The 109,038-nt window shown below is 46.8% G+C and overlaps 1 protein-coding gene across 3 annotated transcripts; it reads right to left on the reverse strand.

Moving 5' to 3' along the window:
* Positions 1 to 19,890: 19,890 nt before the first annotated feature.
* On the reverse strand, positions 19,891 to 100,979 carry ADCK1 (aarF domain containing kinase 1). 3 transcript variants are annotated; one of them, XM_086461959.1, is made up of 11 exons: positions 100,953 to 100,979; positions 97,807 to 97,947; positions 92,204 to 92,287; positions 68,569 to 68,772; positions 44,648 to 44,806; positions 40,697 to 40,855; positions 37,350 to 37,466; positions 25,980 to 26,129; positions 25,548 to 25,745; positions 21,655 to 21,848; positions 19,891 to 20,204 (listed from the first exon to the last, which is right to left on the reverse strand). In XM_086461959.1, exons 2-11 carry the CDS (start codon positions 97,930 to 97,932, stop codon positions 20,033 to 20,035), a joined length of 1,563 nt encoding a protein of 520 aa, XP_086318085.1. In that variant the 5' UTR covers positions 97,933 to 97,947; positions 100,953 to 100,979; the 3' UTR covers positions 19,891 to 20,032. The 3 variants fall into 3 exon arrangements, with proteins under 3 accessions (XP_086318085.1, XP_086318086.1, XP_086318087.1); XM_086461960.1 differs by having other exon boundaries at positions 97,807 to 97,944; positions 100,953 to 100,966; XM_086461961.1 differs by lacking the exon at positions 44,648 to 44,806.
* Between the last annotated feature and the right edge of the window lie 8,059 nt (positions 100,980 to 109,038).

A 109,038-nucleotide genomic window follows, 5' to 3' on the forward strand; every position in this document is an offset into this window, starting at 1 on the left:
ACTCTAGACCCAGGCAGGCAGGTCAATTCCGGGTTACTTGCCCCCACCACAGGACTTACATCTGAAGCAAAGGCTGGCCATGTGGCTCAGCTGATGGGTGAGGACATTGAGACGAGCAGCCACTCACAGATTCTTAAGTGGACATGCATTACTCACAGTCATTGACTTATGCTGGAAAAGGTTACTATAACACTTCAGGAAACAGAGGATCTTAATGCAGAATCCAAGCCAGGCTATCTCACCAGCTTACTCCATTTTTTCTCCTCCTTTTTTCCAGCTGATACAGAAGCAAAAGGAAACACTGAGTATATTGGTTGGAGAATGGTTATAGTCCAAAGTGAAGCCCTAGACTGTTTTGGGGACCATGCTAGAGCATACTGAAAAAAAAAAAAAAAAAAAAAAAAAGTCTGCAGTACTAGCTGTTCTGGAGTTGAAAGCCTGAAGATCTCCATGCATTTGAAGCATCTCTATAGCCTGATTTAGGCCATTTGCTTCAAGATAAGTCTCATCTTTCCTAAAGCCCAGTGCATTAATGAAACTGAGCCAATGTGCCTTTTCTATGGCTTTCTCTTGCTCTATCTACTGCTACAAAAACTGTGCGTGCCAAGCCATGCACTTGTCTCCTAGTGCCCCAATGCCAACACTCTGAGTAGCAGGCAAGGGGCTGTGATAGATGGATTGAGAGCAGGCATGGGACAGTTTTGGAAAGGAAGGATAGAGATGACAGTGAACGTAGAAGATTGCAACACTAGCAGCAAGATTAGCTCAAAGCTTAAGTCTCTGCTATAAATGCTGTAGTATGTGTGTGGGGGAAGGGAGCGTGAATGCCAAGAGAGGTTCCTGGCTCCTGTTAACACAGCAGCAATCAGGCAATAGCTGGAAAGAGCCATTTAAACCTCCCTGTGTAGCTGTGTTGTAACACAGCACATAATTACTCACGCTCCTTTCCACAGCCTGCACAGGCTGCCTGCCGGAAGAGCTGCGCTGCACAGCCATCTCAGCACGCCTTGGCCACATGACTCCTTGGGTACCCCCCAGATCAGGCAGAGGGGAATTCGTACGAGTACCGGAGACCTTCCTGGCTAAATCCCGTAACACGAACAAGGCTTCCATTGCTGCCACACCAAGCTCTCTACCTCCTCGCTCTTGGGTGGAGAAATGGCACCGTACACAGGGAAATGCAGCCTGAGAATATGGGCAAGCAGCAGGAGTGCTACCAGAAGGTCTGGTTTGGTTCCTAGTATTCAGGCCCTTCACCAGACTCAGACTGGACACCAGCCCCGTTTGTGCCTCTGCTCTGCATTTGCTCCAACACATGCACCCAGTATTGCAAACAAGGATGTCCAAAGCGGGCATGCACAGCCAGGGACTCTGAAGGGGCTCAGATGGAAGCACAAAGGCACAGCCACGTTGGTGAAGGGTACAAACTCACTATTATTAGCACTAGAAAGAGAGCCTCAGGTTTCCCACCAGCATTTTAATAGAAGTGTTTCTGCTTCAAAACCACCTTGACTGGATGTCAAGGACACATTATAGAGGCAGGTCAATCCAGGTGTGAAGCAATGTAGCACAGAGATAGCAGTTGGAAGACTGCCAGAAGCAAAAAAATAAGAACACACCCAAGAACCTTAAACCCAGCAAGCTCACTGTGGAATTACTACATGAATTGCTTCCTGCAACCTCAGATGCTAATTACTTGTGTGTTTTAATTTTTGTACTTAACATTCTTCTGTCCAAATTAAAGTAAATCTATTTAATGCCCCGACACAAACAGACTCCAAGTGTCTTTTTCCTTGAAAGCTTCTCCTCTGTGGCGGTGTGACTCCATCTGAGACATCCTACTAGCCGGTACCTAGACACCGTATCAGAATAGTGCTATTTTAACTCCTAAGTGGCTTTTGTCTTCAGTGTTGTGAACTGGGAAGACAAACAGAAAAACAGCACAAGAGACGGATCATGTGCCTTCAGTCCTGTCTGTCTACAGCTATAGCTATGCAGCTTTCAACAAAGGCTACTGGGAGGGTTATACAGCCCAGAGAGACGCACCACTACACAACAGCATCCAGCAGATGCTTCTTGGGTTCATTTCCTGACTCTGCAGGAAGGGAGAGCTAGCCATCGAGCCTGAAGCTGCTTTTCTAGCTTATCTTCAACAATTCCTTTCTATCTACAAACTCTTCTTGGATAGCAGCCTCCTAGCCTTGTGCATACTCCTTCCATCTTGGATATTGCCCCTCTGACACGGTTTGTTCCTCAAGGTCCTTGCAGCTAAGAGAAACCCCTGGCCCATTTGTTGCAGTATCTCCAGCCCCACTAGCTGCACAGCATCAGGCACAAGGAGCCCAGAGAAGGAAGGAAGGAAGGACACAGCATGGGTTTTCTACAGAACCTGAAAAAGTCAACACTGCTTTGAAGGGTCTGTACAAGCAAAAGCTGTTATTTAGCTTCTTGACAGCAAAGCAGGTAGTGAATTTACAGGACTACATCGCCCTCCCAAAACAGTTTTGCCACAATTTCTGTCATTTCACAAAAACTCTTTGCTTCCGCCTTGATGATGACCTTTGCCACTGATGGGAGACAAGGAGGATGTTTGTCTCAGCAGATAGATGGCTTTGCAGATCCAGAGGAATCTGGGAAGTTATTGAGTCACTGACACAGCAGGGGGATTAACAAGAGCACGGGTTATCTTCGTAATAAATACAGCCTGCCACAGATCCACATATCGGGCTGGTAGCTGTGGTCAGTCAGTAAGACCTAGTATTACCCTCAGCAAAAGTGTCAATTCCTGCTTAATAAAACATGGTTTATGTTTTGAGTCTCCCAGAGACTTTTCTACTGCAATCTTCTCCTCACATGGCCAAATCCCTTCAAAGTCCAGGGAGCAAAATAGAGGTGCTGGTGAGCCAACAGGCAGTGGTGTTTCGAGCCTGCGTGAGCAATGCATTGGTGCACAAATGAGGGTGAGGAGGAAAACAGACAGGTAGAAACCTCCACAGAACACAGCACCCTCCAAAAGCCTCAGCACTGCTTTGCTTTTCTCACCTCTTCTCCCACCTGTCCTCAGCTGCCATCACACACATGCCATCCCAGGCCCACAACCTACACACAAGACAAGATGAAGGTCCCCTCACGTACTCGTTTTCAGGCTTGCAAAGAAGTCCAAGGAGAGACACACTATCAAGCATTCAAAAGCCACCACATCTCCAGGATCAGGACTTCCCCTAACCACCCTTCCCTCAGCTTTTCCCCAGGCAGATAAGCAGCGAAATACTTGCCTTTCTCCAGGTCACCAGGTAAAACACGCCCCCTCCTTGGGGCAACATCACTGCTCCTGACTCTGCCCCCTGCCCTTTTCTCCCCTTCCTTCTCCACATCACCCATGTGCCCACCAAACGAGCTACCAAAGCCTTCAGCAGATGCACTCGTTACCTCCAGCAAGAGAAAAAGCAGCCACAACCCAGAGCTGCAATCTCATTACAGTTTGTAATGAGCTGATAGGAAAATATTTCTGCCTGATTAGAATCCTTAATGAGCTCCTGATTATTATGAGTGGAAGGTGGCTGGCCTCCCATTTTGTCCCATCTGTAATGGCAGGACAGCTTCTAGCATCCCCCATGTATTTCTTCCCCTCAGCCCAACAGGAAGAGGTATAGTCACTCTTCACCAACCTATACTGCACCCTGGGAACAGCAAAAGAGAAATACTGCTGGTATTAATATATCAGCCCCTGCTGCAAATCAAGAGTTAAGCTTTCTGCTGCTTGGGAAAAACCTTTAGTCACCAGCAATGTCACCAAAGATGACAGCCAAAGACAGTGAGTCATGTTTTGCCCCAGAGACTGCTGTGGTTGGGGGTTTTAAGACTCTTTAACAAGTGCTTGGAATCAGGATGATCTTTTTCCATTGTATTTTACCTATTAAAAAGTTGTTGCACTCAAGCAATAGGTACTGTCTGGTGATCTCACCAGCAGAGGGATACTGCAAAACATGAGTTTTGAGCATGCAATCAATACTGCACAGTAAGCACAGGGCTGGGGTCTCCCAAGGCAGAAATGCAGCTCAGGTGCTGCCACACTTTCCCCAGATGTCCTCCTTGATGGCAGCCTCAGGAGGGCAGAGAGGCTGGCATAGGGAATGTCCTATCATCCCAAGGCAGATCCCTGCAGGGAGGGCTTGTGATGTATCTGCAAGGCTGTTCTCTGAATCATATCGAGAGTTTTCTCGTCTTCTTTCAGCTCAGGACCACAGAGGTCCCCATGAGACCCTGCCCTTCCACAGCCTCCATGTTCCCCCAGCACTGCAGGCCCACCAGGCAGTGGTGATCAATAGGAGGATCCAGCCTCTCTCCACCCCACACATAAGGTTTGAGACTTTATACCATGGAGGAGTCCTCGACCTTCATCTCCTGTTCATTTGTCTCCACCTCAAGGCCCTTCACTCTGCCTCCTCCAAATTCTTCAGCCAAAACCCTTGCAGCCCTCATTCTTGACTCTTTCTCCAAAAGCCATGACAGCCAGCAGTTCCTCTCATCAAGCTATTTCTTCTTCCATAGTGACCAGCAATGTCTTTTCTCTGGCTTCCCAGCAGTCCTTTCTACAAGCTCAAAAACGAGGCCAACATGTGGGAGGGGACAGGAGAGGTCCAGCTTACCTTATAACACAACTGATGCAACAGTCACAGGCAGCATCAGTTTGAGCGGAAGAAAACAAACCCAAACAACAATTGCTCTGCTTAAATATTAAAGATGGAGCATACCTCACCGCATTTTTAAAGGCCATCTTTGGAGTTTACCTGCAGTTTACTGGAGCAACTGAACTATCTTGGGATCTGAGATGCCTCATATAGTCTTGGTGATTCAACTCCAGCCCACACAACTTAAGTTCCCAAGATGATCTGGTGATGTGACGGAGCCAGGTGACTCATATGACCAGGAGGGCTTGGACAGGACACACTAGTGACCACTGTGACTCAGTCTTTGCCATTGTTGTATCACAAGGAATGGCTGGGCCCAGACAGACATAGCCAATTGGTTAGTCACTGTGCCCTGCACTGGTCATCAAGGTAAAGGTTTCAAGGTACTCAGTAATTATTGAAAACAGGCACAGTTGCATTAAATGTAAATACATACATATATCTATTTATATATGTTAACAGAAGAGACAGAAACTTTCTTGTTGACAGTTTAAATCTGCTCAAAATGCAAGTATGGAGTAGGAAGAAACTTCTCCAAGTCTTAAGTATTGTCCATTTCTGTGGCTTTTCTACCTCTCTGTGGGCTAGCCATGATAAACTACTTTTGGAGGCTCCACAGACTGGACTAGATGAAGCATTGGTCTTATCTGGCCATTAAGATTCCAGTTTAATGTTAGAAATTGTGGCTTTTAATTATGACTAGTGTTAATGTTTTAATGACCTTTTTCCATTCAGACATCACCATTGCCCTTAAGTCTGTGTAATGCCAAATGTTTAGGGCATGTGGTTTGTCCTTCCAGCAAAGGAGAACTAGGAGATTTGTGCCTGGGAATATTTTCTCCGTATGTGCAGCCCTGGAGCAGAGGTGGTGAAGAGCCTGCAAGGGCTCTGTTGGGGCCCTCAGCCCAGGACCATTGTGGATTTCCCCTTGAACCGACATTAACAAAAGACCAAAGCAGAGCAGCAGCGCTTACAAGGCTCTCTCTCTCTTTAGGGCTCTTGGCTCTGCCCCAAAACTTGCAAAACTCCCATGCCACGTCACATCCTTCCACGGCCAAACGTGAAAAAAATAACTTGAAAGACTCTGTGTAGTGGGATCGTCCATTGGCACATGCCTTAGCAATATAAACATATGCTGTCTCTTGACACTAGTTATACATTTTTTGACTGAGGCATTAATACTCAGCACTTTTAATCCATATATATCAAAGCACTTCTGTGGAAAGAGAGATACTGTGCAGGCTGGTAGGTGCCTAAAGATAACCCGTTAAGGTTTGGTAACAGTGGCTAATTTACTTATTGACCCAGTTGAAGATGTACAGAAAAGTGGCAAAACCCTTTGCCCAACATGCAGTTGGTTTGGTGTGAAGCCCAGAATGGCTTCCCTGGAGTAATGTAGTGCAGAGTTCAAAAATATCTTTTGTGAATATGTAGTAACACAGAGCTGCCTTTGTAAGTTAAATTCTCCTGCTTCTAAGTATAGACTCCAGCAGAATCTGTTGTTTGAATCTGTAAGGCATAAAATACCTGCCTGAGCACTTCTCATTGCCATCCCAATAGAGGCAATGGGGACAGAGATTAAACAGCACATTCTGCTCTCAGCTTCTCCCATTTGTAACCATGCAGCACGTATTTCTGGGCAGAGGCTGCACTGTCCCACTGTAGAGAGATCCTGGGCAGCTGTTTTCCATCAAACACCATCAATGACAAAATGAGGGTGCTGGTGGAGGCTGAGTCCCATCCTGCTGTAAAACACCTAGTCCTCTTCTGTCTCTCCTAGCCAAGCAAGAGTCCTTGAGATTTTGCTCTATACTTTTATCTTCCCTTTTGCTGCCTCTTCACCTCCGAACCACACTGCTCTCTCTTAGAGCTGGCCACCATCTCCCTCTCCGACCACCATCCATGCTCAAAGCAATTAACTCTGACCCTTTCTCTGGGTCTGTTTCTCTGAAGATTACTGTCTCATGTTTGGAGTGGGTAATCAATCAACCAAATGGCCAGCTGCCACCCAGGGGTCTGATGCAGTCTTTGGCACCTGTGCTGGAAGGTCTCTCTGGCTGCATGGCCAGTGGAGTGTGGAGCATGCAGTGCACTGGGAGCAAAACTAGCACAGGCTGAATTTTAGCATTCCAGCCAGCACAGGCACACATCAACATGAGCACACACATGTTCATACGAGCAGCTCCACAGCCTCAAATCTCAGGAGATGGCCAGAAGAAGAGCCCAGGAATGAATTAGTCATCAGGAGACATCTTGCCTGCTCTCACACTGCAGACCTACCTTTAAATCAGAAGGGGGAACTCTCCTTACCAAAAGCTGGGTAGGGTTTCAAATGACTTACGGACCCTGCATAGTGCTGTTATCTGAAGCAAATGAGAAAGTGAACTGGAACTGAACATTGTGCCCATGCTGAGCCCACACGCCGTGAGCGCACAGGGTGCTTTGAGCCCTGTTCTTGCAGTGCTGCTGGACCAGAGCTGGTGCTCCTGCAGACTGGCGGACAGGCTTCAGCCTGCCGAGGTTAGCATAGCATCTCTTTTCCCCTGCTAACAGCTCTTCACAACACAGGGCCCAGGCCATCCATCCTCTCATGAAGTGTGGGATGGCACCTCCCAGCCCAGTGCTGCCACTGCAGACCTGGCTCTCCACACAGCCCTGCCAAAATGCCTCCAGCCCAACTACTGTGTCTGTCCCAGCCGCCTGCCCAGACTGTGCTGAGGTCTGGGTTACACCACTATTTAAGACCAAACTATTGATCTTTGAAGTGATCTAAAACGCACTCGACATCCCTTTGCAATAAGGACCATCAATAAGTGACATCAGTATCTTTACAATATGGTCCAAGCCACAGCCAGGCCTCCTTCAGCCCACCAAGATGTCTTGGAGAGGCAAACCAAGAGTGACAGAAACACCACTGCACAGTGGGTTTTGAAGGCAGGGTCCAGCAAGAAAAGCAAGAGGGAAATGACTCAGCACATGGACGTACCACACAGTTTGCTCTGGGCTGCTGGGCACGGCCAGGACAGCTTCATGCAGCTGAGATGGGGCAACATTTGCCTTATGGCTAAAGCACAGACCAAAGGGAAGCCGCGTGCCCCGTGCCAATTGTGATTCCTCCCTGCGCCCTGTTTGCCACGTCCCTAGCACCAGCCAGCTGTGCCGCGAGATGATAGCACATGGGCTGTCAGTGCAGCAGAAAGTGGGGGAAAATCAGGCTGAGAAACTGCTTCCAAGTGGGACAAATACGCAAGAAGAGAGGCCAAACAGTGAGATGCAGGCTCCTTGCTGGGAGTAGGGCTAAGCTGGCCAGGCTGCTGGCAGAGGGAATAGAGACCTGGCTGATATAATAAGCCATTTAAGAAGTTGACTTTCCTCTGCTTTTCACTATCTTTTTTTCCATTTCTTTCTTTTATGTTTCTCTTGTTAGTCAGTTTTTTAAGGGGAGACAGCTTATCCCACCAAGCTCCCTGAGAGGAGGGACTGGGCTGTCTGACCCTCTACCAGTTTCCTACTGACAGGCATTTATTCAAATCCTTCTCCAGTTCAACCAAGAGAGAGGAATAGAGATCCCAAAGATAATGAAAGTCCTTTAGATTTAATGAAAATAGGTAGGCGGATAGAGGAGAGAAGACTCTCTGAGTGTCCCCACTGCAGGAGAGATTGCAGTGTGAGCTAAAATACCAAGCACCAGAAAACCTTCATGGGAGAAACCATGCAAATACCCCAGGCCACAGGAAACACATTTAATCCTCCTCTGTGCTCAGAAGGGCACTTGCATCTGGACATGGAGCAGGGAGTCAGCAGGCGACGGAAGCAGGCACAGCCCGTCACGGCTGGATCAGTGGCAGGTCTCTGTTCCTGTGGCCTCTCCGCAGATGGAGGGCACAGCTGCCTGGGAGCAGATGCATCCATTGCACCCAGTCTGCTATCATGTGGATTCCCTTCCTGGCATCATTGGCCAGCGCTGAACAGTGCATTAATGTCCAGGAGTGCTCAAAGTGTTTAAAAGGCCTCTCCATTTCTCACAAAGGAAAGATCATCCTCATCCCTCTTTACATCTGTCCCAAGGAGACTGCATCCTCTATGTTAACGATGCTGGGCCAGCTCCGTAATGAAGCCACACTGTGCCACTAATGCTCCTGTATCCTCTAGGCAGAGCGAGGCCAATGAGCCTGCTCTCTGCAAGTCTTCCCACACCCTCTCTGCAAATAAGCTCATGCCAGGTCACAGCCTGACTCCACCGCTGACTTTGCTGGCACGTGAGTGCCCACCACTTCCTTCAGAAGCCGCTGAACAATACGCACCAGGCTTAATGATGGATGTGACTCTTGCCTGCTCCCTGCAGATTTTCTGTATTCTGCTTGGGAGATTCCATTTCCCCCTCTAAAGGAAGAAGGCAGCAAATGGAAGGGCATTATCCCTCCTGTCTGCACTGAAACATTGGCAGTGCCAGCACATGAAAAATGGAAGAAGCCACATACCTTCCCCTTCTAAAAACAGAAGGGCTAGGATGCTTTCCAAGCCTAGAAACGAACTTAAGGCCAAGGCTGACATTTCAGGGATCGTTGCCAATTAATTTAATGAATAAAATCCTTCTCTTCAGCCATGCTCTGTGCATGCAGGAGAGGAGCCGGATTGTTTTCCTGCCCCAGTTCTGGATAATAATTTTTGCTGCATTCACTCAGAGACATCTGTCTGTTTTCATGCCTGCAGTGCAAGCTGGTGTTGGAGTTGCATCTGCTAAGGAGCCTCTCTGCTCCCTATCCTGGGGGCTATTTCAGGGCAAAAATATCCATTAACTGCTTACACTGAAGCACACACTTAACAAAAGCATGAGCAAAGAACATAATGATGCATCAAGCTCTGCATATAACTCGTACCCGGAGAGACAGAGGGAGCGGTGGTCTGGAGGAGGGTGGATCCTTGTGCCATGGTGCGCCGTCTCCCTCACACCACGCCTGCGCCGTGGCCTGGGCGGCACAGCTCGCTGCCAAGGCATCGCAATGCAACCGAAATCTCCAGCGTGTGCAGTGCCCCCGTGCAGCCCCCGTTCCCTGGGGTGGCTGGGCTTTCAGCGCGGCTCTCCCCACCTGCCACCTGGTCCTGGGGGACACACACTGCCACGAACCCCCGCAGTCCTGCTCCTTCCCTGCCGACCCAAGTCTACATCATGTCCACCCTCCTCTCGCCGCTGCCGAGGCCTGAGCAGCGCTTCCCAGCCTCGTAAGCAGCTGTTTCACCAACCACAACTTAGAGGTGCTGAATAAAATAGCAGTGAGTCCCCACACCTATTATAAAAGAGAAAGGGAGCAAGAAAGGGCTGGGTGCAGCGTGTGTTTCAGGGTGTATGAATGACTGGCAACAACCCCCAAATCTCTGAAAACTCAGAGAAAACAGGAACAAAAGGTGGGAGAAAACCACACAAGCAAGAGGGAGGCAGCGAGGAGAGGGGCTCTGAGTATTGATGTTTGAAAACGGGCTCTTTAAAATGGAAGATAATGACACTGAAAATTATTCTGAGCTTTTCAAAGGCATAAATGACCAAACTGCCTCCTGACTCCTGAATTACATTATCCAGAAAGAACTTAATAGCATGTTATTATCGTTTCTCCTCGCTGACAGGATTTCGGCACTGAAAAGACAAACAAGAAGTGCATTCATAATCGCAACCACGTTCACCTCTGCGAGGCGCTGGCCGCAGCTAATTTCAGGTAAGTGTCTCAGCGGCCGGCCGGGGGAGCCTGGCGGGGCTCGCTTGGCGGCGAGGTAATTGCCTTTGTCACTGACTGAGGGGGACTGGCTGGGCGTCCCCGGGGGGGGCGACCAGTGCTGAAAACCTGCTATACGGGGGGAGAAAGGCACAGCCTAAGCTGGCCAGTGGCAGCTGATGGGGACCTACCCTGCCTGGGGCCAGCTCCGTCAGGTGACGGTGCTCCCTGCCCCAGCAGGTACCCGTGAGGGGGCCAGGGCTGCGCAGACAGCAGCAGAGTCCCCATGGCTGCTGCAGCCATGACTCCGCTGGCCTGCCGGGAGCTTATAAGAATGGGAGCAAGACAAGAAAGGGAGACATAGGGATGTGCGAGGGCTGGGGAATATGAACAACCAACCTGGCCTGAGCTGTCCAGGGGTAGCCCCAACCTCTGGCATTTGTCATGTAGTCACTTTTCATGACCGGCAACCCTGAAGATAGCGGTGCCGCTGATTTCCAGAGCTGGGCAGCCTGGCAAGCCCCTCTCCACCCGCCCCTGCCACCACGTCCCCGTGCCCTGGTTTAGAGGTCACGTTGTGGTCCTGACCAACCCTCGTGCCCTGGCCACGCCCTGGGACAGGTTCTGGTGTAAGCCGGGGATGACCCTGGTGCCACGCAGAGCCATTGTGCCACCGTCTGAGGGACACTGCAAGACAGCAGCTTGCCTTGGGCCATTCCTGAGACCTTTCCTGCGTGTGCCTTGCTTTCAGTGCGTCACTGCAGTCCAAAACACCTCTGTCCCAGGAGGTGCCCCATCTCCTCCTGAAACTTCCCCCAACAGCCAGAGACAGGGCCAGCTGCAGCTATGGCAGGGTAGCACAGGACCCCGGCCTGGAAGGAAAAAGACGGGGAAGGGAAAGAGGCAGAGAGCCATTTCGTGGCTGCTGCAGGGTGTGTTTGCACAGGGCTGCCCAGGACGCAGAGCGTGACCCAGCCCAGCGGGGTCCCCGGGCAGAAGACCATCCCTGCTACAGTGCCAGCGCGTCAAGGCCGAGCTAAACCCCAGGGGCAGCCTTTGCGCAGCACTCTGTCGCCTGCCTGTGATTTATGTCCCAGATTTAACAATATTTCGTTTCAGCAGCCATGCTCCGCTGTCCATAGGCCCCTAAGCAAGTGAAGGGGGTAACCGCCAATAATAACAGCCAGCGCTGCGCTCTGCTGCCTGCTTGCTACACGTGTAGTTGTGATTTTTTTCCCCCCAGGAGCACAATACGGCAAATAAATCACCCTTACCTGCGCCCAGCAGAAGACAGGCTGTGGAGAGAGCTTATGTAGCACACCCAGGGCCACCCACGTCATCGGGATGGGACGCCCCAGCCCATCCTCAGGAGGACGCTCCAGGAGAGGGACCATCGGAGGACCCACTCCCATAGCAAAATTCAAGTGCTGCCAGCGATAGGGCACACGGCACAGGAGCACCCGAGCAGCTTTGCAGCCTCATACCGTCCCATGGAGGCTCCTCCAGGGCCCATCTCTTGTCCAGCCACTGCTTGGCAGGGAGTGCAAACACAGTAACTAAAAGAAACCATGGGGAGAAGACCTGGGACGGAGCTCCCGAGAGTAAGACCATGGAGCAGTCTCCAACACAAAGGAGTTGCACAAATGGTTTAACCTGGGCAGGATGAGGACTGAAGAGCAAACTGCAGGGAACAGCCCTTGGCCAGCGCGGGCTGTGAGGGTGACCTTGCACAGCCTGTGCAGCTCTCAGTCCTGTTCCCTGGCTTCAGTAACTCTCATTCTCTGGGCACACAATTGAACAGTCAAGTATAATTTCTCCAGGGTGACACTCTTCTACCATAAAACCGAGTGTTCAGCCTGCCGTGCAAAGTTAGCAGCAGCACCACACTTTCAGCTGACTTCCCACACCACATCAATCTGCTTTCCTCCCTGTGTCTTCCTCCAGGGCTCGCTCTGGCTCACACCAATGCATTTTAGGTGTGTTGATACCCCAAAGTAAATCCCCAGCCCACATCATCTCCTTGCCAGCTGCTGCGGAACCGCTATTTCCATGCTGACCACCTGCTCCCAGTGGCTACGCCAATGGGCTCGCCCTGCTCCGATCTATCTGATGGTCCCGTGATGCAGAGGAGCAACTGCAGTCCCAGCACAGACTGGGTGCAGCACAGGCAGCCACGGGACTGGCTGCTCTGTGGTACATACATCTTATATTGCCGAGTTTTCCTTTCAGCTTTATCGGCATGATGGATAGTTTAGCCATGCTGAAATACAAGATAGTAATAACAACGGCCATGATTACTATTTTTCATATTTTCTTTAAGAGCAATATGATATTACCGGACTTCATGCATGTTGCTTTGTTTATTAGCTACCATTTAGTAATCTCTTCCATCTCTGCTTTATTAAAGTTGGAGGCACTGTTAGGCTGCGGGCTGAGAGGAAAGCAGGGGCTCACGGGGCAGTCACAATGGGGAGACGCTTGCTCACTTACATCCATGCTGAGCCTGGAGCTGCAGGCCTGCAAACCACCAGCAATCGTGCACTCTAGACGCAGACGCGTCCTGCTAGGTCAGATCTAAGTCTTCTTCCTTTCTTTGCAGTGCTCCAGAAGAGGCCTTATGAGTGTTATTTATGCTCGTATGTATCAGAGTAGGGAAAAGTAGCCTCAGCAAAAAAGTATCTGAATCGAATGAGAATAAAAAAGAAGGTAAAATAAAATAAAATAAAACAAAATAGTAAAATACCAAAGCTCCTCCCTACTCCACACCACTTATGCAGTCTGGGTGAACAGTTTTTACCAGACCACCAGAAACTGAAGTACCTGGGTTACAGCAAGCAGCTCAGCAGGGAAGCTGTGCAAAGGGCAGCCAGTGACCTGACACTGTGGCTGATGTGGAGCGCCACGGAGGACGGCAAGCAGAGCGGTGCTCTCTCGGTCACACAAGCCAGCCTGGAAAGGCCGTTACCCCTTCAGGAGGTCACCTTGAACTGCACAGGGTGGGGGCAGGCGCAGGGGTGAGCGCTCAGTCACAGCCTGCCCAAGGCTCCTCAGGCACAGCTGCGGGCGAACGCGCAGCGAGGATCCCTGCAGGGGACTGAGACGCGGATCACTACCCTGCGGAAAAGCGGCCACAGCTTTCCGAGCTGGCAGGGGGAGGATCTCTCGGCCGCGTGTAGCTCCCACTACCCTGTGTGCTGAATGCCCTCAGCCAGGGAAATGCTCGGTACTGTCTCTGTGGGGCCTGATTACCATCACACAGAGGTCACGTAGCATCTCTCCAGCCTGCTCAGCTGGATGCAAGTAGAATTTACTCCTGGTTTAAAGCCTGAGGCAGCCACAGCAGGACCCCAGGAAGGCTCACACTGTCTCTTCTCAAGAAGGCACCTTGCTGTGCGGGTTTTGCCCAAGAAGGACCTGAGAGGCAGCTGGCTGATTAAAACTGCAAGGCAAGCTCCCCAGGCTGGCATTTGCCGAGACAGGCAGGCTCACGGCCGAACCAAACGAAAAGAGCCAGTGAGCTCCAGCCTAGGCTTCAGAGCAAAGACGAGCCCTGAGCAGGGATGTTACCTCATGTCAGCACCGACACTGACACAGAGGGAGAGCCAGGAAGGGTGAAACCCAGCTCCAACCTCATCCCACAGCACGGACTCGATGGCAATGTAAGCCAGCCCCTGCCTGCTCTGTGCGTGGCTTCACGAGCAGGCTGGCTGGAGGGGGCCACGGGGCGCCTGTCTCTGCCCTCCTGCTCCGAGGAAGACTCTCACCAACAGGCGACCAGCTGAGCCACGCTTTGGCTGGCCAGGTCCTTGAAGCCTCCCAGGATGGACACCCTCTCCGGGTGACATGTCCTAGGTCTGCACCACCCGCCTGGTGAACTTCATCCGTGTGCCCAATCTAACTAGCCAAGCTGTAACTTGTGGCCGTTGGCCCTTGCTAAGCCATCTGGCACTGCCAGGAGTCTGGCTCTATGGCCTCTCTAATTCCCTTTCAAAGAGTCACCAGCTATTATCAGCTCATCCCTTTGCTTCTTCCTTGCCAGACTAAACAAGCCCATCTCCGTTGCAGGCTACAAGCATTAGGTACTGGCCATGTCGCGTGCCCTCCACCAGACCAAATCCAGTTTTCCAACATCCCTCTTCATCTAAGAGAGCCGAAAGAGGACACTGTGTCAGGCTTGTGCTCAGCAGCATCAAGCAGAGGAGAACAAGTAGCCTTGCTAGCCACACTCTTCCTGATGTAGCCCAGGACATGGTTCCTACTGCAAGCCCATGTTTACCTGGGTCCCTCATAACCCCTTCCTGCTCCTTTTCAGCAGGGCTGCTACTCCATTAGTAGGTTTTCTTTTCAGCTGAAAGGCCCTAGTGACACCTCATGGAGTAAGATGTTAGGGGACGTCACTATCACCTGTATGATGCTTGGAAAGAATTTTTCTCAGAAGGGTAACTAATTAATTACAAATGTCACTCTCTCACTGTCCAGCTCTTTTATAGTCCTGGGCAGCACTTGAGCAACTGCTGGAGGAAGGAGGATGACACCACCCTGCAGGAACCTCGGCGGGGCTGACAGAGGGCAGCCCCACGCCAGCAGGACCCTGGTGGCCCCGGTGCCCTGGTGGAGTGGGGACCCAGGCTGCCTCCTGACCGCGGGCTTTGTACCCACCAGCCCATCATCCCTGGCAGCGTGAGAGCTGCTGGCTGACCGGCTGGAACAACTGAGAAAAGCCCACGAGTCCTGCCTGGGGGAGGGAGGGAAACAGCCACAGGAGAGCTCCACGGAGACAGAGCCAAAAAAAGGCTCTGAATCGCCTCACAGAGCCCGCTGTGTCTCGGCGAGTATCATGCCACGCTGCAGTGGTGCGTGGGGCAGCGGGTGGGGGAACCCTTCGTTGTGCCAGACAGCAACTCGCCTGCCACAGCGTCTGGGTGAAGCTGCAGAGGCCTGTGGCCCGGGAGCCCGAAGCGGGGGCAGCAGGGGAACAGCAGGATCCCCTGGGGGCTGCTGCGCTCCTACAGCAATGGAGACCTCCAGCCAAGCCTGCAGGCAAGAGACGGCTCTTTGGTGCGGAGCAGAGAGCACTTTGCTGGGGACATTGAGGGAGGTGATGAGCAAATGCCCAGGCTCCAGTTGCTCCTTCCCTACACCCCCTGCTCCACCTTACGGCACCTCTATTCAGTTGTCAGAGGATCAGCAGCCCCAAGCAGACCTCGATTTACCCTGAGGGCTGGGAGCCTCCAAAGAATCCCTCCCACCTCCCAGCTCAGCAGTGCCAGCAAATTCCCACTCCCGGTACAGAGCACGGCCCAAGCCTGCAACCCCCTTGTCCCAGTGCTGTTTGTTTGCTCCGTGCCATTTGAAAGACACAATACAGACTTCCCACCATCACCTGGATAAGCACCTCCCCTGAGTGAGATGGGGATGGCCAGAGCTTGGGCTGCAGGGGCAGGAGCCAGCTACAGTCTCTTGCTTCTAGGGAGGAGCCAAGGAAGAAGAAATGTCTGTGTCCCCCTTTCTAGCCATCCAGTTGTCAGAGGATGAAGGGGGAAGGCACTGGCTGCCCTGAGGGCTGTGCCCCTCCAGATATCCCTCTCTCTGCTCCCACCTGAATGCCAGCTGTCCTGGCACAGCCCGCTGTGTGCGATGGCTCCTTGCATGCTCCAGGATCCAGCAGCCTGCCCGCACATTTTTGAACCCAGGGTAAGGGGTGGGGAGAATGGTGCTGGGGGGTCATGGGGATACGCGGGGCGGGGGGGAAGAGCCCTGCCAAGCGATGCATTGGAAGGGAGCCCCAGTGACCTGGGGGAGTCATTTGTGAGGGGAATGACTTTGGCACTGGCCAGGCTGCGCGCTGGTCACGGTTCATTTGCTATGGGAAGCAGGGAGTGATTCATTTGGAAAGCTTCTACGCTGCGACTGCACGAGGTTCACACACCCCTGCGAGATGGCAGAGGGCACCGTGCAGTCTCGACCTGCAAATCTATATGCCACCCACTTGTCATCATTAAAGTTCACTGAATGCGCTAGGTAAAGGCTATGGTGCTTAGCCTGGGCTACTGCTCTCTCTGGCTTTTTCTTCAGCTGGGTATAAAAAAGCATGTTCACTTCATACCCTAAATTCTTGCAGTTTTGCACAGCAACATCATGTACCCTGACTGCCTCAATTTCCACCTCCACCCAACCTAATGATGGCACATTCAAATGCTAGATGAAATGACTGCTGGCTCTCCAGCGCTTCCAAGCGCACTGGGAGCCTTTGGGATGGGAGATGCTCAAGGCTACAATGTAGTATTTCATATAGTAGGAGCTGAAAGTTGCCCATCAGTTTTGCACCTCTGGCCCCAGCTCTTACCCTGCACTTGTCAGTCCTGAGAGAGTTGGTGGGCTCAGGAGTCTGCTGCAAGGCCAACGCTTAGTGCCTGCACCAAACCAGTTCGCTCGCAGCTGAAGCCAGGCAGACAGCAGCCGGTGTGCCGCCTGCAAGCAGAGCAGCAGAGGCTGTGGCTGCTGGTGGCGAAAACACCAATAAATGCAGGTTAGAAGGAGAGGCCAAGTGCACAGAGCTGATTCAGGTTACCCATGTTTGACAACCACAAATTGGGATGAGAAAGTGTCTTCTCAAAACACTTTTAACACATTCACCTTTGAGAGCTTTCAGCAAAAAGGCAAGGCAGGAATGTTAAAGGGTCAGACTCCGGGTGTTTGCTTGTTCTTTCCTCAGGCAAACCCTCACTGATTGACTGTGGGAAGGGTGAGGGCTGAGCACAACTGACAGAGGGGTCCCACTGCTAACACGGAAGCATGCAGCCTCCTGGCAGAGACAAATGACAATAGACAAAGCTCTTCCAAGTACACCCCGCTCTCTGCCTGCTGCACGCAGCCAAAAACAACAGTCTGGAGGGCTGCTGGTTCCCTACCGCTTTTAGAGCCATCACCTTCCTCAGGCAGAGGGACTAGCAGTCATGTAGTCAGATTTTGGAGGGGTGAAAGAACAGGCGTGGCTGAGAGTGGGCTGGGGGCTTGGCAGTCAACGCAAATGCCTGCTGTGGGGAGCCTCTCTACAACACGAGATCCTCTGGAAATGGGGGATACGGCCAGGGCCTCACCACTGGATGACCTTTCATGCACAGATGTTAGCGAGGCCCAGGCAGTGCTCTGGTTGGTATATCCAGACACGGACAGGCAAAGGCATTTGCAGGGGCAGCTACAAGATGAGGCCGTACAGTTGGTGGCCATTGCTAAAAGGGTCTCCTGGACCTTACTGGATGCACCAGGCCAATTTTCTGAGCAGAGCTCTACTTGTGAGAAGAACAAGACAGACCCACCCACACTGGCCAGCCTACAAGCTGTAAGTGCCTACACAAGGCACTGATTCAGCCAGACTGCTCACACGAGCAAGATTACTCATGTACAGGCTGCAGGACCAATACTCCAGGGCCACTATGACTCCTTGTCGACTCAGGAGTCTCGTCACTGCAATTACACTGCATTCCCTGACGCCATCACACAACCCAGAAGTCAGGGGAGTCTATGACCTGTCATTGGACAGGTTGGGGACAAGCTTTGCGAGGACATTCAGTCTTACTGGGGCTTCTTTTCTTGCTCTTAGCAAAGATGGGAGAGCACATTACTCTTGCTGCTGCCCCCATAGTAGGAAGGGCTCAGAGAGCTAACACCAGGGTCAGGTGATTGACTGCAGCAAAAACCCACATTCAGCAATCCCCTATCCACAAATCTGCTAATCACACCCCACTTCTTGACAGCCCTGAGCCAGCCAGCTGTGCCTACACTCTTGTGCAAGCACACAGGTGCTGTCATAAGCCACACGTCTGCAGTCACTAACTCACTGCGCCCAAGCACACCTGCAGTCCGGTACCTTTTCTGGATTACATCCCTTCCCTCTCCCACACAGCCAGCAAGAGAATCGGTTCCTCAGGGACTGACACGCGCACTCACCCACACTCTGCCCCCTGCTTCCCTTTCCATGCAAATGGACTCACTGCAAGTTGGGGCCTCACACCCATGCAGGCTGGGAGACTGCGTGGAAACTGGGAGAGTGCATGGTCTTCTTGTGGCTTGCTCTCAGGCACAGCTAGGTGACTGAGTAACGCCCCTCAGCTTAGCAAGCTTGCTGGCAGTAGAGGAACATTCCCATCCTGTCTTTCGTGTCCCCTTTCACCAAGGCAGTTTATGAGAAAGCTGAAATGATCTGAGCAGTCACCTCTATCCACCCTTCCTGGCTACAGGAATCCCCACAAGCAGCAGGGACATATCCCAGGATCCCAGCTACGTCTCACATAAAGGCGGCCTCTGGGTGAGACTTCCTGGTAGCTGTCCCACAGCTGTGGAGTCAGAGCCATCAGACCTGTCACTTGCACCACTGAGCAAGTGGCAGGTTTTCATCTGAGGCAGGAGCAGTGAAATGTCACAGGCAGCAACAAGGTGAAATGCTCAGTGCGTGGCACAGGGATGGAGACGTGTCACAGATGTGCTGCTGTGCACTCCCACAGGCAGAGAGGAGGCACGCTCCGCGTGGATCTGGGCGGCAAGGAGCGGTGTGTCCTCCCAGCAGAATGACGCCCACTCCTCCATCCCAACACACATCTGACGCAGACCAGAGGACCCAGATGTGGACCAAATCTCTTGGGAAGAGGAAAGACCATGAGGCCATTTCATTTGGCTTGCAAGGAGTTAATCGCGCTGCCTGGCATCACTCACTCAGTGGAGAAATGGAACAGAACTGAGGTCAGAGGCCCAAACGTCACCCTGAGTGCACAGCCAGGCATCCCTCCCCCAAAGGTCTTTGATACAACGCATTTATTTTGCTGTGTGGCAGTACTGTATAGTGCACATACATTACCAGCAGTTTCAGAGCCCTGAGTCATCATTCCTCCTGCCTTCCTTGAATTTCAGAAAAGAGGCAGGACCACTGTCCCCTTCCCCCATTTCACCTGCAAGGAAACAGGCCAGGAAAAGTCCAAAAACACAGAGGCACTTGCTGACACAACTTGAGACGAACCTCAGAAAGCCGGACTCCCAGTCCACCACTGTCACCATTAGGGTCCCCTTTCCCTGGTGCTGAGAGAGGAAGCCCTAGCGCCAGCTCTCCACAAGGTCACACTCCTCTGAGAAACTCTCTGCACACCTGAACAGAAATCAGACTAAGAGACTGCAAAAACTAACATAAACTCTATTGGATTTTAAAGGGACATACCACCTCTGTCTGAGGGTCTGAGAAATGTTTTGGGGCATTCTAGGCAGGGTTGGGATTCTCTTAAATTCTGTAAGACTGTTTAAGAAAGAACCAAGGAGAGGCTTTTGCTTCCAGTGCAGTCCCACTGGAATCTGAGTGGAATTTCTCCTGCTCAGATGGCGAAAGAAAGTACCCTGCCCTTCCTGACACACGGTATCCCGCACCTCCTTTTCCTAAACCATGAAACAGCAGAACTCCGGTATGACTCCACCTCTCAGTGCCACAGAGAAAGCTAATGCTGTAATAGGCAAGGACAGTGTGGCGTGTAATGTGGAACAAGACCCAAAAATAGCCCACAGAATAGACAGAAACAGTCAGAAAGGCAAATGTGCCATGGAGAGCAGAAGGGAGGGAGGGAGCACCCAGGCTTCTCCCACCAGTTCATGTCAGTATGTGGAATGATGCATCCGGCTCAGGAGAGCAATGACCCAGTTCCCCAGCTGGGACCCCTTCAGCCACAGGAAAAGTTCATACAAGTTGATCTGCCACAGGCTCAGGGCTTCTGTAAGTGAGATCTGGGCCCTCCTGTAAAGCGAGTGACTGTTGCTCCTCTGGTACCTAGAATGAGAGAAACAGCTGCATTAGATCCAGCAGGATGCAGCCCAGTGAGAAGGAGGCCTGTCCTACATCTTCAGTGCAACTGACCCTCCCCAAGGGAAGGGAACATCCCACATCTGGAGAACCACCAGCAGTGAGGACACCTAGGAGCAGAGATTTTCTCCAAGTAACGTTCCTGAGGAGCCGGGGACTGCCTTCCTAGCACGAATCCGGCAGAAGAGACAGTTTGCTCCCTTGTGAGCCTGGTTCTCTCCCCACCGTGCATAGTGACCCCAGGCCATGGCATCCTCTGCTTCTATGCCCAGCTTACCTTCAGCTAACAGGAACAGATGCACACTCCTATTGCCTTTCCTGGTAGCACTCATAACAGTCCAGTAATCCTGACACACTGATTCCAGGAAAATAATTCTCTACCTTTCTTTGGAAGCAGAGGTTAACTGGGCTTCGTAGGTCCCTCATCAGCCAGAGAAATAACTGTTATTTCTTCTGCAAGGAGGAGGAATCTGAGGCAGAAGTGCATTGACTCATAGGACTCACAGACGGAAATCACTCGCCCAAGTCCTGTTCCTGGCTTTTAAACATCAGCCTGATCTTCACAGTCAGCCCTAGCCCCTCAATCAGTCTGCGGAAACTGGCAGCACTGAACTTGTAGCTCTTTCCTACCCACAAACACTTTCCAGTGGTGATGTCTGTAATGTGCAGTGAGCCCCTCTCCCTCCTCTGGAGGAGGCAAACCCTAAATCCTTTCCCTAAGGCCTCCATGACTGTTCCCAGCCCCAGGGTGACAGACTTGTCCTCTGGAGAGGCTGACAGGTGCGAGATCAGCACAAACAGAGGCTGAGACGTGTAGCTGAGCAGGGGTAGGATGACGGCAGATGTGCTAATGAGGGGGACAGGTCCACAGCTAAGAGTAAGAGGTCAAGAGGTCAAGTTAGGCTTTCTCAGGGCCCTGAGCGAGGGTCTCTAACAAGACTTAATGGCCTTGACTAGCCTGGGACCTCCTCCAACCCTCTGCTCATAGGCCCAGGAGCTCCAGTTAATCTCAGGCCTGCACCTCCAGTTCCTGCCTGAGCTACACTAGAGGAGTAATGGTCCCCAGCTCATGCCCTGTTGTGAAGCCCCTTGATCTGGACCTCAACTCACATATTGACCTCTTGGCTTGACCTCAGTCCTGTCTTGTCACCATGGACCTCCCTGACAACCATTGGACCTGATCTACAGATTGAGTTCCTGGTTTGACCTTGTACCTGCCATCACCATGATGTTGCATTACGAGATGGACTTTTGATTGGACCTGACCACCACCTCAGAGACTGTCCTGCTCACCTTCCTCAGCTACCGCAGGACCGGGCACTGGCTGGCCTGCTGGCCCTGGGCTCCCCCCCAGCTCCTGGCCCTGAGGGACAGCCAGCCCCTGCTGCTCCATGCCTGGCCTGGAGAAGAGACTCACGTGGAAACAGCTCTGATGCAGCAGCGAGACATGTTGAGGAAAGAGCTGGCACTGGCCCGTGTGTGCAGAGCTGACTCAATCCCTCTCAACAAGTCATTGGTCTTCAGCAGCAGCAGCATCTGGCGGGGGACGTTGTTGAGGAGCTGGGTGATCTGGGGTAGGTAAGCAGCAGCGTTGGACCGTATCTCCACATCCTGCGGCCAACCAGGTCATGTTAGGGAGAAAGGAGAGAGAAGCTGAGCGTGCACAGGAAACCCATGTCCACATGCAGCTGAGATTTGGCAGGAGGACACAGTGTATTTCCAGACCATGACTCTACGCCAGAAGCTAAAGAGTTCTTTGTCCTGCTTTCCTGCAGACATCTGGCTGTCCCAAGCACTCACAGCACAAGCACAGATCACTCTTGCCATATCCCACCTGCACCTCAGTGAGATGAAGCCCTGTCCCCTCACTGGCAGGATTAATAGCCTCTCAGGAGAACAGGGCACTCGCTGCTATCTCAGTTCTTGGCCCCAGGCAGCCTGCAGCAACCATGTCTCATTACTGCCCTTGCAGCCTTCTGACTGAGTCTCACCACACCAGCCCCAAAGCTGGCAGAGCTGCAGGTAGCACAGGACTGCTCAGGAAGGTGGAGGCATGCTGCAAGGACAACCAGGCTGCTCCTTGTCTTGCTGTCTCATCCAACTGATGGCTTTATGCTATACTGAGGAAGCTGTTTCCAAGGCCCAGTTTAGTCCTCTGTCCTTAACTCAGTAGAGGTGAGAAAGCATTATGCAGTTAAGTGTCATGCTAACCAAAAGATCAAAAACTGTCATCTGTCAGATTAAGGGTCTGTCTAGACTCATATCTTATCTGGCAGCAGCGAGTAGCAGACACTTAAGGAAAGAGTGTAAGATCAAGGCAGACATAGGGTGATCCTTCATGTTCCTTGGTTCCCCAGCTTCCCACAAACACACTGCCCACGGTAAGATCCCAGTGATATATGATGGGCTACAGCCCGAGCCACTTAAGATGGGCCCCCCTCCAAACATGAGCCACAACAGCATGCAAGACAGCCAGGCCCCACTCTTCTGCTTCTTTTTAGATCCGAGGGTTCCCCTACCATCCCAGTAAACATAGCACAGTGTGGTGTGGAGCTGATCATACATGCATACCATGTCCCTACCTCTTCCTATAGAGGCCATGACATGAATCAGCAAATCCAAATAGAAGTCTCTGGAACATACGAAATCTCCAGAATCCAGCATGACACATGCAGAGGGCAGTAAATGACTGCTTACAGGAGGGAGGCTCCTTTGTGAGAAAGGACAGCTCTAAAACCTTCTCTCCTCTGGCACAAGGGCCGGCCAGCCTGTATTTCACAATATGGGATCTCTTCAGACTTGTTATAAAGGAGCAGACCTGCACAAATTGAGTGTGCAGGTGGTGATGGTCAGAGATGTATACAGCTCACACACCACCACGGCTGCTTTACTGCTGACAAATAAATCTTAGTGTTCTGCCTCCATCACTGACCAAATACACAAAGATTCAGCAAGAAGATGCCTAGCTCTCCTAAATGTTAAATGTTTTGTTCCATTATTTGTTGGCAGAAAATTCCTCCCTAATTATCTCTTAGCCCTCATCCTATCCAGCATCACTGTGGAGCCTACTTTATTTTTCACACATAGGTTTTCTTTGCTATTTCTTTTCTTTTTATTTTTAGCTCTAACTGCTTGTCCACATCACAAAACAACCACATGATCTGTCATCAGAACTGTCATTTTCTGTCAAGGGCGAAGCCCGTGTGCAGAGGAAGAAATGAGCTATGTCACAGGACCTGAGAAAAGCCCCTTGGCTGCAGTTGCTGAGGCTGCTGCAGGATGCAGCAAAACACAATCATAAAATTAGATGAGACGAGGCTAGCAGCCACCCTGAGCAGTCAGCTGCCTGGCCTTGGCTTAAGGCAGGAACAACTACACCTATGGCAATCCTCACACATTTTCCTAGCCTGCTCCTAAAACTCTCCCATGCTGTGACTCAAAGCCTCCCCAGACCATCTGCACCAGTGTTTCACTGGCCTTGCTGTTAGATCTGGCTTTTCTCATGTTTAGCCCCAATCTCCTTAGCTGAACTCATTACTTCTTGTCCTGTTTGCAGCAGTCTTTAACAGATTTGAAAATCACTACTACAACTCTTCTCGACCTGCACTTTTGTAGACTTTTTCTGCCCTAACTTGCTCAGACTTACCTCATGGGTTGCATCTGCTCAACTGCTAGTCCTTGTAGCTTCCTACAGGACTTGCCCAGTTTCATCAAACCTTTCTTGAGATGCTGTGCCCTGGACTAGACACAGCACTACAGACAAGATTTTGTTTCAGGAGGTTCCTTCCTTGTTTCACAGGCTACTCTCATGTCGATACACCGTCAAGCACACTCTCTGGAGCTCTGTGCTGATGGTACCTGCCTACACAGTGCTTAGCTCTTGCTGCTGACACAATCTTTCAGATTCACCTCTAAACTAAGGGCAAGCAGCAGCTCATTTCCTAATGCCACAGCAAATCTGCTCATCTCCCCATTATCTGCTGCAGGATTATCCAGTTTCAGCATTAGTTGTGTCATGTAGGCAAAGACAACAGAGCTGGCTCCATACACACAATGCAACTCAATGACAAAGTTCATTAGCCCACACAAAGCACCATGCGGCTGCAGTTATACCTCTGGCATAACCTTCAAAAGCCAGTTTAGGATAAACACTGCTTATTAGCTCAGATTCAACACTGGCCTTGTAGTATTGGAGCCAGCTCTGTGTCGATTCGCTTTGGTGCTTCTGAATTTTTTTCTGGAGCTAACAGCTCCAGAACTCACCAAATCAAGCACAGATCTGCTAGACAGTCACTATATTATTTCTGATATGAAGAAAATTAACTCAGGTAGGAAGCAATCAAATTACCGGGCAGGGGGTCCATTACCCAAGGTATCTGACCTACTCATTGCTATGGATAATGGTAAGCCAATGCAGCAAATTCTGCCACATCCATCAAAATGAAACGCCAATCCAAAGGAATTTCCAGAAAAGAATTTCACAGAACAATATTATAATGCAACTTAAATGAATTTCATCCTCTCTACTACAAATGTGCACAGACAAAAACAAACTATAGGATACAATATACTTGTGCCTACAGACACTAGTCCATTGGCTGAAATCACATCACTATATGTTCATCTCCAAAACCAGCACAGTTGGCAGGGGCTGCTACTATTCTTAAGGCGGTGTGTGCATGTCAGGAGCGTGGGGAGGCGTGAGAAGCATCCCAGCATGTGTGGATAGGAAAGAGTGGAGAATGTAAGTGGCAATTTCCTAGATTTGTAATGATTGAGTTGACAGAATCTGCAGTTAAGCAACCTTGACTCCAAGTTAATAGGGTTTCTGATTGGGTGGTAATTTCCAAGGGTTTTTAGGAGTTTGTATCAGTGCTGATAGTCATTTACATGAATAGTGATAATGCATTATCCTTCTCATGTCTTCTCACTAAGCCTTTATGTCTCCTCTACCTTAACCTATCCTCCTTGATGGTTGCCTGCACAGATGCATTCAACACATTTTTATGAAAAAGCTGATCTACAAATGTTTCCCCTGCCAGAACTGGTAAACGCTTAGCCACTAAAACATTATACAAAATTTAAGCAGCCCATGACAAGTGAAACCAGGAAATTAAGTTCAGCCACTATAAAACACATTGCAGAAGGAGTCCTGGCTTTTCCTAGCTCAGCTATCAATGCAGAATTTACTACAGAGTGCCAGGGGTTGCCCAGCATCACCGCGACACCAGTGGTGCAAGTGGTTACAACAAAGAACGGTACCCAAGGAGAAGGAAGGGCACACGATAGGGGAGGGCACACAGGACCTACCTCGCTGGCTGAGACTGGTGACCGGTCAATGCCCCTGTTGACAGACTCCCAGGACCTGGCAGTCAGCATGCAGGCAAAGAGAGGGTACAAATCCCCCGCCCCGAGCCGCCGGCTGTACTTCTGCACTCTCTTCATATCGGCCTTGATGAGGGCCTGCCAAAGGCGGCAGTAGTCCATGCGGAATGAGTCACTCAGCACCTGGGAGGGAGACACAGTCCCCAGAACTCCACTGAGGACAGGGAACTGGAAGGGAAAGCCTTGTGCCCCATCCCCCATTTCAGAGCCAGGAAATATCCTTGGTGGGTTACAGCAGTAATAGGAAAAATGTATTCATATGGGCTTAGAGGGGCAAGGCTGCAGCTGGGTGTGCTCTTTCAGCGTGATGCCCACAGGCAGCCTCACAGGGCCTTGGAAGCTCCCATAGCTACGTACCTGGTAGAGCCCATGGTCCAGGAGGATAATGTGGGCCTTGCCAGAAGCTGGGCATTTCTTCACTAGCACATTGCCTGGGTGAGGGTCACAGTGCACAAAGCCATTCACAAAGATCATTTCACTGTAGACCTTGCCCAGGTTGCGAGAGATCTGTGAGGAGACAGGAGATGGTTACAGCCTGCCACCCACAGCAGGGTGCCTGCCAGGGAGCAGAGGCAGCCCCCGCATGCCAACATTGCAGGGAGCAAGGGTCTGGTACGTGCCAATGTCCCCATGCAGAGCTCTTGCAGCTCCTCACACTGACAAATGCACAGGGTGGCTGCTGGCACCCACGATGGGGTGACCCAGGGCATTCAGGGAAGGATCCATGCAGGGGGCACCATGAAGGTGTTTGTGGGGTCAGGGGTTATTTAAGGGCACTTGCCTGGCATAAGAAAAAGAAAATACCCATGGGCAGGAATGGCGTTTCTGGTAATGAGGAGGAAAGTGAGACAGCAGATAGGGGCAGACAGGCATTCACAGGAAAGGCATGGAAAGAGCTGCTGGGGTGGGTGAGAGACCATTTGGAGAAAGACTCAGGTGTTTCCATCCATGGATGGCAGCAGGACCCAGTGGAGAAGGAGTGGGAGGAGACTCAGCCTGTCCATCTGCTTACAAGAACGAACACGTGTTCCCTCCCCGCTTCCTCCATTACACTGTCCTCCCCTTTCCCCCTTCCTTCCCTCAAACCCATGCTAATCTGATCTGCGATGCCTGTGAACATGAAGCAGCAGAGAAAGGCTGTTTAAATCACCCTGTCACTGCTGTGTCCCTCCATGCCGCTGCTCCTTATCACCAAGAGATGTTATTAAAGTTAAAAACCTCCTAGGATCAAGCAAACATCCCCAGGGCCTGGGATCAATCCCTCGCCATGCAATAACACAGCAGCCCTACCCGGGCATCCCACCGCCAGCCCTCCCTGCCATCAAAGCATGGCATGGTGCTCCACAGCGGAGTGCTGAACAAGCAATTAAAAAACAATCACTATAAATGATTCCAGGCATATCCCCAGACACACAGTGTAAGCAGCAAACGGGCAGCTGTCCCCGTAAGCAGAGGTGTTAGAAGAGCTAACGGGAATACTAACAAACAACAGCTCATCCTGCAGAAAACCAGACAGCCAGGGAAGGGCTTGCTTTACCCCCTCTGAAATGCAGCCACCTCTGAGAAAAGCGTTTGTTATGAATAGTGCCCAAGTAACTACAAATGAGGAGACGGTGCAAGAACCCTTCCTGCAGCACACCACAGGGACAGCTGTAGGACCAGGTGGGACAACCCCCCACCCCTCAAGTGGGACCTGGAGCCACTGCTGAATCATGGAGAATGCTGCCCCCAAGCCGAACAACCCACGCAGGCTGCATAGCACAGCCCTGGAGTCTCCTATAGTGCAGCTCCCCTAATGCCACACAGGTGTTAATCTAAGTACTGACTGAGGGGAATGATGTTTCCCTTCTGAATCACCACCAGAGATCACTGGAACAATGAGGTGACCCTTATAGGTCTCCCAGATCAACAAGCTCTAAAACTGGATAGGACCAAAGTACCAGGTGCTGTGATCTCCTAGAAGAGCTGAGTAGCACTTGCTGACAGTTCAAGGACATGCCAGATAGTCTGTTTTAAGCCAGTCACTCATTCACACAGTCTCCCAGGGACCTGCATATCAGGAAAAACGGACTTGGACATCATAACTGGTCATAGCATCAACACAACACCACACACTGAGTGAACCGCATTTTGCCCTCTCCGCCTCAGCTGTTTGCCCTCCAGGGACCTGGAAGAACACAGAATTGTCGAAGATGAGGACTTGGGGACAATCACAGAATCACGATCTGGGGCTCAATGTGATGCCTCATACCCATTAAATACAAATCCAGACAAGTGCTGGCAGTTTTGCAGACCCATTGGTTGGCCATGGCTAAAGCCTGGAAAGCTATTATTTTGAGGCACTAGAAAATGGGCTGCTTCAAAGAGAGCAGATTCTCCTTCTGTGCTGTGGCAATGCCAGAGGTTGGGAAAGTCAAGCAGTGGAACGTGTCACCCAGAGTGGTTGTGCAATCTCCATCCTTGGAGGTTTTAAAGTTCTGACTGGATAACACGCTGAGTAAGCTGGTCTGACCTCATAGCTGACCCTACTTTAGCAGCAGCTTTGATAGGAGACCTCCAAAGGTCCCTTCCAATCTCAATTATCCTAGGATCCTACAAAAGCACCTCTCACCAAGTTGTCCACACCATCCTCATAACAGCATCTTATGGTATGGCTGTAAGCTCTAGGTGGAGGCAAGGTGTCCCCTCCTGAGTCACTGTCAGCAAACAGGTTGCTAAACAGATCTATGGTCATAGCCTTTTCCAGCCTGTGATGCAACACAAAAGAAGCTCAGGATTTATCTTCCCATCTTACCATGAAAACAGAGGGGTCACAGCCCTCCCTGTTCAGACCCACAGGCTGTGTCATGGGTACAAGACAATCTTCACTGCAAAATCCCCATCTTCTCTCCCTTCCCTGCTGTACACATATTTACCTCTTCCCTAGCATGCAGCCTTGAGTATCTGTAGTAGTTAATTCATTGAAACTAGACTTTATATAAGGCTTCTTTAAGAAAGAGGAATGTATTCTGTATAATTGAGTTAGCATACAGAAGATGTTACAAGAATTTATGGTAGAAGCCTATAGTTTTTACTTCTGGAAAAAAATTACACAGTGTGAGAGATGGAGCTGTGCTGCACACTAAAGTATTTTAATGTATTTTTGTCTGTTGACATACCTCCAAAATAGGATAAAAATTAAATTAAGATTGAAAGCACTAATACTGTCGAATTCTAAAGAAAAAAGGAAGGATATTTTCTAGTGCTTACAGTGTAATATGTGAATAGTGACCTATCATTACAGTTCAGACAAAAAGAGTTCATGTTTCTAGAGAAAAAGTTTAGGAAAAAAACATGAAGCCTTCATATACATTAATTCTCCAGTACTGTGCCCCATCACTACGGGTGTTTATTGCACCCTTATTGAGAAGGCCACTGGATAAATAACATATAGAATTCACTTTGGAAGAACGCAGTTAGGTGAAATGAGAAAACAAACATGTGAAAACCTTTACTCAGGAGAAGTGAGGAATTCAGCATGCATTTAAGCTGTGTAAGACCGCAGGGTGAAGGTGCACTGCAAATCAGACAGAAGGTTGCAGTGATTTCCGGAAGCAAAGACCAAAGTAAACACTCTGGCATTTTGTTATGACATGGAGAGGTCATCACTCCTTTCCCTGTTTATCATCCAACATAACGAGATCCTTATCATTACCAGGGTCCCCAGCATTGTTTTGCTGCACATTGTAAAAGAATAATAATCACCCTTGGAATCCTGTATTCACTTCCAGACACCTCATTAACAGAGAGATACAGACTGCACGGAGTGAGTTTAGAGAAAGCAAATAAATGAGCATGATTCAGGAGGAATTTACCTGGGAAAAAGATTAAAAAAGCTGAAGACTCCAAAGTTGGCTAAGGAATGGCAGAGGGGCAATCTACCGATGTTAGAAGGTTTGAACAGCAAGAGAGAAGCAGCACTTGTAGCACCGGATGTGCTTCAAGAAATACAACTAGGTAGAAGGGGCTGTAATCAAGGATGGCATCATTTAGGCATAACACATAAGAAAAAAAAACAAACCTGCTAGTCAGCAAGCAGAGCTGAGCTTGATATGTCAGGATGACACTGGTTCTGGCCAGAGGCATGTCCTTGCCTATTGCCAGGTGTGTTATTGCCTAAAAGAAGTTCAATTTGTCTGTCTGTGCTGCAGCAGAACATGATGACTACAATCACCAAGTGAGCCTGTGGCCTCACCAGTCAATGCAAATAGCAACCTGCCATTGTCACGTTATGTGACATGACCATGACACTGTGTCAGGCGACCCACACATTTTCAGCCCAATGTTTTCATTTTCAAAAAACTGTAGCTGAGGAATAAGCAGATTGCAGACAACAAAATGGAAAGTCAGCAGCCTGGACAAAAACAACGGAGTGACAGATACATGTATAGCAGCCAGACTTGGAGTAACTCTTCACCAAACTAAGCATGTGAAGTTCATTTTATGTACTCAATATGTCAAGGATGCTATATGTCACAAACTACCCTAGGTGAGCTACCAGCCAATATAGAAGAAAACAAGAATGCAGTGCAGACATTAAGGATTGTTATTGTACAGTATCACATAAACTATAAACTGATCAAGTTCACTGCAAGTAAGACAGAAAGCATGACTTTGGAGGCTGTTCCAAAAATTCACTCTTCAGACAGTCAGAACCTTTCCCCTAAAGCCCAGCCTAACTTTAATGATGTCCAGTTTAAATCATTTCCTTAGCTAACATAAGCCTAGATTTTAACATGTTCCTTCCCTCTCCAGTATTTACTGCTCCAATGTGTTCACCAGTAAGATAACTATCAGCATAAATACAGCATAAATGCTGCCCCATTTCTACAGGATGCTCCTTTATCTGATGTGTCCTAGGAGTCAACCTGCCTTTTACACAGTTGCACTGCACTGGAAACACACATTTACCCTGTGATTGACTAATATCCCAAAGTTAATTCTAGTATGTCACTTCCCTCTGATAAACTCCCAGCATATTTAAGAAACTCTTCTTACTAGTTTTTAAGTGCACGGCTTTTCACTTGGTATTGCTCATTTTTATCCCTTTCTATCACTTCAGTCCTCAAGGCCACCAACTGCTATTGCTACTCTGGTCCTCCTCTACAATGACAGAACCTCCCAACTCAGTGTCATCAACAACCTCCTTCACACGGTTCTGTTTGGGTTGACGTCATCATTGAATTTATTAAATAAGATCAGTTTGAAGAGCAAAACTCACAACACTCCACTATGGTAATTTCTCTCCACCACTGCCTCTATCAGTTTCTTACCTACTTTGCCACTTCCCTACTAATCCCCACCTTTTCTAGTTAACCAACTCATATCCAGTGTACCAAGTATTTTACCAAGTACACCTACTGCATTTCTGTCATCTAATTCAAAGGATCCCAAGCTGTAGCAAAGGGAGCAGCAGTGATATATTTCTTCTTGTATACGTACACAGCTGCAACTGTTGCTGCCACCAGTTTTGAAAGCCTAGACAACCTGTTACCCTCGCATGATCCTCTAGGAGCTACTTTTGGTGAACCCATATTATTATATTCTGTTGCATACAGCCCCATAGCAGCAAACTCCTGGGCACACAGCAGTCCCTGTACGCAACTCTCCTCTTAACAAATCAGCACACCCAGCTGACAGAGAAACTTGTCAATAACGAAACACTGGAAAGTGCATCACAAATTAGTATCTTTACACACACCAATATGCAATAGTTCACAAGAAACCTCTCAGAAAGGAAAGAATGCATGCAAATTTGAGCCTACGAATACTCCTACAGCAAAAAGATGGCACATATATCATGTTCGCGGGTAGCTGCAATGTAACAAACCAGCCTGGGTTATCCAGAGAAAATCACTGGTACTTTCGTGGCCTTGTGATCAAGCTAGAGTGGTCCTGGCTCCACGCCTCCAACTGACATGAAGAAGAAAGGCAATGAAAAAAATCTCGTGACATGGTCCTGTAGAACTGATCTCACCACCTGCCCCTGATAAGTCCCAGATGACACTGCCTGATAGGGCATCATCCCTTCCTGTTCTACCTCCATCTGTGACTGTCTCTTTAGATTAGGAGCAGATACTAGTCTCAGGCCTTAATTTGGCTGTAATATTTGCCAATTATTTTAAGAGATGGCGACACTAACTTCTATTGATCTCATTAAAAGTAAAGGTCGTTGTGCAGCTCATTTCTCAGGGCTCAATATTACCTCCCCAGGCCAAAATAATAGCATTGATTTTGGAACCTTAATCGAAGGTTAATTGGATTGAAGAGTGTATTGGGTTTTTGCTTTCTTTCGTTGTTGTTATTACAGCCGTCATCTAAGGGTTTGCTTAATCCTGCTAGGGCAATCCTGCCCAATTAAACTGGTGTCAAATTAGCAAAGGGTGAGGATGGAGAATAGCCACAGTTTGGAGTCTGCTTGGTGTCTCTGCTCTGAAATGGATCTTGTCCATAGCAGATTAGGATGGTCACAGACAAGACATCCAATTTCACAGTCTGCCCTCAGTGATCCAGTTGTGAGGATCAAAACACAGTGCTCTGTAATGCAGTACTATCGCTATGCACTGATCTAGCATCACAGCAAGGTGATGTCTGGACACACATGATGTCATTAAGATACAGGAACAGTTTTTAGGACTGCTGGAGCATACTCCTAGCATGTCTCATACTCTCTGTTGGGGACCGAGGAAATTATTTTCCTGCTCAGTGCCCCGTCTTCCTCAGCATTTAAATGGGGAGAAATATTCTGACTCATCCATCCAGGGAACTGAGGGACTAACTTGATAAGCTTCTACAGATTCTCAAAAGGACATAGGTAGAGAAGACCAGTCGTTGTTTATTTAATTGTTTCTTGTATCTGTGTCAGACCCAAAAAGGCCATGGGGATCATCTTCCCTTGGCTTTAAACGTAGTCGCGTTTCCTTGGATTTAATGTAAAGCGTCTCGCTGAGACTTAAGCAATTGATTGACACTGATGCTTGAGACTGACTTTCAGTATGAAATGGGTTCATGTGTAATTTAACTCTTTTACCTGGTGTCTTTGCACAGTTCAGAAGCTGAAAGTGCTGGAGGTCACTACCCTTGCTTACCAATGCCTCGTGAATTTTCATTAAGCTTACAAGAGGAAACGCAGGAGAATCTGCAAGGAAACCTCTCCCCAGACTAAATCAGCAGGTGCAAAGAGCAAGAATAGACATTTTCCCCAGAAATGGTGTTCTTCTCCATGTTCCATTTCATCTGACACTTGAGGGTTATAAGCACAAATACTTGAGACATGAGAGGTTTCCACACTTGCACTGACAAAGGGAACCCACCCTGGGAAATCCCACTTAAATTTTAGCAGCTACAAGGCAGCAGCTCCTGACTCTCGTCAGAAGGGTAAATCCCACACTGAAAGCATATTTCAAGTTGCAAAGCTGTCAACCATGAGAAGGTAGCCGGGCTTTTTATCGAGCTAAGAGACACCATTCCAGGGCAGAACCCATTTAGTAACAGAAGGAAGCAAAAAGCCACAGTAGGATGGGGTGACAGATGGCAATAATTACGCACAATAGCTCATCTTAAGTACCTTAGCTGTTTGCTTTCACTTCTCAGCTGGACAAAACACTTCCCTGACTTCTGAATCATCCACGGCTCATGACCAGGCTCTTAGCAAGCTGAAGTACGTGCATCGTTTCCTGTCCCTCAGGACTCAAGTCCAAGCCAGGGCGATCATGGGGGACTCTCCACTTGCCCACCTTAGCTGGCTGGTCAGTTGGAGGCAATACAGCACACACCACAAGTGCATCTGTAAGCTCTACAGCTCCCCCAGCCTGCTGATCCAGCAGCCTCTGCGGAGACAGGCAGAGCATCCACAAGGAGGGGCAGGGAGGACCCATGCAGCAGATCAGAGATAATGTTAAGATTTGTATACAGACCAGGTCTGTCTAAATGAATCAGGTAAAATCAGAATGGGTGCAAAAGGAGCATTTGTGGCATTTGGGATCTTCTTTAAAAGTCCACACTCTAAGCAGCCTTGCTAACCTTACTTCCCTCCTGCATACAGTATGCTGCAAACATCTTGAGAGTCCCTCAGTCTATTTTTCCTCCCTTCTCCGCTCTACCCATAACTTCCAAATGTATCTTCCCAGCTGTGACGGTAAATGCTCTTGTGTCTTGAAACAGGAACCCTTCTTAACCCTGCCATGGCCTGGTCTTCCCTCAAAATTCATGCCAGCTCATTTCTTGATAACTTGCCTCTCCTGGCTTCCCTCCCACTGTCAATATCCTAGCTGCATACTCATCCTCAGCTACACTTGCACATGAATAAGTAACTGTTCCACAGGCAGATATTTCAGTGTTTGCACTTGTCTTTAGAAATCAAAGCCTTCTCTGATTAAATGCCATTACAATCCAGCACTTGGAAGGATCCAGAGAGATTAATGTGCTTTTGGGCAGCTTTAATGATAATCCTGCTACAGACGGTATTAAGTAAATGTCAGTAACCTGGTTTGAAGGGAGCTTTCACCTCAGGGATCCTTTCCATTTAGAGGAGAGAGGCTCAGCTTGCTTTTCAAGGCTGCATTGTCACACAAGAGAAATCCTGCTTAGTGAAGACTCCTCTTCCTCCGCCCAGTAAAACAAAATGGAGTAAGCTGATAGAGGGGTTGATAGATAAATAGATGGAGGTGATTTATAGGAAGCTAATGCATCTCTTGAAAGCCAGAACTGCTGTATATTGTAAGCCATGTCATAGTTTTGAAACCGGGGTTGCCACCCTCTCCTCATGCTCCTTTCAGCGTCTGCTGCCTTTTGCTCACTTCACCATCATGCCACACAGGTTTTTACCCAGGGCATCAACAGCAGCAGCCCCCATCTGCTGCACCTTGCCAGAGAAGAAGTCTGGGGTGTGCACTGCTCCTACCTCATCTTACTGTGTCCATAACAACAGACTTCGTTCTCCATCACATGATTCTGGCAGGCTTGGTATTCCCTCCTTTCTACTGTTGCTTTACTGGCAATCAGTAAAAGTTATTCATTAATTTCAGAGAGCTGGGAGAGAAGGAAGAAAGAAGAGCTCAGCGCAGGCACTGAGTTTGCAGAAACTCAGTCCTACCACTGAGCTGAGTAGCATCCTATACCTGACAGATTGCCAGAAACCTCTGAGGCTTATACTTTGCAGCAGAAGTCTGTTGACAACTTTTTTTAAATTACATCTTAGCCATCGTTTAGAGACCAGCTCAGCATCAGCAAAGTATGTGGTTTCATTGCTGCATGGAACCCATTGTGCCCAGCCGTCACAAAATGACCTTCCCAAAGGCACAGATGAACAAAAAAATTACACGAATTTTCACCCTAAATCTCTCCTATCACAAGCAAAAGCCTCTGCAAGTCAGGAAAACTGAAATTAGCTGCTTCTCTACTCTATTTTGGATCATATTGGCAGCAAAACATCCCACTGAAAGGCTGAAGTCATTGGATTTTCCACCCTGACTGGCTGGAGAAAGCAATGGAAGATTGCAAAGAATGTTTTTCCCTGGGCTTCTCCAGACAACTTTCCTATCTCCAGCAGTTTGAGAAAATTCAAAGAAGCAACAAAAGTCCACGGGATCTACACTATGCTAGCTACCTCAATCTCAGAATGGATCTGCCATCCAAGAACTGTGAAGAAGCCCAGCTCAAAATCTGAATGTACATATTGCTCAAGAGTCCTCCTGCTAATGCACCAAACCAAGCCTTTCTGACTGACTGTTTCAAGACTTGAGGAATATTCACTGTTGTATCTGAGCACTATGGGCTAGATTTGATCTCAGCCTTTATAGCAGAAGAAAAGGATAGGATAAACTCACTCAAAGAAACAACTCTCTTGTTTTTGACCAGTTGACTTGTCCAGGTGAATGGAGCTGACTGTGTTCTGCCATGGACAAGGCTTTTAATCTCTCTTGACCGCAAAGTCCATGAGCTACTCAGGAGTCACACTATGGTGCTCTTTGGAGACCAGATGCATCCTTGTTAAATAGAAAGAAAAATCATCAGCACAAAATAGACACAGAGAAGGAATTATGTCTACCTCTGATCAGTTGATAATGACCTCCGTGATCCTCTGATGAGAGGGAGGAGGAAAACCAGTGACACAAATGCTCCAAATTCTTCCTGATGGAGACATGAAAGGAGAGAGACTGCACTATCTACGGGTGAGGTTGTGTTCATTTAAGAAGACTCTTGAATGAAAATGGACCAGACATCTTGCAGGGAAGACAGCATCGTTCACTATTACCCATTGACCTTGGCTTGTTCATCACAATTATAATGAAAAGACAGTCTCAAAATCTACTTCAATCTTAGACCTTCTTTTCCCGTATTTCAGTGGAGAAACACACGAAAAGATGCCTGCCTTTCTGTCTGCAGAGGTGACCGGAAAATATCCCATTGACTGCGGAGTGCAAAAGCAGAGAAAGAGGCGAAGAGAAACAGGCAGGTTACTCAGTCCACCTGTAATTTGGCTGAGCTCTTTAGGCAGTGAAAGAGTGGCATGCTGCTTTAGGGAGGCAGCTGAGAAGACACACCTAACAGTCTCTCCTTGGGGGGCACACCAAACTCACATTTCCCCTCCCTGAGAGGTCTTTGGCACATCTCTTAACTGATGCCACATGAACTTTGCCATGGATAGGAAAGGGAGTAAAGAGGCGGAAGAGCAGAAAGAGAGGAAGCGCTCAGATTTCAGAGGTAAGTGGATGGACAGTTAAGTACAATTGATTTTATGCCGTAGCTCTCTGATAGCCAGTCAACCAAGTGCAGCTTTGAGGCTCATCAATAGGGCACAAGGGAAAAGGCAAGCAGCAGTGCCTCAATCAGCACCGACTGGAAGGGGTGGCTTCACACACTGTCCAATGTCTGAAAACCCTTTGCCCCGGCATCTTCTCAGCCCTTCTGGGAAGTAACACCTTCTTCTCCTCAAGAATCCCTCAGCCACAGACAATCCAAAGTGCTCTCCCAACTTCATGCCACACATACAAACTACTTCACCTGTTGGGAAATGTAGCCTCTCTGTAGGGATGAAATCTGGCAGCTGTTTAATGAAGGACTGCAAAACTACACAGTAACGTAGGAACAGGAAGCAAAGAAGAAAACTGTTGCATCCAGAAGAAAAGGGGAGATTTTGAAAAGCAGAAGAAAACAACCCATGTCAGAATATTACACAAAGAACCATGGCTGAGGCTCCAGCACTCTAATAACTGTAATCATATAAGACCTACGATGTATCTCTCCTGCACAAGGTGATAGCTGTTGAGCTATAAAAGCTACACACCATGCATTTGTCCAGAAGAAAGTTAATGCTGAAGAAAGAGAGGGAAAGGAGACAGACAAAAAGAATCAGAAGCTGAAGTTGTTCCTTTAGGACAACAGGAAGTGCCGTCTTGGAACAAAACATAGGTGTACGTAATATAAGAGCATGCTCATGTTTCACTGTCTTCTCTCCTTGAAAACCCCTCTAGCTGTGCAGCCTACAGGACAGTGTTCCCCAAAAGAGGTTATATACTTTTCCAGAAGCACAAGAATTGAGATCTCTCAGATTGATTGCTCTGTTCACATCTCCCTTTTCTGCCCCCTCCTGTCCTGTCAGCCTCCGTTTTGCATCAGCGTCAGCTGATGTCAACATCGGTTTTGTGTTGCCCACCACGCCCAATTCAGAGATGGCTGAGAAACTACCTCGTTGACATCGATGCCATTCCTCTCCATGTAGGCTCTGTCGTTCACCTGTCCCCCTTCCATAAACTCCATGAGAAGGACACGTCTTGTTGAGAGCTCCCAGTAGATCCTGGGGACCTGAAACAGGAACAGATGGGTTAGGTCAAACAACAAGCTGGGAAAGCAAGGAGAAGATATCGCACACAACCCAGAAAAGGAGTGAAAACTGAAGGGCTGAAGTGAGGACTTCTTTTTTGTCCTGAGCACAAGGGAGGTAAATCCATCTACTGGCCTCTTCTCCAGGACAGCAGCAATGTGTGCAAGGACAACTACCAATTCAAGAGCAGCAGGATCTGTCCTTATGCAACATTTCTGGCCACACTACAAGATTTTGACCACCTCCTGCTCCCACTGACGTCTGAGAGCTTTCTTATCTGCTTTGCAGCTCCTCTAGCTGGGCTGTTTAACTAGTACCTATTGCAACTTCCTGAATCATCCACTCAGCTCCTTTAGACAGGAACTGCATTTCGCTTGCTACACACAGGGCCCACTTATGCAGCTCTAAAAACGATAAGCTGTCGTCATAAATTGTATCTCTGCAGTGCCCCTTGGAACACAAACGTCTTTGATCTGACAAACCCTGCATACTTAGGCCATCTGCAACTGAACTGGGAGAAAAATCAAGTGTCACAAATAAGGGGCTTGTCACAGAAACCCTGGGAGACCCTTAACTATCTTATTGCCAACGTGACACAGTAACAAGTGTAAAATGTCAAACCACTTTTCATTCAATCTGCAGTAAATCAAGCTGAGTGAGGTACCAGTAAGAAGCCCAGGTCACCCAGGGAGGCAGTGACGCAGGCATCGCGCAGGCTGGCTCCCCCCTTTCCAGCCTCTCTCCAGACAAATTCTTTCCACGCTGAAGTCCCTACTGTCAAGAGTCCTTTTGCTGGAGTTCCCTTTGGATATTCCTCATGTCGTTGTGCTGACCAATCTCCCAAGCTGCCCCAATGTGCCTTTGCACACGGGTGAAGCCACAGAGGTACATTTTACCAAAGATATAAGGGAGCTCCACCCGCTCCCATTACCATGCCCTGATACAGAGACACACATTTTGGATCCTGTAAAGAGAGAGCCAGCTGTGCAGCCCCCATTTCCTCACACGCCTGACTCAGGACTCAGCTGTGGACTCAGAACTTGCAGACTGCAAGTGTCCAGCACCTTAGGGAGGAGGCAAGAGGTGCTGTCCCTCTAGTGTGGTCAAAAGCAGGGGAACCAGACAGGCCACTGTAGTTCATCGCAACTCCTGAACAAGCAGCACTTGTTTTATACACTGCTTGTAACCCCTGACAGTGTCTCAGTCCCTCACAAACTTTCGCTGACGTTACTGTTCCTGTCCTGGAGACCATTTTCCCAATGTCACCCACTTCTACCTTATCACGTGTGCACCACCGTAGATCAAAGACTCCTTTGCTGAGCAATTCCAATGTCCCTTAGTACCACCATTCCACACTCCTGGCATACTTCGCTTGTTAACTTTGCATAGATTTTGATGCCAGAGATCCATTATGGGCAAGGGGGCTTCAGTTACTTGCAGCCTTCCCAGCTTATCTGGAGGTCCATTCTTTGCAGTTAGACTGGTGAGAAAGCAAACCAAATCCAAAACTAACAGTTCCTCAGCTCACTGATCCCTGCTGCCCTAGATCATTTCAGATGACACCCATTCTTGTCTCAAGACTTACAGGGGAAAGTCAGTTTGGTTTGTAAAGCAGTATCCATGCTCTCGGAGATGCCTCTCTCACTCATGCCGAATTCTTCAGTGATTTTTTTTTAATTACTCACAGATGTTTGGCTGTAATGCTAGTGCATGGAAACAATTTATCTCTGGCTTTAAAAGCTCAAACAGGTTCACAGCACAAAATCTACTTCTCAGCTTTCCAGCGTGTTTAGGAAAATTAATGATACAGGAGCCCAATTCTTCTGTTGCCTTTGGGTGATGAACACGTCTCTGAATTGGCAGGTCAGACAGGAGGATCTATTATTTAGCCATCTCAAGCCATTTGTTATTGTTACACATATTGATATCATGATAGCTCCTTAACCCAGCAAGGAGGTGATTGGCCGTCTCCATGGGGATTTACTTCACAGTATCCTAGTTACAGCTGCAACAGATAACAGCTCTCCAAGGTGCATCACTTCTGATAAGCGCCCACTCAGCAAAATCATTGGCCTTTGGCCTTCTGTAGCCCTGGTGGCTTTTAGCTATCTTTGACTATGCGAAGGCCACTGCTGTCACTGGGCTCCAAAAGACCTGTCCCAAACCTGGAGTCAGGTGACAAGGAATTACAGACTTTGCATGGAGGAAGCAAGGGAAAAATGGATGCATCAGTCTGTAAAGTCCAACAAAAACTCACCTCATTTCAGACATCCGTCATTTCCATCTTGGGACTTACGCATAAACAGGAGGTGAAAACCTCATTTTGATGCGTGTATGCAGGAGGGTCCAAAGGAGGGTGCATTTTTTTGCTGCCTTTGTGTATGGGCAAATGCAGTTACGCCAACAACTGTGCCCACAACACTACGGGTGCTTGACCATACTCGTGTATTTCCAGAATGCACACAGTGGAGGCTTGTGCCTCATGTACATCAGTGAAAGATTTGTACACATGTGAGTTTGAGGATGTGAGCTGTGTACATGTCTGGTTGTGTCTGAGACATCTGTCAGCGACCTTAGTCAGTGTGTAGCAGGGGAGGTGGGGTAAGAGTGTCAGTGGAGAAGGGCACAATACAGGTGCAGTTGAGCTTGTATATGAAGGTAACATGAATGCATTAGCCATGGATGTGTCTGAAGGACGTATGCTCAATTCCAGAATACAAACGTGCTTTTTTACAGGAGGGAGGATTCATGTGAACATGCTTCCTCCTGAGATACACAGTGTCCCCAATACTACTTGACATCATCAGCTTCAGTTTAGCTTTTCTGGTTTATGTCCATTTCTTGCCCTCAGTTGAGATAAAGCCCAGGAAAAGGTACCATCAGATGGCTCAGCAAAGAATGGCAAATTCACATGTCTCTGGACAAGTTCAGAAACAGTGTTTGGGAAAATGAGTAGCAGGCTCCAGAGACTGCTGGCCCCAAGCCATCACTCCTCATCCAATATACGGTGCCTACAGTAGGAAACAGACAAGGAGGAAGCATGTCTCAGAGCATGGTTCATATCAGCAGAGCAGTCTAGGATGAACAACACAGAGGGACTGAACCCCATTCTCCCTCTGTATGGTTCCTCCAGGTGGTGAATGAGGTGCACAAGATACATAAAGTGAGACTATTAATGCACAAACATGGACGGAAATATGTGTCCCCTCACCTTCAGGAAGTCAAAGTTCTTGAGCATATGAGCAACCTTCTCAGCATTTCTGCCTTCATTGAGGAAATCCAGCTCCAAGGGCAGATTCTTCTTAGCTTCTTCCACCAGCCACATGAACTCAAAATCTGGAAAGATCTGCTTCACAACCAAGAGGAGAACCTGAGAACAAGGAAACAGACAATCAGCTCCACCCTGGCTCCAAAGCCACATAGCTACACCCAGTGCTGTCTTGCTAGGATCATTCCACATAACTTACAGACAAAAAAAAACCAACCTGCAACCCAATTTCCTGTAGGGTTCCTGCAGTATCATAACACAACACATGGTGTCATGCCTTTGTCATGCAACACAAATTTTGGCTTGCCCTTCCACACAGGCACATCTAGGAGTTAAATCATGGCACAGACACCAAAGGGCGCCCAGCTGCCTGCTGCCTAGAAGTAAGAGAACAAAGCCCTGGAGACGAGACCACATGCACAGATCCCACCAAGGGCATGGCCCAGAAGCAACTCTCTTATGAGTCCTATAATTCTACAAGTCACTGTTTGGCTTCATTCAAACCGCCCTCAGATAATGCAGAAGAGGAAGATCTAAAGTAAGACTTGTCACCTCTATGTTACTTCTTCCACTGCTGAGCAAAAGTTTTGCTCGCACAGAAAATCCACTGGGCAGTTCAGAGAAGACAGTGGAGTCTGGATACAGGTAACAGGCTACAGATCTTCCAAGGACACTTCTGGTAGGGGTCAGAGGGCAAGTTGCTCCTCAGTGTCAGTCACAACCATCCTCAGCAATGCTGAGGTGATGTTTTCTAAGTATCATATATCCACCACTTAGCATTCTCCTCTTCTTAAAGGGAGTAGGTATTCAGCTGCACAGGGCCTTGAAAAGCCCAGCTGAAAAGTTCCTGGAAATGTTTCCTTAAAGCAACATTTAAGGGGTGAGTGATGGGCAGTCCTTCCTGAAGAAAATCAAGATTATGTGATTAGATGGCATAAGCAAAGCTGCACAGCAGCCAAGCACGCTTTCTGTTCAAATGAAGAGCCAGTTTCTCAACCAGTGTCACAAATCTACACTAGCTGACAACTTGGATGGCATCTTAAGGAAAATAATTTGTTTGGCTTTTTTGAACTACTTGAGTCATAAAACAAGAATAAAACATAAAAATGCAATCCACTTTGCTGTCTTTATCTTACCTGTTCTGTACATCCATCTGAAAATGAAATCAGACTTACTGTGTGCTCCTGGACAGTTTCCCTTTCTAGATCTCCACCACTGAGGTGGGAATTCCTGCATGCAGGAGGAACATTTAAAGCACACACAGAAAGCTGCTATCATTGAAATGTATGACAAAAAAAAAATTATGAGCCATCACTGCTCCTGTTCAGCTGTGTGAAAACGTTTGTTCTCCACCCCTGTCTCTACTTCTCTTATCTATACTCAAGTTCCAAACTCAATGTTCCTTTAAAAATGTAATCACCAGGTTCCAGACACTATTGAATGATTTTTCTACTATTATATCTAGAGGCATAAATCCTTTCAAATTTATGTCAGCCAAATGAAATGTAACCAGCGATCTTCATGTACATAAACTTTATAGGGGCTGCAAGATTATTTCATTGGTACCTGATGTGAGAAAATTCATGCATTGTTTTTTGCTTTCTTTAAGTGCTCTTTTGAATCCATTTGCCAACTTGACCATCAGCAGGGACATACTTAACAAGTGTCTGGCCTGTCCCTTTTCTGACATCAGTTTAACATATTGTCTTGAAATAAGTATTGATATAAGAAGACCAGTGAGCTATCTCTCTCTGGATTTATCAGATGCTATACTGATTTTTAAAGAGTCAGCACTGATGCTATGAAAACTCAATTGAATTTAGGAATTTTCCATCTAGCTTTTCCCATTCAGATTCTTTCCTATCAGTCTCTAAATAAGATCACCTCCATCAATATTTAAATCAACTTCCCACCTAGCTGCAATGTCTGTCTAATTCTTAAAGGACCAGAACCTCAGTGCACATAACCCAGCTTTCAGTGCAGCCTACACAAAAACAGTCCCACACAAGGATATGACGATGCATGTAGGCCAACACTCCACAAGAGACCCTTTAAAAACAAGACTGCATGTGTCATGTTGTGAGCTACTTTCCCATAGCTGTGCGTACACAACAAATCTCAAGGACGACAAACTAGACTGTCTGTAGAGGAAGGACAACACTAAATGGCCAAAAGGAAATACACTGTTTTAGTTTCAAGTTCCTCAGGAGGATTAGTCTAAAACCAGAAAAGATAGGAATCATTCTAAAATTATTTGTTTAAATGTCTCTTACCAGTATAACTAGCAGTCACAGCAACATAGTGTGAGGGTTGGGTTTTTTTCTATGACACCCACTGTTAAGAGGGCAAACGTCCCAAGGTGGATCTAGGTCTTGGCTCATTCATAAACAATCCTCTTATTGCCCTGGTCTCACAGTCTTTCATTACCTGCGCATTCTTCTTCCTTGACTGCTTAGTTTCTGCCATCCTGTCCTGGGCATGAGTGAAAGATGCCATAAGTCCCCTGAGAACTGCTCTGCACGTGATGACTCACAAAAGCAAACTCATCGGGCAGACCACTGCAGTCAGTCCTGGAGAGGACCTGAATCAAATCCAAATCTACAGCTGGACCCAAAGCCAGTTCAAACAGTTCTCTGTTCTCAAAGCAGCACTGAAACAGACATCTCTCATCTTACTGGGATATCTTTATTGAACCCAAAAATTTCTTTCACTAGAAGTTCAAAATAAATATTCAGCTGTAAACTGATGTGCTCCAGCTGGAAACAGCTGTGCTTCTTTGCAGACTAGCCAGGATTGCTCACAGCAGAGTGTTTTAGCTGCCTAAAGAAGCTTTAGTTATGTGCTCCTCTGAGAGGGTGCTGGCAGGATCTTTGATTCCTGATCTCCTGTGACGGAGAACTGTGTGTCATTTGCATCAGCAGTACCCTCTAAACACTTACCAGACCCCCTCAGCTCAATCTTCCCCTCTTTAGTCCCTCAGACATACGTGTCTGCCAATGGATGTGCACACTATTGTACTATACATACAGACATATGCTTATTGGAAGAGCTAAAAGCTTTAGTGTTACCATTTACAGACCTAATCCTTCCCCTCTCCTCCACCTCAGCCCCATCTCCATTTCCTGTTTCCTACCATACCGCTGACAGCTTTGACTATTGCAACACAGTGCAGTGCCGCAGCTTTTCTCCAGTTCCCCTCCTTCAACGGGCTAGACTTAGTCTGGGAGAAGCTACAGCATTGTACTGGGAACATCAGCAGTACCCACCATTCAGGAGAGGAATGGGAGACAGGCATTGAAACTGTTTTCCTAGATGAATCCTTCATTTGTGTGTCTGCCCCTGTTAGGTGACCCTCTCCATACACCACTGTTTTTGTTTCCAGCATGAATCAGCTCAGCATTAAGGAGCTGATCAAGAAACAAAACTGAATGACAGCAACCTCATCTATGGTTGAATCCACACTGGAATTTAACTGAAAAAAACATGCTAATCATGGAAAATTATTTTTCCTTGGCTACACAGCCCTGACTTCAAGGGGAACTGAGACCAGTTTAATCAAGCAGTTAATGGGCACACAGGCTGAAGACAGACTTCAGGACTCACTCTGATTCTCAGATCTCATATGGACTTACTCTGATGTCATTCGTATTTACCTGTCTTCTCCTTCTGCCCTCCTTCATGCTTACCCTCTTGTTCAGTCTCTCTGTCCACACAATCGCCCACACTGCAATCCTCACCAACTTTCCTTTCTTCCCATAAAACAGCATTTATCTCTGTGGAGGTTTCAAAGCTACAAGATGGTGGTGTTGTACCTGTTTACACTATGGGTGGATGTGGCCCCCACATGTTTCAACGGCAATTGCTCTGTAAGTCAAAGTCAACAGGCAGTTTTACCTCCATGAGCAAAATATCCTTGGAGCTCTGAGCTTGGACCTTTGGGTGCTGGATTTTCACTGCCACCGTTCTCCCATCCTGCAGCACTGCCTTGTGCACCTGGGCTAGTGATGCTGCTCCCAAGGGAGTATCCTCAAAACTCACGAAGAGCTCTTTTATCTGCCAGGAGAAGAGAAAGAGGTATCAGCTTGGGGTCCCAGAGACTATCCTAAGGAAAGCCCTACCCACAGGCCAGAGACAGCATGTGCCAAAGCTGGGCAGCTCATCAGCCCTTTCATCCCTCTTCTGTCCCCTGCCTGAGCCTTATCACTGCTTGACCTCCCAGTGAAACCTGCCAAGCATGGAAGAGCCCTGGAGATGATACTCTGCTTACAGAAACCTGTGGTGGAGCCCCAGCAGCACATTTCGTCTAGGACATGGAGTGGCCAGGCAGCATGTGAGGGACCTCTCCAGGCTGTCCTGAAAATGGGTTGGAGCGATATATGGTCAGCATCCTTGGTTGTTACTAGGTGCAGAAGCCAACAGCTGTCCCTTTGCATGTATTTCTTTTGCAGATATTTAATACCACCCACCACCATGCCCTGACAGTGCGCGTCCCCGTGCATTACAGCAGCGTCAGCTAGCTTACTTGGTGAAACCCAGCATGTGACTGGGAGCAGTAGTAAGGCCTGGATTCAGGGCAGAGGGACAAAAATTGCAGTTTGTAGCTCTGATGACTTGGCCTGAAAACATGTTTATGTGATGGACCTTCTCACCCCTCCAATACAAGTAAACAGTGCTTTCAGCTCAGAAAAGGCGCCAGGTGGGGACAGCACAGCACTTTGTGGGCAGGAGAGGAAATTATTAGCAACTCTGGCTGTGAAACTCAGGCCTACGCTATAACGAAAGCTGCAGATGAAGGAAAAGATTTACCAGGGGAATGTCGACGAAGTAAAAACCTGAACAGACATGGGTGAAGCAATGGGATACAGGCAAAAGCCCATCTCCCTGCATAATACAGCACCCTGCTAGAGATCCTCTGTGCAGCACTGAGCAGCTTGGGCCCTGGAAGCACGATTACCATGGTAGTGTGATATCAGTCTGGCTGACTAGCCAGGCCACTCCACACAGTTAATTAGCTCAGAGGGAATGCCAACATGGTTATGTGGCTTCAGGCACAGAGCTAGCTCATGTAAGGGTTTCTGTCCTGCTCTGTAGAGCAAGGTGCAGATAAGCTCTGAGGTATCCAGAAGTCAACAAAGAGAACCTGCCCCATCCTTCCCGCAGGCTGGACTGATCTCAGGTGATCAGCCAAGAAGCCTCTAATTTATGCAGTAACAAAAAAGAAAGAATGTCAGTGCATTTTTATAACCTGCTTTTTAAAAGGTAATTAAAGATGGGAGCCGCAGCGAGCTAGTAATTAAATATGAATAAAGACCTTCTAAGCAAAGTCTTCATGCAAAGCGTTAAACGAGTGTTCTTTTTGCTGACAAGGAAGAAAAACACTATACAAGGAGCAGCCTGTTCCCTCCTGCAGCTGCCAGGGAATGAGCCCCCTCCCACACCATCCTACCCCTTCTCTCCCAGGCCCTTCCACGGAAAACTATTGCTAGCAACAAACTGGAACATTTGCAGCAATTAGATTCCAACAGAGACTCAGCTGCCTCCAATAATTCACTTGGAAGGTGCATTTATTTATTTATTTTATTCCCTTTGGTCCTGGCGACAAAATCAATTAAGTAAAACAACTGCATTTAAAAACAACTAGTTATGTGGTTTTTAATTACAGCAGGTCCATAATTCAAACCTATTGACATTCGTGTCTCAAGAGAAAAAAGGTTTTTCTCTCTCCACTACACCACCTCCCTGCCTTTTCTCTCTCTTCTGGATTTTGAGGTTCTCGTTTCAGATTAGTATAAAGAAGCACCTACAGGATGACAGATGGCTCAGGGTACATGTGTTCAAGACACAGGGACTTTTACTTCTATGTGAAGTTTGTCTATCAGCTGAAGAGAGGACTTGAAGATTTAAGGTGGCCAGGAGCACGTTGAGCTACAAGATCCTGTAAAGAAGGAAAAAATGCGAACAGAGAACTTGCCACATGAGGTCAAACTGGGGCTTTCTTCAACTCTCTCACTGCCCTACATCCTCACAGTAAAGGGACGTGCCCTTTACAAAGCAACACCCAACATTACTAGTCTAACTGTCACAAGGGTGGTAACATTCTCCAAAGCTTAAAGCACAGAACTGGGAGTTCACTGGCCTGAATCCAGTAAGGTACATTTATAGTAAGACCACAAATAAATTGGATAAAATTCCACCTGCTCTGGATTTCAAAAGCTTTTCATTGCTTACATGGTCAATCCAACCATTTTCACCAGTACTGAGTGCATGCAGGGAAAAAAAAAAAAAGCAGCACACATCCCCTCTGGCAGCAATAATATATACAACATATTTGTGTGGCTAAGTTTTCTAAGGAAACGTCATTTGAAGAAAGCTGTCTCTAGGAGTTCTTTTGGGCAGAAGGATTTCATTTAAAAACTCGTTATTTAGGATACGAAAGACAGGGTAGCAGTCACGTCCGTTAGGGCCAGCCCAGTGGCCCTGCTGCAATTCAAGGGGGAATTTGTGCACATCCACAGGCTGCAGGCGAGGGCAGCAAGGCAAGGGACTGCAACAGGGCCAGAGAATTGATGGCTCCTCCAGGAGCAGAAGGGTAGAGCATGCACATGGGGGAGGGAACAGATCACAGCCAGGCCATTACATGAGCAGGTGTGAGGCTGAGATAAAGTAGCAGCACAATTATGGCTGGGCTCCAGGACCCCTCACTTAGCAAATCACCCTCATTCATTATGAAATTGTCCTTTCACAGCTCGCCGGAGGCAGCTTGTGCTTCTGATGCAGGCTGTGTGTCCCAGACAGGCAAAAGCGAGCAAGAGTCTGTATGACATGGAAGCAGAGAAGAGGTGAGCCAGGCTCCCACACTGCCTGCCAGAGAGGGGGTCCTTCCCAAGGGAAGGCAGCTGCACCCATTTCATGCAGGCACAGAGTTCTTGGAGCAGGCTGCAGGCTCTTACTGCTCACAAGCACCCAGCTAATAAGCACCCTTATCAAAAACTGTAACCATCATTTCCAGAATGAATAATTAGCAAGCAAAGGTCTGGGACAGTCTCAGAGCCACCTGACACGGTACTTAAGGAACTCTCAAGCTTCTTTCAGGCCACAGCTGGTCTCAAAGGGCCTTATCAAACTGGCTGTTACCATCTGTAATCCTGCCAGGAAATAAAACAAGCATAGTTTCCAGATAGGTTTAATAAAGGTTTAAAAGTGAGAAAACAAACTTTAGGGCTGCTCTTTCAAAGGAGCAGGACAGCCAGCTGCAGGTTTACAGCTATATAGGTGAGCAGTGTCATTGCATGCAGTGGTTTCCCTCCCTAGACTTCTGCACTGCCAGCTCCCCATCAGGCATGTGCTCAACCAGCAAATGAATGTGTCACTGTACTTCACTAGCTGGAAACACAGCCCTGACTGTTTAATTCTAAAGAATGAAGCTCGTTAAATTTTAAATATGCAAAAATCTTTTCATGATTGTTGGTATTAGTATTCACACCCCAGGGAGCTCTTACAGGATCTATCTACTTAGACACTTATTAGTATGTATTTGTGCTGAGGTTGCACCTAGAGACCATCATTAAACCCAGAGTGCCATTGTACAGGCTGCACAGCCACCGCGGGCCAGGCACAAACTCACTTTCCAGGAGTCCCCAGTCGTCACCTACAGGCCTCCCCACACACTGAGGTGCCTTCCCAAAGCACACACTGCTCTGCCCGGCATCTACAGCACACACCAGCTGTTGCCGCAATGCTGAGTATCAGAATGCCTCTGTATTTTTTGTGAATCCTGTCCCTAAACACTTAGAAGTTTCTGAAAGTCAATTGGATTTAAGCTCCCAAATCCTGAGTCCTTTCTGAAAGCATTACCTTACATGACCTGCCCAGCATGTTCTGAGAAGTCTTTTGACAGCTGGGATTTAACCCAGATTTCCAAGTTCCAGCCTGACGTCTTAATCTCCAAACCATAAACGTTAAATGTTCATGTCTTGCTAGCTAATTTCTTTTGAAAGGTACTGCCTCTTAATCCCAGCTATTTTATATCCATGTGCTCCAGCAAATGATCAAGTATTACTACCTGGTTTCAACCTGCCCACTCCAGAGAAAGCTATGTTCCCTTCCCTCTCCAGAAAGAATGCTAACAAGGTACCCTGGAGCAGAAGCCCAACACATGGAGTCCCTTCCTGGCCCAGCACTATGTAATATCATCCTGAGCGGTATGTGGTGGCTCTGCTCTGCCATAGTGACCACAGCAGATGAACGGTGGCCATGTGTCAGCAGTCTGTTCGGGACAAATTTACAGTGCAGTGGGATGCAGGATCACCAACAGAAGGTGTCTCAACAGCCCAGCCCTGCTTAGCTGGCAGGCTGAATCCCTTCCAGCATTGTGCTCCAGACCCCCATATGTGCTGCAGCCAGAATGAGGCCACTATGGGATCTAAGTAAGAACACTTTGCATTACAAATCCTATCCAGGAGGTTTCCAGCAGAGTCCAGGACAGTTTTGAAAATTCTGCTTTTCCACAACCACTTACAAAGAACCATTCCTCAACTCTGCCAGAGCTGAACCAGTCCAGTATAGGTGGTGTCAGAGAGTGAGACTTTCCAATGCCTAGCATTTCCCAGGGGAAGAGTGTCCTTCACCAAAACATTTCAAAACTGCCTTCAAATATTTCCCAGGACTTCAAAGGACCCTTCAGCCTGGAAAGAGAGACAACAGGGACAGAATGTCACAGAGCTCTATAAAATACTTCTGTCACGGAGAAGAGGATTGGGAATGCTTGTTCACTCCATAAAAGAACTTGGGAGCAGCAAATTGTTGATTAGCACAGAAGATTACCAGATGGCAGGATTAAAACAAGCAAAAAGAAGGATTTTTTCCCCACACCAAGTAAGCTGTGGAACCCATTGCCACAGGATGTTATGAAAACCAGGTGGGTAGATAAGTCAATGAAGAAAATCCATCACAATTTATTATACACCAAGACACAATCTCTGGCCCAGAAAATCTCTAACCTTCAGGTTACTGAAATCGGAAAGGTCATACCAGGTAAAGCTTAACTGTATGCCTGCCATGCTTTTATAGCCTTTGTCTCTTAGCCAACACTGGCTACAGTTGGAGGCAGAGTGGTGGGCTTCAGCTTTTCATCTGATCTGTACAGTCATCCTTATGTTCTTCAGAAGCTCCTCCCACAAGCCTGACCAGTCTCGATGACAGCAGGATGGATAATAGAAGAATTGTTTCACCGGATGCTAGCCTGGGACTCAGTTGCTCTTTGACAGCCTAGAAAGCTAGTGACAGACCCTGTAAGTTTCTGAGACTGCAAAGGGTATGGGGGAACCACAGCTGGAAGTAGCCCAGTCTCCAGGGTAAACCCTGAGCTCTGGTAACAGTGCATCTTCATGAAATGTCTGTCATGTAACTTTCAGACAATAAAGTTGCTTTTGTTACCAAAAGTATGGTAAATATGCCAGAGCTGAGTGTAAATATGTCCGTGTCAGGGGCAGAGTCTGGCACAGCTGGGGAATATGCAGCAGGAGCTGAGACCATCTCAGAAAAGGCCATCTCCAGACACTTCACTGTGCTCCACAGCTTCACCAACCACAGCCGCTCAAAATAATTCACAAAAAGGGCCCCAACAGGGATGACGCTATTCTCTTATCAACAAAAAGCAATGCAAACTGAAACATTCGAAGCCTCAAACACAACTTCACCACAGATCTCCTCTTCTGATCACAGCACTGTAATTGCTCCTGAGTCTTGCATTTTGTATTTGGAGATAGCAATCTATGAGATGTCCTGCTATTTCAGAAGGGCCTGACTAGGCAACACAGGATTAACTTCAACTTCTTACCTCCAGGATACTCATCACAGGCCATGATACTACAGAGCTCCATTAACAATGGCATTGTGTGGTGATGGCCAGGAGCAGCTCACAGTCTCCTAGCAATTCGATGCCACGCAGCAGCACAGGAAGATGCACATGAGGAAGCTGGTATAAATCCATTCAAGACAAAGGGAATCATACAGTTGTGAGACAGGTCCATGGCAGGAGCTGACGGCAAGAAAGTAATTATGGTAGATAAATTTTGCACATCTTGTGCTGTGATTCTCCAATGGAATTCCCTTGAAGAGGTGACTCAGACCATCTGTTTTTTCCATTCGTCATAGACACAGCACTGAACAGTCCCCTCTTAATCATGGCTCCATGGATAGCAATTTGCTAAGATGACTCAGTCTGCAGGAGCTTTCTGAGATCATGCTGTCTGCAGCCTTCCGGATCAGACAGTGTGGGGCGCTGTGATAATGGGATTCATGGGCTTGCTGGAAAACAGACCAACACAATATCACTCTGGGAAGAGAGCAGTTTTCCCAGGGAAGTTTTGGGGGCTGCAACTGCCTAGTACAATGTCCCCTCTATTCCATGTGGCAGAATGGCTGAAGAGTTACTCAGTTCTATGTCTGATACAGCATTTCTAAGACTTGTGGCTCCCAAAACTTTTGGAATTCACTTTATTGACACTAGACCCTACTGCTCTCAAAAGTCTGAAGGCCTTTCCTGGACTAGGTTTAAGGGATGTGAACCTCATCTTAGGCCAGTCATCTTTTAAGAACACACATGTAACTGTCCATGGCACCAAGGACTCACTAATCCCTGCAAGTCTGCAAGACCAAAGTTCTAGGCACGAGAAAATGTTACCTTGAAGTCAGAGCAATCTACTTCCCAGACAGCAAATGAGGTTTTTTTCCATTGTCCCAGTCTTTCTATCCCCTCTACAAAAACAAAATGTCACAGTGTTGCTCTGAGAATTATTAAGACAGCAAAAACTGAAAGATTAGATTTATCACAGCAGACAGTGGATTATGAAGAATAATTCATCAAACGTCAGAAAAAACAGCCCACAATTTATAGGTGGCTTTGTTGAGTCAGTGAAATCTGATTGGACTTCTCCCCACCTAATGAATGCTAAGCCTAATTGATGGTTCCTAAATGCATCTGTCAAGAACATATATTTATTGACTCAATATTTTTAATAATATTGTAGATACATACAGAATAATTGTTTTCTTCTGAATGGATTCCCTGGTGTTTATATTACATATACACATAAATTTGCATGTATATAGAAGTATACACTGCCATCAGACAAATACAGGTAAAAGCTATGTGTGTATCCTGATGCACTGAAACAATTACGTATGTCTTATCACACAAAATCCCTGCATCTTTCAGTGCACAGGATGGCAGAGCAATGTGGTCCATTTCTAGGGGAGATGTGCATTAAGGTGCCTCCCTAGAATCTGGAAGAGCTGAGCTCCAACACTGTCTCTCCCTAACATCCCATGTGATGCTGGGCCATATCATGTCACAGAGATCATGCATGGATGAGGAGAATTAACGCTGTCCAGTCAGCTATAAATCTGCCCTTATCTAATTTCTCAGGTCCAAATTTGTAACTATATCTTTTTAAAAACCTATCTGTATAATACATATACAGCAGTTATTACACACACAGCCACAGACATGCAACTTCATCTGCCAATGGTATACATTTGCTCCTGGCATGCCAATCACTGCTAACTTGGTTAATCACTGCTAACGTTTAGCCACAACAGCTGAAAACCAGGGCTGTCCATCAACCATCAGCCTTTCCTCTAGGAAAGGGCTGTGAGCCAGCTGAAGTATGAAGTTCATCTTTCCTGTTATTTCTACCTGGGACCACTTTGGTATTCTGCAGCCCACTACCAGCTATACCACTGAGAATCTTCTTTGGGATCCTACCAACAGCATTTCCCAGTCACAATGACATGAATGTTGCAGAAACTGAACTCTGCTAAAGGAACAGTCCTTGATCGCATGATCCAGAAACCAAAGTTGGCTCACTTATTCACTGCCTGATACCAAGGATCCTGGCTATTCCTTGTTCTGCTCACGTACCATCCTCTTTCTGTAGTCTCTTCTGGCTAGAAAAGCAGTGGGAAAGCCTACATGAAGCCAGCCTTGCATTCATCTCATCCATCCACTGAGCTGTACAGTAACAGTATCAGTCTACTTGCTATAGTACATTTAATTGTTACAGAGCCATACTTTGAGGAAAAGCGCCTTTTATTCCATCCCTGGTGACTCCTGTTTAATAGTCTGTGCTCAGACACACACATGGTAGCTTCATTTATTTTCCTGACTAGAGTCAGATCCTTAACACAAGGCAAAACTGTCTGAGAATATCACTCATCCTCGATCGAAACCAATCTCAGTGGTGACAGCTACAAGAGGCAGTAGCAGCAAGGAGCAGTCAGAGCTGATGTATGTCTCCTGAGACCCCACCTGTGAGCTGGACCTCATCTCCCAATTCTCTGAAAGATGAGCCACTTACCCACAAACAAACAATATTCAGTCTAATAAAAGCAAAGATTGTCATGGCCGGACTGGAACATAACTGGCCCAGGAACATCCTCCTGACTGGCGCAAGGAGGTAAATGTTTTTCATCAATTAAGCTATTGGGTGTCCTACTACCTTCCAGAGACATAGGAAGACTAGCTCAGCACCCTGAGAGTCAATGCTTTCAACAGTTAGAGTTCTACAGGTTTTCCACTAGCATCACCACAGCCTCTTCCATGCTTAGCTTCATTCAGCTGTTCTTTGTGCAGGTGCTGGTTTCACAAAGCACTCTGAAAGTAGAGCAACTGCACATTAGACTTCTGACATAAGGCAGGTATCAGGCTGGACAGTAGGAAAACAGAGTCCAGACATTATCTGCAGGGCCAGCACAACATCTTCAGTAGCACAAGCACATACAGCAAATCAGAGAGAGGAAAGCTGGGATGTCTCAGAACAAGTCCCAAACCCATCCATGAGCGTGAACATTATTCCTGGTCCAAGTACCCCATTTCAGACAATGTAGATCTTTTTCCCCCATGCCTGTAATCACATGCTCAGAAATAAATTCCAAAAAAGCACACTCTTTCCAAAATGTCCATTACCAAAGGAAAGGTTTTGCTGCTGGAAGCTGCATCATAATGTCAAGCCACAAGTCCAGTTCACTGCCCTATAGAGAAGCTGCAAGCTGGAAGAACGCTGCACCACTGAAATCAAGAACATCCTCAGGAGCCCCCGGAGGGATAACAAAGTACCAGTCCCTCTAACCCTGATGTGGCCATTGGGAAAATCTTCATTTCCTGTTTCCGATGCAGCTAATCAGCACAATGCTCTGGCTTGTTCAACATCCCACTTCTTTCCACCTCAGAATTAACATCTTGTGCAGCTAGTCACCCTCCTGCTATCCTAAACCACTTCCACAACCCAGTCGGTCTGTGACTGGCCTCCAACAGCACCATTTCCTGATCCAGAGCCTCAAGCCAGAGTCTAACAGTAACTATTCTTATGTGGTGAGAGAAGGTGGAAAACAATAATCTCCCAAAGTGCACACTAAACAGTATCACTGTGCACTCTGTTTTGCATGATATAATCATCTTATGGTCACAGAATCATAGAATCATTAAGGTTGGGCAAAGAAGCTGGTGAAGGGTCTGGAGAACAAGTCTTAATGAGGAGAGGCTGAGGGAACTGGGGCTGTTTAGCCTGGAGAAGAGGAGGCTGACGGGAGACCTTATCGCTCTCTACATCTACCTGAATGAACGAAGGTTGTAGTGAGGTGGGTATCAGTCTCTTCTCTCAAGTAACTAGCGATAGGACAAGAGGAAATGACCTCAAGTGGCATCAGGAGAGGTTTAGATCAGTATTAGGAAAACTTTCTTTACTGAAAGAGTGGTCAAGCATTGGAACAGGCTGCCCAGGGATATGGTGGAGTTACCATCCCTGGAGGTAGTCTGCAAAATGCAGAGAGCAAAGCAGAGTAAAGCTGAGGTGGGTGTATATACATATATATTCCTGTTCACTTCCTTCCGTCCCATTGTGCCGAAAAAGAAAGTAGTGACTTGTGAGCTACTTATTCCTTCCAATAGCACAGGCTATGGGTCAGATGCTCCAACCTGCCCCATGTTGCCCACCCTCCCCTTGCACATACAAATGCTTCCCTTTATCTTAATTTGCTCTTTCATTTTGGGCTGTCACTGACTTGAACAATGTTCATTAAATCCACTCTTTTCTCTGTGTCTTTTTGGAGAAATATTACTTCACCTGCATCTCTCCTGTCTGTGAGGATGGAGCCACACTTGTCAATCATCCGGACAGATTGGAATCACAGTCCTTCAAGAGCACACTTCTCCACTCCCAGCCATTTTTTGTGTTTTAATTGAAAGCACTCTCTCTTTCTTTCTCTTTCTCCCCCTGCTAAAAAAGGAGGCTCTCACTTGTTATACCAGTATGCAGTGAGAGCAGAGCAGAAGACAACTCTCTGCTGCCAGTAAACTTCCTTTTTCATTCCATCTGCCCAAAGGGACTCTTATTCCATGGTTCAGGAGGAGCAACAGTGGCACCTTTCTATTGAGATCTTTGAGGCTTACTGTGTTCTCTGCAGCGATTCAGCTCCCAAGCAATAGAGCTGAAAGTGCTAACATAGCAGGAACATCCCTGTAGTTCCTAAGGAAGGAACCAGTTTCCTCAACCTTCTGCTCTTCTAATGACTCTGTAAGCAGAGTCTGAGCAGCTTCCTTATCGCTTTCCCAGCTTTCTAGAGATGTTCCACAAAGCTCTGCTCACAGCCCTTACCCCCACCACTGCATCTGGATAATAGCTCACATAAAATTCCCACCTCCTTTCTGGTGACTCGTAGTTCTCCCTCTGTAGGAAGATCAGCCTGCTTCTAGCCAAACTACAATTTCAGCTTGTCTCTTAGACATCTTCTTTCAGGCAGTCATCTCTCTGTTCACATTCAATAAAGCTAAAGCACAGATCCTAATCTTCTCACTCAAACCATCCCTCCTGTCTCCTTTCTCATCACAACAGACAATGTCACCAACCTTCTGCCAAGTATGCCCGCAGCCTTGGCCTTGGCATCAACACTGACCTCCCTCCAGATCTCATTTCCAGGCCAGGTCTGAATCTAGTACTAAACCATACAAGTACTAATGCTCACAAGCGACAGGTAACAACAATCCAACTGTTCTCCCCCTGTCCCCCTGCAAAGTTCCCATTTCTCTTGAGCCAGACATATAGCAAGACACATAAGGGTCCCCAACATACCCAGAACCCCTTGATCAAATTCCCACAGACATATTCCCAAATGACATATCACCCCTAAAGATGCCAGCAGCCTGCTGCAAAGACAGCACATTTGGAAAGAATCATCAAATCACAGTACAGCCCAGGTTGGAAGGGACCTCAAAAGATGATCTGGTCCAACGCTTCATGGGAAAGGGAGCCTAGATGAGATTATCACATCTTGAAAACCTCCAGTGATTGGGAATCTACTACATCCCTGGGGAGGTTGTTGTTGTGACTGATAGTTCTCAATGCAAAAAATTTCTTTCTTCTATCAAGATGAAACGTCTCCCAACATGCCACAGAGACAGGGACAGTTGGCACATTAAGCAAGAAGGTAAGATTTAAGAAAGCACCCAGAAGCAAACGAGTTTCCAAGACCATTTTGACTCCAGGCATAAACACATCCCTGCCATGCACTGGCTGAAACCTGAGTAGGAAAGGGTCAATGGACCCACAACAAACAGGCTCACATTAGTCACAGCCAGGCAGGGGAAGGCTTTGCCGAGGACTGCAGAGATGCCCCAAGGGCCCTGTCAGCAGTAAGCCTACACAAGAGCAGCAATCCTGTGAGAAATAACCAGCTGCCAGAGCCTGAGGATATATAGGGACCTTCGGGAACACACATCACCTGTGCCTCATCTGAAATGCCTCTGATTCAGCTTTGAAAGCCTGCAGGCTTTGAGAAGTGAATGAGAGAAGGGGGTGGAGGGAGAAATGTCTATGGGCAAGTTTATGTGACTATACAGAGTGGTGAGGGGAAGTCTGGGAGTATATGCTTGGAAGCAGTGGGCTACAAGTATCCTGATCGTCAGGCAAAGCTGTGCTAGGGCTTGCGCAGAGAGTTAAGGAGGAGGCATGGGGTAGTGCATTTGTGTGTGCATCTTGCGTGGGGAACAGGAGGCAAAACCCTCCATCCACAGAGAGGCAAGTGAAGAATAGGGTCAGGACGGGGCGGGGGGGGTGTGCGCGCATGGGCAGAGGCAGGGTGTGCAGGGGGAGTGGAGCGCTGTGTTGCAGGGTACATGTATGTGAGGGTACATGTGCGTGAGTATCTGCTACACTGACAGAGCCTTCTACTCCAGCTTCTAAAATGGGGAGAGAGAGAGGCATACTCCCATGAGTACTATGCAGAATGCTTTTATGTGTCTCCTCAGAAAGGTATGAGGGAAAAGTGTTTCTAGGCCCGGGACAAGGAGCAGGAATGACAGAATCAGCATTGCACAATCCAGCTGCCTGTCACCAGGGTGGACAGAGGCACAATACAATGAAAATAAGCAGAGGTCAAAGCCCAGTCCCAGCCAGATATTGCCCAGCCACATCCCTTCCTCAGGCTTCAGTCATAATTACATCAATGCAAGTGTGATAAGTTTTATTGAAGTACGGCATTGCCCCAGAGTAATAGGACAAGGAAGTAGGAGTGAGGATCTGAGGTGGATGTGGAAGTACATGTAGCCTGGTAGGTATGGGCAGCTCTGCCTGAATTGAATTTTTATCAAGAAAAGGGATATAATGAGGTCACTACATTAGAAGAAACATGATAAAAAGGTAATAAAGCCCTGCTGAAGATGTAAAGCTCATAAGTTACTGGTGCCAACTGTGCCTTGATGGGATACTGAAACACCAGCACACCTGGCAAGCCAGTCAATGCAAGACATACAGCTGTACAGCAGTCCATACCACAGAGAACAAGGTGCAGGGACTAAAGTGAAGTCAGGGCAGAATAACTTATGAAGAGGTCTGGATGGGCCCCTGGAGTTCGTATCCTTTGCAGCCTACCCAGAAAAAATGTACAGAGATCCAGAAATATCATTCGAGAGAGACAACTGCACAGTAAATTAAATCCACAACCAACTCTGCCAACAGCACCATGCTGGGGAAGGGGTTCTGTGCATTCCCTAATGACCAGTCATACAAACCCTGGAACCCAGAGCCCTCTGCACTGAAAGTCCTACGCTAAACCAGCCACAACATTTCCTGGCTTCTTTCTAGTCAATTTCTCCTCTGAATATCAACCTCTCCTTTCTCATCCTGCCCATATTTCCCCTACTTTTCAGGTCTCTGCTCTGATACATCTGCTCCTTCCACAGTTTATTTATTATCTGTCTCTTCCTCCTCTTCCTCCCATGTTTCTTCCCTTGCCCCCAGATCTTCTTGTTGGGCTGCCAGGTCCTGGTTCACTGGTGTAACTCTGCTGATTTACTCTCCCTAAAGCAGTGTCTGCTCTCATGTAAATCACCCTCCAAACCCAGCCTGTGAAATGGGCTTGTTCACTAAACTCTATGAATAGGAAAGTAGGCACAGCTGGCCTATTCATAATCAACATAAAAAATAGATTAGCACTTTACAGATTAAACATTATCGTTTCAACAGTTAACATAAATCAACTACACTTACAGGCCTAGCATTGCTGCTGCCACTGCAGGGTGATAAGCATTGCCAAGGGAAGGGCTGCCAGTCTAGGGTGCAGTGAGAAACAGCTTGTTTGTCCTCCACCTTGAACATAAGTTCTCCTTTGGCATCCCCAGGGTGTACTGCTAGAGGTTGGTACAAGGAGAAAAGGGGGCTAAGGAAACAAAGATAGGGGGTTAATTTTTATTAATTCACATGCATTTCTGAGCAATCCAGCAACCCACTATTCTACAGCCAGAATCCCTAGGGCTGATGCAGCTCAAAACCAGATGGAGCAACAGAGTCAGCCTCTGGAATAGGAACAGGACAGGGAGCCTCTAAACGCTGACAGGTATCTAGCTCTGTTTCCTATGGCTCAAAATCATTGGGCTCCTGTGGATGAGGTAAAACAGTTTGGTAGATTCTATCTAATGTAAGCAGGGGCGTGAATCTCAAAAAACACCTCATCATAACCTGGAGTGCCACCTCGCCAAAGAAGGGCCAAAAGCCGAGATCCATTCCAGACATGCTCCATGGAGAGCAAAGCCAGAAGAGAGTAGCCCAGAGCCTGCTACTGGTCAGGCTGCACCTCCTCCTTCATTGGCTACAGGACATTAAGTCACTGGAGATGCTCAACCCAACACACTGTCATCAGTGTGCTATGGCTGTGTAGTCAGTGGAGAGATGAGGCCCACAGAACCAGCACAGTCCATAGCCCTCCCTTCCTCCCTGCTCACACACCGAGAACCACCCAGTGTCTCAAATGTTTAGCTTGGAGCAGCCAACGTGCAACTCCTGAGCTCATCCTGATGATTGCAGGGGATTGGCAAAGGCCTTTGACAGGATATCCCATTAAGAGCCAGCCTCACAGCTCTTTCAAACAAAAAGAAAAAAAAAAATAAAGAAAAAGGTTAGGTTACGGGCCAAAGGACAAAAGACAGCCTGGGACAGGAGGTGTGGACTTACACTTCTTGGCATCCAGGGCAAAGACACCAGCGGTTGACAAAGGACAAGGCAGCAAAAGTTACATGAAGAGATTTCTTTAGTATAATCCCTCTTAACAAGCCCTGGTGATTTTAATTGCTCTAGCCTCCTTCTAGGCTTTCTTGATAAATGGGAATAACAGTTAATAGACCTGAACCAATCAGTTACATCCAACAAGGTGTTTGGCAAAATTAGCTTTGTTCTCCACTCACAACTGATACCACCTCGGTTTCATTCATTATCTGAAATGAGCCAACTAATGTATATTTTCTACTGATCATTTGAAATTTGGAAGGGTTGGTGCTGAACAGCCTCTTCCAAGAACTTGCCAGTTTGAGATGGAGTGGTTACGTGAGCTTTGTAAGGCAGAAACTCATGGGTTTGCTTCAGCTGAGCTCTCCTGGCACAAGCAATAGGTCATGTGAGTTTATTGCTTCAGTTGTCACAGCTTTAGAGGTTTGGCTCTGAACCATGCGTCCTGTAAAACCAAAGCACTGCAAAGCTCACAGAAAATAAGTGCAAAATGTGCTTAATGTTCACAAACATAACTTGATTTCCAAAGAGAACACGAGAAAACTTCCTCTCTCTCAGGCTGGCCTGCCTGCTAAGGACTGACACACTTCGCTCACTGACAGTAGAAAGACCTTTGAGACCCCTGAGACACCGATTTTTGCTTTAAACACAAAAGCATGTGGGGTGTGAGGCTTCCCATGAGGAGCATGCCCAATGTTCTCACTCATAGAAGCTTTTTCACCGGGAGGAAAACCTGCAGGCAGGGTTGAAGTGCTTTCCATAGCTCAGCATCCTTCCATGGAATCAGGAGCTGTCTCTCAGACAGATCCCAGGTATGCCATAAAACAGAGTTTATTAAATCACTGTACATCTTAAAAATTATAAAAATGCTATCTGTCTACGCTGTGTGTTAGGAAAATGCAGATATGTCAAGGTCAGACCCTGTAACTCCTTATTTCATCTTACATCATTTGTTTCATCTGCAAATAACCTATTGCCAGAAGTCGCCAGACTCACTGCATCATGTCTCCACGTTCCCGACGGGTCAAGAGCCAAGTAACTGGGCAGATGTAAAACTCTGAAAGAAAACAGGAGATGCTAACCAGGCAGAATCAAGTAGGATGTTAAAAGATGAGTGGGCAGGCAAATGACAGGATTCTCAGCTCCCTCAAAGAAAAACCAGGCACACTAAACCCAGCCCATGTCTAGATCAGAGCATCAAGTAAGAATATTTCTGAATATATCAGCAGCAGGCTTTGAATCAGAAGTCAGTCCCTCCACATGGCAGCCCGTGTTTCTGCCCCTGCCCAGATCCTGCTGTGTCATAGACGCATAGAGAATGCTGAGCAAATGAGACACATACCATGTTTGAGAAAAGAAAGCCTTCATATGCAAGAAGGCCACATAAGGACTATCAATCCCAGTTACAGATAGTGATTTCCAGTGATTGACTGGAACTGGAAGGGTTAGCTGAGAGGTAGTTTCTGCCAATGGCCAGAGCACTGCTGTGCAGCACATCCACCGCCTCCGCAGGACATGGACACTGAACACAGCCCAACACAGCTATGGTGTGCATTGCCAACCAAGATTTATTTGCATCAGAGCAACACTTTGGGGGTCATCAAAACTCTGAGAAAACCATACTGAAGAGAGCTTACCATCTGCACACAAGACACTGTGAGCCAACAAATTCCATGCAGGTATGTCATACACTAACCCCTAGGCACCTAAAGAACTGTAAATTAAAGCAAAAAATGTCACTAAGCATGCAGATCAGAACCACTCCTTACCAAGCCATTCCCCATTGCATTTTCTGATCTCAAATCTTTCACTTCCTTGCAGAAGGCCCTCCAAAACAATCCTTCAGAAAATCCACTGTCCAACCTCCTGTATCATAAATCTTACTAACTTGAAGGAGATTATCCTCTAATCTATACACAAAACCTTCCCTCTCTTAGGCAATGGGGCTTAGAGCACCCAGGAAGAGGCTGCCATGAGCAGGACCCAGACAGATCCTCTTCCAGAAGCTGTGAGTGGAGAGAAAACCCACGGAAGGAGGGAGTACCCTGTCCCAAATCTCCCCTAGCAATAAGGACACCAGGTTGCCCTTCGTAGGGCACTAAGGGTCAGCAATACTGGAGCTTGCAAATGGAGTAAGCAGGGACGCAAGGAACAAAGCAAGGTGCACCACCTGAGCCACACAAAGCTCCCGCTTTGCTTTGCCCATCTGCCCTGGGCAGTGGAGCAGCAGTGCCGGGCAGCTACTGCCTGCACGAGGGCTCGGTGTAGAAGCAGCCATACTGAGATCTGCCAGTGACTGGGGCCTCTTACCAGAGTCAGGGCAGGGACAGCACAGCGGAGGCTGCAGCAGCAGCCACTCCTGCCTTTCAGTTGAGTAATGTGGGCCCATTTGTTCTGGGTGACATTAATGCTATTCGCCATCCATCTCAGACTCTTTAAATTACCTTTTTATGACCAAAATCCTTTTCATAATTGATAAAAATCTCTTTTTTATATCCCGAGTTATTGAAAAAAATGTGAAGTTTTTTTATTCCTCATTACAGTTTTAATACAAACGTGGTTTTTATTGACGGCTGCTTGGAAGCCCTGACAGGCCTGCCGAGAGAGGCTCAGAGGGGTGTGAGAAGGGCCAAAGCCTCCCATCCCACTTCCCAGCCCCTCACACTGTCAGAGTAATGGCCACCACAGCCCAGCCTCCACTCTGGTGGGTAATGGAGGGTGGGTAACATCATGCAGGAAGAGGAGATTTCCTGTGATGGACATAACACCCATAGCAGGAGGAAGAGGCTCTTGCTGACCTAAATCTTGTTTCCCTGTGTCTGTTAGTGATGTACGTGAGGGCCAACTTCACAGAGCACCCCAGTACAGCATTGGTGGAACGGGGTACTTAAGCACAGAACCAGGGTCACAAGCTATGGGAAACCTAGGTGTTCAGCAGAGCCATTCAGCATCAGTCCCACAGCCCCTGGCAACCATGAGAGCAACCATGCACTGACTGTGCCACACATCAGTGCTTTTGGGCAGAACACTCAACCACAAGGCTGTGCAACACCGGAGGAAGCAGGTACATGCCCTGGTGTCCTGGATGGGTTAGACAACACTGACAGCCTGGGAAGAGGCTTTCTGGGGCCATAACAGGATCTGCAGCATCATGAACATCTGAAGACCTTGCAATCTAGCAGGGTAAATGAATCTTCTCTTGGGTAACATATGGAGCAAGCTACAAAAAGTGGCTCATATTCCCTTGGGAACAACTTGGATGCTGTAGGACACGCAGCGTAATACCCAACAGCCTATTGAAGGTCTAGCTACTCTCCCACAGGGCTGAGCACTGCTTCAGCAGTTCTGCAAATCAGAAGTAAGCATATGTCTCGCCAGAGCTTAAAATGCTAATCAACAGCTCCAGAAGGAAGGGAATCCGTTCATCCTTCTCCCTGTCACTGGCACAGCAAAGGCTGCCATGCTGTACCAAGAACGTGTACAGAAATAGGAGTTAAAAGAGGAGTCTCTTCTATTCCCTCCGTCTTTTCTCATACTCCAACAGTTTGAGGGCAGGGAAGTCTCTTGCTGTGGGGATTAGCACCTTGCTGCAGTCTCATTCTAAATCTTTCCCATGGCATGTTGGCATAGGCATGTGATTTTTGTCCCTCCCCATCAAACGGCCACATGGCATTGCTGCACATCGTTGCAGTGACCATGCTCCGAGGTGCATACGGGTACTGTTCAACAGGTGGTGAATAATGCTCATGTACCCAACCTAGAAAACACTCTGGGAACCCTGGAAGGAATTTAAAGTAGGGGGAAAAAGGGCGGTATCCTTCTTAGCCACAGTTTTGCTGCAGTGACAATGACTTCTCAGATGAGAAGTACCTGTTTTCTTATTGCACAGCACTGGTGCCATGCCAGGTACAATGGTAGGAATCCAAGGAGAGAAAAGCCCTTCAACCTAAGGCTAGGTCCTCCAAACGTCACTGTGAAAACGCTGCTTCACAAACCACAGCACAGGAGGTTCTCTTCCACATGTGCTTTGCTTACAAATCACAGTCAAACCATTGACATATCCTGCCCTGCTCAACGAGCAAGCTCCATTACTGTATGGCTGCAGGAGGCTTCTTGCAAATGGCAAAATAATCCTTGAAAAACAGGTAAAAGCCACAATTAACTGTGGATGAAAAGGATGGTCTCCTTGGAGGTGCTGGCTAATCAAGCAATTAGAAACTACTTCCCATTACCTGCACTCCCACAAAGCAGAGCTAGACTGACATCCTTCCAAATGACTGCCTTTCCATCTATTTAAGCCCTTTATATGTTTCGGCTTCAGCAGAGACGAAGCCTTGACCTCTGGGTGCTCCCCAGCCCTTTCTCTCAGCTTTGAACGAAGCAAGCACTGGAACCAACATGTTCAATCACTGATGTGTTCTCCCCATGGAGCCTGTTTTGCCTCTCAGCCTTCCTGGAGCGCAGCAAACTCACCATGTATGTATGTAGATGTGGATACCTGGGGTTAGGATTTCTTGAGATCCCTCACTTTGTAGCATATCTCTGTGACAGCTTCAACAACTGCTAGCAAGAGGCCAGAGATGCGAGGATAAGTCAAGGGGCAAGGAGGAAGGAGAGACCCTCACTCCCATGGCAGGCAAGGCCAGCCCTGTACCCTACACCAGCCCCTCACCCCCTGGGCAAAGGTGAAGCCTGTACACAGAGCACTTGGGCAGCTGCATTGCACAGGCGCCCCACCAGCATGGGAAAGACCCTACCTGGGACCACATTGGCCTCATGAGGATGCTAACTTTATCTTGCCCTAACCCCAACCACGCAATCCCAGACCAGACACAGGAGCAGGGACCAGAGAACCAACCTGACGGGAACCTGCCAGAAAGCATCATAGGTGGAGGAACTGGGATATTTCTGAAAGGATAGTGGTGTCTGCCACCAAGAAAAATTACCACCAACATGAGCTAAAGCCTGGGTAGGGTACAGAGCACACAAACACACTGAGAGGGAGAATAAGGAGTCTTGGGGAAAAGGTCAGAAAGTTGATTACAAAATGCCGATGTGCGAGGATGGGCTGGAAGCTGATGAGCAATGGCGTCTGGAAAGTGACATCTTGCTGTACACACTGTACTATAGTGGCGCTGAGTGGGCAGTGCTGTGCTGCGGCCTACTGGGATGCGTAATATGACTGCAAACTAGGAGGTATTTTAGGACTAGAAAGAGGTAAAAGGGTGTGTTGGCATAGACAGGAGCACACATTGAAGCAAGGAGTTGTCACAGTATCTAAACTCGTTATCGCACAGCAGCAGAGAAGCGAGACCCACAGAGCCAAGTTAGGGACTGCACTGGACAGTACTGGAGCAAGACAACAGAAAGTCACCAAAGATATTTGGAAGAGCAGGGTTGTAAAAGCTGCCAAGTCATTCTGCAGCCACTCAATCCTACGAGGAGGGATGCTCTGGAATGGCCTAGATCAGAGCAGACAGAAGCAGATGTACTTTTGCAAGGGGAGAGTTTCACAATAGTCCCATCAGTCTTAGCAACGAGTGATTAGCTCCTCTGAACACACTGTCCATGGAAATCCCATACAGAAAGACCTACAGGAAGCTTTTCCAACAGACACCGAAGGGCTGTCAGGTGGAACTGGCTTGGCCAAACTCAGAGGTGCCCTAGGTTCTGCATCTCTGCTCTGGGACCAAACTGGCATCACCTCCCCAGCATCCCAGTATCCTACAGCCACAAGCCAGTCCCTTCCAACAGACCTGTCAGAGGGAGGAAATGCCCCTAATCCCAGTGCTGGCAAAACATTTCTTCCAGCATTTCTAGTTTCTAAGCACAGCAATTTTACGCTTTTAAGGTGCAGCCACTCTGAAAGATTTGTCTTCCAGAGCCCCTCATCAGTCTTTCTCCCTAAATGTCTGGTGTCCACATTTCACCAGAAGTTGCCTGGCTCTGCTCTGCATGCACTTTGTTGAGTTAGAGAGCTTAGCTGAACCAGTTATCCTTCCCTGTGTCATTAATAGCTCTGCAGAGAAAATTACAATTGTGAACATATTCATTTTGCTTTCATTTTCCACGCTTGACACCCTTTCACTTTCAGAACCTTGTTCAAGCAAGGAAGATGAACACAGAGGTAGGAGAGACTCTTTCAATCATAGCTCATCACCCATTCTTATGCACATAGCTTTTCCCAACTGCTCCAAGGAATACACACAGAACAAACCCAACCTGCGGTATCTCCGCTGTCTTCCCAAAAGACTCTTACTCTATGATCTTGCTGGTGATCGTTTCCAAGAGCCACTGTAAAGATTTCTTTGTGCAGCCTCTCGCGCTGCTACTACTCATGCTGCCCTGAAAATCCCATGGCTCACCTCAACCTCTTGCTTACAACATGCAACAGAATGATCGCCCCCCACCATCACTTAGCTAAACCACCACGGCTGAGATTAGAAAGATAACAGCTTCTCAATACTGATTATTTTTATCCCAATGATCCCTGATTGGCACACAGATTCCCCGTAGACTTAAAACAGGGTTTGACAGGGCAACCCACTAGTCAGCATATATGATGCTTTTCCTTCTGTGTCAGATCAGCACACATGCCATTTGCCTTTAAATCAGCCCATTAGCTCATGCAGCAGAGATACATGCTGCAGCTCCCAGTCTCCAGCCACGATGCTGGCCTAGAACGGAAGATCCTCCATTAGCAGAGTTTCACGCAAGTCTGCGTGGTGACAACAGAGCCGTGTTGAACTGCTTTAAACCTTCCTCACTAGCCCTCTGTCTTTGCTCAAAGATCAGTCCCATTGGCATGGTCTCCATTTAAGCCAGTTTTCCCATAAAACCACTCCATTTGTCAAACACCCAAGCCTCTGATAAGACTCTCAGGAGTAGGTCACATCAGAAGACAGACTATTTCTAATCAACTGAAGATACAATGCTTCTATACACAAAATTGGCTTTTTTTGATCTTCATGCCCTTTTGCAAGCTCTTGCCTAATTTGTCAGCTTGTCACATTCCTCCCTAGGTATCTCTGTGTTTCCAGTTGCTGTTTTTCCCATTTGTTCTGCAGTGATCCAAACTGTATGTAATTACTTCTTGCCTACACTTGAGATTCATCTCAGAAGCCTGCTCTTGCGCCTGACAGGGGAAACTGGAAGTCTTACCACTGAATTTGAGAACAGCAGGGTTAGGTCTAGGCACCCTAGGAAAGCTCCCTCACTGTCATCTTCTATTTGAATTCATCTGCAAGTTCCCAGGTGTGATGCTGGCCCCAAGGGGGAAGGTTTCAGGATCCCTCTTTGCACTCTCCTCTACCCTGACACTCCACCTTTCCCTTCTACCATCTATATTTCGGCTAGGTACATCGCATTTAAAATGCACTGAGAATGTAGCTACACTGGAATTAAATTTGTTCCTGAAGTAACACTATTAAATCCCCGAGGCTCCAGCAGAGACAACTTGGGTGCATTAGGTTCCCCAATTCCTTTTTGTTTTTAAATACCTTGATTTGGTACCTTGTAACTAATGGACATGGGCATTTACCTCAGCTTTTAATACTGTCTAGTTTCACCAGCTTCTTTATTTTTATACATGCCATTCTCTTAATTTCTCTCTTTTACCAGTGCTCTCTTCCTCTCATTAGCATTTCCTCTCTATCCCTTTCTTCCCATTTCTACTTTTTTTTTCTCCCTCTGTCTCTTTAAAATTAAATATTGCCCAGCACTGCCCATGTGGGTGAGGTGAATGCTAAGAGGGAAGGCTGCTGTGGTGACTGGATTCGAGCTGCCTCGCTGGGAATCAATGAGGCATGGAGGGTTTGTCTAGCTCCCAAAAAGCTGAAAGAAACCAGAGCATATCAGAGGCAGCTGAACACTCACTTGAGAGAAAAGGGCCCAGCCCACCTCCAAGCACCTGCCTCAGCCTCTGAGAGATGCCACACAAACTGAGCCAGAGGTGGCTGCTGTGGTAATTTAGTGGGGGCTAACCGTGGGGTAGCTTTCTGTGGCTCCTGCAGAGAGGAGATTGCCAGATGGAGGCCCATGGAGCAGCAGGGGGTCTGCAGGGAGCAGCCAGCCTGCCCTGTTCTATCTATCCACTGAGCTATGAAACACAGCTGGTACCAGCCACGCTACAAGGATGTAGTGCTGAGAAAAGGAGCATCTTGCACACCAGGGACTGACATTAACCCTGCCATTAAACTGTAGGGAAATATTAATTGTCATTCCTGACTAGACAATATCTAGACCCTTAAACCACACATAGGCTGACCCACCCCATCCAAATCTGTCCATAATATAAACACTAGGGGCAAATACTTCACTTACCCCCTCATGTTCCCCCCATACCTCCTTACCACACAGCCAGAGAGCCCAGAACAACCCAAAACACCCCCACAAATCTCTTCATATGAGCAACAACAGATGTTTCCCTTCTTCAATCTCCTGTTTCTTCCCCTCACACGCGCCTTCTCTACCGTTGCCTTTGCATACTGTTGCCTCCTGCCTCCCTCTTACCATGTCAGTTGTGATCCTTGAAATGCCCCTCCTCAACCTGGGCTGGAGTGTGAGGGGACCTCTTCTTGTAAGGGGGAAGACACAAAGTAGCAGAAGACCCTCTCTAAATACTGTGGTTACTTCCCTTATATCTAATGAACACAGGCACCTACCTCTGATCTCAGTGCTGTGGCCTGCTGTGTGTTAGTGGTGACACAGACTCTTGGGCTGCTGCGTTACCTGACTGTAAGCACCAAAAGTGATTTATGCTATTATTTTCTTTGGGGGTTAATTAGGGGCTCGAGAAAGTAAAGTGCTGTCAGTGCTAGCTAGAATTGGTCTAGTGCAGCCAGGTGGGAGCAGTTGTCCTTCACTGAGCTCTGCTAATACACCTTTGTCCTGAACATCAATACCTCCGGCTCCCACCCCTCAAGTGTGGCACAAAGCCCTCCAAGCTGACCTCCAGCAACCCTGTTAGTCTTGGCATAACCTCTGCGGTATGCTGCTCTGCTGAGTCCTGCCATTTCCACCTGGCAGCTTTCACACCCTTAATCCTCTGTTATCTTCTCCTTTCCTAAGCTTATCAATAATGCCCACCAATGGACAGGGAAAATTCACATGGCATACTCTCAGGGACAAACAGGAGATATCTCCTCTCGGTATCTCTTGCAACTGAGAACCAGCAGGGACCTCCTTACTCCTGTTTTCCTTCCTCTAGATGCCATGGGCTTGCTGAGGCCTGAGAAGCCAACAGGCTATGCCTGCCCCTACCTCTTTGCCCAGATCCTCACGGATAACTTGCTCAATCTCCTGCCTGGTGCTCTGTGGAGCCTGGCTGTGCAGCACCTTGAGGGTGCGGGTGTACTCCTCAGGCAGCAGGTAGTCAAGCGCTCCCAGGTGCTGTCCCACCTTGATGAAGGTGCCTCGGTTGGCGCAGCACAGCTCCCGGAGGCGCTCAGCAGAGCGCAGGTGTACCTGCGGAGAGACCAGAACATCAGCCAAGTCCTTTTGCTATCTGCTACATGCACACACCCACATACACACCTTTTTTTTTGTCCAGTATTTAAAAAGACCAGGGATTTCCTTTCTTGATTTTAGGCATCATCATCTAATGTGTCAGCTAAGTATTAGGACTATAGCTTGATTTAGAGGGGCTGAACCAAACCAGAACAAGATGCTCCAGAGTATAAGGAGCATTGATACTTGTTTGCACAGGCATGACGATCAGTGACAATACATTAGTTTTTGGCTCTGTCCAGGGCTACATCTTTGCAGAGAGTAAGGTGTCTAGCCATGGGGCAGTATTGGTTTGTCACTGTGATCGACCACTATGATGCACAGTTTGGGAACCCCTTTTCAACAGACAAAAGTCAGGACCACAACCATGTCTGTTAGACTCTTAGTGTGAGTGCAATGAATTAAAGTGAGAAGAAAACCACATATACCATCCCAGAAACTTTCAGGAACTTGGAAGAAGAATCTGTTAAAAATCAAAACTACAGATGTCTATTTGGCAGAGGAGGACAGTATGAGGGCATTCCTTCATCCTCCTCAGCTCACTCTGACACACCACAAGGGGAAATAACATCCCTCCAGTCCATCCAGGTCTGCTTACATTGCCAATGAAGTCTGCATTAACAGTGGTTTTAGAAAATAAGAATTAGAAGACTTGCCAGCTTTGCTCACATTGGCCAAAATGCAGCCACCAAAATACAAAACCCCTCACCAACCACTTGCCTGGTCTGGATTTCAGCTCCTGAAGTTTATCTTGCCTTTTAACAACAGACCAGCCACCACATCCTTCAGTGACAATGATTTATTCTGCCTTTATTACTCTCACTAGAAAAGCCTCCTGCCAAGGACACAGCTATACTCAATATTCTTTAATAAACTTCAGATAAGTTTACCCTGATACATTAAAAATTTAAGCAAATCAATTACAAAAAATAACTCCACGCCCATCTTCTGTTAATGCCTGACACCTATCTGGGTGGAGGCTCCTAATTCCTCCGGCTTCTGTGTTAGAAGTCATTGAAGTCAAATCCTGTGTCTGCAGACTGCATCTGCCCAAGATCCCGTGGTGAGGGACTCCACCAAAAGCCTCAAAGTACGTGGCAGAAAGGAACACCACCACAAACATGTATGAATGCCACACTCACCCACCCACCCCATTTAGTGGAGATCTTTGCCCTCCGTGCAAGGCAGTGCCATGTCACATGATGGAACAGGGTGAGTGTCTCACATTTGGGAACGTGTCAGGGGACAAACTGGGTGCTGAGCTGCAAGTGCAGGAAACACAAGCCTAGGGGAGTGTGAGGAGAAAGCCTAATGTGCAAGTCTCACACTCAGCCTGTGAGTCTTGACAGCTTGATGCACACACACACACGCTTCCCTAGGTCAGTGCGCACGGGCAAGCCTAACTCACCCACAAACGAGCTTCCCCCTGCACGCTGCGTGCTCAAAAGCACTCGCAAATACATAGGCTACGGCATGGCTCAGGGCAGAGCAGCAGCAACCTGAGGATGTAGCACAGTGCTGGGAGTGAGGCCAGGCAGCCAGCTCTGGGTAGAGGTGCTGGCTCCAAAGCACCTTACCTGCTCCCACACGGATCGCCAAGGGAGATGGAAAAAACAGGATGGAAAACACATAGCTGAAAATGCAACTGGTTGTAGAGACACTTGGATGCAGGGTGTGTCTTCATCTCAGTCACTGCTGAGGAGGCGGCAGAAATAGCCTCTCTCCTCTAGCACAAGGAGAAAGGAAATTTGGGCCCTCTCAAACTTATCCACCCTGTAGAGAACCCAGTTGGCTTCATGGACACAGCAGTCCTGGCCAAGAGAGACAAGAGCATCCTTACAGAGGGCTCCAGGAACAAAACAGAACAAAACCCCCATGGACAGCATCTTCCATTATGCTCTCACAAGCGGCTTGGATAAAGCTAAGAGACAGCTGCACTGGCTGGCTGGCTGGACCAGGGAATGCCAGCTCCTGCCCCTGCTAGAGAAACAGAAGACTAGGCAACATGTCTCAGAAGAAGGAAATCTATCTGTAGCCCTACATTTCATGGAACTCCAGTCTGCATTACAGGCAGAAGTACAGTGAGAATGAAGCAGGACTGTGAATGCAGCTTCCAAGGCCTCTTTTCTTATCAACCAGGTCAGCATTTTTAGCAGAAAAATGTTCACAATGCTATCTATTAATTGCTTGGATCTCCACAAGCTAGGTCACAGTCCAGATGCAGCATTTGTTTCTCTGATAGATGACCTTCTCCTATTCATAGGCAAAGTAACAGCACCACATTCCTACTACTGTGTCCGATACTGTTGACCCATGATTCTGTCCTACCTCAAAAAAACTGCAGGGTAAATGGAAACCCTTAGAATGACTCAGACCTTTTCTCTGAGAAATCTCACAAGATACCGTTCTTTGTTGCACAAGCAACATCTTGAAGACTCTTCTTATCAGGGAAAAGAGCTGGGAACAACAACTAGTTAGACACAGACCCGCTTGTATGCATCATGCCTAGGAGCACACTGCAGAGAAAGGAAGCATTTCATGTATCAAGGATTACCCAGAATAAGCCTCCCTTGGGAAGCACTTGAGATTACAAATGCTGTCCAAGTGTGTATATAGTTATTTCCTCAGTCCACATGGGCATCTCTTTCTGTCTCAAACCCCTTCCCCAGATTTCAGCAGGACAAATTCTCCATTGGCCCACAGCATGGCTATCAGACTCATGTGGTTTACGTAAACCCTGGGCAGACTGGGATTAACACTGATGATTAAAATTGCTCCATATGGGCCATAGTGAAAGTATCAAGTCAGGTATGGAGAGGAGGCACCTCTGGGATGAAGAACATACTCAGCAAGCAGAGATGCAAAGGCACATTTTTTAATTTACCCTTGATGTACAAGCAGATCTGGCCTCTGAAGTCATTTTGATGCTTCTGAAGGAGCCTTTACTCACAGAGACCTTGGCAAAGTAATGCTCTTCAGAGCATCAGACATGCAGGTGCCACAAATCAGCAGATGATAATCTGGTCTTAAAAATAAAGGAAATAATTTAGAAGAAAATAAATACCAAAGTTAAAATATAACGGTGAAAACTTGAGTATCTGGTATCTGGAGACAGACCAGGTGACAAAAAGCCTCAGAAAGGCCACTAAAGACAGTAAGGTAAGTGGTGGAAGCCATTCCTCATACGAAAAATCCTTCAGAAAAGTCATTCCAACCCTGAAGGGCATACTCATAGCTGGCAAAACGTGAAATGAGGATTAGGAATGCAGAGAGAAAATTTGAAATGCAATTAGTCAAAGACATAAACAAGTCACCAGAAATTCCTGGTGATGAGTGCTGCCTCCAGTAACACTGCGAACACAGGCATCTCACAAAGGACATTAGGTTAGATTTCGCCCAGAGGACAGGGCTAGAAGGGCTGCTCCTCCTCTCACCTCCACACCGGAGAGCACTCTTGCATAGGTGAGCAGGAACAGCTCCACGCCACGTGGTGCCTGCTGGCATCCCACCTACTCCAAACTCGAGCAAGGGAAAGGAGGTGCCTTCTCCTGCTGCAGGCAATTCCCTGCGTGGAGCAGCACGCTGAGAAGAAACCTGCCCATCACTGCTTACAATGGAGATACACTCTCCAAGACAGTATGAGAAAGATGTCTCCAGAAAATACCTTGAAAACTTCAATCATATAAAAATTAAAGATTAATTCAAAAAGTAGCTGAGATGCTAATAATCATAATAAAAAGGGGATCGCATATAAAAGCTGTTAGCTTCCAGAAGACTGAAGGGGAACAAATGTTGCCCTGTTTTTAAGAAAAATCCAGAGTAATCTGGAAAATTATAGTCCTGCAAGCTTTTATTCTGTATCAACTAAATTAGTTGAGTCAATAATTATAGAGAGTATTAAAAATCATCTAGCTAAATGTGATATGACTGAAAAAAGCCAACAGGGATTTTGAGAGGAAAAAAAAAAAAATCATTCTTCACCAGTTCACTAAAATACTCTGAGCATGTTAATGCAACGGTCAATAGAAGAGAAAAGGGAGAGATTTATTGGGACTTTCAAGAGGCTTTCAATAAATTCCCTGAGAAAGAGTGAAAAGAAAACTGAGTAATTATTGGACAAGATGCAAGAATATCACTTGCTCATTTAGTCCATTCCCAGTTTAGAATTCCCTCTCTGCAACACCAAACCCAGTACTACAAACAGCAGCAGTGGGGGACTCTCTAGTTAGGACAAGGCTGCAACATTTAGTGATGTTTTTACCACAGCTTCATTTTAACCTGCTCTGAGCTCTTTTAGATGAGGTGATACTGCAGAAGCCCTGTCTATGTTAGCACCTGCAATGTTGTTACTTCCAGTGAGGCTGAACTAGCACTGGAAACAGTGAGAAATGTGATGAAAAGGGAGACAGGTCCAGGTAGCGCCCACGAGGCAGAAGGGGCTCTCTACTATAAATGGGTTGACCTGCATCACTGTCAAAAACAAACAGCAGTTTGTCCTCTTACACCAATTCTTACATCAAGGTTTAATTTCCTTGCTAGTGATCTGGCAAAGGAGAGAATGGTGCAGCGACAAACATTCCATGAGATGCCACAGAAACTATTCACCACTATGGAAAAATAAGCCCTGCCAAGTCCCTACACCAAAGACAGGTGAACAATCAATAGACTGGCCGATCACCCTCAGCATAGATGGCTGCAAGGTTACACATATTGGAAGGTGCAATTTATCTTGCCCGCACACACTGATGGGCTCTAAATTAACTGTAGCCACCCAACACTTGCATCACATTGCTGGGGACAGCTCAGTGAAGGCACCTGCTCAACGCACAGTGCGGGTCAGGAAAACCCAAATAAGCTGTTTGATGGTGTTAAGAAAGGAAAAGAGAAAAACTTCTAAAACATCAAAATGCCATTGTATAAATTGAAAGCACAACCTCACCTTGGATTCTGGGTATCACATCACAAAAAGAGGTACAGAAGAAAAAGAAGAGGACAGAGAAGGACAGGGAAAAAATTATCATGGACTTGAAGAGAGTTACAAAAAAAGAGATCTGAAATGTTAGGAGACTGTTTAGATTAGAGAGAAGAGTTATATGAAATAAGAAAATCTCCCATTCCTATTTCCAGTTGTCACAAAACAGCAAATAATAGGGCATTCCACAAAGCCATAACCTTTTAAAAGGTTTTTTTACATCCCATTTTGCACAGTTCAGTATTAACCAGTGGCACTCACTGTCAGAGGACAGAGAAGCCAAGAGCTTAATGGAATTCAGAAAGGCTTTAGACATTTATGATAAAGCAACCATACCTGATTTTATATGGAGCTTTTCATCTCTAAAAGTGCTTTTACAAAACTCAGGATCGCTATCCCCCATTTTACAGACTCATAAGAACATTATATGTAATAAAATGTCTAAAGAGCTTTAAACACTCTTGCTCAAGGCATCAAGACAAAAATTACCCTATTGATTGTCCACAGTGAGAGACAGAATGCAAACAGGGTGCACTGATGCTCCCAGCATTATTAAAACCTTTAAAGAATCTATTTGGTGTATCCAGCTCCCACATTCTGCTTAAATCAGTCACCCCTTCTGCTGGGGTTCAACCTGCTTCCAAGGATCTTCTGTATTTACTAAATTACCTGCCATTGAAAGGACCTGGGACATTGGTGACGGACTCTTGCTTTCTTCCCATGGCACAGTAGAACTGCTGCTTATGGTCTTTCACATTAAGCCCTCAGGATGCTGGAAAGTATCTTGAGGCACACAGCGTGTGGGAGCATCCCAGGCACACATGCTGTCAGCCCTCCTGGACAAGACAGCTCTTCCAGGAATACCCGCAGTAGCAGGAGACTGGACAGGAAGAGCCAGGCTGTCCCTTGGCTACACACAGAAGGAAGAGAGGATGTCATCACACCTCTGTAGTGGGTATCCCCAAAACACGCTAAGTCAGGGAGGGAGAAGACACATGTCAGAGAAGATAGGAAAGGAATGTGGCCACAGTACTTTTCTCTTCCACCCCTGAGAGTGACAGGGCCACATGCACATGACTTAAAACTACAGAACAACTTTAGCTGACCCAGGACAGCACAAACAGAGAGGAATGAAAAGATGTCCACCTCACAGAACCACAGAATCACAGAACGTTAGGGGTTGGAAGGGACCTCAAAAGATCATCTAGTCCGACCCACCTGCCTGAGCAGGGCCCTCTAGAGTAGATCACACAGGAACGCATCCAGGCGGGTTTTGAATGTCTCCAGAGAAGGAGACTCTACAACCTCTCTGGGCAGCCTGTTCCAGTGCTCTGTAACCCCCACAGTGAAAAAGTTTTTCGTTATGTTACTGTGGAACCTCCTGTGCTCCAGCTTGCACCCACTGCCCCTTGTCCTGTCATTGGCCATCACCGAGAAGAGCCCGGCTCCATCCTCCTGACACTCGCCCTTTACATATTTATAAACATTGATGAGGTCCCCCCTCAGTCTCCTCTTCTCCAAGCTAAAGAGACCCAGCTCCCTCAGCCTTTCATCCTAAGGGAGATGTTCCACCCCCTTAATCAGCTTTGTGGCACCTCAATTTAACACGGTGAGAGACTGAAATCAAGTGCCATGCCAAAAGATTTGTGAAAATGTTTAGCGGGGGTACAACTACTGGTGAAGTGAATAGGGGACTCGGGTGCTTTAAAAACAGCAATAGAAAATCTAGAACCCATTGCAATGACAGTGTAGTTGTGTCTAAGGGGCTGTTATCTCCTCTTTCAACAAATCTCAATAAGCACACAGTTAATATAAACTACTATAGCCTTCACTAACACTGTCAGCTTGGTACTTAAACTGACCAACAGCAGGGATGCAGCAGGGAGACACACAGCTCTAAATGGAATTGTTACTGCCTCCTTTTTCTGCTAATTTGCCTGCCCACCTTTTACAAAAGTTCGTTCCTAGGCACACCAGATATTTCCCATTCAAATGCTTCCTTATACCAATACTGACTGGTAATACTGCTGATCACAAACAGGTCCACATCTTCAGAACTGGAATAACTCCTGATGCAATCTACCCTACTATCTAATAATTCATTATCTGTGTAGGTTATGTGTAGCATTCTTCAAGATTTACCTATGGGTCTCTGCCTGCCTATATGAGAGTACAGCATTCCATATGTTCCCACTCAGGCTGGTACTTTGCTACCTCTTCAGACTTACACTTTTTAGTTAGTTCCCCTTGATGCAAACTCTGGTTAAAAAGGCATCCCCTTCATTCTCAGTTTTGACTTCCAAAGCTCAAAATAGTCCCAGCAGAGATCAAGATCCTTCAGAAATTCTGGCACAACAGTTGGTTGCCCGTGAGACAGCCAGGAAGTGAGAAAGAGAGCTTTATAGCTTGCAAAGGATAAAAGACAGAGAAGATCCCCTAGACTAAAGCAATAATTTCTTAGTTTCTCAGTTTCACAAACACAGGAACAAGTCACACCACTAGCAGGATAGCCAGTGAACTTGGTACAAATGGAAGGATATACACAGAAAGCATGCAACAGACAGCTGAAATCTGGTGTTGGTGCTGGGACCTTGTATCACCAGTGATAAAGGCAGCTGAAATTAAAGCAAACACGTTTCATGATTTGTGCAAAACTCCCCTGGAGATCACAAGGGACTTTTCCAAACCGAGGCCAGTCCATTTCACACTGAACAGACATGCAGGCTCCTGCCGTCTGAGCCATCAGGACTCTGAATTTCCACACACAAGCACACACAGACATTGACCTCCCACCTATGCTACACATACTCCCACATTCTTCCTGCTAATACCCTGATTCACAACATGGTTCCTAAAAATCTGTACAGGTGACTAAGGGGTGGCATAGCAACAAACTGCTAGTCTGATATGCCGCTTAGTTCAGGAAATATTTACACTAGGCTGAGGTCCATCTCTTCAGCCAGTCACTTCCCAAGCTGCTCTGGAGAGGAGGAAGCAGCGTTGTTTGACTGCAGCACAGAGCACCAGCAGTCACCTTGCTGAACCCTGCCCTTGCTGGCTGGTGCATGCACAACCAGCACAGATCTCCTGCTCGTGTTCCATCTTCGTTTTGCTCCAAGCTCGGTCATTTGTGCTCTGATTATCTCTCATTACTGACGACCTTGCTGTAATGAGTTTTAATCTGCCTTGTATTAATTAGAAACATTTTCATTAGCCAGCTCAATTTTAGGTAAATAGCTAATAGAAGCAACTGAGCTGCAATTAGTTATCTGTGGGGCAGTTCAGGAGAAAAATCAGAAAGGAGCAGCTGTTTCCCCTCTAGACACCTCTGTGATATAATGCACTATTCTGTCTAAGTCTCCTGAGCAGGGAGAACAAGGAGCAGAGGGAAGGAATGGTCAGAGACGAGGGGAAAATAACACACTAACATAACTGGGAGGTAGCACTTCTATGGCTATGGCATTACCTGTTCATTCTCTCCCACTAACAGTTCCAGATCAAACCACTGAAACAGGAATCTGAGAGTCAAGCTGAGTCCTTTACACCCACAGACATCACCTTCAGTGAAGAGTGTTCTGCTCTTGAAGTTGTTTTACCCTGTGACCATACAACAGGTCCTTCACAAGGGCTCTCTTTTGGAGCACATACACTTACACAAATGGTACTTACACAGGAGGATAAGATCAGATCAGTTTTGCATGAGACGGAAGGACCAGACCTATGTATATGCAGATGTGTAATACCTGCAAAGTCAGCAGTTCCCCAAAAGTGCCCTCAGTGCCTTGTTGTCGTCCTGATAGGGTTGGTATACAAAGAGATCTGTCCTGTGCTTCGTAGCAGAGCACCCGTGGAGGATAGGAAGCAATTCAACAGCGTAGCTGCAAAAGGCAGAGAGACATCTACAGAAGTCACGGCGAAATTAGGCATGTGTCTCAATCCATTGATCACAGCGCCTGCAGCTCCTGTTACAGAGCCAGGTGAAATGATAATAAATTTGACACAGCATCTCTCAAAATCTTGCTAACAAAATTAATTCAGCTCATGTGGAATGGCAGTGAAAACAAGCTAAGGGCTGTAAAGACACCATCTTATATGGCCTTGTGTTTAGCTGTAGTGGGGGGCTCCCAGCGATCAGTCCTATTAAGCCTTGTTTTATTTGCAATTTTCAGCTGCTATAAGGAACAAGATCAACCAAGATGTGTGTCACACTCAGGAGTGTTTCCTAAAACAGGAGCTGCTGACACACCCTACAGAAACTGTAGACTATTGACTGAACAGCAAGAGATGATGCTGTGCAGCAAAAATGACCTGAAGGAAGAACACTCCCCAGACAGCTATGTCCATGTAAGAAGACCCTGGGAAGGCAGTAGCTTGGGAAGTGGGAAGTGAGGGCTGGTCCTGGGCCATGGGGAGGGTGGGTGGAAGAGTTCAAACAAGGCCACAGCAAGAATTAGCTCTCACTGAAGCTCATACAGTTATGGCTATGTATGGGGAGGCTTCACACTGGGGAGTGGGATGTAGAGATGGTCTCTTCACTTAAAAAAAGGTCTGAAGTCCCAGACACAGAGAGCAAAACAAACAAGAAAGAGTACATCAGGAGCCACTGCAAGACAGATCAACCGGTATAGTATAAAAGAGAAAGCGTTTCATGATTTGTCCTCAATAATAAAACGAGATGGTGTCAAGAAGGCTGACCTGGTAACATTTTCCAACTACTCAAGAGGTCAGACACTATAAACGGGAAGGGAAACATACAGCGTGTTACCAGGGCTAGTGAAGAGGTGGAAGATGCGACGAAATGATTATCAAGGGAATCTGTTCAATGCTGAATATTCCCGGCCTTCAAAGCAAAGTGAAGGATCCTAGCAACAGGGAAGAGGATGGACATCTGACAGCCTCTTCCCTTAGCTCCCACACCCCATCCTGCAATAAAATGGAGCTGGAAAAGCCATGGACTCCACAGGAAGCACTGACAAGACAGAAGATATACTGAAAGACACACTGAAAGGTGAGGTTTATCAGGACGGATAGCCCAAGCACCAAAGGAAAGATGAAGAAATCTCAGCTAAGTCTCATTTAGTTCAGCAGCTCAGGGTCAAGACAGGGTAGCTTCACACAGTCTGCTCTCCTAGTGTGGGTGTGCAGGGAAGAAGGAAGCACAGAGGCAGCCATGGCAGCTGGAGGGGAGAAATCGTCATATTCACTTTGTCAACGCCGAAGAATCTGGGCTGACATTTTTCTCTTCCCAACAGTCGAATCCCACCCTACCAGCTGCACGTCACAGCTGACCTCCAGTCAGAACCTATCTGAGTCAACATCAGGCGATTAAACTGTGCAACAGCAGCTTCTCCCCCTTGTACATATGCAACTTCTCTGCTGGCAGGTCACTCCAACAGCCAGAGGAACAGAGCAAGTGGGGTCCCTCTCTTACAGTCACACAGACGGGCACGAGCGTTCAGCTTGGTCACAGAACCCAGAAAGAAGGGTTTCCATTGCAGTTTCTCTAGAGATCTCAATACAGCCCCTTACCAAACTGACAGGCAGATTCCTTTCACCTTCTTTAATCTTAGAAGCTCTGACCTTTAAAGTACAGACCTCTTCCCATAGGAATACGATGCCTGAAGAGGAGAGAAACAGTAACACATGAAATACCTAGAAGTGATTAAATTGGATTGACGAGGAAGTCAGGGAAGATAACAACCGCGGGATTACGCTGTCAATTCCAAAAAACTGCAGTGACTGTCATAGCACCACATCCAACAGACAGAGAGTGGCTGCGGTGCCAGTAAGTCATCATCAATGGCAAAGTGCAGTTCTACTTTTAGAAGTGCCTATGTTTTAAAAAAAAACCCCAAAACCTAGAAATGTCCCCTTGTTACTCAGCAGGTCTGTTCCCTTCTGGGTATCAGTCAGAGTTGCTGACTTTAGTGGAATATATATATATATATATATAAAAAAAAAAATTACTCCAGCTTTTTCATCCAGTTAACACCACACAACTCCACACCAAGAAAGGTAGCCAGTGTTTATTAGCATCCCAGCAATGTCACCACTATGGGAGACTGAGCTGGTGTTCCTTCTGATTCATATGCAATCAATAGACTTGTTAAACTGCAATTAGAAGGTCAGATCCTTCCTTGCAGCCACTCCTGTGCTTTCTCAATGAAAACAATAGGCTTGTGCAGGTGCCAATGAAAGCAGAATTGGGAAAAAATGGGCTTATGTGGGTACCATCTACTAAGTTGTTATGGCTGCTAGGAACAAAGCAACACTGAGAATCTACATTGGCTTTGGGAGTGCCACTTTAAAATAGCATGAGACAGCAGTTTAATGAAGTAAAACGTACGAATATTTGACATGATGACTGAGATGAACAAAAGGACAGCCCAGGTGAGGTCACATGTTGATTATTCATTATCCAGAGTAGATTACTTTTGCTCCAACAACAAGCAGAAGGAATTACCCCCAGCAGTACCAGACACAATTGCCTTTATTGCAGCTGGTATCACAATGAACAATATTGTACATGTCTCCCCTGCACTTGGCTGTGGCTCACCAAGGTTGTGAAGGGAATAAAACTGAAATCGTCTTTATATACAATTACATATTCAATGTTTTGCCCTTTCCAATGCCAGTTGTTGAGTCTTCCCTCTCATCTAAGAGATGAATGAGTATCCACGAGACAGGGATGCTACATTTGTAAATGTCAAACATATTATAAGAACCTAGAATAAAATAGTCAGTAAAGCTGGACGTCTTGTCTCATTCTAATTTTAAGAAAACGGAGTGTCCCTCCACCTGCAGACTCACTGTCTGCAATTATTTTAGTTACAAGTAATTGGGTGCAACAGGAAACATTATCAGTGCATGGGAGCTGGGCACACGGCCAAGAAGAAAAGGAGCAGAAAGCCTCCACCTCCAGGTTACCCACCCCATCCAGAATCAAAGTGACTGGTCAATGTTTAAGAGAGGTTCGGCCTATGACATTATAAAATAGATTTCTGCACAACTGCCAGTGAAGGTATATCCATATCCTCATCCCCCATTCTTCCAGAGAAGCGACTACAAATAGCAGGAAATGTGATTTATCAAGTGGAAATCTAGGGTGGATTTTTTTCTTGATGTAAAAGATGCTGATTACCACAGATCACCTGTGCAAGCACCCCAGGGGAAGGAGAAGGGAAGCCTGGTCCATTATTACTCAGTTACAATTTCTCTGTGGAGAAAACTGCGAATCAGGCAGCGCTTGCCACAATTTAAAAAAGAAAACACCATCTGGAAATCCAGAGGTTTCAGTCTGAATCTCACAAAAGCAAAAGTCAAGGTTCCTTTGTCAAAAGGAGGAGAACCTGGTCTAACACTGGACAAGGTAAAACAAAGACAACACTGCAGTGGAGAAAACAGGCAAGAGGCAATCTCTATCAACAGGCTAGTCAAGGATAGCTAATTTCTAACCTTGGCTAGAAAGTAAATAGTAAACTCAAGACAAAAGGCCTATCACAAAGGCAATCAGTGCAAAACCTGACAGAAAAATAGCACTGATGAAGATTCTCCAAAGAATTAGACCTTACCGGCAAAATATAATCACTGTGGATAGTCCCAAAGACAAGATTTGCATGCCAAAATGACCACAGAGAATTAGCCCTACGCAAGATGGATGTGAAGCAAAGCAATTAAATCAGATGATAGTAAACCAAAAGTAATGCTATCTATGACCTCTAGCCTCAAATATTTAATATTAAAGCACTTACATACTCTACACAGAGATCTCATGAAGAAGGATGAAGTCAGAGTGAAACTGGGAGTTGACGTCAGCAGGCAGAAGAAGATGGAGAATGGGATAAATATGTCTTGAAAAGGGTGGAGCATCACTGTTCTTTCATTAAGGTGATCATGGCAGAAGCGGGGCTGCGTGTTGATTACCACTGAAGATCTGTTCCTTTCCTAGGCAGGGACAGAGTGCTGCATGTACAAGCATGTGGCTGGAGGTGGTAAGAGGGGACTCTAATCCCAACTAGAGAGATCCTTTGCCAAGTCACTACTGCCTGATGACTTGAGTGAGACATCAAAGAACGAAAAACTGAGAACGTGAACAGGCCTTCTCCAGGAGCTTCTTTAAATCTACATTATGCCTATTCTGAAGCCTAAAATAGGCTCCTTTTTAATCATGTGCTCATCGGCACCTGGGATTCACTAACATCCCATAGTAGCCAGTCAACTATGAGACACATATTTAACCACCTCTTTGAAAGCACAATTACCAAGTCTATATGAATTGCTGTCCTGACTACACGTAAATTGTGTAAACACAATTTACACACCTCTAAACACAGCCATGAGCAAGTAATAGCTCTGCTGGGCTTTGACAAAAAGCTTCAGTCACAGGGAGGCAGGGTGCCTCAATGGCCTCCACTACAGGAAGGCAGCCATCTACGGGCCACATCATACCAGTCTCCAGAGACCACCCCACAGAAATAATTTGGGGCAGGTAGTCTGCAACTTCCAGGGGGACACAGGCAGACAGAACGTCATTTGCCACTTGGAACTCAACCAGCAAATCAGATCTGACCTCCCTGACCTAGAGAACCCCCAGTGGCAATAAAGCAGTCCAAATAATGACCTTATGTCTTGTTCTAAAATCCATCAAATCCACAAATCCAGCATTCCTCACTTCCAAGCCTTCATGATGCTGCTCATCCATAACCCGGACAGAAGACAGTGGTCCAATACCAACCATGAAGACCTCCCCTCCATATGGCAAGGCATTTCAGCACATGATAGTGGGAAACCAAAAGCTCCATAAAAGCAAGCTTGGAAACCCACTCTATACTGTAGTCCTGGTTTTGCAAATCCCCCGTTTCCAACAAAATATGTGTTGGCTTACAGAGAACTATGTGTTTCTAGCAGTTATACAGGAGCTGTTAGATTTTACTATTCAGTTGCCTGAAAGAAGAAAAAGAAAGCTCCTCTGTTGGCCTATTAATCTGTCATAACGAGATTCTTCATAATTAATTTGTCCCTAACAGTTGCTTTGTAACAGTAGCGAGAGAGTATTTCAGGAATGGCAATTACCTCTGGTGTCAAAATGATGAAGAAAATAAACGTTCAACTATCAACAAAATGCAGTGCCTTTTCCACTCCCACCCGATGGTGGGTGACAGCACTGCACATCAGAATTACAGTGCGGTTAATTACTAGGCATGTTGCAATTGAGAATTAATTTCCTCTCTTGAGATGAAATTTGTTGAGCAATGGTGGAAGCAGGGGCATCTGCCACTGGGATGGGGGTTGTGTGGGGAAGTAGTCCTATCTATACATTGCTGCTTCTTTAATTTACTACACATATGTCCAACAAGTATAAGCAGTGAACACTATTTAAAGGAACTTTCCTTCATCAGCTACACACCATTTCAAAAATTTTGCAAAAGGACAGAGCTCGACTTCTTTGTTGTTGCTTTATTTAAATTTAGTATCCTTCAAATAAAAATCATATGCCTGCATCAGTCTTTCAATACTAATACGAAATATAATGGGTTTGTAGGCTGCTTGTAAATGGAAGAGTTCTTGGGCTGTGAGCTCATTGGATTTTCAGTATATTACGGAACCTGACATCTGTTTCTGGAGTGAAATTTCCAGGAATGAAGCTAAGACATGCACAGTGTGGAGCTCGTCTCTCCAGGTGAGGACGCAGCTCTGCCAGAGCTGGGAACTATACTCCGGAAAGGGACTGGGAAGGGGAAACCTGCTGGCTTGCCTGTCATTGACACAGGTGTGCAAAGCCACAGCCTGGGAGGGCTATCCTGCCTGGGTCTCAGTTTTCTCAGAAAATTGTGGTAAATCTTTGCCATGTGAGTCACTAATGAATGCAGAGCCAGGTGGGGTACAATCTGCTAGCAGCATAGCAGGGGCAAGGGAGGCGGCAGCCAGGGCTGAGGCATCAGTGGGGAGAGGTAATGGCAGAGCTGGGGCAGGCTGCAGGAGAATCGGGAGAGCGGGAAGCTGATTTAGGCTTGATACAGGATGGCAGCACAAGTGAACAGAGGTCAGCTGTGCAAGGGCTAGTGTGAGAACCTGCATGCATTCAGATGGGGATACACCCAGAGAGGTACGTGTGTGCATCTGCTTCTGTCTGCATTTTGCTCAGTCCTCAACCGCGTTACCAGACACTTGCTACCCTAAAATCAAAACATAGGTTTAAAAGAATCAATCACCCCCCTCACTCCTGATAAAGACTCACATCCCTAGCCTGTGGCCTTTGGGGCCAGTGGAGGTCGAGGAATCACAGTGGATCTAACCCTGCTGGTCAGGGAGGCAGGAGCTGGTATAGCTCTTGAGAGCCCTTCACATGCATCAGGTTGCAGACACCTCTTGTCTCCAAGTGCACAGCCCAGTACAAGCACCAGCTCAGAGTGAGGAAAGCACAGTTCCAGCTAACAGCCTTGCTGTTTCTCACTCCCCATCACTCAGGAGCCATTATTTGAGCAACCTGGTCTAGCAGAAGGTGTCCCTGCCCATGGTAGAGGGGTTGGAACTACACGATCTTTAAGGTCCCTTCCAACCCAAACCATTCTATGGTTCTATGATGATTTCATTATAACAAAGTTCCCCAGTCAAGGATCACCACTCCTTATATTGGCAGCAACCAACTGCCAATTCAGATTGCCACAGCAAAACCTCAGCTCACTGTAAGAAACAGAAGCAGGGAAGCTGTCCTGGAGAGGAATAGGAGAGACGGAACAGGTGATACTAGGGCACTGCAGAGATGAAACATCTCCTGCTAGGCTCTGGAAATGTCCAGCTGTGCTGCCTGACTGTGAACGCAAAGGAAAGGGTCCAAGGGAGGAAAGTGTATCTTCCCTACCTCTCTTCACACAACAGTCCTAGATAAACAAATGGGAGTGCAAAGACTGGTGCCTTCAGCAATCCTGTAAAAAACAACTTGTGCTCAGAGCAACCCTACAATAACAAACAGGCTGCATAGTTACAGAATTCATAGGCAACTTAAAACAAGTACATTTTCAGAGACTGTAGGGGCAGTATAGACATTTTAGGAGCTGGGGTTTTTTTGAAAAGCAATTCTGCTAGTGACCCTTTCAGTGAATTTACCTCTAAATTCAGCAAAACTGGCAAGACAGTAAACGGATCCAGGCTTGGCAGGAGGCATTTCATAAAGCACTGTGCATGTGTGTATATCTGCAGGCTCACATGCAGATTTATTGTTAAAGTGGAGCTAGGAACAGAGTGGAAGCTGTATAAAGATGACCCTTGTCACTATGTTTATCTGCTCCCTGTGGGCCCCTTCCAAGTCACATCAGCTCAGTACACTGACAAAAACAAGTTGTTACTGGTGTCAGACCTGCCAAGATGATGCTGCTGCAGAGGAAGGAGCAGCAAGCTGCTCTGAATGGTGCACCATCAGCAGAATTTGCAGGCACAGAGACCTGACTCTCAAGTCAAAAAAAAAGACAAGGAAAAAAAATAAATCCCAAACCAGTTCTACAGGACCAAAAGTAGGGTTAACTAGACTAGCAGTGAATGTGATTACCATCTTGGATTCACTCTTCCAAAGCCATCTTTGAACCTTTGACTCTTGTCTCAGAAGCAGCTACTTCAATAGGAGCACACAGGCCCATGTCTACAGGCAAGCAGATATGCCTGTCCAGATGTACAAAAATGCAGACACATCCTCCTCACATCAGCAAATTTCTACACAGGGCACTTGATCATCCTAGTAAATAAAGGGATAGCTTCCAAACCTGTCACTGAACTTTATATTTCATTTTGTTTCTACACTAAATTAGCAACTGCTCCAACTCAAAAGAAACAGTTTCCTTTTTTCTAGTCCCCAGGGCTTTCTCAGCCTGGCAGAGTCCTGCCTGGTCCTGGGGCACCAGCTGGAGGAAGACAGCAGAGCTCCTTTCAGAGACACCTTTCCCTCAAGCATGCAAACAGGGTGGCTCCCACACAGGTAAAAAGGCTTGCCTGGAACCCACTAAGAGTCCTTCAATGTTGCCAAGAAGTCCAGAGAAATGTTTGCAAGACACCACCCACCACAGCAATTCCCTCAGCACTGACTTAACAGACTAAATGAAGCCACTGGCTTGACAGGGAAGATAATTGCGTGTAACCCACCAGTACATTCTTTTATCAGATACACTTTAGGGAGAATGTGATAAGGTCACTCTGGTTTAGCAGAGCAAATCTACAGTATTTAGTCCTGTTCTGAAATTCCAACCTGGCCTGATATGTGAAATACTCTCTGCACGCCACGCTAGTCTTTTCACTCCTGTTTTTACATCTATGTACTCCTAATTTGGGGTCCTTTAAGCTGGTGTTTCATTGCAAGCTGACTACAGTAACCTTATAAAGGGGAACACAATCCACAATATGGGTCTTGTTAAGGACTCAAAGGACAAACAAAATAACCTTTAGGAAGCCCAGTTTGCCACTGCAAGTATTGATGTTTCTCTAGCCCCAAACGAACCTTTTAGGTATCTATTTTTCCTAGTCTCAGATAAGATTATTTCAATTCTCAAGCCAGCTGTCTTCCTATTCTTAAAATAGGTAAGGCAGGCACTGGCTACCTGTCAGCCTTACTGATTTTACAGGTGGCCTCTGACAACCAAGTCATATAAACTGGCCAGTAGTTCAAGGCTACACAGTCCATTAAGAAAACATCCCTACTTAAGGCCTGATCCAACGTCAATGGGACCAGCCTTAAGTTACCTACAGTGGTATCCTAAGCAATTTCTGCTTTTTGTTTCCTTCCCTCTTTACACATACCTTCAACCCTCTCAGAAATCCTGTGTTCATATCTATTTGCACTGCTCACACATAGGGTGAAAACCGAGGCAAATAAATAAACCTCAACCATGAGCTCATCAGAGAAGCTACCACCACTTGCCATATCTCTTTGACTTCGCACTGCTGAGTGTTCATTTCACCTTGCGACTCAACGCATAGTCCAAACACTAAATAAAACAAGATTATTTCTTCACTTTCCAGTTGCTCTTTCTATAGTGCTCCTCATGGTGCAGGGTTCTTGCAGCCTACATCCTTCAAGGGTTTCCTAATGGCTTCCTCACTGTACCGGTTGAGATGTTCTTCAGATATTCCTCTGGCTATTATGTACCTCTTCAGCAGCTATAAGGAAGCAAAGTAATGAGGTCTGCAGGGATTCAAATGAAAAGGGATAGCCCCATCTGGAGGAAAGAAGACTAAATGCTCCCAAGGCACACAGTTTTACTCCTGCTAGGGAGGTGCAAGAAAAATGCAAGACCACTTAGACAACTGGTGTGCCTGACACCTCATACTCATGCTTCTCGAGTGAAGCACTTCAGGGATGAGAGTGCACAGACAGGTTCAAAAGTGCAATAAGTGAGGCGCTGCCCTTTCCCCTAACTTCTCTCCTTCCTCCTCCTCCAAAAAGGTCACAGTGAGACAGCCTATTCCTCTGAATAAATCACTGCAGAACACTGAAGAACATCTTGATTCATAGGCACACATTCCCAAAAAATGGACCTTCCTAATGCTACAAAATTAAACCTAGAGATGCTGTGGCCTAATGTTCAGCTGACACCACTCTAGAAAGCAGAAGAAGGAAAAGGAAGTGGTTTATAATTACAAGATTTATTTTACAGCTTGTTATGTGTTTTCAGTGCAAAGCTTTCATGCCTTACGTGTTGGCAGGAAGTTTGCCAGACAGCAATGCTCAAATGTAGAGTCATCAAGCCACCAGCTGGCCCTGCTAGTAGCTTTTTTAGACTGCATTAGCGTCGACCATGCCTTTTAGATGAAGAGATAGCCTGTGGAGCACATAATAGGGCAAACGAACATGATCAGCTCAGGGATGGTCTGTGAAGCTCTTCACCTCCCTATTACTGGTTCCCATTTAGCTTGGTGGCAGAAAGTCACTGCCACCTAATGGCTACTCCGTGTCTCACAGAGAAGTTCATTTGCTGCTTCTCACCCCAGTTCACCACAGGTTGAAGCACAAGCAAAGACAGCCACCACCACAAGCACTGGCTGTGGTGTAGGACAGCCCACAGCCCCCATTCACAGTTGCCTTCTTGAAGGAGTGCCATGGAGAGCTCCTGGGAATTTCTCACTGCAGATGCAGTCCACCTCCATCATGAAGAAACTATTTAAGGACATCAGTTCCTATTATTTAAGGCGCACAGTGTTACTGAATCACAAGGGAAGTCCAAAGACTATTTCGTTGGTCTGAACTATCCAGAAACTGTAGGTTATTTTGAAAAACTCACACACACATACACCCACTCATTTTCTTTCCAGGATCCTTCAGTCAGGCAACTTCACTGCGAGACATGGCTAATTTTGAAAACACCCACCCCACCATGAGAAACAAACACCAGGAACAGCCTCAAAGGAGCAAGAAATCGTATTCTGTATAAAGATGGCACAAGGTTACACGTTCCAAATATTTGCGCAGATACTGACAGCCCAATAACCAGGAGTTTGACTGAGGAGAACATCCTCATTCTGCTCTCAAAAGGAGGGAAGTTAATTAACCTCTCCAAATGGCTTTTCCCTGACAAAGCAATTCTGTAGCCAACAAAGTTAATTCAAGAATGGATGCCCACTGTCTCCCAAGACACCTTGGCCACAGATACTTTTTCTCTTTTCTGTCTCCTCTCTATTAAAAAAAAAACCTGTATCCACATTCACAGCAGTAACCTTTTGTCTTATAATGGAAAACGACAAAAAAATGCCCTGCTCAAGATTTTCAGCTGTGAACACTTGTGCCAAAATCTGCAAGATGACCGACCCATTGCAATCCTCTTACTACACTGACAACAACTCAGAATCCCATTGATGCCAGCCCTTAAACAAACTGTATGTTGTGAGACACCTCCTGACTGACAGCAGGATCAACAGAAATTGATGCCAGCAATACAGGAAGTGTCAACCAAGACATCCAGGTGCTATGATGAGAGGCACACTGGAAATGTGACAGGGTAGGCTGACTTGAGACTGAGGAGACAAACACTCAAGGAGGCAAAAGAATGCAGAAGAATGCAGCTCTCTACAGAATAAAATAGTTTGTTGAGAAAGCAACAGGTAAGCTGCCCTCCTTCCTCCTCTGACCCACTACAAGCAGGGGCAGAAATAGGAAGAAATGCCCAAGCTTATGTGTGCAAAGACGGCCAGAATCATTTAACAAAACAGACATGAAGAGAAGAAAGCTCATATCTCCCCTAATGGTCCTGACACTACACCTACAGACATCCGATGTCTTGGGGCTAACCATGGCTACCACTGGCCTTGACACCAGTACACTGGCATTATCATCATATGCAGGAAAAGGGCAGACACCCCAGGAAAGGATCCTTAACTCAGGAGAAAGATCAAGTTACCTACATGGTCCAGCCACCAGTGGTGAGATGAAGCAACCACTGGGATGGACATCAAGCCTGACCACTTAAGCATGTTTAGCCCTGCTACAGGCAGAGGCAGGAACAGAAAAGATAAGACATCTTTTTCTCTTGGCTGTTGCTGAGGAAGGGCTGTGAGTGCCAACAGGAAGGTGGATTCTCCTATCTCCTCGCTGATGGGAGAACCAGAGAGAGGCAAACCAACGCCAGGAACACACAGTGAATTCCCAGATACTGCTTCCTGCCACATGGAAAGTAGTAAAGCACCCCCAATCTCCTGGCCATAAAAAGGTGCTAAGAACTGAGGGGTTGAGAGCATTAGCATCAAAAGTGGTCCATGAGGGACAGAAAAATAAAATAAGATTGAAGAGAATTCCTTGGAGCTAAGCAGGAACCTGGCTAAAAGCCCCTGGGAAACCATTTCCTTCTTAAGCTGCTTTGCATTTAATTGTTTCCTAATGACGATGTCCCTGTTTGGCCCCAACAGGGTCAGGGACCCGTACTGCCACTGAGGCTTCCCATCTGTCATCTGAGGCCACAGGTAATTTAGAGGCTCCAGTTTAACGGCTAACTGGGAATCCGTGGAGAGCGAATTAAGCATTATTTGCACTGGAGCAGCACCCACTAGGACGCTGAGCACCAGGAGGAGGTGCACAGAAAAAGTGTTTTCCCACTCCCAGCTGCAAGCCTGTCCCAGACACACACACAGCCATACCCCCTCACCGGAGATAAAGGCACAGCAGCTGCACCCAGACCTGCTGGCACTATCCACAGTCCCAGCACCACCAAACCCCTGCCTCAGCGAATCTCTTGTCTAGGCACAGCACCAAAAGTGAGGCTGGAAATCAGTAACCAATTCATACACATGTTTAAAAGAAAATTCCAAACTCTCAGCATATGAAGAGGAAGTTAAACTGGCCTCACTGGAAGGACAGAAGGTGAAGAGAATACAATGAATGGCCGAGCGCACCAGAGATCCACCCAGGACATAGGCAAGTAGAAGCAGCATCTGGATAAGTATCCTTCACACACAACACTTACTTGGGAGGGGCATTCGCATCCTCTTGGCCCCATCCACTAACTAATCTTCAGTACCAACTCCAATGGGGCAACTTTTTACAAGCCATTCTGAGGTAGTCCAACAAAATCAGCTCCCACAGAGTGTTAAAAGAGCTGCAAGATGGTAAAGCCTTGGCTGTCACCCACTTAGAGCTGCACTGAGACAAAGGGTTCGGTGTGCAATGGCCCAGGCCCAGAATGTTCTCCCACACCAAACTGATGCTTTACTAGCACAAGCTCTACAGGGATGTTGCTGAGGAACCCACAAGTGCTGTCATTGTCAGGCTTAGTGGTGGCCCTCCATAACACCTGCCAACAGCAGGACAGGGTTCCACAGGCCAATGAGTTTTACTAACTTGTGCTATGCCTGCATCTATTTCCTCCTATCTCCCAGCTCATTCCCCTTCATGCAGCCAAAGGCTAGTGCTGGCCATGCCACAGAGTGCTCTTGTGTCACACTGACATGCTGTGCTAGCCACTGGCTCTGCCACGCTCAGAGGCTGACTCAGCTAGTCCTGGCTTCCTGGCAGGGAAAGAACAGCTCTGTGCAGTGCCAGCAAACAGGGCCCTTTCTGGCTGCCTAGGGCATGAATTGACAAACCATCAAAACCTGCATGACAGAGGTTAATGAAGCCATGGAGACACACTGCAAAAAGTCAGGAATTTGTAAGGGCTGCTGCAAACTGCCGCCAAATGACAAGCTGGCCACAGCACTGATAACTCCATAACTTGAGTATCACTCAAGAAAGCTACAATCAGGCCTGCAAACCAGGTTTCAAAGGCATGTGGCAGAGACATGGGCAGATGGAAAGTGAAGCTCCAGACTCCAACACATCCATCTCCAATTTATGCCAGGGCAGCAGTGCCACTCACCTGGGATGGGGAGCTACAGCAGAACAGCTTAGCATCTTTAGACAGGAGAAAATGAGAACAAGTCCAAGAAAGTCACTCTGCAAACTATGCCAAATATTCTTAAGACCATACCAATGATGTGGTTTTCTGCCAGAGGAATACTAAAGAATGCTGGAGTCCAATGCTGATTTCTACCTGGCCCACCACTGTTTCCAGCTTTAAAGTCCCTTCAGTCTGAGAGTCCCTGGAGAGCACCACCCCATGCATTACAACCACATCAGTGGCCTAAATCCTACGTGCACTAAGAAGAAATATTAGGTTAAAGGCCTTAATTCAAACATACTATACAGACTGGCCTAATTTGTCACAAGCCACATTTCCCACTCCAAAGAGGCCTTGAGCTGCAATAGCAGAGGGACCCTGGCAACATACACCACATGCACTCAACTAAAACTTAGTGTCACTCACAGCTCAAGGTATTGTAGGGCTGTAGGCTGCAATGAGAGGTGCAGCACAAGACCAAGAGGAGCAATAGTGGTGCTTATCTTCCTTCTCACTAGAAATGCTTTTTCTATTCATGTTAATTACTGATATCAAAACACAAGAAAGTGTTTTGCAATGAGATATACATTTCTTTGCCCAATTCTTATTTCTTCAGAGATATGCAAGCCAGATTCACCCCTATTATTTAACCTCCAACACACTCCTTTTACTTAAATCCCTCATGTTATGGCCATTACTAACCGATAAGCAGGATAAAAAACCACTGCCAGGCCCCTCTCAGCAGCTGACCTCCACACAACCAGTTTGGGCAGAAGAGAACGGGTGACAGAGCCCAAATGCATCTCACCCCATACACTGAGCACCTGAATCTCTAATGGACATAAGTGACCATGTGGCTACTCTCGACAAGGGACCTTCTCCATTGGGCAATGCAGGGCCTGCAAGAATCTTATCTACTACGGAGCACAGTTTGCTGTTAACAATTTGGTAGAAAGCATACTCAATTATTAAGCTGACAGCTTGATGGTTTGCTTAACAGCAATGGCTTTGGTAACACACCTATGCCTTGCAGAGTTTCCAAGGAACACAGTCCAGTGCTATCACCTACCTGTGATTTCAGGAAGTCATACTCCTCTGATCCATATGGAACACTCCGAAGAGAAGTGAGGTAGTCATAGGTGATAACTGCTGTCTGCAAATGAAACCAGAAACGTTGAGCAAGCTCTGTAGTTATCAAAACAACAAAACTTCTGTTAAGGAGAATGTATGCAACTTGGACTCCAAAGTTTAGGCTCCACAGCAAAGTTTATGGTAACAGACTCAAGGAATGAAATAATAAGATTTCAATTTCAATGAACATTTACAGAAAGCAGTACAGGGACCTCGCTGACATGTAGCTATTAAAAATAAGCAACACTTTGCACTCCTATACCATCTTCTATTTGAGAAGCTCCAAGCATTTTCATAATCTTTGTACAGCATCTTGCACAGAGGATTCTCATTCTCAGTCAGTCATCTGTGGCTTCCACAATAAGGTCTGCTGCTAGTAATAGAGGCCATGCAGGCCCTGTTTGTGCCCCATCAGTTATCCCACTCTTCACCTTCACACCTCCAACTTGCCTAACTGGTACACATTGAGCTCAGTTTGGGTAGCTGGCTCAGCAGAGAGCAGAGCGACTGAAGACAAGGTCACCGATTAGCACAAGCAGCAGTATTTTTGGGGATATTCAACTGCACAAAGGACTAGAGGGCCAAAGGGTCAGACACCCAATTACAAAACAACAATACAGGGATCCAGCTAAAGCGTGTTAGCTAGACATAGACACAGACAATGGAATTAGATTCCTAAGTACCTTAATGATTTCTGAAAATGGATCTAGGGAATTTCACAATTTTATCCTATGACTAAAGTTCCTTTCTTTCTACAGTCAGAATGCCAGCAAATTAAACAGAAACATACAGGTCATGTTTAACAAGTTTACTTGGAGGGAGAGAAGGGAATGTACATCTAGATAAGAGATGGACTGGAGAGATGGACTGGAGAGACATGGATTTGACAAATGGACCACTCAGCGGATAAGGAATTGGCTGGATGGTTGCACTCAAAGAGTCACAACCAATGGCTCGATGTCCGAGTGGAGACCAGTGGCATTCCTCAAGGGTTGGTATTGGGACCAGTGCTGTTTAACATCTTTGTCGGCAACGTGGACAGTGGCATCGAGTGCACCCTCAGCAAGTCTGCCAATGACACCAAGCTGTGTGGTGCAGCCGACACACTGGAGGGAAGGGATGCCATCCAGAGGGACCTTGACAGGCTGGAGAGGTGGGCCCATGCAAGCCTCATGAAGTTCAACAAGGCCAAGTGCAAGGTCCTGCACCTGGGTCAGGGCAATCCCAAGAACAGGCACAGGCTGGGCAATGAGTGGATTGAAAGCAGCCCTGCAGAGAAGGACTTGGTGGAGCTGGCAGATGAAAAACTGAATATGAGCTGGCAATGTGTGCCTGCATCCCAGAAAGCAAATCACATCCTGGGCTGCATCAAAGGTAGCATGGCCAGCAGGTCAAGGGAGGGGATTCTCCCCCTCTGCTCTGCTCTGGTGAGCACCCCCACTTGCAGTACTGGGTTCAGCTCTAAGGCCCCCAGGCACAAGAAAGACACAGACCTGCTCAAACAGGTCCAGAGGAGGGCCACGAAGATGATCAGGGGGCTGGAGCACTTCCCCTATGAGGACAGGCTGAGACAGTTGGGGTTCAGCCTGGAGAAGAGAAGGCTCCAGGGAGACCTTATAGTGGCCTTCCAGTACTTAAAGGGGCTCTACAGGAAAGGTGGGGAGGGACTCTTTATCAGGGAGTGTAGTGATAGGACAAGGGGTAACAGTTTTAAACTGAAAAAGGGGAGATTTAGATTAGCTATTAGGAAGAAATTCTTTACTGTGAGGGTGGTGAGGCACTGGCACAGGTTGCTCAGAGAAGCTGTGGCTGCCCCCTCCCTGGAAGTGTTCAAGGCCAGGTTGGATGGGGCTTGGAGCAACCTGGTCTAGTGGAAGGTGTCCCTGCCCATGGCTGGGGTGTTGGAACTAGATGAGATTTAACATCCCTTCCAATCCAAACCATTCTATGATTCTATGAGCCTGTCCACTAACCTGCCATTTGAACTTCAACATCCTTGCCATTTGCATGACTCGGATCTAAAGTCAGATTTCCTAAAATTGCCCTACTGAAAGGGTAGCACCCCATTCTGGGACAGGATACTTGCCCCACCTTTCACCACAAACATGCCTAGGAAGGACATAAAGCACAGTCAATGTATTGTGAAAGCCAAGGAGGCAAGGGGATCAAACGTGGTTTGAGACTAAGTCACTGGAACTGACAATAAGGAAACAGTCAAAAGCTCAAAGATATATCCAAGAGGGGAACCAAGCTGGGAATCAGTTACAAACAGACACACTCCTTCCTTGTGGAGGTTCGGTATCTCACATTTCCTGTTTTCCAAATTGGAAACTGAGCACAGCAAATTTTTTTTCTGGCTTTCCAGGCTCTCTTGCCCCTGGTGAACTCAGGAGTTGCACAGCTACACAGAGACCCATTCGGAAGAAAAATTGTTCAAAGCATCTTCACAGCCTCAAAGAACAACTTTGAAGTGGAGGGAGGTTCAAGTCAGCCTTGTATGAAGGCTTGAGTTGGTTCTTATTTTATCTCTGGCCCACGATGGTAATTATCACCTCCAACTTGAAAAGAAGCAGCTAACAGATTGGCCTGTATTACAGAGGAAGAGGGAATTAATTAAGTGGTTGCTAATTACATCGTAATCTTAAACACTAAATTAGTATTATGATGATCCTGATAGGCAACTCTGACATTGCCAAATCCCTGCTAGTGTCTGAGATGTATTCCAGCTACTGCACAGAATGTTCCTTCCACATACCCAAAACAATGTGAATGCCCTCAAAGAAATACAGCAAATGCACAACTGCTCTATCAGGTTTCTGATTTTACCAGAACGTAGAAACTGTCTCAAATGTGATGCTGTCCACACCACTGACTTCATTCTCATCCAAGGCTCGTGCTGTCATTCACGTTACAGCATGAGACTGAATCTCATAGACATAAAAAGACCTACAAAATCAACCAGTCCCTCCCATTACAAATGCCAGCTTACTTCTTTAACTGATTTTTGTATCCAGTCCAGTGTTAAATGTCACAAGGACTTGGGCTTCCACTTTGTACCAATGAATTCTCAACACCTTACACTCTTCCACCACTCCTAAAACTATCCTCAGATCTTACCAAGTCATGGCACAATGTTCCCCCTGAATAGTTGTCTACCCACACATAAGCAAGAGCCAGTTCCCTAAACTAGAGGCTCAAGAAGAAATTTTTCTGCAAGTGCACTTCATCAAGTTTCTTAGGAAAGTCTACAAAGGACTACTGAACCAGCATGCCTAAAATGCAAGCAGACTCAAAACTTTCTAATAAAACTCAGATGAAATCTGTTCAGAGTCCTGTAGTTCTAGGTCAGGTTTCTTGACCTCCATGTGTTCTTTTCTCCAGGCTTTCGTTTTGGTTTTTTCGGTTTGCCACACCATAGCTTGTCTTAAGTTTTTGTGTCTGTTGCTGCTGAACTTAGCTCTTAAGAATTACAGACTCTTAATTACAGCCTGCTTTTGCCTGACTATGGTCCAACAATTGAATCAAGCATCCAGGTGAGAAGCCTAGGCAGGCTAGATTGAAGGACAGATGCTTTAGGTCCTTGTAGATGCCACCAATATCTAAAGTCACTTGTTTGCTAGAGTCTCAGCTTTCATTTACAAAAAGAGCAAGCCCGAGAAGCTGAGCTGCTTAGAAATTAACATGTCTAATTGCTCTACCAGCTTCACTCAGTCCATGGCTAAGGAACGACAGCAGTTGGGGCTGCCAGTGCTCAGATGAGAGCTGATCTCTGACTTTCCACCAAAAAGCAGACCCCAGTCTGGGAAGGCAGAGGTCACTGGTGCAGCAGGACTAAAGTATCTCTCATAAGCAACCTAACCATATGCAGTCCTATATATTAGAGGGAACACAGAATTCAAAGAGATACACAGATATAAATGCATGTTGCCATCACCTACAAAGACCGAGCATTGGCAGCTTGTTTTTGGAGGTCACTGCTTGCAGCTATGAGTGCAGAACCCTCTAATGCATTTGAGCAGGACCAGTGAAGTGCTTTACAGCCTATGACTTGCGACTTCCCTGAAGGCAGAGGACGTGAAAGTCAAGCATGTCTTTAGATTTGCCAGCATCTAAAACAAAGAAAACCTCCTTTCCCCTACTTCCTATTCATCAGGAAAGTAATCTTTCACTGCCACTCAAAACACAGACCAACTGCACAGCGTAATCACTCCACAGTTCTCACCTTTTTGTCTTAAACAGAAGATAGCCACAAAAACACTGGCTTCAAGACTGAGAAACACTGGTCAAGAAAGCAGAACTCAAGTGCAGATGTCCTCCAGCCACAATAAGCTGGGTTCCCTCTCCATGCCTCAGTTTCCTGTGCAGTAAAAGAGAGAGAGCTGCTCCCTGCCAGCCACCAGGTAGTGCTGCCTCATAGACAGGGACTGAACACGAAGCTTAGCACTCACTAGGTAAGAAGGAAAGATTGCAGTTTGTATTTCTGCATGTGCCCTTTCAAAATAAACACTTATTTTTCACACCAGTTCATGGTGCAGCTTGTACATATAAATGGCAAACGGCTCAGGCACAGCACCTGAGCCAACCCACAGAGCTCCTTTCTTATTGCATCTGCCCTCAGGAGCCGACTCCCTGTAAAACTCATTAATGAGGCACTTAAAAGTCATAGGATATGCAGACAGACAGCTGCTTAACACTGGGGGTCTGTAAATGATGGAGATCGTGGCCTGAAGTGACAGATGTATAATGCAAGCGAAGTACAGGGAGACTGATACCCCCTCCAGAGTTTCTGTTCTCCTTGTTCCTGGCTGCTCACGGATTCATCAGTGAATATCCACAAGAATAAGGCAGCAACCAGTTTGGCTGGCAGTCTCTTTTCTCAGGTTTTCTGAAGCAGTGATCAACACAAGGGTGCCATAGCAGTGATGCTAGGCAGATGCAGTGTTTATATTATGAATCTGGAAACCAATCCATTCTCAGAGGTATATCATCTCCCATCCTCACTTTACCCTTGCTTTGAGAATGATCCTTGAAACACCTGCCCTCCTCTCCGCAGATCTCTCATACTAAGGGTCACAGGGCAATGGCTACTGTAGCATATCAATACAACAACCAAGTCCTCAAAAAAAAATGTTCCAAGGTAAAAAATGGCATATGCAGACAAGACGGTTTGAACTAGGTTGCTGTTAAAGGCAGCAGAACACTGTGCCTGGGTGACTGACCTTGAAGGGTGGCTGATGAAGAGGTGGGTGCAAAGTGAGCCCTTGCCCTGAAGGTCCCACCCTATCCAGGGAAGCAGACACAGCTCTCTGCAATCCAGTATCTCTTTCGCTTCTTTTCAAAACATGCAAACAGGTCTATTCCTTACACATTTTCACCTCTTTTCTCTCCACTGTGTCAACAACTTGAAGAGCTTCTTTCTGACCCCCAGAGCCAGCCGCCAACTAGCAATGCAGAGAGGGAATGCAGGAAATAACAAGTTCTTGTCAACTCCAATTCCCTGACCCACCTAGGAAGCTTCCTGCATATTAGCGCAAAACTTACTGTGGCAATGGCTCGGCCCACACGAACAACTCCAAAGTCATTGGGATCCAGGAACTTGTTTCCATACAGATAGATGCCAGAAGCAGCTGCTGCCAATGAGGCAAGTTTCAAGGCCCTTCGTGCCATGACAGATGAACCCTGCTGAGACACAAAACAGCAACTGTAACGTCTGAGAAGGATGTAGTGATCTGATGCCTACAGCCCCAAGGGACCTGACAATCCAAGTTTTAATTGCTCCTTTCCTAATGATGCATTGCTAGCACTGCCCCCAGTCTCTTAAGAGCTCAAGCAATCACACGGCAGCCAAACATAAGCTGTTCTGCTCTAACTCCATCATTATTCCTAACTCAACAGTGTCTATAGGCCACAAACCCAGAAGTAACTCACTGCTAGACCTTGTGCACCTCCAACGAAGTATTTGTTTCATGGTCCCAAAGGCATTACAAGGAGAAACAATGGGTAGACAGAGAGAAGGGAGCACCAGCTCACCAAAAGTCAATTCCAATGGCAGCAATAAGCCACCTCTTCAATGCAAATGTTTTGAAGATATCACAGCATAGGCAGGTTGCAAGAGGATAACAGACGACATAAAAAAGCAGGGTTTAAAAAGAGCTCTTGCAACATCAAGAGTGCCAAAAACTCGTTGGAAACTCCAGCAGACTAGTTGTGAAAGTGCCTTGCTGCTGATGAACGGTGGGGGAAGAGACAACGCATCCCTGGAGGTTGTGTGCAACTCCAGCAGCCAGTGACAGACAGCTACATACAATGCAGTGGATGGGGGACCCAATCCAAGCAACCAAGCAAGATTTGTTTTCTCATCCTCACCACCCTGTTCAAGTGCCAGGCAGGGACTGCGCTGGCAGAACGGACATAGGCAGGAATCAACAGCCTAATCCTGGCTCTGTCACACCAGCACAGGCCTGGGGTGAGACACTTCTCACTCACTTTTCCTCTGGGAGACAAGGGTGGGGAATGAACGCATTTCCCACACTAAGCACTTTGGAGCACTGCATTTGCTGCTTACAGTATAGAAAGTAATGTAACCATGTAATTCACCACATATGATATATGCAATTCTTTATGATAGAGGATTCAGACCTGAAAAAGAAAATTAAAAGTTAGGTATGTTTTTCTTCCCTTCCCTTTGGCTGGTATTGGACAGAAAATATGATTGACCATTCTATCTGCTTACACCACAAATCAAGAGGCATGATTCACCTACTCTGCAAGCTCTCAAGAGCACCGTTGACACTGTGGGCTTTTACCCCATCAAGGAGGAGTCCACTAATCCTCCCACTCTTAAGACTTGATTGAGAAACTTTCCTACTTCTCACTGTGAACCTTTAGCGAGGTCAGTCTGGCTCAAGACTTTTCACTCGGAAGCCTTGTAACCAAAAAACACATGCAGTGACACAGGTCAAACCTTTCAAAAACAGTTCACAAGAACAGAATCAGCGAAATAGGCTAATATAACACAAGAGACCTCTGTACATGAGCCATAGCCAAACTTTATTATTTCCTTTTATTTCCTTACAAGCCCTAGGTAACTTTGAGGCAGAAAGGCCAACACATATTCTGTCAGTGCCTATCAGAGCTGCCTGCAGCACACCAGCTCTTTCTCCTGTCAGGAAGGGGTAGCTGGCTGATCAAGACTCCTCTGAACCTATGAACAAACTCAACCTGGCTCCTTGACTGCAGCCAAATGAACACACGCTTCCAGAAAAAAAGCTGCCCTCATCCCCCTACCTCACTGCAATTCTAGAAAGTTTGGGGCTTCTTCCTGAAGGACAGATCTTTTCTGTACAGAAATCTCTTGCATCCTCTGTCACCTTCAAAAGACATTTTCTGCAATGTGTTTTAATTAAACTATTTCTGTTCCTTGCACATTTTCGTAAAATTTCATTTATTGGAAAGTGAAAGCTGCAAACGGTGTCATTTTTTTAACACAGAAAATATGCACCTCTGTCATTATTTTTTCCTTCACTTTCTTTAGTACTAAAAGAACATTTGCTTGAAAGCAGGATGCAAGTCCATCTGTTCTTGCATCTTATTCCTACCTGAAGCTATAATCTGCAGTTCATGACATCACATCTATTTGCCATACCCGCCAGCTGTGAGTCATGAACAGAAGATGGGACCTTTAGGTAGCAAATAAACAGGCAGAGCAGCTGAGCTCTTCAGCAACAAAGCTCTCGCTTTCATGCTTAATGCGTTGTACCAATAAAAAGGGAAGAATTAAAACCCCTCAAGTGCAAGGTACAGAAACAGAATTGTCAGAAATTGTATTTCAGGGTTTTGCATAAGGTGTCGGGGCGTCTTTTCCATGTAAATGAGCCGGTACGACACCCCTAGGGGTATCTTACAGACCCTGCGGCTGTGGAACACGCCTCAGGACGTCACTAAGGCCAGCGCTGATGAATCACCTCCAGCTCTGCCTAGGTGAGCTGGCTCCTTTGACTTTCCCACGGCTTCACACATGTGAGGCTCCCCTTCCCCGCAGCCGGGCACCATGCTTCTCCCACTCCCACTCGGGGGAGCCGTCAGGGATGGCGGGTTACCGGCTTTCTCCCGGAGCCTGGTGAGCCCCCCCCGCCGCCACCTGCCCAGGCCTGTGCCCCGGCGCGGCAGCGCTGCCCGGCAGGTCGCGCTCTCCCGAGGCCCGGGGAGCGGCAGGGAGCGCTGGCCGCCCCCGAGGGCAGGGGGACAACGCACCCAGGACCGCCACAAGACCCGAACGAGGCCGATCCGCCCGCCGAGCCCACGCCCGCCGCCGCTGCGGGGCGGCCCGAGGTCTACCCGTGAAGGACGCGAGAGGCCGGCTCCGGCTGCCTTCTGTTCTCTTCCAGGCGTTCTGTGCCGGGCCGTGCCCTGCCTCCCGGAGCAGCGCCCGCGCCTCACACCGCTCCCACCTTCAGAAACGACCTCGGCCCCGCCGAGCCCTGCGGCAACTGGGCCTCTGCCCCCGGGGCCTGCGCCCGGACCCCCTGTCCGCCGGCACCAGCCGGGGCGCAGAGGGGCCGAACCGGGCCGAGGCGCCCGAGGCCGCGGCGACGGGTGGGAGGGCTGTGAGGATCCCGGTCCCGGTCCCTCCCCGCCAAACCCTCCGCAGCCTCCGGCACCGCGTCGACCGGCGGGCCGGCACTTACCGGCACGGCGCCACTTCAACTCCCGCGCGCCCAGCCGCCTGTTTACACACGCACACACACACACACCCCCGCCTCGCACATGGTACGGCTCTGCCCCGTGCGGCATGCTGGGAAATGTAGTCTCCGACCGCGTCCGCTCGGGGCGGCGGGGGCGCAGCGGGACTTCAAGGGGCGGCCCCTGGGCGAGCCCACCGGGGAGCGGCGGGGGGACAGCCGGGCGGGCGCTGCACGCCGACGGCCCCCGCGCTGCTCTAACCTTCTGGCCCTGCTGCAGGGGTGAGCCCTGCTCCCACCTCCTAATGCAACAGAGCAGGTGCAGGGGCCGCACCCTCCCGTTCAGCGTACAGGTAACAGGAGGGTGTTCAGGGTAACACAACCTCCGCTCTGTCCGTGGGGCTCCCAGCCTGGCGGGGCTGCCCAGAAAAGCCATCTTCTGCGCTTTTAAACAAATCCCAGACTTCATGATATTTCAGTTGTTTTTCAAGTGGTTTTCTCACTGAAAGCCTTGCAGCAGGGAGCAGGTACGTATGTATGCATATATATATATATCTCAGAAATCATGAGGGAAGGTAGAAATGCCAATCAGGTAGATATCAGAGCACTCCTTCTGTACAGCTGTGAGAGATGCTGGAGAGGCAATGATGCTTTCGTCACCTGGAAATCAGAACTACTTTTTAGTGAAGGGTGCAGGTTTGACAGGGGCACCCTATAAACATTTTACTTTGTGAGTCTGGCTATTGCAGCACATCAGGATTAGGCGTGAGCAGTCACCTATGCAGCCGTAGCCCGTGGGCTGGCAACGTCAGGTATGCTCCCGGTGGTGAGTGCTCTCACCAGAGGGCTTCTGGAAATAGAGCTGAACACTTGTCCTGCTCCTGTTGAACACAAAACAATGTTGTCGACCACGTGGTCAGATCCTCAAGCAGCGTAAATTGATAGCATAAATTATGAGCTATACTTAGCTTTTATCATTTGGTGAAATGCACACACGGCTGCCTAATGTCAGCTTATATTTAACGGTATAATTCCAACGGCCAAAGAGATGTGTATCATAAATATCTCAGAAACTGTTGTTCTCCATCCAGAAAAACAACTGTGTCCATTAAGAATAAAAGAAAGGCCACAAGGAAAATAATTGCAGAATGGAAAAAAAAAACCAACAACTTTCTCTGTAGCTAACCTTTAGCTCCTTACCGTAAGAAACGAAAATGATAATAAATTTTATTGTATTCAAGGTTTAATGCAAAACCAATCTCTTCACCAAAGTCTTCTTGCAATAAAGATTACAATAACAGAGAGAAAGAACAAAGCAGAAAATGAAAAAAAGCTGCTGAATTGTCATAAATACTGTAAGAGATTCATATTCCCCAGAGCAACTACCTAGCTTGACAGACACGCATTTGAAACTTAGCATTTCTGATTGAACTTTTCTCCCATCGTGAAAAGAAGGAAACAAAAAATGTTGTTTGCCAGGCAGTATCTTTCTGATAAAGAGAACCTGCAATTCAATGACACCTGGGAACCCATAGTGGAAAACTGGAAGTATTTGGGACAGAGTTAAGGCCATTGCTACCACAATTAATACTTTAAAAGGATGCCAGAGACCAAAACCAGAATGAGACCAGAAGGACCTTAAGTCTTTGATAGCTGTTGTTTCCAGCAGGATTCTGGAAGCACTGAAACAAATCCAGGATAGCATCACCACATCGTATTTCCATTTGCACGGATACAGTTGCACTCAAAAAGGTAGCCACGGGAAAAAAGAAGAAACACTTGAAGCAAAACATCCCAACTTCCAGAAGTAATAAACCAGGACGTTGTGCTCAGGGAAAGGTCCTGATGACCAGCCTGTCTTCCAGGATTAAGAGGTTTTTCATCCAACCCCTGTGGGAAGTGCTGTAAAGCTAACCTGTCCACCCTCTCCTTGGCTGTGGGACAATTGTATATTAAAGATTTTCCTAATAATATTGAGAATATTTGCTGACTAGCCCTTTTATTTCCATCTGACTTCACTTCACTTTCACTTTCCCTACTTGTTCCCTGCAGCAGACATTAACATAAATGCCTGCCCAGTGTGGGCTCCCTGCTAAATATTACCTCTGAGAAACACAGCAGCTACAAATGATGAAGGGCAGAGTTAAGGGTGATTACCCTGCCAGCACACTGAGGATACAGGGCCCAGTTGCTGCATCAGCTGCATCGTGGCAAAACTGTCTCTAACGCCCTAAGTTTCTTTCCTTTCTTGGACAGATGGGAGCTTTTGCACTAATGGGGGGAAGTGAAGCATCCCAGCTTAGTCATGGACCATTACAAATTGTGTAGGAAAGACTATTTGTGGAAGGAAGCTCTACAGTTTAGAGGGTCATGTTAAAAGAGGAAGAAAATAAAAAGTTAGGGAGACATGCATGGGATGTACTATTGAGAAAATGAGAGAGAAATGAGTGCAGGCTGAACACGAAGTAACCACTCTGAATCACAGAATAAAATAAGCTTACAAAAATGGGAGAAAGAGCTATTATTCCTGTATCTACTAGAGCCTGTGGAAGTTTTGCTACAGATTTTTGTGTTTGCAAATTCAGGACCTCCATGGCTCAGTCTAACACTGGGCATAATAGCAGGGTATCCATTTAAAGCTATTGTGCTACTGCATATAAAAATCCAAAATAGAGACAGTAACCTCAGCACAACCGCTGCTTCTACCCGGGATGCTGAAGAGTGCAGCCCAGGACATCAATCCCCTGCTTTAAGCACTAGATCACACGTGCTGGCAAAGCTCCCAGCACAGGGAGCAGGTCAGTATCTGATTTTTGCTGGCCTCTCCTGGAAAAGCTATGGGAGGTTGCTTCAGATTAATTCTGTTCCTTGCAGCTCTCAGTTAAACAGGCTGACGCTGGGCCTGCTGTGGAGAGGGGGGAAAAAAAGTGGCTTTTGTAGTATAACAATGCCATGTGCTGATGTGCAGTGAGCAATTATGTAACCAACGCTAAATCTTTCTATAATTAGAACAAGCACCTAGTTAGAGTGATCACAGCTCTTTGTGTGAGCCTGCACAGGGGTATGCAAGAAAGAGCTTGTCTCCAAGAAGGACGCTGGCTTGATTTCCCTTTCAACTGGTGAATAAATTAAATCTCAGATTACCCCAAATTGCTGTGAAAGATGAAACGCAAAAAGCGTTTCCTTTTCATTCTTGTTGAAGACATTTGCATCCCGGGTGTGAATCTCATGAGCCCAAAGACTCCGGCCTCTCTGTCCCAAGCACCAGAGCGGGAAGAGCAACCAGACCACCTGAACAGAGGTCAGAAGGTCAGTATCAGCCCACCCTACTCAGAATCAACCTCTTTTTTAGATTCACTTTGATGGCAAGATATCTGCAAAGTCTCACTTATACCAGACATTCCTCACATACAGGAGGAGGCATAGGAAAAAGAGATCAAAACAGTCCAGAAAGCAGATGATCCTATGATTTTGTGGACCCAGAGAACCAAGGAGACACGAAAAGGTATGGGAAAAATTGATACCACTGCAGTGGGAAGAACAGCTTGATCCAACAGGTCCTTCTTCACTCTTCTGATCTGCCCTGCCACTCTGTGGATGGTCAGCAACACAAATACTGAGGCAGATCCATCTTCTGCAGCTATAAACCAGTCCAGCTCTAAAAGTCACTGTAGCAATGTCAATTCATACAGCTTGAAGATCTGGCTGGTGGGGTCTCTGCTGCTCAAGATCTGTACTTCTGAAACATTTTCTGACTCTTTTCTGGTTAGTTTAGGTCACCAGAAGAAATGTTACAAATATGTCTGTATAAGGGTTGACGGATGTGCAAATCAACGTGGAAGACAGGAAGGAAAACAACCTACCTGGAGCTAGACAGCTTAACATACTCCCACAGGTCTCCTGCTAGGCCAAACCCACTCACTTTCTTGGTCCAACTTTAAATGAAGATTGTCAGGTTTTGCCTTTATATCAGCAATGGAAAGCTCACAGCTGACTCCGGGAGCCATCAAATTTTAGAACAGGATCTTCTTAACCTATCATACTGTACAGAGCCAATATTTGGATAAGACATCTCTCAAAATAAACATGTCCGTTGTCCCAGGTCATTCAGTCCCTTTGAAGAATCAGTAATGACCAATGTCTGCAACAACAGAAAATGGTGTGCTGCTTGGAGAGCTGTGCTTTAGGTGAGCTGCAAAATCCACTTCTACAAGTATTTTGTTCCTTCAAGACCTTTGCTCAACGTTGTTGCCCAGTATCAGTTTAGACAATTGCACGCCAGCTCCATACCTGTCTCTTATAATTTCCGTTGGAAAAAAAATTCCCCTTTACTTTGTTTGCTAAAGCTGATGGTGCAGAAGGAATCTCCACTTCTTGCAGGTCATTGGGAAGTGTCAGTAGGCCACTATGTCCTCTGTGAAAAGATGTTTATCAGATAGGAGTAGAATGCTTCCAAAACATTTGCAAAACACCCTGGAGTCTGGGAAGTGTTACAGAAGTACATTAGATCATTTTTGCCTATCTGAGAAAGTTTACTTTTCTACAAAGTACAACAAATAATAGAAATTACACCAGCCTCCATTTCAGTTATTCCCAAGAACACAGACTTGGCTTGAAGAATTTAAAGATTTTTACCAAGGCACTAATAGACCTTCTGATCTTTTTCCCCCAGCTATAATTATTCCTTCTGAATGCTGTCTGTAACCCCTAAGGGAATGTGAAGTGCAGGGGTTGCTGATGTGGCTGAACCTTTCCATCTAGGTAAAACTCTTGTTTCACTGTTTAGCATCTTATGTGTGGCATAATTTATCCCTTGAGTTAAGAAGTGTCATTTATTTTGATCATTTTTATCCCACAATGTGCAGCAACTGTTAGGCATACCAATATCTGATATTAACAATAGCTTATTCCATTACTTTGTATTGTCATTTTCATTTGTTACAAGGTATTTCATGAACCATTTAATCCTGCATTTGCAAATGTGAAAAGTGCTGAAGTAGATAAAAAAGGTGCAGAGGATTTAACAGCCTAAATCTACCCCAAAAGACTCCTTGGAATGCATCAGAAATATGTTCTCAAAACCAGTTGCGGTATTCACATCAAACTAAAAATGTCCCTGCTGGCAGCCATGCCAAGGACTAAGTCCTCTGCAGAGCCTGAACTCCTTACTAACCACACAGGGGATCATTTCAGCATGGTCATTTTGTGAAAAGAGATGTATGTGGAAACCTGATAGCATTTTTGTCCAGAAATGTTAAACAAAAAATATTACAGTCAAAACAAAAAGAAATTAATCCTTCTTCCTTAGAGACAAATTTATATTTGGGGAAAATGTGTTTGAGTACCTCAGAACCATTCCTTGCCTAACATTTCCTTTTATCAAAGCTCTGCCAAAGCTGGTGTCTTTGAACCACTACCAGGTCTGGTTCAGAAAAAGTCCAGAACTAGGAGATACATGAAGATGCACAGAGATGATCACTTCAGAAGAGAATATTAACTTTTCCTGTCTGATGCTGTATATTGTGGGACATTAAGTTTCACCTGGCCATTCCTGTATGGGGCCTGGTTGCCCAGGCTTGCCCAAAGCAGAGCTTGTAAAAAACAATGAAAGCGCCTCTTCCCAAGAGACTTCAGCTTTGACTACAGGACAACAAGGGATTGCATGGTGAGCACCTCCGACAGTTTTCCAAAGGTTAATCACTCTCATTGTTAAATATTTCTGCCTAATTTCTCATTTGAATTTCCCTAATTCCCACTTCCAGTCACTGGTTCTTGTTTTGCCTTCCTCTATGAGATTAAAGAGTACCTTCAGATCGTGCATTTCTAACTTGTACAGATACACATACAGGGTGGTCAAATCTCAATCTTTTTGTAATGAGCAAAACATACTTAATGTTTTAATTTGCTCACTCAGATAATTTCTCCTTGTAATGTAACTGACACTATGGACGCATAAATGGAGTCCACTTCATTTTAATCTGGCAATACAACACTTACCTCTTAAAATTTTATCACAAAACAGGTTTACTTGCTGTATTTCCCCTACACTCCCAATTAATGCTAGCCTTATATTACCTTTGCAGTCTTCTAACCCTCTTCTATCTTCCAGCATTATTTTTGAAACTTGAACACCAGGACAACACAGAGCCCCTCTAGAGTTCACCATGCCCCTACTTCTGCATCACGGGCTGCATGAGGCTTGTTGTTACTTCATAGCACAAGAAATTCATGCTAAGCTGCTTCTCTCTCATAATTCTCCTGGATCCTTTTCAGAATCACTGTTTCCCAGGACAGGCTGTACTTAACCCCCCCATTTCTTACTTCCAGATGTAGAAGCGTACAGAATGTGATACTAAAACACATTTAAATGTATTCTACTTACCAAGTAATCTACCTCACCCTGTATGACTCTCCTCTCAGTATTACTGAACATTTTGCCATTCATTTTGAAACCTACACATTTTCTGAATAGCAAGTTCCTATTGATTGCAAGCTGATGAAAATGCTGATGGGTGTAAGTCTGACTGTCCTTTCCTCTGTGACTTCCTCAGAAATCCCCTCAGGCAGTGTTGATCTACTGCTGATGACTCCTTTGCTTTTTTGAAATGCCAGCCAGTTCTCCGCTCAGGTAGCATACGGCTTCAGGTGTTGCACGAGAAGCAGAAGACAGAAGTGATGGGAGGTGTACCAGGTCAAGTTCGAGGACAATTATGTGAAAAATTGATTTCTTTGGTCTGGTGGCTAACCTAACGTAAAAAATAAATTCTTTTCTCACTTCAAGAAGAAAATGGAAAAAATTAAAAAAGGCAAACCAAAACACCATTCTACGTGGAAACCAAAAAGTATTAGATCAGAAATCAGACACAGTCTGGTCTTAAGACTTTTCCCACTTTCAAAAAAGTTAGCACATTCAGACTATACTTGGCCAACAAACATTGCTTTACACCAGAGCTTGAATAGTTCATTTTGCAAATTTTGTTCTTCTTTAAAAAGACTCAAACTTTCCAAACTTCCCACAGATTTTTGAGTTCAGAACTTCTAAAAAAATTTTTTTTTTTATCCCAGTAAACACTTTCAACCAGTTAAGCCATATATGTAAGCATTTTCTAGGTTTGATACGTGGTAGGTAATGCACAGCAGGGACAAGAAGTTATTCACAGACGGATTAGCAACACATTTGTAAAATAAAGACTGTGGTATGTTTGCAGAGCCATATGGTTTTCAATAAGCTTGTACAGCCCCTTCATATCATATGGGCCACTCTATCCAGTGCTAAGAGCCTCACATACTCACAAACTCAAAATTAGCCAACTCAGACATCAAAATTAAAACACAAAAAGAAAGAGGTTCAAGGGGAAGAAAATAAAGTGTTAAAAAGAACAGGTGTTGCTTATAGCCAGACAGCTATAAACATCTGCAAGCATCAACAGCTCACTGTCTGCAAAGAGAAAGTGACTGCACAGTTCTCAGAACAAGCTGTGAGACTGAGGAAACCAAAGGAGCATCTCCCCAGTGCAGGAGCTGAAGTGGGCTGCTCACCTACAATTTTACCTTCTAAACAACCATTTTTTATTGTGGCTGTCATTTGAACTGTGTTGCAAAGTAGTTCATAAAGTTGTATATTTACCATACAGCATTAAATAATGCATCAGCTAAGAAAGAAGGAGAAACATCAAAGTAGGGATCAAATAATTTTTCAGCTGAGACTAGTTAACAGCTAGAGACAGAGACCCTGAATCAGGAGACAATATTGCCAGATGTGACAACAGCAATTCTATTGCTAAATGACTGACAGCAATGGGTTGGAGAGATGATGGATGAGTTTTGCTCAGGAAAAATATTGATAAATGATATATGTCAAAGTCTTGTATCTTTAGCTTTGTCTAAAGCGCTCATAAGAGGCCACCTGTCTCGGAGAGAAGGGGAAGTATCTGTCACTCAGAGGTGATGACAGAGCTGCTGTCACCACAATGCAAAGCCAAATTCTGATTGCTACTGGAGATGACAAGAGTTTTGGCATAGAAAGACTGCAACAGGACTGTCCTTACCTTCCTCCAAGTCTTCCCTATCCTAAAAATTGTAGCAGATTAAT

Source organism: Leptosomus discolor, chromosome 3 (assembly GCF_034619465.1).
Source record: "Leptosomus discolor isolate bLepDis1 chromosome 3, bLepDis1.hap2, whole genome shotgun sequence".
Lineage (NCBI taxonomy): Eukaryota > Metazoa > Chordata > Aves > Leptosomiformes > Leptosomidae > Leptosomus > Leptosomus discolor.

Excerpts from the sequence above, each read along its gene's own strand:
- ADCK1 (XM_086461959.1), bottom strand. The coding sequence starts at position 97,932 with ATGGCACGAAGGGCCTTGAAACTTGCCTCATTGGCAGCAGCTGCTTCT. Across the intron at positions 68,773-92,203 it reads ATGACTTCCTGAAATCACAG|GTACACCTGCGCTCTGCTGA; the intron begins GTAGGTGATAGC and ends GTCTCTCCGCAG. Across the intron at positions 21,849-25,547 it reads CACCAGTCTCAGCCAGCGAG|GATGTGGAGATACGGTCCAA; the intron begins GTAGGTCCTGTG and ends GGTTGGCCGCAG.